This window comes from Malaclemys terrapin, chromosome 9 (genome assembly GCF_027887155.1).
Source record: "Malaclemys terrapin pileata isolate rMalTer1 chromosome 9, rMalTer1.hap1, whole genome shotgun sequence".
In the NCBI taxonomy this organism is placed as follows: domain Eukaryota; kingdom Metazoa; phylum Chordata; order Testudines; family Emydidae; genus Malaclemys; species Malaclemys terrapin.
The window spans coordinates 28,247,759-28,369,654 of NC_071513.1; the positions used below are offsets into that span (position 1 = coordinate 28,247,759).

Below are 121,896 nucleotides of genomic sequence, written 5' to 3' on the forward strand. Positions count from 1 at the left end.
ACAAGCCATCTTCCATAGCTATTTCACTGGAGACTAACAATCTTGGGGTTCATTAAATAAAAAGCCAGTGAGTGAGAAAAGAAAACTTTAATAAAGCAAACTGGAAAGCATCTTGGCTGAACTACTGCACAGAGCCATGCGGTGTTCCCAACCCCCACCTCCAGGGCACAGCACCAAATTTCCACAGTCACGACACAGTCCTAGAGGAGGGAGCATCTCCAAATCACAATCTTCAATAAACATCTCTCTACAGGGACCAAGCAGTTCACATAAAGCCGCTTAGGCCTGATCCTCCCTCCTAACCTCAAGCCCTCACACATTGCTCCAGGCATTCCATTGCTGGTCTCAACTGAGCACTGACCATAGGCTTCAGTGGTCACTGTTACCAAAAGGGGTGTTTTGGGGGTCAATACACATCCCTTTGCACCAAACCACAACCTGTAGACTGCTGTGATGCCATTGATGTAAGTAAAACATAACACAAATATGTTGCTTTCCCACATCGAAGAATTACTCAGGAAATGCTTGTGAGGGGCACTAACCTAGAGGATCCTGGAGGAGTCTCCAAACATAAAACTCTTCTGAAAGGTGGTCAACAGCAGCAAAAATGGTCCTTCTCAGCAAATAACTAAACAGGCTCGACCTCTCACTCAGTAATCAGGGCACACTAAATACACCATCCCTGGATACCCTTAACAGGCAGATCTTGCCCACTCACAAGCCCTCCAAGACAGGGTACAAACAAGGAAATTTGTTAGGGGCAATGGAACACAGTCATAAACTTGGGGAAATACAGCAACAGTACATATATGCAAAGAGAGTAAAATACCATCACCCCCTTTTGGTAACTTTGGCAGAGTTCATCTAACTCCCTTCTCCTCCACTGGCAAGAATCCCACAGGGGATAGTCCCTTGGCTACACCACTTCATCCATCCATGAAACTGCACTCACAGTTTGAATCAGCTAGTAGCAATAGTCCACGTGTCTTTTTATGGGTCTGTCTCCAGTCCTAAAGGATCTGCTTACTCGGTCATGGAGGCATCACCACCTGGACTAGCTCAGCAATTCAGCTTTCTTTAAGTTCTGGGTAGGCTGGGCCTTATTGGAAGCCACTCAGCTGAGAGTTCTCTCTGGCAGCAACATTTTCATCAGCAGGGAACCAAGAGCATTTAGGAACCTTGAGCACAGTCCTTACTGCTTGGAAATGATCTCATTACCACAAGGTAAGAATCCCACTACCCCCCCTCCTCCTCCAAATCTAAGATCATGTTTGGTTATGGTAACGTCCCAAGGGTCACTTCAGCAATTGTGGGTGGTAGCCTAGGCAAATGAAGCTGTCTATGGCAGCACTTTTCCCTTTTCAGCAATAGAAGACGTAGAACGCTCTTTCCCCTCTGGAGCTTTTGGCCATAGGCTTACATAAGGTTGATAATATCTTAGAAGCATGTTTAAAACAAAGAGGAATCATGCGAACATACACCAACATTGGAAATATGGCCTCATTCTTCCACAGACCTACAACATAACTAGAAATAGTTCCATGCTGCAGGAAGAAGCAGCCTTCTGTCCAGATGACACATACTGCTCTGGCAACCTTTCCTTAAAGTGCATGCTGGAGAAGGCGGTAGGCTAGCCAGAAGACATTACTTGCCCTATGAAGGACAGGTGATGAGATACTGAGAGGTCAGGGAAAAGACCTAGGGAGGTTCTATGGGATCCAGGAAAGATACAAGAAATCTGCTATGACTCATGGAGGCTGACAAAAAGATAGTTTGCCTGGTTTGTCAACACACCTTCACAGCTATGTCCCAGTAGCATGCTTTGCCATGATTATAGACAAAGGTTTATCCACAAAATGGTTAGGGGTAAAAATTGAATTAAAAAATTGAATTTCAGTATTTAGCATTTAATTGTAAACTGACTTTAATAATTATTACAAATTAACATCTATTTAATGAAATAGAAAGGTTTGTAAAATCTCGGTCTGATCACTCAGTGGTAAAGAGGCAAGATTAACTGCCTGAGTTTTCAGTCTAGTAAATGAAGCACACTCCTTGTACTCCGATTTCAGAGTAGCAGCCGTGTTAGTCTGTATCCGCAAAAAGAACAGGAGTACTTGTGGCACCTTAGAGACTAACAAATTTATTAGAGCATAAGCTTTCGTGGACTACAGCCCACTTCTTCGGATGCATATAGAATGGAACATATATTGAGGAGATATATATACACACATACAGAGAGCATAAACAGGTGGGAGTTGTCTTACCAACTCTGAGAGGCCAATTAATTAAGAGAAAAAAACTTTTGAAGTGATAATCAAGCTAGCCCAGTACAGACAGTTAAGGAGTGTGAGAATACTTACAAGGGGAGATAGATTCAATGTTTGTAATGGCTCAGCCATTCCCAGTCCTTATTCAAACCGGAGTTGATTGTGTCTAGTTTGCATATCAATTCTAGCTCAGCAGTCTCTCGTTGGAATCTGTTTTTTAAGTCCTTGTACTCCGGTCATGCTATGTAGCACCGCTTTGACAGTACCATTAGTTTAATTTAGGTAATGGCACCATCTAATGGCCAAAAGGAGAAGTACAGCGGGAAAGGAATAAAGGGAGAGCTTTGAGAATAGCATTCTAAGGACAGGGGATGTCCTTTGTCAGCATTCTCTGACAACAGGGCCCTGAGTAGTAGCTGTTAAGTGGTGCAGTTGGTAAATGCACTTTATTTTCATAGCTAAAAACCCTGCTTCAGATTTGAGCAGATTAAATTAAAAGGAGTCTTTCATGTTTTGGTTGCTGGGTCAAATCTAGATAGGATTAACAGAACCCCAATGCGTAAGGCTAAGATTTTGTCATGGATATTTTTAGTAAAAGTCATAGACAGGCCATGGGCAATAAAGACAAATTCATGGAAACCGTGACCTGTCCTTGACTTTTAACTAAAAATATCCATGATAAAATGGGAAGGGGCCACCACCACCCATGGGGGCACAGAGCTGCAGGGGTCTCCTTGCCCTACCATGGCCTACGGGGAGCTGCAGGGTATATCATGAAATTTTAGATCACTGTCATTTCCTGTAGGTGGGGCACCGGCAGAGCTTAAAGTGGTCTGAAAAGTGTGTGTGTAGGAGGTCTGCCATCAACCCCACATCTGCCCATACCCTTGGTCCAGCAATTCTGCCCCAACACCCAAATCTATCCTGCTTTCTAGCCCCATAACAATTCTGCCCTGTTCAGCCTCACCTCTCTACTCCTCCTGCAGCTCCCAGGGTTCTTCACCCCACTCCCTCTCAGGTTGGGGACAGACTGCAGCAGGGTTCCTTTCCCCATTCCCAGGTTGGATGTTGCAGGGAGGGAGTGGGAAGGGAGACAGAGGGAGTGGAGCCACCCTGAGCTGTTGGACTCCCCACACTCTTTCCAATGAGAATGGTGTGTTGGTTCCTGAGAGGAAGGGAAGAAGGCTTTGCCTGCTTCCTGCAGCAGCCCTGATTGGTTGCTCTTCCTCAGGAAGCTGGCAAGTGTGGAGAAAAAAAACCAATCCAAGGGGATGTTCCCTCAGGTGCTACTAAAAACATGCACCGCTCAGCAGCCCAACTTGCTTTTTACAAACTTTATTTCCAAGGACTGAGACCTGGGGCACTTTAACCACTGGGCACCAGGACAACATAAACAAGTGGGAGGGTAAGGCAGTATTGCTACTCCTTGCACTATAAACAGTTCTGTGGCTAGAGGGCCTTGGTCACCAAGGCTATCAAACTCATACAATGAAATGGGCCATTTTCATTACCACTACAAACAGTTCTTTTTCTCTCCTGCTGATAAAAGCTCACCTTAACTGATCACTCTCCTTATAGTGTGTATGGTAACACCCATTGTTTCATGTTCTCTGTATATATCTATATCTCTAGATATCTAGATATATATAGATCTATATCTTCCTACTGTATTTTCCACTACATAATCCGATGAAGTGGGCTGTAGCCCACGAAAGCTTATGCTCAAATAAATGTGTTAGTCTCTAAGGTGCCACAAGTACTCCTGTTCCATTAGCATTGGTTTACCAAACACACACACAAAAAATTAGTGAATCTAGTGAAAGTGCATTGTGTGGGCTCATCCTAGTCCTCAGTGGATGTTTATCCATATCTGTTCAGCAGACATCATTAAGGAGAGGCCCGCAGGAGTGGGGTGCAGTTTCAAACTGAGCCGCATTGGTAGAGCTGTGTCCATTGTAGGGTTGCCAACTTTCTAATCACAGAAAACCGAACACCCTTGCCCTGCCTCCGCCCACTCCGTTCCCCGCTCCTTCTCCCCCACCCTCGCTCATTTTCACCAGGCTGGGGCAGGGATATGGGAGGGCTCTGGCTGGGGGTGCGGGATCTGGGGAGGGGGCCAGGGATGAGGGCCTTGGGGCATAGGAGGGGGCTCTGGCCAAGGGAATGGGGCCAAGGGGTTCAGTGGGAGGGGGCTCCAGACTGGCTCTGGGGGTTAGAGTGTGGACTCTGAGGTGGGGCCAGAGATGAGGGGTTTGGAGTGCAGGCTCCAAGAGGGAGTTTCGGTGGGGCTGAGGGGGTTCTGAGATGGGGCAAGGGATTGGGGTGCAGGAGGGTTTGAGGGGTGCTGGCTCTGGGTGACGTTTACCTCAAGTGGCTATGACAGGTGGCGTCATATTCCTCTGGCTCCTAGGTGAGAGGCAGCCAGGGGACTCTGCATGCTGCCCACGCACACAGGCACCACTCCCACAGCTCTAATTAGTTGCAGTTCCTGGCCAATGGGATCTGCAAAGCCAGCGCTTAGGGCAGGGGCAGCATGCGATGCCCCCCTGGGCACCCCTGAGCTGGGGGGACATGCCTCTCGCTTCCCAGGAGCTGCGCAGAGCCTGGCAGGGAGCCTACAAGCCCTGCTGCACCACCAACCAGACTTTTAATGGCCCTAGCCCCTTGTGTAGATTATGCACTGACCATGCATGTGACCAGTACCAGATTACTGCATGTTCAGTGCCTCCATATATATGCCCTGAGTGTAGGCTTCACAGCCCTCCACCTTACAGTAAAAGCCAAAAGAACCTATTTAAATAATTAGAAACAATGGTTAGTCTATAGGCATCAACCATGCAGCAGAAACCAAGACCCCTCCACCTCCAAGTTCACACTGTACCCAACCAACAGTGACCGCCGCAAGGTTTGGAACTTGGAAGGAACCACGTGGGACTAAGAGACTGGGGCTGAAACTGTTTGTGTTAATCTGTACATTGGGGTGTTGGGGTCTGCACATATTGCATGACTGCTGGGGTATGTGTGTGACTCCTTGTAGATCCACCTCCACCCCCAATCTATCCCTAATATTAACAGAGGGCTTGTCTCTATTCATGTGTGTGTTAGATTGTTGAGTGTGGTATTTGTTCTTGAAGTTAATTCCTGCCTCCTGAAGGCTCAGGAACCTGGGGGAAGAGGGGATACTCAGGCACACAGATTAGGATTTAGGAATTAATGTTTAAAAAGAGTAAATGGGATGACTCAGCTAATTATAGATCTGACAGCCTGATACAGATCTTGGGCAAAAGGAGCAGCTGATGCAGCATTAAAGAATATAATTAATGCTAACCAACTTGGGCTTATGGAAAATAGGGCCTGACCAACTACCTTGATATCCTTTTTAGAAATTACAAGTTTTGCTGATAAAGATAAGAGTGTTTATAACACTTCTGTAAATCACTGGACTTGGTACCACATGACATTTTGATTAAAAACCATAATGATACAAAAATAATATGGAACATATTAAATGGATTAAAATTTGCTTAATTGTAAACAGGGAATCATCATCCACCAGGTGTTTCTCTAATGGGGTCCTGCAATAATTGGTTCTTGGCCCTATACTATTTAACATTTTTATCAATGACCTGGAAGAAAACAAAAATCACCCCTGATAAAGTTTGCAGAGGACACAAAGATTGGGGGAGTGGTAAAGAACGAAGAGGACACATCACTGATACAGAGCAATCCGGATCATTTGGAAAGCAAGGCACAAGCAAAGAATATGCATTTTAATATGGGCAGACGTAAATGTATACATGTAGGAACAAAGAATGTAGGCCATCCTTGATCATAGTTTACAGGTCTCTACTTAGGGAACAAATATTTGATAATGGGCAAGGTATAAAAAAATCCAGTGTCTGGAAGTTCAAACTAGATAAATTCAGACTGGAAATAAGGAATATATAAACAGTCAGGATAATTAAGCATTGGAACAACTTACCAAAGGTTGTGGTGGATTCTCTATCATTGGTAACTTTAAAATCAAGCCTTGATATGTTCTAGTTCAAAACAGTAATTAAGGCCTATGGTCTGTGCTATCCAGCAAGTCAGACCAGATAATCACAATGGCCCCTTCAACCTTGGAATCTATGACTAACCAGCCCCAGGTCCCCTCACCACAAAAGCATAGAGCAGTCCAACATGAGTCACTTTGGGAAACAGGAAGCCTGAAAATGGACAATTGCAGAACCATCATATGGGGAAGGGCTGCTACATTTCAAAAAGCTAGGCTGAGTATTTCAGGGCAGGTAGCTTCATTGCTAAATAACAGTTGCAATAATCATGCCCTTCTGAAGACTGGAGCATTCTTGCCAACTGCCACTTTAGCCAGAATTGCTTAAACCCTGTCCTGGGTGTTTGCATTAATGGACAACTGCCTGAGCTGTCAAATAAATAATAATAATCCTGACATCCTACCATTAAAGTCCACTGTGGAGAACAAGGCGGCCTTACGGTGTGGATCAACTTGCCTGGATTATTTCTGGTACGTAAACATCTAGGAGCTGCTGTGCAGTAGGTGGCACAAGACAGGGAGAATTCCAAGTTGTTCCTGCTGGAGTGCTCATGAACCTCAAACTACTAGAGGGATGTTAAGCCCACAGGGTCAATAAATAGGTTAATTGGGGCCTCACAGGCCAATTATGCTAGCTGGCTGCACCTGGAGGGTAGGCCAGATTTAAAGATGAAGGTCAGGTGGGGAAGGATCTGGATGGTTTCGTTAAAGGCAGGACATGTGGAGCAGAAGGCGCTGTGGCAAAGAAAGGGAAGGAGATCTACAGTCCCCCTCCTGGCACTGGAGAAGTCAGCAGGATCAATGAGGAAGGCCCAGGGAGATCCTTGCTGGAGCAGGGAAGTCTGGCAAAAGGCCAAGATTAAGCAGGAGCAGCCACTGGGGTGGAGCAAGCACTGGTGGTGAGCCCTAATAAAAGAGCAGGAACTTCTTAGGAGAGAGACCTGAAAGACATTTAACTGAGGAACTGTGTAAGGGAAAATTGAGTAGTAACAGGTCAAGCCCAAGGAGGGCAGAGGTTAAATTGTACTTTTGGTTTGAGATTTATTGGGGATTCCATGAGGAGCCCTGTGAGTCCTGGCCCCAGGAAAAGGGAGAACCTAGAGAGAGAGTGGGGAAGCAGCATGGTAAAAAGTGATGGTAAGCAGCAGCCCAGGGAGGTTGTAGGGACAGGTCTGAATAGAGCTGGACTTTTCACCTTGAGCTAAAGCAGGGGATCCTACATGCTTCCTGGGACTTATCAGTTAGAGTCCATCTGTCCTCACTATTATGGGGATCAGTGTGGGGAAGCTGCTTCTTCAGCAACCACTTCTGAGGTATCTGGAAGCGTACAGAGCACTTTCCAGGTGCTAAGGAGGCATGCAGGCCAATCAAAGCACCCTGGAAAGCTCTGCAAATCTATTTAATGAGAAACACCTTTTCTCCCTCCACAAAAGGAGAACAATGCATTGCTGGAGTCCCAGGCCTGGTCTACGCAAGGGGGGAGGGGAATCGATCTAAGTTATGAAATTTCAGCTACGTGAATACTGTAGCTGAAGTCGACGTACTTCTACTTCCCACGGTGTCCTCACTGCGGTAAGTCGACGGCTGACGCTCTCCCGTCGACTCCGCCAGCACCTCTCGCCCAGGTGGAGTACCGGAGTCGACGGGAGAATGCTCGGGGGTTGATTTATTGCGTCTAGACTAGACCCCGGCTCATCAATCCAGCAGGTAATGTAGACGTGCCCTCAGAGATCAACCAAGAACAGGAGAGCTGTGCCTGCAGTGCCTTGCTCGTGTGGCTGGGCAACCTGGCTCAGAGCTGGTGAACAAGGTCAGTGAAAGCAGACTTAAGTTGAGCCCTTAGTGGTAATATAAAAATCCGGGGACACGAAAGAATCAGTTTTATTGCAACCAAGAGCATAGTCTGGGAGCAGCATCTTTATCCCTCAGCATTGGTTATGCCATTTCCTTTCTTGCCAGTGACTGAAGAAATGCTTTGCTAAGCCTGGAGAACGAGGTGCCAGGGAATACCATTGCAATCCAAAACCATTAAATTCATGGACATGATGAAATTCTCAGAAATCCCAATCCCAGGAGTACTGGAAAGCTCTTCAGGGCAGTGGACTGGCAGCCCTGTAGGCACTTTGGCAGGATATGTACATTACCTGTCATCACTTCGTGCTATGTGCTGGAGGGAATGGGAAGATACATCTCTCCTCTTTCCAATCAATGGATATCTGGAAGACGGTGTGGTAGCAGTCACTCCGACACATTGACCTGCAGGGCAATCACAATTGTGCTAGAGACACTAAAATAATCTGAAATGGCTATTGTTGCATCCCATAATAAATCACTGATATAACATCAAACTGATGAAGATTTAGTTGCCAAAAGGTGTCACAGCTGTCAAAAAGGGACAGAAATTTTGTACTGCAAAAGCATGCTATGTATGTTAGCATTCATGGGTTTTTTGAATATTTTAAAAAGTAAATGGGACCAGTCTGGGTGACACCCTTGCCCCCGAGCCCCACACAGGCTGGGTGGCCCACTAAGGTGAGTCAGGGAATAGAGGTAACACTCCCTCCACAAGCTTCACTGCACAGGGCTGGCCTGAGCCTCGCCATTCAGGGCTGACCCGAACCATCTGGCGTCACTGCTCACTCCCTGATCTTCCTCCATGGCCTCCTAAGGGGCACACCCCCGTTTGAAAACCTCTAGAGGCTGTTGCTAAATGGAAGGCAGAAATCTGGGGGCCCATGACCCCAAGGGTGCTAGGGGTGTGGCAGCACTCCCTGACTTAGGTATGTCTACACTACGGGATTAATCCGAATTTAGATAATTCGGATTTGAGAAACAGGTTGTATAAAGTCGAAATGAGTGCGGCCACACTAGCACAGTAATTCGGTGGTGTGCGTCCAAGTACCGGGGCTAGCGTCGATTTCTGCACCGTTGCACTGTGGGTAGCAATTCCATAGCTATCCCATAGTTCCCGCAGTCTCCTGCGCCCATTGGGATTGTGGGTTAAGATCCCAGTGCCTGATGGGACAAAAAACATCGTCGCAGGTGGTTCTGGGTACAGCCTCACTCCCTCCCTCCCTCCCTCCCTGCATGAAAGCAACGGACGGCAGACAACCATTTTCGCGCCTTTTTTCCTGGGTGGGTGAACACTGCAGACTCCATACCACGGCAAGCATGGAGCCCGCTGAGGTCAAGACAGCACTCATGAATATTGCAAACACCTCGCGCGTTCTTGTGGAGTTTATGCTCAGCCAGGACCAGAAAAACGAGGCGAGGAGGCAGCGGCGGCGGCAGCGCAGCGACAAGCATGATGAGGACATGGACACGGACACGGACACAGAATTCAGTGAAACCACAGGCCCCGGTGCTTTGGAGATCATGTTGTTAATGGGGCAGATTCTATCCATGGAACGCCGATTCTGGGCAAGGGAAACAAGCACAGACTGGTGGGACCGCATAGTGTTGCAGGTCTGGGACGATTCCCAGTGGCTGCGGAACTTTCGCATGCGTAAGGGCACTTTCATGGAACTTTGTGACTTGCTTTCCCCTGCCCTGAAATGCCAGAATACCAAGATGAGAGCAGCCCTCACAGTTGAGAAGCGCGTGGCGATAGCCCTGTGGAAGCTTGCAACGCCAGACAGCTACCGGTCAGTCGGGAATCAATTTGGAGTGGGCAAATCTACGGTGGGGGCTGCTGTGATGCAAGTAGCCAAAGCAATCACTCAGGTGCTGCTACGAAAGTTAGTGACTCTGGGAAATGTGCAGGCTATAGTGGATGGTTTTGCTGCAATGGGATTCCCTAACTGTGGTGGGGCAATAGACGGAACCCATATCCCTATCTTGGCACCGGAGCACCAAGCCACCGAGTACATAAACCGCAAGGGGTACTTTTCAATGGTGCTGCAAGCACTTGTGGATCACAAGGGACGTTTCACCAACATCAACGCGGGCTGGGCGGGAAGGGTTCATGACGCTCGCGTCTTCAGGAACACTACTCTGTTTAAAGGGCTGCAGCAAGGGACTTACTTTCCGGACCAGAAAATAACCGTTGGGGATGTTGAAATGCCCATAGTTATTCTTGGGGACCCAGCCTACCCCTTAATGCCATGGCTTATGAAGCCATACACAGGCAGCCTGGACAGGAGTCAGGAGCTGTTTAACTACAGGCTAAGCAAGTGCAGAATGGTGGTAGAATGTGCATTTGGCCGTTTAAAAGGTCGCTGGCGTTCATTATTGACTCGCTCTGACCTCAGCCAAAGAAATCTCCCCATTGTTATTTCTGCTTGCTGTGTGCTCCACAATCTCTGTGAAAGTAAGGGGGAGACCTTTATGGCGGGGTGGGAGGCTGAGGCAAATCGCCTGGCTGCTGATTACGCGCAGCCAGACACCAGGGCGATTAGAAGATCACACCATGAAGCGCTGTGCATCAGAGAAGCTTTGAAAACCAGTTTCATGGCTGGCCAGGCTACCGTGTGAAATATCTGTTTGTTTCTCCTTCATGAAAACCCTCCCCCTTTACTGACTGATTTTCTGTAAGGAACCCACCCTGCCCCTTCCCCCAGCTTTCTTTCAAACCAAATAAAGTCACTATCATTTAAAAATCATTTATTCTTTATTAATAGATTAGAAAAAGAGGGAGGGAACCCGGGTGGTATTTGGGAGGAGGATTGCTGGGAAGGAAAAAGCCACAAAGAAAAGGTTAAAAAAATGACAGCCTTTTGCTTGGGCTGTCTACTGGGGTGGAATGGGAAGGTGTACGGAGCCTCCCCCCCCGCGTTCTTACACGTCTGGGTGAGGAGGATACGGAACATGGGGAGGGGGGAGGGTGGAACAGGGGCTGAAGCGGCAGTCTGTTTTCCAGCAGCCGTTCCTGAACCTCCACCAGACGCCGGAGCAGCCCCAGCGTTGCATCCTTCATCCTCTGGTCTTCCTGCCGCCATCTCTCATCTCGATCGTCTCTCCTCTCCTCACGTTGGTCCCTCCTCTCCTCACGTTGGTCCCTCCTCTCCTCACGTTCACTGACTTCTTTCCTATACTTTGAAACTGTTTCCTTCCACTCATTCAGATGAGCTCTGTCACTCCTGCTGGATTGCATAATTTCAGAAAACATGTCCTCCCGCGTCTTCTTCTTACGACGCCTTATCTGTGATAACCTTCGGGATGGAGGAGGGAGGCTTGAGGAATTTGCAGCTGCTGTAGGGAGGGGAAAAAAGAGAATTGTTTTAAAAGCTACATTTTGCAGAACAATGCTTATACTCTTTCACGGTGACCAACACTGTTCACATTACATAGCACATGTGATTTCTGTGCAAGGTCGCATTTTGCCTCTTAATGCTGAGTGCTTGTGGCTTTGCTGCTAGAGATCACAGGTCTGGGCAACAGAATTCGGCTTGCATGCGGCCATGGTAAGCCATTGTTTTACAGCTTCTGCACCCTCCTTTCCCACATACCAAGCATAGCCTGTAGAGTGCTGCAGAAGCCTGGCCAATCTCAGCCAGTTGGGGGGGGGGCAGTGTGGGGGGGCTTGTCTGGGCCCCTTCAGGCAAGTAGAGTGCTGCGGTTTTTCTGTTAACATTCAGCAGCACCAGAAAACAAACTAACCCCCCCCCCGCCATGAATTCTCTGGGATGATCACGGTACCCCTCCCCCCACCGCATGGCTGGTATCAGGGAAGATCCCTGCAGGCACCAAACTACCCCCCCCCCCCGCCGCCGACCCCCCCCCTCGCCATGAATTCTCTGGGATGATCACGGTACCCTCCCCCCACCGCGTGGCTGGTAACAGGGAAGAACCCTGCTAGCCAAACGCGGAAAACTTCAGGGCCAATTTCCCATCTGCGCTTGGCTAACTGCAGGGAAGGATTTATTTTCCGCCACAGGCAAACAGCCCAGTAGGAACGGCCACCTCTGTCCCCTTAATTAAGTTCCCGTATTTCAACCAGGTTACCAGGAGTGATATCACTCTCCTGAGGATTACACAACAAGATAAAGAACGGATGTTGCTTGAATGCCAGCAAACACCGGGACCATACGCTGCTAGGCTTTGTCAGGCAATGATACCAGATTACTTGCTGCAAGCATGGCGTGGTCAAGTGTCCTACCATGGAGGAGGGAATAAGGATGCACTGCCCAGAAACCTTCTGGCAAGGCTTTCGGAGTACCTCCAGGAGAGCTTCATGGAGATGTCCCTGGAGGATTTCCGCTCCATCCCCAGACACGTTAACAGACTTTTCCAGTAGCTACAGACTTTTCCAGTAGCTGAACTGACCGCGAATGCAAAGTCAGGCAAAGTAATCATTAAAAACCGTTTGCTTTTAAAACAAGTTTTATATTTTAAAAGGTAAACTCACCTGAGGTCCCTTCCATGGGGTCAGAGTCTTGGGTACTGGCTTGGGAGGCTTGGGAGGGTACTTCAGTCAGGGTGAGAAAAAGATCCTGGCTGTTGGGGAGAATGGAGTGCTGTGTGCTCTCTGCAAGCTCATCCTCCTCCTCCTCCTCCTCTACCCCATCGGCAGAATCCTCAGGCGTCGAGACTATCCCCGACCCAGAATCCACGAACAAAGGTGGGGTAGTGGTGGCAGCCCCCCCTAGAATTGCATGCAGCTCGGCGTAGTAGCGGCATGTCCGCGGCTCTGACCCGGAGCGACCGTTTGCCTCCTTTGTTTTTTGATAGGCTTGTCTGAGCTCCTTGACCTTCACGCGGCACTGCTCAGAGTCCCTATTGTGGCCTCTCTCCATCATGCCCTTGGAAATTTTTTCAAAAGTTTTTGCATTTCGTCTTTTAGAACGAAGTTCTGCAAGCACTGAATCCTCTCCCCATACAGCGATCAGATCCAGTACCTCCCTCACGGTCCATGCTGGTGCTCTTTTTCGATTATCAGCCTGCATGGTTACCTGTGCTGATGAGGTATCTGTGGTCACCTGTGCTCTCCATGCTGGGCAAACAGGAAATGAAGTTCAAATGTTCGCGGGGCTTTTCCTGTCTACCTGGCCAGTGCATCCGAGTTCGGATTGCTGTCCAGAGCGGTCACAATGATGCACTGTGGGATAGCTCCCGGAGGCCAATACCATCGAATTGCGGCCACACTAACCCTAATTCGAATTGCTAAAATCGATTTTGGCGCTACTCCGCTCGTTGGGGTGGAGTACAGAAATCGATTTAAAGGGCCCTTTACATCGAATTAAATGGCGTCGTTGTGTGGACGGTTACAGGGTTAATTCGAATTAAAGCTGATAAATCCGAATTAAAGTCGTAGTGAAAGTGGTTTTCCGTCATACACAGGGTTTAGTTTTGTTCAATGGCTTTCAGCAACCCCACTATACAAATTGTTCCATCACTGCGTGCCCATGTGCCCCCCCCCATACATGCATGTTGCCTCTGCCTGTCTCAGATGGGGGTATGCAGTAGACTACATTATTTGGAAAGGGGTATGCAGCCTAAAAAGTTTGAAAACCACTGCACTAAGGCTATGTCTACACTATGGAGTTTACAATGGCACAGCTGTACCGTTGTAAGGTCTCCTGGGTAGCCACTCTTTGCTGGCAGGAGAGAGTTCTCCTGCCAGTATAATCAAACTACCCCTGTTGAGATAGTGCTGTCCACAGCAGCACTTTTGCCGGTGAAACTTACATTGGTCAGGGGTGTGAAAAAAAACACCCCTCATAGACAAAAGTGGTAGTGTAGAAAAAGCCTGACCCCGTTTTTGCAGAGGTGGTAACAGGCCACTCTACCTTGAATGGTCTCTTACAAAATGTGCTAACTACTTATGCTAAACAATCTGCTCCACCTTGCATTTAGCTATGATGCTCCCAGTACCTTTCCTAGAACAGAAGAAGAGCTCTGTGTGACTCTCACCAACAGAAGTTGGTACAGTAAAAGATAGTACCTCACCCACCTTGTATCTCTAATATCCTGGAACTGACACGGCTACAATTACACTGCATGTGCCCGTAAGTCAAATATTTAATATTCTTGTTTTATGATGTGAAATATTAATTTACACTGTGGTATTCAGTGTATCCACTATTATGTGAATATTTTAACTGTAATTGTTACTGCAATAACGGCTCTCATCTACAAGCCAGGCAAATTCTTCAAAGCGTTTGCCTTGGTAGTTCAGTTTAAAATAAACTCAAATTGAAGTCACAGGCATGGACTGTAATTCGAGTTTTTAGACCCTCATCTGGCAAACAATGATTTCCATATTTAACTTTCAGCACTTGAGTAGGTCCCACTAGTTGCAACGGGACTCCTCACATGCCTGAAGTTAAGTATGTCCATGAGTATTTGCAGGATCGAAGCCTTTGTGAGAAAGTTATTCCTGTAGAGCAGGGGTAGTCAATAGGTGGACTGTGGGACAAATCTGGACCACCAGACACTTTTGAATGGACCTCAAAATCTATTTACTTATTATTAGGGTTTTTTTTTTTTTAAAATGATTCTCTCTGGAGTCTGGACGTTGACTATACCTGGGCCCAGAAATTTGGACCTGGACAAAAAATAATTGACTACCCCTGCTGTAGAGTATAAAAAGGATTTCTTGAACAACCAGGAAACCCACAATTAAAACACCAAAATCATGTGAAGTGGTGGATCATCCACCGTAAGTTCATACTTCACTCATATCTGTTGTGTAGGTATGTTTTTTAAGTGTTTAATATACACATACTAAAACACTATGCTGTGATTACAAATATACAACAGGCTTTTGACTTATGCTTGAAATATATAGCAAGGTTCAATAAATAATGCAATTCACAGTATAGGTTATTTTATGAAAGTTGGCTCACTGCTTTTTAAAAAAAGTTTAAAATGGGCTCGGAAAGTTTCTGAATCACACAAGATCACATTAGGTCAGTTATAAAGAATAAATTTGCACTTTTCCCCCTAGTACCCAAGGAACTCCCAGCTATTTAAAACTGTCCCTCTATAATTATTCACAATGCTTGTAATAAAAATAAATACAATTTCTAAGTCGTCTTTGGCATGTTGTAATTCAAGGTGAGTAATATTTAGCAGCATAGTGTAAAAGAAAAAATACATACTGTATAATGCACTACTGGATTCAGCCTTACAAGGAGAAGAATGTAGTACAATGCAAACTTTAATGTCAATATATACAGAGCTTTAAAGAAAACATCTTTTAAAAAATGAAATAAATACAATATGATACAAAATCCACAATATGTTTAGAGAAGGAACGATAGTTACAATATCTGACAACGGGGACCTTTTGTATAGTTCATCTTTGAAGTACCTCAGATAGCATATAATTGAATTGCACGCTTTGTTTTAACTTTAATGCCCTTTCATATATTGAGATTTATGCCCAGTCACATGCCAAACAGTTTTAGCTATAATCAGAGTATCAGTGCAAGAATGCCAAAGTGCTTGGGAAATTATGACAATGCAATAGTTAGCAAATGTTCATAAGCCTAATGCAACATACATATTATAGAAACACTTTGCCCTGCAAAGGAGATACCTTCTTGCTATTTTTTTCAGTACCCTAACAAAAACAGGTGTAATTACTGCTGATTACTATAAATGGAGTTTGAATGATTATTTCTGAAACATATTTATCAATAAGGGGACTTGCCAATTAGAGTTTAAAGATCCTCTACATACAGCTTTCAAAATTGTTCTTTTCATGAAAGAATTTGTTTTTCTTACATAGAAAAAACCCAATAAGAGACAAGGATTTGTATTATAAAAGGTTTAAAAAAATAAAAATAAAAGACTAGTTACTCTACTATTCAGTTTTAGCCACACAGCTGCTTTTCCTCAATTTAACTTCCGTATTATTTATATTCACAAAGAAATATGCAGGTTTATCAACAGTCAGGAAAATATTGCCGTTTGGGAGCAATTCTTAAAAAAATACACTGGAAAGAAGGACAGCTAGTATTCCAAAATCACTTAATTGAACAGTTGCTAATACAAAAGTGTGTGGTAATATAACCAAGTACAGCATTTGTCTTCTATACACACACACACACACTTGGTAACATGTATGAATGCTTTAATAAGTGATTGTGGATCAACTGTTGTGTCAAATATATTGCTCCTGTGATATTATATAACTAAAGGATCCCCCATGCAACTTTACTATAATTGAATCAAACAGGAGGTAACACACTGAAAATTAACTTTAAAAAAAAAATCTTTCATTTATCTTAAACACATGCATGCTTCCAGTTTTTGGCTGGGAGTAAGAAACGTAACTGTTATAGTAGTGCACAAAACCCTGTTTGCATGACTATTTTAGCCTCATTCTGTTGACTAAATGTGGATCATCACCACACTTTTGGACAATTTATACAACTGAATCTCAATCTTTTGCAGGCTCCCCCCTCCTCTAATTGTAATATCTGAAAAAGAAATTAAGTACTTTGATGTTATAGCAACCTGTTACAATGCACTGATGAACAGATGCCTACAATGAATGGTTGTCAAAGTACATCTTAAAATTTGCTAGAAATACTGTTTTAATTATTGGATGTTTCAATTAATTAATTTTTTCAACTCTTACAATATACAGTGAGTGTACAAGTTTTTTTAATTAATTTTTTCAAACTAAAGAGAGAAGGATAAGGATAATTCAGCTCTATAAATGGAAGTCTAAAGATAACTGACTGGTGTGGGGTTGGCTTTCATTTTCATATCCATGAGATGTTTGAGATGTGTTCTCTGGAAGTACACACTAAGCAGGACATCTAAGCTATATAGCTGTGCTACCAGCAATTGGACAGCCTTTGTACAACCACATACATCACAAGTTTCTAGTGTGGCCAAAGGAATGTTCTCCTTTTGAGCATAAGGAAAACACAAAAAAAAACTAAAACCTGTATTCAATAACTGATCACAAAAGCCAAAACATGTTGGCTTAAGACAATCTGCCCATACTGAAGCTCCCTAGATACTTCTGATTCTGCAACATCTGCTGTTGGGGCCACTGCACAACTTTTGAGTAATGGGGCCAGGAGTACACTACAGATGTTTACATTTTACAAATAACCAGTACTTCAACGAAACAATCCCACAGTGCACAGGGTATGACACCTTTTATTACAGACCTGCTCCAGCTCAAACTTAAGTAAATAGGAGACTTGCCACTTACTTTAGTGGTAGCTGGTCAGGCCCTACGTAAATATGTATTTGAGAAAAAAAGGCTTTGATTACAATTGCACTACTGAGACTATGACTTTTGGCAGGCTTCTTGCTGGGGAATGATATTTGAAACATTAGCCCGTGTTGGATCATATTAGGAGGATGGTAATTAGCACTACAGAAATCCCTATATATAAAGTAGTTCTCCATTCTATTTTTATAAAGGATGAAAGTAAAAAATTCACTACAGTATTGTAGCTTATTTTTAAGTCAGTACCCACAATAAAATGCTAACCAGTTTACAGTCTTAGGGTTGCCAACTTTCTAATCGCACAAAACCGAACACCCTGCCTCGCCCCTTCTGAGGCCCCGCCCCACCCCAAACCTTCTCCAAGTCCCATCCCAGTTCACTCCATCCCCCCCTCTTTCTGAGGCTTGCTCTCTCCCACCCTCACTCACTCATTTTCACTGGGCTGGTGCAGGGGGTTGGTGTGCAGGAGGGGTGAGGGCTGCGGCTGGGGGTGCAGCCTCTGGGATGGGGACAGAAATAAGGCATGCAGAAGGGAACTCTGGGCTGGGGGGTGGGTCCCGAGAGGTTCAGAGTGTGGGAGGGGGCGGATGTTCCGGCCAAAAACTGGACACCTGGCAACCCTATCTTTGACTGTGTGGTAGCTATATCTACATGACACAAATTATACCTTTCAATAGCCCCTACCAAAGACTCAAATAATTGTAATTATCTTCATCTTCAAACAATTCACAGATTACTCACGAGGAGTTCATGTTGCTTACCTTTTAAATTCCATGACTACTGGGTTCTGCAAAACTAGCATTTTCCTTTAAAATGAGAAAAATCAGTTCAACCGCCAAAAGAGCATTAATGAAGACTGTATCATGAAACACTGTAGGGGGGTATTCTGCAAATGTGAAGGTGAAACTTTATTTTGGATTCCAGCAATACCCACAGATACTGAAAAACTGACATGATGAAATTTTAAGCATCTAGATAGGATTTTGTTTGCACTAGTTACAATAAGTGTGTCTTATTCCCAAAATAAAAGTGGAAATAGACATGCCACGTAGGCCTGATGTTTTGTGTCAAATATAACAGAGGTGTTGTCTACACAGTTTGTCTTTGTGAAAAGATTACCCCTCCAATGGTGCAGCCAGGGAAACCTTATTTTTGCCCTGGGAATGCCACTTGTAGTAGAGCTTAGTGATGTTCTTATCTAAACAGCAGGATTGACTTAGAAAGTGTTCTAAATTCTATGTTCACCAATCAGCATGTCTTTGTACATTTTACCTCTTTACAACTCCTATCCTCCACTCCAGGAAGATACCATTACATGCTAAGTATCTTGGCCTGCTTATTACTGATTTAGTGCACAATACTTGTAAGGTGCTTATTGCGCGGTGGGTCTGAACAAGTTAAGTGAAAATACCAATGCAAACACTGCTAAATCACTCATGAATAAAACCAAAAAAGACCAGCTGCCACTTTAGGGGGGGAAAAACTGAAAACAATTAAGCTTAGCATCTCAGATGTTCTCTTTCCCGCATTTTTATTACTTTAACATTAAAGTCTACATTACAAATGGACCTTTGTTTTTAAATGTGCTTTTTGCTCTTTGTTCCCTATCCAGAGTCTGATTTTTTGTGATCTCAATTTTGATAGAAATAGTTTTTAATATTATAAATGAAATTACAATATTAGGTGGGAATATGGAGAGGTGTACACCTAATTGCACGCAAAGGTCTCTAGTAATGAAAAAAGCATAGAACATGCAAGATGCAGAATTCTTTCTAAGTAGTATTTTTCCCATGTGGCAGCTGTGTTCTTTGTTACTTTTCAAGCATTTCAAACAGGCACCTCAAATTAGGTACAAATGGGCCCTAATATTTCCAACACCCTATTGTACCCAAGAAATTGAGTAGCAGGCATGACACACTAGAGTACACATGTTCTTCATTAAATCCCATACTACAAGCATCCCAATTTAAAACACTTAATTGTTCAGTAAGGCAATTCCTACCTCCTGCACAGCAATAAAAAGTAACTAGCCACATATCTACAGTATTCCCAATGACAACAAAAAAAGCAGCGAGTCACCTCCACATTTTAAGGATGAGTTACTGCTACTTTTGTTATTCCAGAATCCCCCCAAAAGCCTTCACACCATTGTATTATCTCAGTATGCGAAGTCTCTCTCCTTCCCCCAGATTAACATTTTATGATCTGCTATAAAAACGTTACGGGATTAGAAATTCAATGACAGCAGACAAGTCAGGACAATAATTAATTTTTGGTCATAATGATTCTCAATGTGTTCAAATTTAGCAAAGTATACTTTCCTAATATTTAAAATGTTTATCACGCTTCTATATTAGAAGAATTGTGTAGTAGTGTCTAAAGTTTCATGAAATGCTTTATTTGATCACATCCTCTGAGAATTGACTGAGGTTCTAGTTCACTCCTAGGTGCAATTCAAAGTGTTGGTTTTGATTTAGAAAACTCTAAAATCATTTGGGACCTGGCAGTACTACAGACTAACTCTCTCTCTGTGATATACCAAAGTAGTTCAGGTGAGCTGAGGCACTTAACTAAATGCCCCTATATTCAAACAGAGAGGGAGAGGACAGCAGGATATTTTCAGTGAGGTCCACAACTGTGGAACCTACTCCCCCCTCTTTGGTCAAAATCCTGTACCTATTTACTTTAAGGGCACATTTCAAAGCTTATTTTCCCAGACTTCACCTGTGGTTAGCCAAGGAGAGGGTTTTTAATAGGGCCATGTTTGTAATATTTGTACATGTGCCAAGGGACATAGGAGCAATTACATACATTTAAATAAATAAAACTAATAAACTATGTGCCAAATATGCTACAATGAAATATCAGTTTACCTAACAATCCAGGATAAGCTAACATTGAATATACTGCTCTTCAACAGAAAAGATTGCCAAAGGAATTGCAATATAGTCCACGTACAGAGGGATAGCCAGGTACTGATGGACAGCCTTTGATACAGTGGATAAAACAGCTTTATGGAAGTTGCTATGCCACTATGGAATCCCTCAGAAATCTATGATCACACAGAGTTTCTGTGAAAATATGACCTGCCAGTAATACATAACAGTGAGCTAAGCCATTTGAGTTTACTACCAGCAGCAGACAAGGATGCCTTATGTCACCCATGATCTTTTTACTGGTAGCACATTGGGTAATGAGAAAGACCACAGAACAATCAAGTAGCATACAATGGAGTTTCACACAAAAGTTAGAAAATCTAGACTTTGCAGGTGACATCAACTTGCTATCCTATGCTCAGAGAGGCATGCAAGCTGAAACAAATTATCTTTGGGCATATGCACAATTAGTAGGGTTGAAAATCAACACACAACAAGAAACAGCAACACTTTCTGGGCCTGACATAGAATAGGTCCAATATTTCACATATCAAGTACAACAGGTAGGACAGACATTAAAGTCAAAATAGCAAAAACCAGACATGCCTTCATAACTCTAAAGCTGATCTGAAGAAACAGAAATCTTGCCCTTCAAATGAAATTTCGAATATTTAACAACATTGTGAAGTCATTCTTAACAGATGGCACTGAAACTTGGACACTTAAGACCTTACTATCTAACCTCCAAGTTTTCATAAACAACTGCCTGAAACAAATCCTTAATATCAGGTGGCTGGTGGGGAAAGGAGAGGGGAAATCGAACTCTGGAGGACGACAAAATATACTGATAGGTCAGGAAATTATGGAACGAAAATGAAGATGACTAGAACATACATGGAGGAAAGACCCAAGTAACATAAGACAGGAGTTGGACTGGAACCCCGAGGGCAAGAGGCAACAAGCTAGACCAAGCATGACATGGAAACACACAATAGAAAGTTATCGAAATGATACGGGAAGAGCTAAGACTGCAGCAAGAGACTGTCAAAAGATGGAAGGCAGTGGTGAAGTCCCTATGTTCCTCATGAGATAGGAAGGCATAATTCAGTCAAGTTACAGAAGGATAAAGATAACTAAAAGCATATGGACTACTTGGACTACTATCACATGTCCTATCTAAAGTAGTACCAATCCAGGCTCTCACTCTTGAAGACTTATAATCATTTTCATAGCTCAGAACACAGTAAGATCTTTTATGTTGAAAACAGGGGGTGTTTCCCCAAACTTATGACTATTGACCAGTGGTGGGCAATCTGCGGCCTGCATGAGGCCTGTCAGGGTAATCCGCTGGTGGGCTGCAAAACAGTTGGTTTATATTGACTGTCTGCAGGCGCGGCCGCCACAGCTCCCAGTGGCTGTGGTTCACCATTTCCAGCCAATGGGAGCTGCAGGAAGCGGCGTGGGTCCACCACTGCTATAGACAGAAATACACACTGACATTAGAGACACCCATTCCCTAAACAAGGTCACTTGTTATCCAGTTGTTTGGTTTAATTTTATGGATGACGTGCAATGTCTCAGATGCACACCATTTTTTAATATTTGTACACAAACCTTTTTAATTCTGGGCACCAGGCAAGTGTGGAACTCCCATATTAGCACTAATGCATTTTGCACTGGCACAATTAGGTGGTCAGTCTTGTCTCTAGCATCAATGAGTTAAATGAATGGAGTCCATTGGTAAGTGCCCAATTACAAAGTAATTTAAGTAAGAACTTGTGGATTTTTTACAAGTGGGTTTGATGGTAAAAAGACTGACACTATGACACTTTTTACGTACAACTTGGTTATTGGTAATGGTCCCCTAAACCACTTCATGAACCCAGCAAAACTATACAGTATGTAAAGAATATTTGCAACAAACCTCTGAAAGGACAGTGTACGGAAATACCTTATGATCTTTGTGATGTACCCTGATGTTTAAGTTAAATAAACATGGACATCGCCTGTAAAACAACACAGTGTGAATCCCCCTGAACCTGTGGATTTTTTTCTTTTAAAAAAGGACTTTTACAGAATTCAAGTAGTGTAGCAGGAAACCATATATGTCTTTCGATCACAGGTCAGGCAAATATAGAGCCACTTATTGGATTTTCCTTTGCTCCAGTTTGGCTCAGGTGCCCCAGTAGATCTATAAGTCTGTTGAAGTTAGCTTTTTCATGCTCCGTCGTTGAGCTAAACTTGAAGCTGCGACAGGCTCTAAGACTGGCTGAAATGTCTTGTGATTCAGTGCAGAATATGTGGCAGCCATGGCCCCCTAGAGAACAATGAAATCCACAAAGATTGTAAAGGTTATCTGGGAATGAAAACACTGAATGTTAAATATTAATTCTTTATGAATCCTGGAAAAGCCACAGAGAACTTGTTAGGGCAGAATTACTTTTGTAAAACCTTGTATTGATAAAGGGATAATTAATATTTATGCCTGGGTCCTCAAGGCTTCTGAGCATGGGTTCTTCATAGACCTTTGGTCTGTTCCTTCTTCCCAGTAACATTTATTTCACTTTCCATTAAATTTCCTCTATGTTCATGAGGCCAGCGGTGCAAGTAGAATTAATTTCTTATCAGTACCCTGCACTCATGGGAGGGACACAAAGGGGGGTACCAGCTAAAGGGGGGGGGAAGGAAGGGGACCCCTCCCCCCCCCTCCCTGCCCCCAGCCCAGGGCTCACGTGCTCTCCCCATCCCCTCCCCATGATCCATCCCACATTACTTGGGGGCCCTCTGTCCTTCTCCTGCTGCGCTGGAGAATTCTGAACTGCAGGGCTCTCTAGAACAGCTGCAGCAAAAGGAGTAGAACGTGGGGCTCCTGTGCGGCCCGAAGCCAGCAGCTCCTCTGGCGTGGCTGTACTGCCCCCAGCCCTTGCAAGCAGCTGGCTCTCCCGAATCCTGTCCGGGATTTGTACAGCAGCCCCACCGGAGGACAGGGCTGGGGGCAGTACAGCCATGCCAGAGGAGCTGCATATTCTGCTCCTTTTGCCGCTGTGGTTCCCAGGAGAGCCCTGCGAGCACCAGGAGGCCCTAGCCAGCCTGAGATGATCCTGTCTGAGATGCTAGGTACATATTCAGGGTAGCTAGATCTTCTTGGTGTTCATGCTGCCACAGCTACACTATGTTTAGCAAACTAGCTTGATCAGAGCTAGTGCAGGTAAGTCTCCTCATGCTGGAAGTGTAAATTCCAGCTTGATGTACAGACATCGCCTTAGAGACCAGCCAAACCTCCAGAAAATTCTCCATCTGGGTACGCGTATTGCCCCTATTACTCTAGTATTTAAAAAAATAGAAAGAACAGCAACAATCTCGTCTCTCAGCCTCTACGACAAAAAACTTGATTAGTTCGTCAATATTTTGTTTGAACGTTTATGAGTGAGTGTGTGCATTGTGAAGACAGAGAGAATGCTAATTTTAAGAAAGGTGTTCAGCATTTAGCTCTGAAAGTGGCTAGTTCCATAGTCTAGGACCAGCTCCTGAGAAATCTCTATCTTTTGCACTCATGAACTACCTTCAACAGTTTCATTGTTCTACACAGTGGGAGGTCAGTTGCAGAAAATGGATGCAGAGGTGATTCTCAAGTAACAAGGGCCAATCCCCAAGAAGGGGATTTGAATACAAGGACAGAGACTTTGAACTCTGCATTCAATGAGGAGCCAGTATAGAATGGATGACTGGGTGAAGGGTTCATAGCAACACAAGTTGCTAAATGGCCAGTCTTCCCTGTTTAGTACTACTGGAGTTTTTGGTGGCGATGGATATTCTGGAATCCAACTGGAGGAGCCAAAAGGAACCAACAGTCATGAACCAAGGTAAGGGCATATAGTGAAGGATGCTACAAAAGAAGATTTAAAGGGAAATTTCAAACAGAGTAGATACTCCCCTTCTCACTCCACATACTCCCTTGTGATCGACAAAGTCCTGATTCCACAGAAATAGGGCAGAGGGGCTTATCTGGGCAGGGGAGCAAGCTGGGAACAACTGCCCTCCTCCTCATTTCCTCTGCTAACCCCCACCATAGGGCTCTCCTCCACTGGCATTACTGGGGAAGGAGGGAACAAGTACCACCCCCTCAGGCAACAGAGCAACTATGGAAAGGACAACTTCAAGTGAAACACATACAGTAAAAAATAGATTAACCCCTTTACAACAAGGTCCTTATTTCCATGCCAACATCCTCTGTAATAAAAAAAATATATTGAAAAATCCCAAAAGCCACATCTGCAGTTTAGGACAGGAAGTGAAAAGCCATCCTATATCCAGCAGAAACTGCAAGTGGAATTTAGGCAGATGATAATTAGCAGAGTCAGAAAAAAAGATTGCTTTTCTTTCAAAAGTGTTAAGCTCACACGTATTGAGATGGAGGACTTTTTGTTTTACCTTAACTAGATGTGGCGCATCTTGTCTGTTTAGCTGATAATGAGGCAACTGGTCCCTGCAGGCTATCCACGAGTGTTTTAATACTTGCTCTGCCGTGTATCGCTGATGTGGATCTACATGAAGCATATGGGATAGCAAGTCCTAGATTGAAATGATAAAAAACACATATACAGTTGTTACATCCAAATATAAAGTGCCAGAAAGTTAGTGTTAATTACTAACAACATGAAAAAAAACCATTTAATTCATCTGGAAGGATCTAACAAGCCACACCAAACAAGGAAATCAATAGCTGAAGTGGGGCATTCTGTGTCTTGACATTTCAAATGTCTGAATACAATGTGTGACACTAAATAGGTACTATGAAGTCTGTTAAGAGAATGAGCATTCATTCTAAATAGAGCCTTATTAGAATGTTCATGATTTTTCATATTTCGGTTTGCTTATGAATCCAGTCATCTTTCAGAACAAGGGCAGAAATAGTTAGCACTAACCCAGAACAAATAAGCAATCCATTTGCCTTGGATCCATTTTTTCCTAGTGGCAGATGCTCCTCCTCATTTCCGCTATATAGTTTATGTCTGGACTACCAGCAGCAAAATCTAAAACTCAAATATAGTGATATGCCTCTGAAGTTTTTCCACTTTAAGGTACAAACTTGAAAGGTGAAACTGACCAGAAGTGTACATTTGGTTTTGCCCTATTGGAGTATTAGGAAAGTGCTATTTTAAGTTAATATGCAATTGCAAGGTTGGTCAAAAGAAGGTGGGAGAGAGATTAATTAAGACAGTAGTAGATGGAAGGAAGAATATCAACAAAAGCAAGAACAAAGAATGATTACTGAGCAATTGGAGTAAGGACAATACGAAGCATTTAAAAAAATATATCAAGAACAAAATAAATCCTAGTAATAGTATAGGTCCATTACTAACAGAGATGGGGAAATTGTCACTAGTGAAACAAAGAGACAGAAGTTTCTTCAGGTATGTTAGCAACAAGAAGAAAGTCAAGGAAAGTGTGGGCCCCTTACTGAATGAGGGAGGCAACCTAGTGACAGAGAATGTGGAAAAAGCTAATGTACTCAATGCTTTTTTTTGCCTCTGTCTTCACAAACAAGGTCAGCTCCCAGACTGCTGGACTGGGCAGCACAGTATGGGGAGGAGGTGACCAGCCCTCCATGGAGAAAGAAGTGGTTCAGGACTATTTAGAAAAACTGGATGAGCACAAATCCATGGGGCCGGATGCGCTGCATCCGAGGGTGCTAAAGGAGTTGGCGGATGTGATTGCGGAGCCATTGGCCATCATCTTTGAAAACTCATGGCGATCGGGGGAGGTCCCGGATGACTGGAAAAAGGCTAATGTAGTGCCCATCTTTAAAAAAAGGGAAGGAGGAGGATCCGGGGAACTACAGGCCAGTCAGCCTCACCTCAGTCCCTGGAAAAATCATGGAGCAGGTCCTCAAGGAATCAATTATGAAACACTTAGAGGCGAGGAAAGTGATCAGGAACAGTCAGCATGGATTCACCAAGGGGAAGTCGTGCCTGACTAACCTAATTGCCTTCTATGATGAGATAACTGGCTCTGCGGATGAGGGGAAAGCAGGGGATGTGTTATTCCTTGACTTTAGCAAAGCTTTTGATACCATCTCCCACAGTATTCTTGCCGCCAAGTTAAAGAAGTATGGGCTGGATAAATGGACTGTAAGGTGGATAGAAAGCTGGCTAGATCGTCGGGCTCAACGGGTAGTGATCAGTGGCTCCATGTCTAGTTGGCAGACAGTTTCAAGCGGCGTTCTGGGGCCGGTTTTGTTTAATATCTTTATTAATGATCTGGAGGATGGTGTGGACTGCACTCTCAGCAAGTTTGCAAATGACACTAAACTGGGAGGCGTGGCAGATACACTGGAGGGTAGGGATTGGATACAGAGGGACCTAGACAAATTAGAGGATTGGGCCAAAAAAACCCTGATGAGGTTCAACAAGGACAAGTGCAGAGTTCTGCACTTAGGACGGAAGAATCCTATGCACTGCTACAGACTAGGGACCGAATGGCTAGGTAGCAGTTCTGCAGAAAAGGACCTAGGGGTCACAGTGGATGAGAACCTGGATATGAGTCAACAGTGTGCTCTTGTTGCCAAGAAGGCTAACGGCATTTTGGGCTGTATAAGTAGGGGCATTGCCAGCAGATCGAGGAACGTCATCGTTCCCCTTTATTCGACATTGGTGAGGCCTCATCTGGAGCACTGTGTCCAGTTTTGGGCCCCAACTACAAGAAGGATGTGGAAAAATTGGAAAGAGTCCAGCGGAGGGCAACAAAAATGATTAGGGGTCTGGAGCACATGACTTATGAGGACAGGCTGAGGGAACTGGGATTGTTTAGTCTCCAGAAGAGAAGAATGAGGGGGGATTTGATAGCTGCTTTCAACTACCTGAAGGGGGGTTCCAAAGAGGATGGAGCTCGGCTGTTCTCAGTGGTGGCAGATAGATGATAGAACAAGGAGCAATGGTCTCAAGTTGCAGTGGGGGAGATCTAGGTTAGATATTAGGAAACACTATTTCACTAGGATGGTGGTGAAGCACTGAAATGCGTTATCTACGGAGGTGGTGGAATCTCCTTCCTTGGAGGGTTTTAAGGCCCGGCTTGACAAAGCCTTGGCTGGGATGATGTGGTTGGGAATTGGTCCTGCTTTGATCAGGGGGTTGGAGTAGATGACCTCCCGAGGTCCCTTCCAACCCTGATATTCTATGATTCTAAGTGTTCAGTAAATATTTATGTGGTTTTTGGAAAGAAGCTGGGTGACGCATTCACATCTCACAGTGATGATTTTTTTTGCCTTTTCCAGCAGAAACTAAGTTGGATGTTAAACAGCTACTATAGTTCAATATTTTTAAATATAATTTACACCCGAGTATTAAAAAACTGGCCAAGGATCTCTCTTAACCACTGATGTTGATTTTTAACAAGTCTTGAATTACTAGGAGAGTTCCAGATGGCTGGAAAAATGGCAAAACTTTAAAAAGGGTAAACTGAATGGCTTGGGTACCTATAGGCCAACACTGATCCTGGTGAAATCAAGGAATGGCTGATACAGGAAGCAGTCATTAAAGAATTACATGATGGTATATTAGTGCCAGTCAACAATATTTTATGGAAAATAGTATCAAACATATCGGATATCAATCTGGTTAAATTACAAGTTGGGTTGAGAAAGGTAACCATGTTGACACAATATACACCTCCACCCCAATAGAACGCTGTCCTCAGGACCCCCCCAAAAAAATCTTACTGCATTATAGGTGAAATTGCATTATATCGAACTTGCTTTGATCCCCTGGGAGCACTGCTTTACCGCGTTATATCCGAATTCGTGTTATATCGGGTCGCATTATATCGGGGTAGAGGTGTACTTAGACTTGTGTAATGCATTTGACTTAGTACCATATGGACTGGAGGCTGAAGCTAGACAAACTCTGATTAGAAATACATTTTATTTTAAATGAGGCTAAAACTAAGTGAGGATAACTAATTGAACAGTCTTTAAATCTAGATTTAACATCTTTTTAAAAGATACATCACAAACTATAAAAAGCTATATGCATCCGAAGAAGTGGGCTGTAGTCCAAGAAAGCTTATGCTCTAATAAATTTGTTAGTCTCTAAGGTGCCACAAGTACTCCTGTTCTTTTTGCGGATACAGACTAACACGGCTGCTACTCTGAAACCTATCACAAACTATGGGCTTGATGTGGGAATTATGGGTGAAATGCTAATACCTGTGTTAAGGGGGTAAGATTAGATGATCAATATTGGTCCCTTTGTAGCTTTAAAGTTTATTAACCTACTAATGGGTCAGGTTAAAATTTATAATTATTATATTAGCACCATATTAGGTTATTAAAACTCAGAGATTTAAAATATAACCTAATTTTTACCATTGATACTGTGTGATTACTTTTGCAATTCACAGAGCTAGGTCATGATAAAATAGGTTAGTTCCTCCAGTTGATTTTTACCGACTAGCACAACATTCATCACAGGAGATGCAAAAATTGCAGTGGAATGTTTGCTCCCAAACCAAAAACTTGATGACATCTAAGCATTGCAAGTAAGAGGCAACTGAGTTGAAATACTCAGAATCAATAGATGGCAGTCAACTATTTTTTTCTTATTTTGTTGGTTTGAGTCATAGCCTTATCATTCTCGTTTGCATTTTGCTTTGCTCTTGGTATGTTGCATACCAGAATATTAATCTGAGTAGATTTTTCTAGTTTTTCTCCACTATCATGTCTTTATATTTCACTGAAATTTAAAATTTTCCACTTGGAGTATTTATAAATTTTCTTCAACTTTTTATGCTTCTATTTTAATTTTCTAGTTAAAATTCTGAAGTCTAGCAAATCCTAAAAATTAAAAACACATCATTTGAGTTAAATGTGAATTGCCATATAAGAACTGTGCTACTTTTGATATGTCTTTATGGACATACAAGAAACAACGTTTTTAATTTTTCTGGAAGTATTTTCCTCCTGGTTTTTCCATTGGGTATTAAAAGGTGGAAAGACTGCATCTGATAACTGGAAAAAATAAGTCTTAGAAGAATCTGAATAGTCACATTTGCAAGTCAGACTGAAACCTGAACTGCAGTTCTCATGTCAGTCAACTGACAGGCTTGGTGATGGTTAATTTTAGGGAGCTATTTTAAAATCACTCAGATTTTTGTGCTTAATGTCCTCATTAGACAGGTTATGAGGAAATTCAAAGACATTTATAACTAACCCTTTAAAACATTTTTTCCTTTAAACTTCTCTTGGCTTCTAGCTTATTGGTTGTATCCCAGAAAGCATTGTCCTGTGCAATCACAAATACCATGGAACACAACTTAGTAGTAATAAGTAGTTAGTATTCACATTCAGGAACACCTTCAGTAAACCAGAAGGTAACATTATTTTGTAGGGGTGGGGTGAACTTTAAAAGTTAGTAAAAAAAAAAACGAATTTCTCTGCTGAAATCAGCCTAGTCAGCAAGAGCATTCAGTGCAGCAATTTTGGCTTAACATTTCTCATTTTGGTTTTGTAGTTCACGTTAATACAATAAAACATTAAGCTTTCATCCTTCTGACTCTGTGAATTTAGAGTCCATGATAGTATGATGTTAATAGTACCAAGCAAGAATTAGGTAGCCACGACTCAACAAGAACCAGATTTAAGTAGTCTCACACAATATCCATCCCACGTCAGCTGGCTCTGCTGGAAATAAAACTCAGGTTTTAGCCCTGAAATATGACATCACCATCTTTGTCCTTCAAAGACTGCCGAAAGTCTTCCAGCAAGAGAGAAGTTTAGAACAGATCCCAAACCTCTTGTACAGAGCACTTAAAGTTTTACATGTGGGGCACTATGAGGCACTGTAAAACGTTCTTCCCTTGTTAAAAATGTAGCTCTTGATATAGCCCTAGCATCAGAAACCATCAAAAAAAAAAATATATACCACAGATTGCACACACAGACAAAAATATACCAAGATACAATGGCTAAGAGTTAAGTTACATTAGTCGGATATCCAATCAAGTTTAACATATATTTGCTTGTACCCTAGATGGTACTATAGAAGATAAAATATATTTACACCTTTGCTGCATCTGAAACAGTGTCCCAGTTGCCTCCACTTAAAGAGAATTTTCCACTGCCTATCCGTAACAGGATTTCCTCAGGAGTATCATTGGGACCATTGGCAAAAGGAGTATAGCTATTTAAAAAAAATTACAAGTAAAGAAAGGATTACATGTATATGAAATCTATAAAGAAACATGACGTAAGCAAATCTTCAGAAAGCAGTGTCATTCTGTCTAGATACTTATAGTAGTATTACTGTGGTGTTACAACTATATTATGTGATTTCAGATATCTACTAAAATACATGAAAATTTAATCTTTAAAAACTTTTCTTTTTATTCATTGCAGTGGCTTATCCAGTGGAACAAACTAGGTATAGACCAAAGATCCATAGTAGCTAAAGGTTAACAACTTGCAGGCTATCATTCTTACCATTCCAGAGTTCATCAATTAAATTGAAATGTTTCACAAATAGAAATGATTGGGAATATCCTCATGTAAAGTCATCACACTTTTTAAACTGAACGGCAGTGAAGTGACCAATAAATCTGAATGAAGTCCATAAACATGTCTATACCTTTTATCATGGACAGAAAATACAAAAAAATGTGACTGGGACTGTTTATAAGACTCAAGTTTGGGAGGCTCTCATTTCTGAAAATTAAAGAAAAGCTGTTTTCAGAACCTTTTAGAAAGTTTTAAGAATCAGTCTCTGTCTGTAAAGTTAGATCCCTTACTAACCATGAATCCAACTGTGGAGCACTCAGAAGAGTTAAAATTAATAAATATAAATCACATCCAAGAGACCTGAATAGTTCCTAAGAATGTTACATTGTCCTGTTCCTTCCATGTCTAGAAGCAAACATTGAGTAAAACTTGGACAAGATCAGGCCTATTTAGATTAGCACATGACACTGTTTGCAAACATTTGCAACTACCCTTCAATTGTAATTTACTGTGATTTCAATAATTTATTAATCCCAGATGTATGACTGTTTGCTACCCGGAAAGAGCTGCATTTTTGAGAACTTCATGGTTGAAGCCTCTTGCCTTTCCCAACTTATGAGCATAAGGATATAGAACATTAACACTAACATTCTAAGATACGCATAGTGATGGTCAAGTACCTGGTGCATACTGAATATTAATATCTTTTAAAAGTTAATGATTTCACAAGTTTTGTTTAAAGTTGAAGAATTAACCTATAAAATTTGTTATGTAACTGCTATCATGGATGACAAAGTCCACAATGTTTACACTTCTAAAACAATAGTCTTTCAGGTCCTGGGAGGGCACAAAATTAAGCCCCTTTGAAAAGCAGAAACCTATGTGTTTTTGTTACTTCTCTACATCTTAAAAATCAATTACATTCCAGATGTTCCAAAAATATTAATCTTTTGACTGCAAATAATGAGACTGCAAATAATTAGTCCAGAAAAGTACTTTTTGAAAGTGTTATAGTGGGATGAGAAGTACAGGTTAGAGAATTAAATGGCAGCTACAGCCTTTTACTCATGTGCTGCTACTACTAGTGAGTGTCCATCATGCATTAAAGCTATAATGGGCAGACTACCAAAAGACGGTGAAACTCATGTAGCAAAATTTACCATTTCTTGCCATAAGGAGAATCTCCTTTAAGGATTATTACTTTCAGTACTGTACTCTTGCAAAATCATCTTTAATTGGCCTAACAACAATTAAGACAATGCCCCTTTAACACACTGGTATAGGATAGCCACCCTGAGAAGCAGTATGTACCTCAAATTTCAGTAAAATGGATTGGATTCTCGTCCAGGAATGTCATGACAGCTATAAAAGCTTTTCCATGTTTACTGCTAAAAGTTTGTGTCACTAAAATTCCAGCTCAGAGATATTACTCCGAAGATCCCAAAAATACCCAGCACCATCATATATTCAGATTTTGTATTCAAGTGAATTTGAATTAGCATTCTGGGGAATGAAATCTTAACACTAAGCAGCTGTCTATAGAAGGTTCACTAGAACCTTACACAAAACTCATCTGGCCTGTTAGCTGCGAGGCAGTTATCAGAATACAGTATGAAAACTTGATCTGCAAAATCTCTGATGCTGAAGCTAGGGTAGAACATGTGACTAAATAGGAGTCTGACTTCGCAATTTTTTAAAAATATTAATTACACACTATCATTGTCATTAGGGTCACATTTATATACAAACATTTATATTTTGAAATTCACAAGTAATAATATACTAATTCAAATAGGTAGATATGAATCTATAAATTGGAATTTGCTGCTAAAATTAAGTCAACTGTCTGCCTAAAAGGAATAGGAATAGGTGATAGCACTAAAGATTAAGGATATGATACTATCATTTTACTAAAAGCCTCGCTTCAAATCTCAACCTCAGTTTATTATTTGCTATGAAAACGTCAACAGAAATTGCATCCTTTTATATTTGGATGCTGCTAAAGAAAGTAATTCAATTCGTTTTTCCATAATGCTGTAATTTAGAGATTTCAAAACCCATCTAATGAAATGTTCCATACCCATGTAATGTATGATTTTTGTGTCAACATCAAAATCCTTAAGGGATGTTGGCCACTTGAAATCTGATCAGAAAAACAGTTGTGTATGTGACCCTAAATCCCCCTACCAAATTTGGTAGTTTTGCACTCTTATTTTTAAGCACTGTTCCTATACAAAAGATACAGACCAGGATAATTAGCTATTCAGAGCAAACAGTGAAAATGACTACATATGTAGGGCTGTCAAACACGAAATAGAGAAAAAAATGTTTCTAATATTTTAGTTATAGTAATCTTAGGCACATTTTTTCCAGACAGGAGCACAATTACATTGAAAGCAACTCATTCTAGATTTTGAATATTTCCATAAGTTTATTAGGGTTACCATCTTTTAGTTTTTAAAAAGGAGGACACCCCATGGGGACCCGGACCCGCCCCAACCCTGCCCCTTCCCTGCCCTCAGCCCCACCCCAACTCTGCCCCCTCCCCTGAACGCTCCGCCCCCTGCTCCTCCCCCTCCCCTGCTTCCCGCGAATCAAATGTTCGCGGGAAGCCTGAAACAGGGAGGCAGCAGGTAGGCTGAGGCGGGGTGCGGCGCGGCTCGGTCCGGCCCTCCTGGCTGAGCGGCTCCCTTCGGCGGCCGGCCCAGGCCAAGAGGCTCTGGCCCTGGCGTCTCCCGCCCGGCTTGGCTCGGGCCCTGGGGCACTGGCTCCCGGCCCGGCCTCGGGACCCCAGCTCCCGGCCCGACCCCCAGCCTGGCCCGGCTCGGCACCGTGCCCCCGGCTCCCTGCCCCGCGACCCTGGCCCCCGCACCGCCGACCCCACCCCCAGAGGCCCCGGCCGAGCACCGCCGAGCCCTCCCTCCCTATTTTCCCGGACATGTCCGGCTTTTGGGGATTTCCCCCCGGACGGGGATTTGAGCCCCAAAAAGCCGGACATGTCCGGGAAAATCCGGACGTATGGTAACCCTAAGTTTATGTTAAATGTTAACACATGAAGAACACTGGTGAATTATGGAAGCCTTCTATTAAAATATACTTTATTGCAATCCATATATTTTAAGACTGCTGCTCAGCATGCCACAATGCCTGATACTGTACAAAGCTTATTGCAAGTAGGGAAAAAAAAAGATTTTCATTCAAACAAGTAGTAAAATCTAGAACTTTTACATTCATTATCATGTCTAATCCATCTCAGGGCTGCTGTCATATCAGAATGTCTGTGTGTATACACCATACTAATAATTCCAGGAAACTAACTGAAAGCTGAGAAAAATCTTACCCTGCCAGCATTGTGTAAAGGAGAACACCCAAGCTCCAGATATCACAAGCAGCATCATATCCCTGTCTCATGAGAACCTATAAAACAAAGATCTGTTAAAGTTTTATTTGCTGCATGTAAAAAACTACAGTGAGGGTAAGCCAATCCCAACGTTCGTTATTAAAACCAAACAGAAATATGTCAAATATACTTAAATATAGCCAGTATAAATATTTTGAAAACATGCTTGTGTCTTCCTACTGGGGGCCACTACCACCATTTTATTAGGTTTGAGCCACTCCTTGAGAGATCATCAGCACAAATAAATTGACAGTAATATTGTGCTGTAAACCCAAGAACCTGATCCTACTGTCCTTAATCATGGGAAACTCCCACAGAAACAATTTCCAGATGAAGGTCTGCAGTATTGTATCCCAGTGAACTTTAGGGACAGATATAAAAGGAAAATGCTTTCAGTGTCTTTTTTTGTGACATTTCTCATTGTCTAAAGGAACGTGTTCTCTTTAAAGATCTCATTGTGATACTAGATGCACATGGCACAGTTGATGCAATCTAAAGATGCAGAATACAAGCAACATTGTCTCTAAGGAAAAAAGCTTGGGAAAATGAGGGGAAAAAAGACATGAGTATTTTAAATGCATTCCTGGACAAATATTTAAAGGGAAGATAAAAATGCTGAAGTTGTAATTAGAAAGATATCTAGCCCAAATTTGAGTCTCTGGAATTTATTTGGAACGAATCCTTTTGAGACTTAGGATGGCAACATTTAAGATCACCACTCTGAAAACATAACCAGAGCATTGTCATGACAGGATGTTTCCCATTTTACCTGTAACAGCTATTTTAGTCTAACAATGACTTCTAGCGGTTTTGGTAAATTGCTATTAATACTAAGAGTAAAACTGAGGAAGGAGTCCACAAACTAGCCCACAATGTAGGCAGTACTGAATAAATATTTTGTAGGACAAAAAGGGATCTAAATATTGGTTACACAGCAAGGAAAGAATGTATAGTTGGTTAATTTTAGCCCATTAAGCTAGGAAATAAATTTGAGACAAATTTCTCATAAAGTCATGCTTTTAAATTCCAAAGGAAGAGAACATCTTATTTATGTTAAATAAAAGCCATCGTGAAGACTTATTTACAGTGTGTGAATGGCATTTATAGAGAAGTTTAGGGGAAGGGAGAACAAGGTTTGGAACAATTAAACGTGTTGTTCACACCTTTTAGTAGAAAAATATGTCCCTCTCAGAAAGGTTATGATGATGGAACATGGTTTCTTCATGAGTCAGAATGGTACATATAAAGTCATTATATTAAACTGCTGAAGATACCTCTGGTGCTACAAAGTTGGCAGTGTAGCAAGGAGTTAAAAGAAGTCCATTCTCCCCTCGAAGTTGTTTTGCAAATCCAAAATCACAAATCCTGATAGAGTCAGCATTATTTGAGTCATCCATATATAAAATATTACTTGGCTTAAGGTCGCGATGCACTACCTTTAAAAAAAATAAAGAGACTTCAAAGTATAATACTTAGAAACTATTTGTAACTCAAAGATAACAAATGTTTATAGGACACATCTGCAAAAATATGTAATTTCCTTATCTGTAACTGTTCTATGAAGGTAGCACAATATTGATCCACACAATTACTTAAAGTACATGATGTAACTCCAGAAATTCTGTATCTTTTAAAGTAACATTACGTAGAAGCTCTTGAATCATGGTAAAGATGCAATTATCCTTTATTGACCCCCACAACCGAGAAATAAAACCTACTCCATGTCGTAAGCAGGGCTGGCTCTGGCTTTTTTGCCGCCACAGGCAAAAAAGCCTCCCGCCGTCCCCACCCCCTCCCCCGCGCGGGGAGCGTGGCAGGGGAGGGCGCCGAGCCTGGCCGCGGGCCCGCTCTCCCCGTCCGGTCAGAGCGCCGGGGGAGGGCGGCGAGCCCACCGCGGCGCCGCTCTCCCCGGCAGCCAGAGCGCCAGGAGGAGGGCGGCGAGCCCGGCCAGGGCTCCGCTGTCCCCGGTGGCCAGAGTGCTGGGGGGGAGGGCGGTGAGCCCGGCCGGGGCTCCGCTGTGCCCCGCGGCCAAAGCGCCGGGGGGGAGGGCGGCGAGCCCGGCCGGGGCCCCGCTCTTGGGCCGGAGCGCCACGCCGCCCCCCTCCAGGTGCCGCCCCAAGCACATGCTTGGTGGGCTGGTGCCTGGAGCCAGCCCTGGTTGTAAGCTACAAAGGTTAATCCATTTCTCAGAACAGTAGGATTGTTACTACAATGTTAAATGATTATTTATGATACAGTATATAATTTTTCTATTTGAAATACTGTTTACATTCTAATCTATGAAAGGTCATTAGCACTGATGTGATGTCAGATAGTTAAAAACTTATGAAAGACCAAATGAAAATACAACTTTTCTCTAAAGTTCTCTTTCCTGACCTTGTTAACGGGGCTAAATCTGGGAAATAATTGTTTGACTCAAACAGTGTATAATTATAGGCATAAAATTATTATTGTTTTAATTGCTGAAAAGATACATCTCCTGTACTGGATAACACATATTCCCTGTTTGATGATGCTAGGAAGGTTTGCAATAAAGTGACAACCTCCCTGACACAAGAAGAGAAAGAGCCTAGGATTTAAATGGATTATGAAAAAGTTACCAGTATTTCCGCACAACATAAAAAGATCCTCCTCTTGTTTCGTTCATTGCCCCATACATATGATTTTGTACTAGATGTGGCATTGTTTCATACAACAATTTAATAGTTATTTGTTTGCATATAATTTTACCCTTTAAGATTTGGAGAAATTTAATTACTACAAAAAACAGAACTCCTAAATGGGCTTTCATTTTATCAAAAGTGCAGCCTGTAGTGAAAGCTACTCTAAGTAGCGGGATTCTGTGTTCATTACTGAATCTAGGTTTGTACATATGGAATCAAACTCTCTTGCCATATTCTTATGATTCATCTTGTGTTCAATTCAATAATTTCAAGAAAATGTGAGGGTTTGTACATTCATTAATGATTCTAATACTTGCTAGGAGGATATTAGTGTTCATTGTGGTTTTACTATTTGAATGTTAGACATTTTTAGTGATAGCACCCCACATATATAGGGGGCCCAAATCTTGGAACAATTTCTGATGTAAATAGTCTTTACTCATGTGAGTAGATACTCAAGAATAGGCGTATTGGCTATAAAGTAAGAGAGGTACTATGATAGCAGCCTCACACAACTCTGGTAATATACCTCAATCATTATCTGTAATAAATATCTTTTACCAGAAGGCTTCATTTATCTGAATTTTAACACATTTCCATGTGGACATTTCGAATAAGACTAAGATAACCAACCTCATTTGTGATCTAAACATCTCCAAAAGGTGAAAAGTTGGTGCACTCATTCACTAGATTTTGGACCCTTAAAAGTAACTTTGCAATATGACTTTTATAAGATACGTATATGGATGAACTCTTATCACTAAATATTCCTGGCATAAAAACATTTCTAGTACTAAGCATGTGCTTTAAAAACATTTTAAAAGCTATTAAAATTGGAATACATTATTGAAAACAACATGTATATAAAGATAAATGCATTAGTAGTATTATAGGTTTAAAATAGACTACAACCTAAAAGCTAGGGCCTTGTAGGTGAATAAATATAATACTGTAGTTAAAATCAACTACATTTTATTCTGAGTTGATAGTGGCTATGTATTAACAGCAATGTGTATTAATTAAAACATACAGATTGTACAGATGTGTATATAATGAAAGCAGAAATTCAGAACAAAATGAAATCAGACTTCCACAAAATGCCCACTTCCTGCTGTGTGATGCCCAAATCTCATTAGTATATACAAGTAGTTATCTGGCTGAGCTCTTCAGAGGGATTAAGCATTATCTGGTCATTATAAATAAAAATCAGATTATGGCAGTGATATAACCCAATTGGTATTTCCAGCTGGATAGTTCTAATAATTCAGATCAATTTTAAATAGAATAACTGAGTAAACTATTCGTATACTTAAAGTTCACATACACAATCAGATCTCTGGGTGGCACATTTCTATAGAAAACTTTGTTTCTGGTGGTTTAAATACTAGTTTATTTTACATAATTATTCTACAGGAATTAAATACTTCATATTAGAATAACTTTGCATTCTAGTTTTCCATTAGAGGAGCAAAAATATTTTCGTCTAACTGCATGAGTCAAAACTGAAATCTTGATATGAAATACAGAAAAGTATTCCTCTCTCTCACCCTCCATGGAGATGTAGCTTAATTAAAGGTTATGTAATTGAATTAATTTTCTATCAAGACATTTTTATAAATTATGCATAACGTTTAAATTATGTTGTATGCAAATAAAGTCTCAACTCTCTTCATAATGTGTTCACATACTAACAAGTCAACAAAAATTTGTAAGAAAAAGAAAATGTGATTATACTTTGTGTAATTAAATACAATCATGATATAATATGTATCACTTACTCCTTGACAATGAAGGTAGTCAACTGTTTTAGTTATAGTATACAATACAGCACTAGCCTCCCGTTCTGAGAAATACTTTTGTCTGAGAATCCGATCAAGCAGCTCTCCTCCCTTCATCAATTCAGTGACCAGGTAAATATATCTGCCATCATCATACACCTGCAGAAGTTTAAAACACACACACTCATTTGAATAATTCACAATTAAATATACATTCTAAGAATTTTAAGGACTAAATAAAAAAGTCCTCTCAATCTTCTAAGTGTATATGTATACAGACAGGTATTGCAAAATTTAATTCTTCAACAGAAAATTCATGCCTCATGGCACAAGGATTAAAGAAACCTTATATCTCACTGGAGGATAGGTCCATCAATGGCTATTAGCCAGGATGGGCAGGGATGGTGTCCCTAGCCTCTATTTGACAGAAGTTGGAAATGGGCAACAGGGGATGGATAACTTGATGATTACCTGTTCTATTCATTCCCTCTGGGGCACCTGGCATTGGCCACTGTTGGAAGACAAGATACTTGGCTAGATGGACCTTTGGTTTGACCCAGTATGGCCGTTCTTATGCAATGTGGAGCTAGTGGTCATTAAACGATATTCTGGGATTCATTCTTTCACCTGTGCTGCCCTAGGAAAAGGCATGTTGTTTCTCCCTATTTTTACCAGATGCAATTTTAAGTGATGGCACTTCATATATTGCCACTTAAGTAGTTTATTTCTACATTAGATCAACAACACATCAAGTGTTCAGTTGAGATAAGGATGGCAAAGACAAGCTTCCAATATCAGACTCAGATGCATATATTAAAACTGTTCAGGCAGCCATGGATCTTTACATTTATTTATATAACGTAGGGTTCTTTGTTATCATTTTAAAAACTAAATAAGCTCCCCACGTGCTGGCAAAACACATGGAATAATGATAGCTGCAGTTAGCCAAAGATTCTGAATGGGAAGAATCACCCCTGTATCCCTCTACCATGTGCTCTCTACCCTTGTTCAACTGCAGCTGTCCCAATCTCCAGTGGCCCATCAATTTGCCACCCATTGAAATGGGAGGCAGCAGGGGTGGCATTTTGGTTTTTTATAGCTAATGATGAAAGCCCCAATGAACTTGGTTTCTGCTTGGTTTGGTTTTTTGTTGTTTTTTTTTTTTTATACCTTAGGAGATAGCAAGAGTATTTTTTTGGTCCTTTTTAAAATTTCTGCTAACAGAATTCTTTGGAATGCCAGAGAGCTACAAAGGCTTATCTATACTTACCGAGGGATCAACAAGTGGTGAACGATGTATCGGCGGTCGATTTAGCGGATCTAGTGAAAACCTGCTAAATCGACCACAGATTGCTCTCCCGTCGACTCCTGTACTCCACCGGATCAAGAAGATTGGGGGAATCAACGGGAGAGCGTCTCCCGTCAACATCGCATAGATCTAAGCCACGTCAATTTGCATTACGCTATTCATGCAACTCAAATTCCCTGTAGTGTAAACAAGGCCTGAGCCATCAGTTTAAAGTGCATAAATGTTGACTCTTTCACAAGTAGATCTTAACTGTTCGGCATTTTGAGTTAAATCAACATTAAACAAAAAACAAGAAATTATTAGTACCTAAAAATCCCATCCCCTCTCGCATGCACAAGTTCCATTAATTAATTATGGTATCATAATTCTACTAGCTCTCTAGCTGTCTACAGAATCTTCCAGTAGAACCATGATAAACAAGATCTAAATTTCAAATGGGAGGGAAAGTGGAAATAAAAGCAGCAAGTGCAGAATTTTCTTCTCTTTGCACGTCACCTTTAAGGCCCAGAATCATTTAGGAATTTAAATACTACATTAATTAGCAAAGGCCAAAAACATTTTGAGTCTCCCAAAACCTGGCACTTTTGCAAAAAAATTAAGATATAATTTATAAGTAACAGTATATGCCATATTTAAAATATTTTACCTTTTTTTTTTTTAAAACTGTAGGTATTGTTTGCAGCATGTTCGACTGGAAACACAAAACATGAGATCCCTACCCAACAATTATTTTATTTACTGTTTGACTGTTTTGTGGTAAGAATTGTAAAATTTAAAAAGAGTACATACATCTTTTAAAGTAATAATATTAGGGTGTTGTCCATAGCGCATCAAAATCTCAATTTCTTCTGAGGGATCTCTCTTACTTTTGTCAATTATCTGTGAAATAAATGGTGGAAAAGGACTCAATGTTAAATGAAGTATTTCCTCATAAAGGCAAAATGGATGAAAATCCTGGATTTTTGGATAAGAGACCACAAAAGCTACAAGTAACAAGAATTTTCAAACTGAGCAAGACAGCAGTTTTGACTATAAAAGTCACACATTATTGCTCTTTACTTTAATGCTTCATCCTTAGTAGTTATGAGTGACACATTATCCAGCCTATTCACTTAAAGCTTGAGGTTAATAGTTACAAAACAAGTTCTAGCATATATGGAAAATTACTCTAATCTAAAGATATTAGTGAATTTATCAGACTATCCTAAATATTTCACTTCCCTCCTGCCCACTTCCCCACCTAAAGAGTCCACTGATCTCACCTTTGTTGTACTCTTATTGTAAGGGCAAATAAAAAAGGAAAAGGGAACATTTAACAATATGTCTATTCGGTCTCACGAAACATGATAATTGAAGTAATTTCAAAGCCAACAGAATTAGGTTTCAAATAATTGTTATATTGCTCCATAAATCTTTTTCCAACAAAGTTTGATGGCAACCTTTCCTCTAACAAGAAATAATGGTAAAAGCAAATACAAAATTTAGCTGAATGGAAAAATTTACTTTTTCATTTCTCAAAGTACATACAACATTACACTGACTGAAAAATTAGGTGTATATAAAAAAAAGGTCTCCTTACTTACTAATACATTAAAAAGATACATTACTTGACTGTGGAGTAACTATTCAAATACCAAAAGTGAATTTACACCAAGTACCTTCACAGCAAACTCCATATTGGTAGCTATGTGCACACATCTCTTGCAAACAGAGTAGGAGCCAACACCAATATCCTCCTTCAGCTCATATACATCAGTGAACTGTGCACTGTTTCCATGAAGTTGCTTTAAACAAATATAAACTGCATTTTAAAACAATAAACTGTACTTTAACAAAACATGATTTTTACTTTCTCAAGCAGTACATTTTTCTTTACTTTGCAGTTTTTTCTTTTTGAAATTTACATTTAAAAAGACATTCAACTTGATTTTTGAGAATGGATTAGTTTAAATTGCTGCATATAATATTTATGTATATTATAAGGGTTTTGGTGCTGCTGTGCTGATATAAGGGTCTTTCCAACAGAGGAGAATGGAGGTTAGCTATCAATACACACATCAGCTTTTGGCATTTCAGTTAAGAAATATCTATACCAAGAAAAATAAATGTTACCTGTACTATTGGCAATATATTGGTGAGGGGTGAAATTTTATGATCTTCTATGGCAGTAGTTGCAACAAAGCTAAATCCTTTGAACAGCTGATGCGCATTAGCACTAGGTGGAACTCCTGGAGAATCTAATTGTTAAATACACATGGTTTAATTAGAATCTGAAGAGTATTCTGTTACTACAGTATATTCAAGCTAAACTATTCTGTGTGTTTACCATATATATGTTCTCAAAAGTATTTTGTGGAAAATACAAGAAAGTAGAATTGGTTCTGAACTACAAGATGTAGTCGGGGTGCCAATATATCACCTTTCACTTATATTCTCACTTTTACTTATTTTAACAGTATCACGTTAAATAAAATACATGCTTGCCCCCATGCCCGCTTTTTTTTTTTTTTTTTTAAACTACAAGACTTCAGGATGTTGCATAAACTAGAATACATGTAATTTCATCTATTCCCTCCAAAAAACAACTCTGTCTGTGACTATTCACAAAGAAGAACTAAAGATTGGTGCCACGGTTTCATTCATAGCTGTGAGCTCAAGTATGTGGAGTCAAAAAGGGTGCATACGAGGGCACTGCTAGCTAGAAGTTTCAATTGAAGAAACATAGATGTGGGCATGGCAGAAGTACAGTGCTCCATGGAGACAATACTTGAAGAATGTAGCGATATGTTTCAAAAGTCATGAGAGCCAAGGTCTTGCCCAATGTACACTGTGTACAACTTCTACTTCACTGTACTCTGTTTAAACACAAATAAAAGCATAATTTGGCCCAGAGGTATTTTAACATATGTATGTAAACTTAAGAGCTATGTTGGAATACAAACTGCTGATAATACGTCATGTGGCCAACAAACCAGATATCTGGTTTTAAAGTCGGGTGAAACCGTCAAGGGGAGATTTATAAACAGGACCCTTAAATGAATATACTAATTGTTGAACAGTAATGATTATAAGCCTTAATTGAGTGACTGAACATTAGAACAAAACCATTTCACTGTGTGGTAATTTTGTATTTAAAAGATGACTTCACGAAAGATATTTACACAAGTTTACTTGAAGCACTCCTAAAATTGATTTGATAGCACTAGCTTAAGTCAGGCAAAACATTAACATATACCATTTTACTTTCCCCACACATTCAGTTTTACCATTGCACCTTAATACCAACATGGAAAAATCTCTCATCTCTAAACCTGAATTTCACCTAAATTCAAATTTGACTGGGCAAAAGAAAAGTAAACCCATCAAAAACTTTACTGAGCCAAATTATTTCCAGTTGTAGAGGATAGTAATCCTGAAATATACTTAAAACATGCACAAGGGACTAGGACGTCAGAGTCATCTTCACTTAACTTTTGACAAGATGTGAAGAACTATGTATTAACATATCTAGGCTCACAAGCAATGTCTAAGACTCAGACATAGGACAGATCTGATCCAACAACTGTATTAACCTAGTCCCGGTGACAGGCACAGATTCTGCAGAATCAAGGGTTTTAATATAAAAATGGTTCCCAGCTCTTACAGTTAGAAAAATAATCTCTTCTAATGTGAAACCAAATAAAACGTTGTACTGCTGTCTTCCTGATCTATAGATCAGGTACAATATCTTCATGAGGGTGAACTGCCCTAATTCATTACAATGAGTGCTAATTTTGAAATTACAACACAATTGATCATATTAATAATTTCAGTGCTAATTTTTCAATGCTAATCAGCAGAAATATTCAATGTCCACTACTAAATACAATCCCATTAGCTGGACATCAATCACTTTAAAAAATAACAGTTCTTTCTCTCCATGACTATCTGGCGACTCTTACTGTCTAATACACATTGGTCAAAATGGAATAGAAGAAAAATGCATTGCTGTTCAATTTCCTCTCATTTTATCCACTTAGAGGATACGGCAAAGAAAAAAAAACACTTTCTCTGCAGTTTCTCTCTCCAGCAGCTAGGAGGGGATGAATGGGAGATGATTCACTGCTTAAGAGTGCTACTCTCTGGGGCTTGCACTGAGGTAAGGATGGTTTGTAAAAGATAAGGAAATGAAGCTAGGTGGGGGAAATGATGAGTCACTTGGGAGAGAGAAGAAAGATTTGGATTTCAAGCCCCTTTCCACAATTTCAAGTCAATCCACCACTGGAGAAAATGGAGATAAAAAAAAAGATAAAGACCAAAACAGGAACAAGAGAAATGGAGAAGGGAAGTAAAATTGAGACGAGCAAAACACACTTGTCTATCCACTGAATGGCACTAATGCCACAGTTGATTTTACTGTGATTGGTATATTTTCTGCCTTTCATCTTTGCGCCAACTCCCAAGATCAATGGTTCTAAATTTTATAGCTCTAGCCCCCAGGTATCAAACAATGGAATTTAGCCCTCCCCATACAATGAGTTCATCACATTGACTCGTTATTTTCTAAATATATGCATTACCTTTGGGGGTTTTTGCTGTGAATTCTGGATCAAAACAGAAGGTATCTTCTGGCTTACCAGAAGCAGGTTTAAATGGGGGCTGAATTTCTCTTCTGAACAGTTTCTGGAACAGAAAAGCCAAAAAAGAAGTTTAACTAAAATTCAGAATTACTATACAGATATTATATATTTTGCTAAACTAAAAGGAACGCAACTAGAATGTTTTTCATCTATTTTCAAAAGATTTAGCTTTCTGAAAGAGCACACTTCAAAATAGCAGGCACAAACATGTACTGCTGATCCTTTTTTAAAAAGATTTATTCAGGTTTTTCTACTTTCCTGCTTTGAAGAGCCTTAGCAGGGAAGAGAGAATCAGAAAGCCACAAGAAATATACCAAAGCTTGCCCCCGCTTCTTACCCACCAGGCCTCTCCCCTTCCAGCTTATTAAGTAGACAACAGCATGCCATTGCCCCCACTAACTCATCCCTACCTCAGAAGGAAATGGGTTGGCAGTGGTATATTCCCCAAATACCTGAACTGGATCCCAGTTTCTGGCTATTGTGGAGGGAGCCAGGTTCTCCAAACCTCTCCAATCCCAAGAGCAGGGAGAGAGGATACATCCCATACTTTCCCATTCTAGATCCCTAGGGCAGGAGATTCTCCCTAGCTCTTCCTGCCTTAGGGGATTTGCCATCTCTTAAACCAATACTTCAGGTCTTTCCTAGGTCCCTTAAGGGAACAGTGAGGAATGGCAGCTCCTCATTATCCTCTGTCCTGATGAGCAGTACAGGAGTAAAGCATTACCCCAAACAGGTACTCCCAGCCCTATTCAGGGTTTAGGGGAAAAAAAGGAGGCTCATTCAGCATCTCTGTTTTCATCCTTGTATGTCAAGGCCTGTGGAAGATTGAGTGGCTTGTAGGGCCTTTCTGCCTCTACACTGGCCAGGTGGTACTCCCTGACCATCACCAGACTCCCACTGCTCCCTGTCCTTGTGTGCAGGAATATCCACTGTAGAGTAGTCATCCCTGGCCCACTATCACAGGACTTGGGGAAAATATGCATGAGCTCACCCAGAGCAGTGAATGAGACAGGAAGTGAAAATGACCATTACCAAACCAGAATTGATTATACACTAAGTGCTGTCAAATACTCAAAGTGCACACTGTAAAAAAGCAGGTACAAAACTTTCAGGTAAAAAAGTGCAATTTTCTCAGTGGTTTTCAACCTTTTTTCATTTGCGGACCCCGGAGAAAATTCTGAATGGAGGTGCAGACCCCTTTGGAAATCAGAAAATCTGTGGACCCTCAGTTGTCTGCAGACCACAGGTTGAAAACTGTTCTAGATACTGCTCCCTTAGAAATCTCAGTTCCTTATCGATAGTAATAGGAAAATATATTGATACAGTAGCAAGAGGATTTCTAGGTATATAAAAATAGCATTTTTTTCTTTATTTAATATTTGTATTCCAATAGCACCTGCCAGACAGACAGAGAGACAGGTGAGTACAGGGAAATAAGATAATATTGGTCAGCATGATAGGCAGTGGTCTCAGCACACCAGCTGCCTACCTCTTAAGATTTTTGTAAGCATCGCAGCAAAGGAGAGTTTTAAGGAGGAATTTGAAGGAGGATAATGTTTCATGGTTCAAGGACGCTCCTTCCGAGCATGAAGGGAAGCATGGGAGAAAGAACAAAGGAGATAGTTTGAAAATTCAACAATAGGGCAATGGAAGTTGGCCTCGTGGGCTGATTGGAGATGGCAGTTGTCATCTTGGTAGCGAATGGGAGATGACAGGTAGAGTTAAGACAGGCCATGAAAAGCCTTGAAAAAGTGAAGACAAGCAGCTTATGTTTGATGGAACAGAGAAGGGGGAGCCAGTAGAGGGATGCAAAAAGGCACGGAATGAATCATAGAATCATAGAATATCAGAGTTGGAAGGGACCTCAAGAGGTCATCTAGTCCAACCCCCTGCTCAAAGCAGGACCAATTCCCAGCTAAATCATCCCAGCCAGGGCTTTGTCAAGCCGGGCCTTAAAAACCTCCAAGGAAGGAGACTCCACCACCTCCCTAGGTAACGCATTCCAGTGTTTCACCACCCTCCTAGTGAAATAGTTTTTCCTGATATCCAACCTGGACCTCCCCCACTGCAACTTGAGACCATTGCTCCTTGTTCTGTCGTCTGCCACCACTGAGAACAGCCGAGCTCCATCCTCTTTGGAACCCCCCTTCAGGTAGTTGAAGGCTGCTATCAAATCCCCCCTCATTCTTCTCTTCTGGAGACTAAACAATCCCAGTTCCCTCAGCCTCTCCTCGTAAGTCATGTGCTCCAGACCCCTAATCATTTTTGTTGCCCTCCGCTGGACTCTTTCCAATTTTTCCACATCCTTCTTGTAGTGTGGGGCCCAAAACTGGACACAGTATTCCAGATGAGGCCTCACCAATGTCGAATAAAGGGGAACAATCACGTCCCTCGATCTGCTGGCAATGCCCCTACTTATACAGCCCAAAATGCCGTTAGCCTTCTTGGCAACAAGAGCACACTGTTGACTCATATCCAGCCTCTCGTCCACTGTGACCCCTAGGTCCTTTTCTGCAGAACTGCTACCTAGCCATTCGGTCCCTAGTCTGTAGCAGTGCAATGGGGGTGATATGATCAAGTCATTGGGCTAGGAAAATGTTCTTTGCAGCAGCATTCTGAATAAAAATGAGCAGGGCAAGCTTGCATTTGTGAAGGCCAGGGAAAAGGATATTACAGTAATTGAGATGTGAGATGAGAATTTAGCTGTGTGGATGGATTGTAAGAATTCACAGATAAGGCCAGAAGGGACCACTGTGATCATCTAGTCAGACCTGCTGTACAACAGGCCTTTAGGACTTCCTTGCATTCATTCTTGTTTGAACTAGAGCATATCCTTTTAGAAAAAGATCCAACACTGATTTAAAAGGCTGTATTTTAGAGATGTTATGCAGAAAGAATTGGTCAAGATTTAGGCAAAGCCTGGATGTGAGGACTTAGAGAGGTCCAAATTGAAGAGGATGCTGATGTTATGGGTCTGTAAGACAAGCAGAACAGTGGCATTGTCCACAGCAGTGGTTTCCAAACTGGGGTTCGTGAAATGTTACAGGGGGTTCTCGGGAAAAAATTCCCTAATCGCGGACAGAGCTATCCCTAGGGACCCTGGGGCCACTGCACGGAGCCCCTGGACTTCAAGAGCTAAGCAGATCAAAGCAAGCATATCTATCACACTGAGGAGATTTAAACTTCAAGATTCCTTATAAGAAATGGAAAGGGAGGTGGATATTTTTTGCTGTTTTTAAAATTAAATGGGCAGCTAGTATTTTTAAAATTATTATGAAGAACAAGTTTAAGCTTTGTTGTAACGTGCGTTGTTTGCCTGGACTGCTCAAGACCTGAATGCTTGTGTAGGAGGAACTCTGAGTTGGCTTCTTAAGTATCTTCATGCTGTTTCACATCTGATACTCCTTGATGAAGCCTTATCTTATAACAGGCTTATTCAAAGTGATACAAGCTACGAAAGTGAGATCTTGGAAGAGTGTTGCCATTTTCATAACGTAATAAAAATACTGTAATGATAAATAATTAATACTAAATAGTGTGTAATAAGTATGTCATAAAAACAAATTTTATATTTCCAAGATCACTGCTTTTATAATTTATACTCAGGTAAAGGAGAAAATCCCTGGAAATATTCATTTTTAGGAGGGGGTTTGCAAGACTTGACATTTTAGTGAAAGGGGTTCACAGGTTGTTGAAGTTTGGGAACCACTGATCCACAGTAATCAAGAAAGAAGGCATCAGGGAAGGTTTTGGTGGCAGAGATTAAAAGCTTGTTTTAGCCACGTTGAGCTTGGTCTGACAGCTAGACATCCACAATGATACGTCAGAAAGAGGCAGAAGTTTTAGTTTGGACAAACTGAGAAAGATCTGGAGCAAAGAGGTAGATATACAAGTCAGCAGCATGGAAAGCGTAGTTTAATTTGTGCAAATGAGATTACCCAGATAGCATGTAGAAAGAGAAGAGATAAGAACCAAGGATAGAGCCCTCTGGAACCCACACAGAAAGCTGAAAGGGGAGGTGAGGAGGAGAACCAGGAGAGGACAGTCACAGACAGCCAAGGGAAGCCAAAATTTCAAGAAGAGCATGGCTGACAAGTCAATGAGGATGAGGATGGAGTACTAGTTCTGAGCTTGGGCAAGGAAAAGAGGAGTACCAGAGATGGAAGCCAGATTAGAAAGGGCCTCGCATGGAATTGGACAGGAACTCCAGAAAGCAATTGTAAATACTGCATTCAATGAGCTTAGAGATAAAAGGAGAAAGGAGATAGAATGATAGCTGGAGAGGCAAGTGAGGTCAAGAATGGGGCTTTTTTTAAGACTGAGATTAAAACATGATTGTATTATGAAGGGAAGAGCCAGAGGAGAGCGAGATATTAATAAGTGCAAGGGAGAAGATGAGAGTGGGTGGCTAGCTCCTTTAAATGAAGCATGTCAAGCTCCACTATATTATAGGAGGAGCTCCCAGTTTGGCCAATTATGAGGGCGGGGCAGCATCTGGGGCTATAGAAGAATCAGAAAGGAAGGAGGTCCATGAAGAAAGCTGTAGAAGGTTCCTGGAAAGGCTGAAGACATGAGAGCAGCAAAGAGTTGCTGTCTGACTTCCAAGCCAGAGCTGAGACCCATAGAAAGCTGAGGGATGGGAGCAGCAGAGGGCCTTACCTCTGACATTTCCATGCTGCAAAGCGGGAACCAGAGGACTGAGCACCAGGGGAAGGGCTTACCTGCTGCTCTGCCTGAGAGTTACTGAACAGGGGGACCAATGGATGCTCTCCTGGTGAGGATGATCTCCCAGCGGAGAGGCGGGGGAGGGGGAACATGCTGGGAAGAGCTGGATTATGCTCCAGTTCAAGGGGCTGTCGTGGCAGAAGGACAGGAGAAGACCAAAGAAAACCCCTGGTGTGGTAGAAAATGCCAGAATATAGTATGTGTACTGTTGATGGATCAGTGTGAAGTTTTAAGGATTCTATGCACTGGGGTGATAAATGACCTAGTTTTGGGGACTTTTGGTTATGGATTGGTTGGGCTATGTTTAGTAATTAACTGACCCCCAAGGAGGGGTGTTACTGAAACAAGAGAGCATGTTGTGGAGTCTTTACCAGCCTAAGAGGGAAAATGGGACAGTAACCGCAGCATAAGGACGACCAGCCACAAGGAAGAACTCAGGGCAGAGGAGTAATTGTCCACAGGGTATAAATGTGTTCTGAGTATGTGGATTCCCCTTTTCTGACATGGCTGTATCACACATCCCTCCCATACCAGGTACAAAAGGGGGTCATTAGAGACTCAATGACTGCATATTCTGATAGAAGCATCTTGGGACCATGGATTAGCTCAGTGGTCGGCAACCTTTCAGAAGTGGTGTGCCGACTCTTCATTTATTCACTCTAATGTAAGGTTTCGCGTGCCAGTAATACATTTGAACATTTTTAGAAGGTCTCTTTCCATAAGTCTATAATATATACCTAAACTATATTGTATGTAAAGTAAATAAGGTTTTTAAAATGTTTAAGAAGCTTCATTTAAAATTAAATTAAAATGCAGAGCAGTGTGAGTGCCACTGAAAATCAGTTCGCGTGCCGTCTTCGGCACATGTGCCATAGGTTGCCTACCCCTGGATTAGCTGGAGCCCAAGACGACCAGTTTTTCCCTACCCCTTTTCAGGGGGCTGGTGTTTGGAAAATGGAAAATCCCCAAACACAGGACAAAGACATCAAGGTTTTGATGCTAGCCTTTAAAAACCAGAGACTGGGTTGTCACAGGAAGATGACTCAGAACCACACTGGAAGTTTTGGGCAGAAGAAGGGAAGAGAGGAGCATGCTTGCATAGCAGGGAGCCCAGTTTAGCTGTAGGACCAAACAAGTCAAAGCAAGCTGACCTGGATAGAGAGGGGCTCTCTGGTTAAGAAATCAAGCCATGAGCTGCAGCAGAAGGGTCCCCCAGACACCTCTAGAGGATTCAGACCCAAGCCCAAAAAATGCTGCAGAGTGATGAGGAAACTGAGTCAGCGAAATGTGATTTTTATTTTTTTTTAATAGATCTATGCATTTCTTGTGCTAATAAAGAAGGAGCAATGGCTGTTTAGAATCCTGTGCAAGGTCTGTCTGGCAGTGTATGTTGTATTACACCTATCACGTGCCTCTGACCAGTTAATTTATGGACCCAGAACACCCATGTGCCTGGAGATCTGGGAGAGTGTGTTTAAGCTACAGGAGAGTTGAGCTATCAGCACTGGTCCCAGGGGTGAGGCAACTGGACCAGGAGGTTTCAGCTCAGGAGAGTGTGCTAAACAGAGGAGCTACGCACCAACTGTGTGCTCAGAGACCACACAACCAGGGAAGTGCCTCAACAGTTTGAACTCCAGAGGTGGAAAGTATATGGGATATAATGAGGTGTCCCTCACAGCATGAGTGACCAATAGGGGGTGCTTAACTAGATCCAACACTTGGTACTGACAGTGATTTGGACCCACTCAGCTATTTCCTGTGGGCCAGACAGATGGCTATTTGGAAGTATGAGTCCTGCAAGTCGACAGCCACCAACCAGTCCTGATCCTACACAGATGAAATGACAGAGGCAAGAGTTAGCATCCTGCATATGGGGCAGCAGTGTATGTATTTTTTCAGTCTCCTCAAGTGCAGGATATGACTAAGACCTCTTTTCTTCAGGATAAGGAAATATCAAGAGTAGAATCCTCATTCCCTGTATTCCTGCAATTTCTCTTCTATGGCTCCTAGACAAAGTAACAAGGCCATGTATGTTTGTAGTAAACTCTATAATAAGCTCTCTGAAGAGGGCCAGGGAAGGTATCAGTCAACACTCAGGAGCAAGAGATATAGGGGGTTCTGTACGGGCATAACCTGGTTTGGTTGTGGGCATCAACACAAGTACTGGGGTCCTGAACCCTATGCTATTTCCATGAAGGTGGAGGACTTAGAGCTTCCATCCATAGAGAAGTGATGGTTTCTGTTCTTGTGGGATGGCCCCAAGTATTGTCTGGAGATGCATTTATGCTCCGTATGAAATTATGCCTAAGCTTCTCGCCTTCTGTCAGCATGGCATAGGTGTTGGCTGCGATGCTGAAGTTGCTAGTCCCAGTTTCAATAATGTCCTCTTCCCCGCCTTTCTATCTCTACCTGATCCCAGGAAATAGAGGTATCCATCTACATGATGGAGTGCTGGCCAAGGCAGACCTGAACCTCCATCTTGATGATGATTGTTTCCTCTAGGTCTGAAATGACCTGCATGGATTGCTCAAGCAAATGTAACTAGAACTGTGTGTCTCTGAACTTGTGGGTCTTGGAGGAAAACAATCAGCACACTCAACACCTGTTTGGAGTATGGCTGTCCTCTAGGCAGAAGATGCAATATCTATGTCAGTCAGTGAGGGGATGAAGCTATGGCCAGAGAGGCAGGGTCTGAAACATGGCTATTTAGATTCCATATTGCTGTGAAGCACCTCACACCTGCTGTACCGGGGGTGGGGTGGGAAGAGACGTCTTTTTTATTGGAATATCCAAATTAAAGAAAACAAGATAAAAAGGGTGAAGATCAATTCTCTTCACCAAACTAGTTGGGAAAAGGAGGAGTTTGACATTCAGTCAATGTAGTGGGTTGGACACTCACTGGGTTCAGCCCTGCTGCCACTGGCAGTAGTAGGGAACGGAGGGAGAACTGTGGCCATACTGCCTTTTATGGCTTAACACAAGAGGGCACAGTGTGCCTGCACAGCCCTGACAAACACTGCTATTCAAAAGAATCCAGTCTCTTGAACACAGACCCCTACCTTGGGCTTACAATGACACACAAACCACAAATTTCTGTACCTCTCCCCTTGGAGTCATTTTGAAGGAGTTTTATTTAGTATTTTAAGATTTAAAATGTTCCAATTCTAATTACTATTAAAAATGTTAATGTATGTTTTAAAATTTTAGTGAGACCCTCAATACTGTACAGCAATGAGGAGAAATACAGTCTCAGAATACAAGAGTCAGAAGTCTCATTTGTCTAGTATACCCTGTTTAATTATCTTGCAATTTACAGAGATGTTGCAAATGTAGCAAAACTAAAAATGGCTTTGAAATTAAACTGTTTTGTACTTACATTCCAATCAACTGTTGAAAAAAAAGGATGTCTCTTGATTTCTTCAACTCCATCTGAACCAGCTCCTGCAATTATAGGGAACAAAAGTGACTAAATTAAAACCAGCTTTGGTGTAAAAATCTCTATACAAAATTGCATTAAAAGTTAGTTACTTGGTTTCTTGGAAAATTGCATGGAATCACTTATTCATGGAATAGAGTTAGAGTTTCCAAGCAAGATATTTGACTGAGAACAGACTGGCATATAGCTAGCAGAATTCACACACATTGAAGAAAAACAATCACATTTAAAGGGAACCTGGAAAAAGGAAAAAAGCGGACTTGTGCCTTGTTTGCCTCTTCTGAATATATAAAGAAGCCCTACTCACAGGGCATCCTTACATCTAGAAGTTTACAAAGAATCAGGAGTACTTCCCTGCAAGTCACTAATTAATTTAATATTAAACCTCCAAACAAGTAATTAGAGACGATGCTTGGGGGAGTATAAAACAGCATTTTCTAATCTGCTTCCTGATTTTTTGTTTTTACTCCAGAATTACAGCCTTTTGGATAGTCTGATAAGCCACTGTTCCATGCACCTGTGGAGGGCTGCCGGCAAAAACAGGAAAATGGGACAGTATACTAAGCCACAGAAAGGCATATTGAGGGAGCTCAAATAAGAGAAAGGCTATTTTTTTCTGAATGATGGCTTGCTGACATTGTCAGACTAACAGTACGAGCTACACTGCTGAGGGAAGTCAGCACAATATGTGGTAAAACCGTTTGGTAAAACACTAAGGCTATGATGCACATCCTATTGAAACTGGCTGGAATACAGATTCAGTGCACAGAATCTTTGGGTGACTAAGAAAAGATCAACTGGTTCCAATTCCTGAAAATTCAATTTATTTGGTGTATCCGAGCAGTTGGCAAGAACCAATTCATATACTCCAAAGCTCCCCTTATAGACTACATGGCAGCTGCTTAGATGAACTGGAGCTCTGTAGAATGCTGCATCCAGAATCTAGGTGAATGACTGGTCCAAGAAAGTCATCTTCAGCCTACCTTCCTCTGTCATTTACTCAGGTGAGCCAAACCCAGAATAAACATACTTCAAACTCGAGAAAATATGATAAAATGAAGTCTGTTGAATAACCAAGAACTGATATGACTGTTCAATGAAGCTTCACTTAACAATTAAATTGTTCACAAGTTATGCTGTAGATGATTTTACTTCAAGATCCAGGTCAAAAAGAACCAACCAAAACAAGATCACATTACCTAATCTGTTTGATGGGTTCCTTTTAAACAACATCCTTAGAAGACTTTGCGCTTCAGGGCTAAGGAATTGTGGCATTCCAAGCTTTGCTCTGGAGAAAGAGAATGGAGAAATGACGACTTCAAAAAAGCATGTTTTGCTAAAAACGCTCTAGATGGACTCATTAAACCAAGGGTAAGAAACTCTGCAATCAGATCTGTCAATGTGTGTCACAAAGGCAGTGAAATTGTGTGAACGAGATTTCAAATTGAATATAAATATTAAAATAGCTTAGCTACCTGTTCAAGAAACTTGTAGAAAAAAAAAGCACATACTGTGGTATAGTGGTTTCAACAAATAGGCTGCTTCAAACTAAAGCTGCATAAAGCACTTAAAGTTGTGTATCCTTGAGGAGATCTAAGTCTATCCAAACATGCTGGTATATGACAAAAAGGAAGTATTCATCCTTTCCTATCAGAACCAACTTTTGAAGGCATTTGGAAATAGCCAAAACACCCCTGTAATCTACACACCCACACAACCCCACAAGTCACCTTTTTATTCCTCCACTCAGAAAAAGCCTCAAGAATTAGATCATAAAGTCATTAGAGAAAGCCAGTGGGGTCAACTTCACAGAGATTATTTTGTAAGGACAAAAATTTAAAACAACTTAAGTGATTTGAACAACTTTTTTAATAATCAAAGTGTCTAGTTCTGCCTAGAAATTTCAAGCTGAATTGTAACATTATGTTATACATGCACATATTCATTATGCTACAAATCCTGAAATAGGTGGTGAATTAATCAATTTTCTGTATCAACGCTGCTATACATTAATCACAGACACTCCCTCCTGCCATTGAGTCAGGACTAAAACCTCTTTTCTTTAGCAGTCATCCCCCTCAGAAAGTCCCAGAAGTCTAACCATTTGATCTGCAGGATACCCCTCTTTGACTACTCACAAAAGCAATAAAGTCTTACTCCCTCAATTAAAGAGTGGCAAAAGAGAACAGTTAGGACTTGTTTATCAATCACCACCGTACACTTGTTCTACTGTTTTTACAACATGGATTAAACTATTTTATACAGAAAGTTTGTGTATACACACCTATGTACACAGAGAGAATAGCATACACACAATCTGTATACACTAGGTTGTTACTTTACTGCCTTATTTTTAATACTAACTTTACACACACACAATTGTTATGGTTTTAAGCCTTGGAGATATTCTCCAGTATCTACATTATTTGTGATCAAATTCTTACTTTTGTGTTTGACATTTTATAACTTTACATCCTGAAAATGAGCAAACTACAATACACAAGCTAAAGCATAATATCTATAGCTACATTTTCTGTTACTTTCAAAAAAACAAGTGTAATTTTATTAAAAAAGAAAAATACTTACTTTAGTATCATATTCATAGTTTCATTTCGATCTTTACCTTGAAATGGTAGTGTACCAGTAAGCATTTCAAACTGAAAAGAACAAATGTTTAATCAACATCAAGTGGTTAGTTATTTTAAAAGTACTTTTACAAGATTTTAATTAACATGGTATTCCACTTGTACTACACACACTAAGACCTGAGAAGTCTTCAGGGTGATTAGCAAATACATACTAATTTTAATTTTTAAAATATCCAAAAGTTAAACATTTTCTCTTTGAAGGCAATTTACATGACAATCAATATCAACTGTAGATGGGATAAAAAGATGATGTAGAACACCTTGGAGGGTTTTGCAGACTAATGGTGGTTCATGGACCATAATTTAAAAGCTACTTGAGGAGTCAAATGGAATTCTCCCTGAAGTCATGTACTGCTACACCACAAAAAAGTAGCCAAAAAATGTGTGTGCCTTTATTTTTCCTCATCAGTACAAATGCTAATAGTGTAACAATTTACTGTCTGCAACAGCACAAATATTATTACTGGTGTATTCCACTTTTCCACGATGTTCATTGAACAGGCTTGTTGTTACAAACATTTTTTAAAGGAATGCTTTGCCAAACTCAGTTTTTTTTTCTAATCTAAATACTAAGCAATGTGTCAAAGAAACAACAACCTAGGAAAGTGACTGAATAAAATTGTTCTGGACTGCTACAAAGTCACATATATGTCAACAATCCTTAGAGCAGGGATCGGCAACCTTTGGCACGCGGCTTTCCAGGGTAAGCACCCTGGTGGGCTGGGCCATTTTGTTGACCTGCCGCGTCTGCAGGTTCGGCCGATCATGGCTCCCATTGGCCACGGTTCGCCGCTCCAGGCCACTGGGGGCGGTGGGAAGCAGCGGCCAGCACATCCCTTGGCCCGCGCTGCTTCCCGCAGCCCCCGTTGGCAGTGGGAGCCGCGATCGGCCGAACCAGCAGACGCGGTAGGGAAACAAACCGGCCCGGCCTGCCAGGGTGCTTACCCTGGTGAGTCACGTGCCAAAGGTTGCCGATCCCTGCCTTAGAAGTATGCATTTCCTTAGAGGTCTAAACAAGTCAAGGTTCAACTTATTTCAAAACTATTGTTCCTTCAGTATAATCTAGTTACCAGCTTCTCCCAGGTCTTCCCCTTAACCTAAAGTCATCCTAATTCGGCTTAGGCAAGTTTATTCTAAATAAATTTAACATTACTCTGTGAAGGCATGCAGAGTATTTGACTGCAAACAACATTATGCAATTAATCATACAGTACCATAAGAACACCAAATGACCACCAATCGGCACTCTGGTTGTGGCCTCGCCTGTTTACTACTTCAGGTGCCATGTATTCTACAGTACCACAGAAAGAGTAGGCCTTCTTTTCTTGATCTACTGATTCTTTGCTGAGTCCGAAGTCTACAACAACAGCATTACAAAGATATATCTAGTAAAGAACTTTAAAAACAGTATTTTATATAATAATTTTATATTTTGGATTCAAACAACCAAAGACTATTTATGAGTAAAGAAATGGTTATCCTAAAGCTCGCTGGAGAATGAAAGTTAAATAGTACATTACACAATCGATTGTACAGTGCCAGGAACATTTGAAAGTGAACTGAAAGTCTTAGCGACCATTACTGTTGTTTAGTACATCTGCAATTAGGTATTTAAAACTTTACATATTTAGAACCTTAAAATTATGAAAGGTTCTGCTTTTATTTTTCTTATTTGCTGAGACTTTGCTGCCTGTTTTATAGTATGGAAAAACTAGATTTAAGTAAGAATGTTTCATCCTAGAAAACACCAAGTACTAACGCCATGTCTACACTTTCAAGCTTGCAGCGGCACAGCTGTACCAATACAGATGTGCTGCTGTAAGAGCCCTCGTGTAGTCACGTTATGTCGAGGAGAGAGAGCTCTCCAGATAACACAATGAAACCAGCCCAACGAGTGGTGGCAGTTATGTCAGTAAAAGAGTATCTCCCACCGACACAGCGCTGTGCATATGGACACTTATACCAGCAAAACTTACGTCACTCAAAGAGGTGTTTTTTTTTCACATCACTGAGCGACAAAAGTCTTGCCGACATAACTGCTGGTGTAGACATGGCCTTAACTTACTGAAAACAGCTTATGTAAAAATCAGACTTAAGGTATTTCTATACTTAAAATGCTACAGCGGCACAGTTACACCACTGCAGTGTAGACGCGCCAGTGTAGACACTGCCTCCGCTGACAGGAGAGATTCTCCCATCAGCAAATAGGTAATCCACCTACCTGAGAGGCAGTAGCTAGGTCAAAAGAAGAATTCTTCTGTTGACCTACCACTGTCTACACCGGAGTTTACTACTCCAGATATACATAAACTAGCCAAAGTATACCTCTCAGTTCTCCTTTCCATTGTAAGAAGGAAAACAGAATTTTGTAAGTGCTTGTTAATTCAAAAAGCTGCCTTACAAGCAGCTTCCAAATGCTGATGGGAAAGAAAAACCTCAACAAATTACAAGTTATTTTCCTTTGGACCCAAGTTGAAACTGAATTTAAGTATTGTGTAACCTGCAAAACAATATAATCTTGTAACCCTGATTTTCTCACTACCCCCCACCCTCCCGAACCCACTTTTCCATTAGTCCCTGCACCGTGAAAGCCCCAAATGGCTAAGGTGTTTAAATGTGGTCTGGAAGGAGCAGTTAATCTAAATTAAATCCTTCAATTTAGATTTTTGGCATTTCAAGAGAAGCAGAAAGCAAGAGAAAACCACTCAGAAGCTGAAGGAGTCCAAGAGAATGGTATCCAAAAATCAATATTATTGTATAGGGATTTGAATCCCTGATGTTGCCTAAGAGTCTAAAGCAAGTCTGAAACAAAAACACATCCTGTTGTGCTTTTAAATAATGAATATCCAGTAATTCAGTGATCTAAGCAAAGCCCATTTGGCTAAAAGTTCTATCAGAAAGAATAAAAGATTACAAGTAAAACTATTGTGTACATACATTGCACTAAATGGATGAGAGTTTAAATAATGAATTTCTTTTTAATCTTACAAGGTGGTTCTAATGGCTGTTAGTATTTATACAGCACAGCATATAGTGGAGTTTATGATATAATCAAAATGGTAATTTTATTATAATTTTAATATGGTAATATAATTTAAGAATAAACTAGTTCACAACACTTTGAACGTATCCAAATGTTTATAATGCAAGTCTTGTTGGTTTTCTAAAAGAAAATAGCATAATTTTTTCTTGTAATACAGAATTTTTCTGCACCTTTATTTTTAAACTGATTAGACTATAATTTCTGAAATCACATTTTATATTTTTTTTTAAAAACATGTTGTCTGCACTAAATCTTTATCTTTCTTTTCTTAAAAGACCGAGTCAGCATATTGACATTTCAGCTTTGCTGAACCTCTACCTTGCTCAATCGCATTAGCTGTTGATCTTCAGATAAAGAGACATTTTATAATCAACCTTGCTATAACCTGAACAGTAGGTTATTTTGTTATTGATGAAGTGTCATCTGAATTTATTTACCTTGTTTATAAAATAGACATTGAAAGCTATTTCATATTTAAAAATAATTTCTACAACCACTTTACCCACAGAAATTAATCTTTACAGGTTTTTGGTTTTAGGTTTAACACAAATACGATGGCTCCAATCCTGCCATCTAATCCACGTGGGCAGATTTCACAAATGTGGAGTCACACTAACTTCAATGGGATTCTGCACAGGCATAATAGTCTGCTAATGTAGATCAGATTGCACAATCTAGGGCTATATCAGTTAATTTAAAAAACTGTTAAATCAAGATTGTTATACAAGAAATTATATGGAACTCCACACTAAAATACCTAATTTCATTAAAATATTTAAGAGCTATACTATTAAATTTTACCTACCTGTTAACTTGATATGTCCTGCTTCATCAAGCAAAATGCTGAAAATTAAAATTCACATTCACCAATACACGTAACAGGAATATTTATATAAAACATTTTAAACATAGTAGCTAAAGACAGATCTGAACCAATCTCCCAATCTTTAATTTAATAACTCTGTACATTATATTTCAATCAATGCATATATTTAACTATTAAACCCAATACATATAGCTTATAAAAACATCTTTTACTCCATTTTTATATAATTATAGAGATGTATAATGAAAATGCAAAGAAACAATTAAACAAAATACGTGTAATAGTGGATAAAATAAATTTTACTTTACTTTTCTGGCTTCAGATCCCTGTATACGATCCCCAAGCTGTGTAGATGATCCAAAGCAAGGGCCAGTTCTGCGAGGTAGAATTTCACATCTTCCTCTGTAAACATAACCTAATAAGAACTGTATAGATTTACCTTCAGATCTTGTCAGTTTCTAATACTGCAATCTAAAAACAGACAGTTCTTCTGCTTCTCTAAATTCAAATATTTCTTATAACTACTACATTTCACAAATTCTCAGGAGACAATTTCACTTAATACAGGTGATATGCAAGAATAAACTATCGACTATGAAGTTTTCTGTAGATCTAACCCTGACATTATTTTATAGTGTTCCTCACAATCCAGCTCTTACAGAATTTAAAGTAAAAATAAATGTTATTGCAACTGTAACATAGTATAGTTAAAGGAAAGTTAACTTTTGTATCTGACTTGCTGGTTTACCAGTGTTCATTCAGCCACAATGCCCTATACAGAGCATTTCCTATTCCTGTTTTTCCAGTTTAACATGTAGTTTGATATACTATTGCTTACAACAGTATAAAATATACAGGATGTGTAATTGTAACCTTAAAATTTTATATTCCCATTTTATAGTTTTCAATTGAGTGCTGTTAACACTATTAAGACTTTTTTATTATTATTAAGTTTCCTTCTAGAAAAGGAACTGCCTGTTCCTAAAGTTAAATTCATACTTCACTGAAGTGAATGAGGTTGAAGAGTGGATAGAATCTGCACATCATATACATGAACAGAGATGCATTCAAACCTTTTCTGCTCCCTTTTTTTGGAGGGAAGATGGGAGGGGTTGAACATTTTGCTACAAGGTTGGGTTAAACAGCAACAGCACATCTTTACATTTTGATAGTTGTATTTTGTCAATGGGGAAAAAAACGAGATCCAGGAATTTTCTTCTTTAGTTTGCCTGCCTCTCTCCCTTATCACTATAGCTTTTCATGTAAAAGAGCTAAATATGATTTTTTCCCCAAATTAAATGTGGTAAAAGTCAACAAATTGCATTGTTTTATTTCTGAAATGAAAGCTGCAGTAAAAGTGCTTTATTGGATAGATATCAGCCATTTTCTGCACTGCAGTAGAAAAAGTCCCATACATTAGAATTTTAAAGACCAAATTAACACTTTAAATATCTCATCAACAGCTAAACATTCAAAAACAATTTCAGATATGCCTGATAATCCATGTGTGGGATGGTTTCAAGTGGCCCTAGGAACCGCCCCCCCCCCCCCCCAATCAGCATGGGTCATTCACTTTCCATTGCCATGTGCTATTGCAATAGAAAACAGTTGTTTTTAAAACTATTGTGTTTTCTTTATAGAAAACATCTCAGGTGTCTTAATATACAAAATAAAATGTTTAAAAAAAATCATGGTACTTTAGAAACAAACAAACAATCTGAAGTTTGTTGAAAACCAAATATAAACTTGAGTAATAAGTGACCTCCAAATTAGTGCTTATTTCTTTACTCCCAAAAGAGAGATTTATGCCTTTTTCAGATACCCAGCCAATATTTTTACAGCCAGATTTGCACCCTTCATTTAAGTATCTATTTTTGAAGATCAGTAAATTCTAGCTGCAGTATCACAACAAGACCTGAAGTCATTTCCTGTTATACTGAGATTTCTTAAGGGAGACATCTTAGATCAAATGGAAGTAGAGATTGACCACTTTCCTGCTTTATGCCTCATTAATTCTTAACAGGTCTGCTGACTACTAGAAATAGACAACTCTCTCAATATTTTCATAGCACAGCCTCAGGATATTTATGTTGAGTTTAGTTGTGAAATACTGAGAGATCAATATTGCAAGCTAATAAAAGGAGTTCAATGTAATTTTATGGCATATACTAGGTAAGCTCACTTAGTTCCCTGCCCCATCCCCAATATGTAGCTTGACTTTAGGAAACAGATGCACTGAGAAAATCCAGCTAATTGGTTCTTAAAGATTAAAGATAATAATTGGAAACTACTACCGACAATCTATTTCATATCAAAGTCAGTCAGCCAGCTACTTTGCCCAATTTTAGACAATGTCCTCCGTTAGACATCATCAAAAGGAATGTCTTGAAATCATATGGAAGCAGATTTAAAATCTTGACTTGTGAAATTTATGAAGCACTAAAAACTCTCATTATGAAGATATTTTCAAAAGTTTAATTCAACACCTAGAATTTTTACAGAAAAGTTTTGAAAAACAGATTTCTTAGCTTGAAATATTACAAATATCATCATAGTCCGCATGCAATTTCACAGACTGAGATTTAAAGACGTCATCAGAGCAGCACAATTAACATCTCTCCCCAAACAAACAATAGTGAGCTGTCAATCAAGGTTGTGATTTCTCCAAAATTTAAAAAAGTATTTTACCTAGGAAAAAAATATTCCAGATTCAAGAAACTAAACACTAAAATGATTCAACAGACTCTCAGGGGCAGCAAAACTGACATCAGGCTCTAATCACACCTCTGTTCTTTATTATATAAACCTGATTTACCTCATTTAGGTCTCTGTGCAACAAGACCATTTTTAGATTAGAGAATTTGGTATGGGGAGGTACAGAAAAGAAATTTTTGACTAATTATCAATAAAAATCTGACACTGATGTTTCTTAAGCTATGGAACATTGTCCCAAGGGATGGAAATATAAATAAATAAATAAAAAATGAAAGTTCAACTGAGCTCCTAAAAACGAATGGGTCAAGAATTAGAGAAAAAGGCATAAGGAACAACCCCATATTGGTAGGGGGTTAGACAAAGATGATATTTTCCAGCTCTAATTTCTGTGCTTCTTTGAAAAAATTTTTACTATTGTATTCAGTTAAAATGTAGGTACTTACCTCTTTGGATAATCGTGTGAATACATCTCCTCCCCTGAGAAAATCCAATATTAAATATAGCTTTCCTTCGGTCTGAAAGGCTGATTTTAAAACATCACAAAACTTAATGGACAGTTTTATATGACAATGGTGAAATTAGACAATACTCAGGCACTCTATAATACTTTTTTATGACTTATTTTAGTGTAATAGAGCACAGTTACTTCTGAACTAAGGTAATTCAATTAGGCATGACAGTTTCATATGAACTACTGAAATTTGTGAACTAATCTGAATAATTAACACCACATGAATGCTGCACCAAGATGTACTATATTCATTTATTTGAGAAATGTAATTTAGTTTTATTAATTTTGTTAATACTTTGTGCAGGGAAGTTTGAAAAAGGTAACCATTACTAATATACTGCAAAGTCTTCGTGACAAGAGATCTCACTACAGCACTGCCGCTCTACTACATCTTTGCTAAGCACGGGGGGACCCCCAATATTTGTACAATAATTATGTTTTTAATTATTGATATGGGAATTAATGAGGTTCTACTATAATAAAATTTGCCCACAAGTTGTTTAAGACCTAACATAACAATTTGAAAAATTAAGAGATTAGGAATTCAAACAAGTCACCCATGCACCACCACACCCACTGGTGTGCCAGTCTCAGTTTTTATATTGGATGAATGTTATTGTACCTAAATTATTGCAAAGTATTGGTTTTAAAAATGGAAAAGAAAAAAATCTGTGGGACATTTTGCAAAATTTGTAGAAAGTCTTTGGGGATCTTAATACTAGTACATGCATTCAAAAATTATTAAAGTATTATATGGCTGTGATGGGGTGTTGTATTCCTCATACTGGCTCTGAGAAGGTTGAATTAGGCCAGGCAGACCCAACCAACCAATTAATCACCAAGTCATGAAGAGGAGGCTGTGGTTCCTGGAGTAAGAGGGGCCTGCAAGGTGAGAAAGGATGACTGATAGGGACACCGCCAGAGGAGGGCAGAGCTAATCCCCAAGACTGCCATGAGGAGGAGCCACTAGCAGTAAGTGGACCCCGTGGCAATGCCATAAGATTGAAAAATAAACAAGGGATCAGATTCTGTGTGACTTGCTCATATATACGTGCAGTGAATGGGAGAAGCACAAGAAGCCTCTTACTCCAACCCCTTACACTGCCCATTAAAAGTCAAGTAATTACATTTTAAACTTAGTGATACATTTTAACGTACTCTTTAGCCTCTTGGGAAAAGCACTATCCTGATCTGAACTACATTGGAACAGATAAGCACGTACATATGAGAAATATTTCCCTAAGAGGTTTGCAATTCACCTCAAGATGTGTTCAAATCTTACAGAAGAAAACTCAGAGACAAAAGGCCTAAATGACAAGCCTCTACACCATGCATAGGCTGTCAATACAGAATGGACTGGGCAGATACTTTGACACAGAATGAGATGTAGACCATAATAGTGAAAACTGAAATATGCTCGGTAATTATAAAAGGAATGTTTACATAAGTGAGGTATATTCAAACCTATCAAGGCAGGAATACTGGTTTTGTTAAATTCTGCAGAGGTTAATGCTTCAGAAAGGCTGGATTGATGTTTATCTGTTAATGTCACTTTTTTCCAGCAAATGTGTTTTCCTTATTGTCCTTAGTTACATATTGGAAGGTAGAAATTCTAGTCATCTATGCCTAGCTTTCACATTATCTGTATCTGTTTACAATAACTGTTAACAAAAGTAAGGCAGAATAAGATTACATTTGACGTGCTTAATGAAAGCTAGGTTTTAGAGCAAATGCACTCCAACTATTAAGAAAGAGATGACTAATGCCCTTAACAGCTAATCCTGCCAAAAATATATAGGCAACAGAACAAAAATACCAACCATAGTGCAGTTTGACGATAAATGGATGATTTACTTCTACTAATATATCTCTCTCCATCTTCGTACGAACTCTATCCCGTACTGAAAAAAAGCAGAATAGTAATAAAGAATTCTCTATTTCAGTAAGGTGAAGGTAGGATGGGAAGGAGTAAATAGTAAATTCTAAATTTCCAGAAAAATATAAAATAATCTTTATTTACCCTTTAAATCATTTATTTTTATTTTGAGAGATTACACTATCCCCTCCTACCTCTATATATTTTAGTCTTTCTAAATTCCGCAACAAATACAGCTATATTTTGTGATCTAGCAAGTTTCTTTTCAAAAATTGTAAAAAAAAACTGGGGAAGGTTGGATAGGGTGTGTTGTTTTTTGTTTTTTGTTTTTTTAAGGCGGTGGGGGAAGAGGGCTTCAGCTAACTTCAACTTCTGGATTCTGCTCCTGTGAATATGTATTGTCTATTAAGATCATATTTTGAATTTTCTACCAGTAACACTTCATGCCCAAATGTAACCCATAGTGGAGTAGAGTCCAGTGAAGTGTCTTCTAAAGACAGAAATACCTTATAATTTGGCTTACTTTGCTTTCCACAATAAAGAAGGGTTGACTCAAAACTTGACAAATGAACAGTTTTGACCAAATGAGAACCATGGAAAATACAGGAAAAATACAGGAAAACTATTGCTCTAATTCTCTTGCTGTAATAAAAAAATGCTAAATGGACTTACAGAAGGTTAATATGAAAAAAAAATTGAAGTAATCTGGACAGGTTTGAAATAATTCTTAAGGCATGGCCTCAGAAAGGTTAATAAAAAACTGATGTCAAAGAAAGGATTATGACTTCACTGAAGGAACAGCTTGTTTAAGACAGAAGGCTATTTAATACAAAAATATTTACAATACTGGCTTCAACACAGGAAACAACAAAAGTATTTTCCAAGACCATTATAAAGAAAGCACACTTACCTTTTAGAGAAGCTTTTTTCAATACTTTCATTGCATAAAGCTGCCCAGCATCAGGACCAATTATTTTCCTCACAAGAAATACCTGACCCAAAAAATATTTAATATTTCAAATTATTGCAAAAATTGTTATATATAACATTGATCTAGTTTGAACAATAAGTTATTACATCATGGTTTTAGTATGAGGAAAAGAACAGACTATGCACCAAATCATAGCCTCCATAGGAAAAAACTAAGATGATGGGGGGGGAGAAAAGAAAAATCAGCAGGTTTTCACAGTACACCATCTTTTTGAGAAAGCAATTATTAAATCCAATAAGGGACAATGGGATCTTCTTTTGGTTGGGTGTAGGAAGGACCACTAGATACTAGGACACGCCTGTGCATGCAGAGCAACAAAAGTAATTGCACCCTCACCTCCCCAAGTAACCGGATTGCAGGTGGTAGAAACCCCCAAGGTTCCTGAAGTAGATATAGACCTGTGCTCTCGGCACTTGTCAGTTTTTCTACAGAGATCAGCTTAAATTAATGCTTACAGAATGAATATTAACTTACATGCCATGTACCTGCATATTTTACACTAGTGTATTAGGAAAGGGCAGCATGTGAAACAGGTGTCCCTAGCTCTGTCTCCTTCCCTACAAATGCTATATAACCTCAAATAAATAGGGCTTCACATAAAGGTCTCTGAATCTGGAGTGTGAGAAGAAGGGAGTGGGAAAATACACCATTTAAGATCAAGGCTTTGCCACCACCTTGGAGGGTGGGTGTGGGGGAGAGGGGAGTGGGACAAGTACAGAAGTTTTACTACCATTTTGCCCCTCAGTGTGCTTAGATTTGGAGAGTATGATCTTGCAGAGTAACAAATGTGATTAGAAAAATCACGTGCTATGGATTATGTGCATTTCCATTATCCAAACATCTAATGACTACGAGCTCTTCTAGCATAACTACTGAATTACCATTTCTAATACATTTCAATGAGCAAACATTTACTATATTATCATAACATTAAAGTCCAAACATAGGTTTAAGAGTATGCTAACAAAAATCTGAGACTCAAAAGTCTTTTCATTCTTATATTCTGTCCAGATTTTCAACACTAGAAACAAAAAAATTTATCACTCTCTTTATGGTTTTAACTAGAAGTGGTTAAATAAACGTATAATTAATCTAGTAAATAAAATCTTTTCCATTCCAAGATTCAAGATCCTTCTTCACCCCTTTCTATTGATTGAACTTCTTCCAACCCTGATATTCTATGATTCTATTCTAGGGTTTTTGGTTTTTTTAACTCCAGAACAGAAGTGGTACATGGACTTTAAACCAGATTTGAAGAAAAAAATGGTTTGCAAAGGAATTAAATTGTTAATCCTAAAATGTGGCTAGCTACTTTAATTTTTAATTTATGCATTTCCAATTTTGTAGTGTTCATTTACTGCCCCAGACATCTGATATTTCATTTTCCGCAAGGAATGGGACAGGATAAAAGTAGGTTTCATAGTAAAAGAAAACGCCAAATCCAATTTATCATTAGAAATGTACCACCAAACATTCAGTTAAGATGTTTTTACTTAATATTCTTTCTTTCAAATCACTTCAGATAAATACAGTACAATAAAAAGCATAAAAACAAAATAAAACACATTTCATGGGTTGAAAAAAAGATGTGAAGTTTCTCTCGCTATATATCTACAAATGCCTAATGAGAGGTTTGGTATTCTTTCCTCCGGTTATAGCTGTTTACCAGTAAATACAAGTGTTCGCCTCTGAACAGCACAAGGAATTTTTTAAAAAATTCGTATGAAATGACTGCATTTTAGAGCAGGAAAAAAAATTTCCTAAAGACTTCCACACTAGCCCTTGCTGTTGTTGGAAGTCAGAGAACACTACTGCAGTATTTTGATAATTTTTTGCTATTAGACTAATGTAGGCAATACACCTACACAATTGCCAACAAAATCATAGTGGTTAAAATTAAAAAAGACCCCATGCTTAAATAAAAAAAGAAAGAAAAAAAAACCCAAATAGAGGGGAAGTGCAACATAGCGGTCTTCCTCCCACTTCAGTCTTAGAAAAGTATCTGCAAATAACGAATGAAATCTCCAGAAGCTGGAGATTCATCTGGCTAGACATTGAAAACTGTTTACTTATCAGAATGCCCAGAGGCTGCAAAAAAAAAAAAAAAAAAAAAAAAAAAAAAATCAAATCCCTTGCTCTAATCAGCTACATACATCCAACCACTGCCTTACTTTGCCCCTCCACCCACTAAACCCTATAAGCCTCCAAGTTGACCTAGCTGCAGAGTCCAACAGTCTCTGTTAACCGCTCTGGATGCTCCATTCAAGTTTTCTTCAGAAAGCCAACAATGTATATGCATTTTGATTCCTATCCATATTATTGTGGTGCTTTAATAGCTTAACTGTTCATCCAAAGCTTTCATGTATCTAAGTAGTGATGAGCAAATGCACATCAAATAATCTATTCATTATGTAAATGGAAGATTGCAAAGATTCAGGAGAACTAGAGTCTTTTGATTTCACAAAGCCATCTGAGAAATAGGTCCTCCCCGTCTCACTTCCCCCTCAATCACCCACTTCATTTTCCATTCTTCTCCCTACCATGGGTCTACTGGCAAAGAACCCCCACCTGAAAGGTGGCATAGAATGCTTGGAAGGAGTACATGCAGTATGTGCTGCAGCAGCACAGATTAGGCCTGTCTCCCCCTGCTGCTTCTTCCAGCTCCCTACCTCCTTACAGCCACTGCCAGAAAGGGCTGGTCTACACTGGGGGGGGGAGGTCTATGTAAGATACACAACTTCAGCGACGGGAATAGCGTCGCTGAAGTCGACGTATCTTATTTCGACTTACCTCGGGTCCTCACAGAACGGGATCGACAGCCGCGGCTCCCCCGTCGACTCCGCTACCACCGCTCACCCTGGCGGAGTTCCGGAGTCGACGGGAGTGCGTTTGGGGATCGATATATCGCGTCTAGATGAATGCGATATATCGATCCGCGATAGATCGATTACTACCCGCTGATTCGGCGGGTAGTCTGGACGTACCCAAAGAGTGAAGGAGACAGTTTTGGAAGACATGAGGTCACATACAGGTGACGGCTGATAGACAGAATGACGACACCACAAAGAGGGGGAAGAAATAAAAGAAGGGAAATAGAAGGAAAGAAAATGGAGATGGCGAGGATGAAGAGAGTGGGGGAGAGAAAACAATGAACCACAGAACAAAAGAGAGACCTAATCAGAAGAAAACTGAGAGGATAGAGGAAAATATTGATATGTAAGTACACCTCTACCTCGATATAACGCTGTCCTCGGGAGCCAAAAAATCTTACCGCATTATAGGTGAAACCGCATTATATCGAACCGGCTTTGATCCACCGAAGTGCGCAGCCCAGCCCCCCCGGAACACTGCTTTACCGCGTTCTATCCAAATTCGTGTTATATCAGGTCGCATTATAACGGGGTAGAGGTGTAGTACTGAACATTAGGGAATATTAATATGAGTGAAACAATAAAACCTAAAGACCACTGAAGGAAAGAAAGACATCACAATATGGACAGGGAGAGAGAAAGAAAAGTTATATGTTACTTTATTTTATAGAAAGACTGCTTTATTCAATCCTTTAATCTATGATTTCATGGTGGTTTGGCTGTTTCCAATAATACAAGATTTAGAAGTTCGCACAGATTTTGGCTGCAGAGGCTAACAACACTTCCCTGTAATTTTAACCCAGAAATTGACAGATGTAGAGTAAGAGCTTCTCACACCCAATCCATGCCTCTTACAGCTTCACTTCCCACCCTACAACAGGTCCCATCGCTGAATTAACTGTTCATTCACCCACTGAAACTTCATCCTTAAATCAACACTGGGCACATCCTTATCATGTGTGCATCAGAGTCCAAAATATGATTAAAAACTGCCAGGAATTTGAGGATAGAGAGACTTCATATCATAGGCATAACACTGAACTAACAACTCAACCAAATTAATGACTGTATGGTTATTTGCCCGTGAAACTAGTCCATTTTAATTTTCCCAAGTCAAATGAGATATACTCTAAATAGTTTTCTGCATTGCCAAGTTTCTCATGCAGTGCTTATAACTAACACATGAGAACATCTGAAAAAAGTTTTAATTCTTAGTTTTACATTTTTAATGCGAGTGCAACAGAAGTAAGTTTAACTTCAAAAATATTATTTTAAAAGCAGTTCTATATCTTTATATTTATTTTTCAATTAAATCAGGTACAAAGTTTTAAGGTCTTGAAGCTCTATTTGGATAAGAATTCAAATCTGCCTTTTGAAAAAGTGACCTCACCCAGCCATCACTGAAGGAGAACAACTAGAGCCTGGGGTTTTTCACAAAATGAAAAACTCACCCCAAAGCAGTGGCCCCTGAGTCTCCTGTCCCACAAGGTTGGGCCCAGCTCCCTGTTCCAGCCATTGCAACCTGGCACAGGGGACTGGAGCACCACTGAAGTTTGGCCCATCCGTGCCCCGCCACCGCCCCCCCATTATGACTCCCAGACAGGGCCTCCAGGGGCAGGACCCCACTGTGCCCTCCCCTACCCAGCTTCCCACATACCCCTGAAGGCAGAACCAGACCCCCAGGTGAAGGGAATATGGATACAACCAAATAACAAAAAACTCGCCAAAATAAAAAGAATTTCCCAGAACTCCAAATATAACCTTGGTGGTTAAAGCAACAATCAGTACTGAATCCTGTCAGATGCCTCATCACTCTGTAAGCCCATGGACAGTGATCAGAAAAGCCTTGTATCAATTTCTGAGGGCCAATATATCCATATTCCTTTCTTACACAGGCCCGGCAGCAGTTGTATATGTATTTGTCACCTTAGGACTTGATTACTTCAACTTAATGCGCATAAAGTTGCTCAAAGGCTTAGGAAGGCACTTGGTAGCAGCTATTTACCGAGAGCTAAAGAAGTAGACGTCTGTCAGAGTAACTTGGGTGGCTTCAATAGTCCCTCACTGATGAGCACTGCAAGACATCCAGGCATGGAGGTGTGTAGGAGGTCTAAGAGCTCGTGCAACTTCCCCTGAACAACTTCCACCAGAATCTCAAAAGGTACCTGTCATTCTGCATAGCAAATCCTAGAACATTTTGAAGTCATCTGGCTGTAAGGTAGATATTTCAGGTACCACCCCTCATCAAAAGGTGGCAACAAGACAGGTGCTGGGTTGGAACAGTCCTCCACCTGTAAGTCCTCATCAGAGCCCGGATCATCCCACACAGTCAACAAAACTGCAGCATGAGCTGACAGTGGAGCTGATGGTGGGGAAGAGGATCTAGTGGTATGTCTACACTACCCGCCAGATTGGCGGGCAGCGATCGATCCAGCGGGGGTTGATTTATCATGTCTAGTCTAGATGCGATAATTCGATCTCCAAGTGCTCTCCCGTCGACTCCTGTACTCCACCGCCGCGAGAGGCGCAGGTGGAGTCGACGGGGGAGCGCAGTAGTCAACTCACCACGGTAAGTCGATCCAAGTGCGTCGACTTCAGCTATGTTATTCACGTAGCTGAAGTTGCGTAACTTAGATCGATTTCCACCCCCCAGTGTAGACCAGGGCTAACTCTGGACTGGATTGGGGTGCAGAAGCTGGTCTTCTGGCTTGTAATTTCCATAGTGCTCAGTAAGGCCACAGGTTCTAGTAATTATAGGGAGGAGGAGGCCATGAGGTGGCAACCAAGGGATAGTATCAATGGGATAATTAAAAAAAGTCCTAGACTCCCACTCAGATGTAAGGGTTTCAATACCTAGAACACAGAGAATGTACTGGAGACTCCTCATTGCTATTATCTGAGCCTGAGGAAGAGAAGCAGTACTCCTCTTGGGGGGTTGGAGCTTGAGTAGCTGGGAGCACACACAGGCTGTGCTCTGTACTAAGCTTGGGGTGTCCGACCATACCTTCAGTACCAAAGAGGCAATAAAGTAAGGCTATGATTTTGTCACAGAGGTCACAAACTCACGGATTTCGTGACTTTCAAAGACCTCCGTGACTTCAGCCCCTAGGGGTACCCCTGCCACCCTCAGACTATGCGGGCAACAGGAGGAGCCCCGCCACCTATGGCCCCGGGGGAGTCCCACAGCTCTGAGCCACCGTGGATGGGCAGCGTGGAGCTCTGAGAGCTGGCCCCACAGCTGCCCAGCGGTTTCCCATTTTGTCATGGATATTTTTAGTAAAAGTCAGGGACAGGTCTTTATTGCCTGTGACCTGTCTTTGTCATGGATCTTTTTAGTAAAAGTCACAATCTTCACCTTAGCCACAAGATCCCTTGATATCACACATGTTTCAGTACCAAGTTCATTAGTGCTGCAGCTAGGCAAATGTAAGATGCTGGTACCAGTAACAGAGATACCAGTAACAGGGGGTTCAGTGCAAGGGGTTGGTACCTGGTAATTTCTGACTCCGTGAAGAAACTGGTCCTGGTGTTCTGTGACTGATGCCTGAGTGGGCACCACAGGGTCTCTTCTTGGGCCTTGAACTACTCTTCTCAAATGTAATTCACGGGTATTTCTAGTTTCTTAAGGTAGGACCCAGTGATGGAGGTCTAAACCTCTTCCCCTTACAGATTCAGGCCTCCTTCCTCCCCCTAACCTCTGAGGTTTTAGCAGCTGTAGAGGATGATTCTTTACAAGTGCCTGTCTCAGATATGTAAGCCTAAGAGCCAGTGGGAGCACTTTGAGGAGGAATAGTCAAGATTTTCACCTCCAGCCACTTCAGGATCTGAAGAGGAGCACAATGACCTATCCAGGCGAAACAATTCTAAGCAAGACTCTTTCGACTTTTGAGTTCTTGGAGAATGATTTACAAATGGCACTTCTGTCTTGTATGTACCCCTCACCACGTCACAATAAGCATCTCATACATCCATCAGAAAGAGTAATCTTTAAAGCCTGGAGATGTGCGTTGTCATAATGACGGGATCCCAGTACCAGGAAGTCTCACAGGCAAAGAAAAGGGCTGTTTCTTATAGTAAGAAAGGAAACAAGTAAAAAAAAATAGCTCAACGAATCCTCTCTATTTACAATGCAATGGATAGATCAAAGTGAGGGAGAAACTCACTGCTGGTTCCAACTCATATCCACAGTAGGGACAAGGAACTAAGAGTCAGCCCACCCTTCACGCTCTCAGATGGAAGGCACAAGGACACTCAGGCGGCAGGCGCAGCCCAAAACACTGCTGGCCAAATGAATCCGAACTCAAGTGCATGGGGTGCAGATGCTCAGATATTGCAATGTGGACAAATTCACATTTTTGGTCAAGGAGTGTTTGCAACAAAAATCTTTTCAGCAGTGAAATGTTTCATGGTATTGTTCTAACAGAGTCAATTTAGAACTTTGGCCACACTCCTGGTTTAAATATTGCGTATAGTAAAAAGTTAAGACCACACAACATCCAACCAGATGAAAGCTCATGTATACTGATGTAATACCTAACAAGCAAGTTAAGGACATATCCCGGCAAAGGACTAAAGTCAACATGTCAACCCCCCATAGCATCCCCATTTAAGGCTGAAACATGTTTCTCTGGTCCATGCTGTATTCTATTAATAGTTCTTTCTAAACTCTAATCAAAACCCGCTTTTTCAACCTACTGTTTAATGTCTTTACCTTCCTCTAAGCCCCACAGACAGGTGGGTATCACATACATTGAATAAAAAACATTTAAAAGGTGGGCGAGACGGACTTAAGAGAAAAAAGTTGGCTAAACAACAATTCAGGGGGTATATATGGCAGGTCAAACATATATAACGGGTGTTTTTACAATCATACAACGGGTATAATTAGGAGTTATGGAATAAAAGAAGGGATCATTTATGCTGAACTTCATAGGAAGCTTCTTGACAGATCTATTAGGCTGTGAAATAGTCTCCCAAGGAAAGTCTCAATGCACAGGTCAATTAAAGCTAGACTGGATAAAGAACTAGTAAGTGCACAACAGGGAATAATCCTACATTAGCAGGGAGATTGAGTAGATAAAAGACCTTTCCCATCTCTCACTTGTGAGAAAATATGTACTCCACATTTAGAGACAGTAACTGTGGAAGAGGATAAAGGAAACTTACCATAAATATCAAGAGATACTATATACCCTTCCACAAGAGTTTTATCCTCCTCATGTGACATGGCTAAGTAAATGAACCCCACTGTACATCTCTTCTGCAAGAAACTGACAAGTGATCTCAGCATGGATAACAGGAAGAATGGAGGGAAAACACTGGTCTTAGTTAGACTTAGTTATAGCAACAAAAATGTCTAAAGGACATGCAAGTTCAGGTTAATAGGGGGCTATGGGCACAAAGTTTAAGTTTTCTAATACTGTCACCTCCACACAAGAACTTGCAAGACAGGGAATAACTTCCTCAAAAACAAGCCAATTTTCACAGGTGCGTGTTTGTGACTTATTAGGCCTCTAAAAACTATGTCAGCCTTCTCTAACTCAGTCTCAAACTGCTGAGGGTAACCTGTTTCATCAAGATTAAGAATGTTTTTGTATTATTCTGCACCCAACCCTGCAGTCCTGTTACTTATAGGAAAATTACCCTCGAGTTTAATGGGAGTTTTGTCTGCATGAGGACTGCAGGATAAACAATACGGTGATCAAAGGGAGAAATTCATGTCCTGCTTCATAGGCAGAGTTGTAATGTACAAAGGCCTCAAGAATCCATTAGTATCCAGTGACACTGTAAATTCTACAGGAAAAAAAAAGATGTACTTTTGACAGCAGTCAGGAGGATTCAGAAGCTATAAAACCATCTTTAATGGAGAAGTTCATTAATGTTAACAAGTAGGACTAAGTAGCTGTCTATTAGAAGTAGAGGATTGGAATAAAAAGGAAGTTTGTATCTTACCTTTCCAAATGATCCCTGACCAAGAACCTTAAGTAATTCAAACTGTGCGGGATCTGCTTTCTCACACCCTTCTTTCACATGGTGGGTAATAGGAATTTCTTTCACATTTCCTTCATCCTGTTAAAAAAAAAAAAAAAAAAAAAATGAGGCGGGGGGAAAGGGGAGAGGGAGGAACTCAACACAACACTGAAAAGTATTGAAATAGTTCTCTCTTACAATATGTATATACAACTACCTCGTATATACAACTACCTCAATAATTACCTATAAAATGCAGGAAAGGGCACTAATGTTATATTTATTATTTAAAAAGTACTTTTCCTTACTGTTTATATATATTCTCCTTTAGAAATCCTGAACCTGAAGTCTGTTTCTTCACCAAATTCCCTTCCACTAAGACAATATTCTTTATGGAAGGGTTGTAAGTAGATGATGGATTGTAACCATTACAAGTTTCCCAAAATGAAAGGAATTACAGCATCACAATAGAGATTCTATAGCTAAGGCTGAGGTGGCACTTCCATTCTAAATCCCAGGCTTCAGTTCCTTTTAGCTTTCTCAAAAATCACCATCTGGGCTGAAATTTGCGCTTGGCCTTGGCCAAAATATTGTTAATTAAAATTTACTGGGGATTCCTTCATCTTTTTGAGTTAACCGAGAATAAAAGCAAGAGTCCCGAACAAACAACAAATGAGGTTATTGACCTGAACAACAGAAGAATGTGCGTCATTTGGTGACAGTCAACTGGATCTGAATAGTCTAACTAAGCTTAAGAATTCTTCATCCAATGGAAAAGCCACCCCTGTGATATGTAAAACAGTTCACAGAAAGATCAGTCTTTGCTGTGATCAGTTCACTCTTTTCAAAGTTGAGTACAAATCTGATGTAGGGTAGGAGATTCACCAGGTCTTCAACTACTCTAGTTGCTTCTTGCAGGGATGGCACCTTCGCTCATAAGCAGTGCAGATGATAGTATGAAAATCTGTGGTGCAGCACAAAAGCAGCTACTATTAAGAAAACCCTGGGAGCCAAGGTGAAACCAAATGAGATGATGTATTGCTGATGTATTTAACCCAAGGTGAATGAGAGAAACTTCTGGTGAGCCACACAGTTAGAATATCAAATAAGCATCCTTCAAATGAAGTTAAGTGCTTGGGTCTACCACAATAATAGAAAAGGTCATTTGAGCCTTGAAATATTTGAAGGTGGAAGAGATCAGATCTGATGAGAAAAATGCTGACATTTCTTGAGCACTGCAAGCAGAAGTGAATAGGCTCCAGAGAATCTTGCCTGAACTGGCATTGAGCTCACTGCTTTCAAGTCCTGGAAGCGCCCAATTGCTACCCACTTCCTCCATATTAGTTCCTTCCCATGCTCAGAAGCTATGTCTTGAGGGAAGATAGCTAAAACTCAATACATACATTATGATATTGCACGTCAGATACAGGGGTGACGGGAAGAGGAAAGCCAACCCTGTCCTTTATGGGAGGATTGGCTTTCTGGCATCAAAATTTTTCCATGGCCAGTTTGAGGAATGGGAGAGCTACTGCCTAATATCATGCATCAAAGCGTCCAAGGTCAGATCTAAAGAGTCTCTTGAGGCAAGAACAGATATGGGAACTCTTACAGGGCTTCCTGTAAATAGACAATCTTTCTCCTTAAGGTCTTGATTTAAGGTATCCCCCCAAAAGCCTCTCCTTTGTCAAAAGCGACAATAAGATGTTGTTTTGTTTGGAAACCTGATAGCCATATTCAAAGCTAGAGGGTCCTTCTACTCAAATTAACAGGCAGGAGTAAGGAAAAAAGTGTATGTTTCTGGGGGAAGTATCAAAGTCAAAACCCAAGGTTAGGAGTTAACTCATGAAGCTTTATGCCCAGACAAATAGGTTAATTTTTTCCTTTGGTGAAACTTTGGTTAACAACTGTAAAGTTAACTCTCTCTTGTGAGAGAATCATTTCTCCTTTAACTATATTAAATGCCCAGAGACTTTATTAACACAGAAATAAGGTCTCCTACTGGTTTCTCATGCCCTTCCAGAACGAGAAGAGTGGCTAAACTTAAACTTCTGAAAGGTAGAAAATACAAAGTTAAGGTACACGCCGGCCCTGGAATGTAGCTTAACTCTGCTTCTTCTGGAGTTGGCAACAACCACTGGAAATGGTTCAGTAAGGATGCTGCAAAGGTTAAACAAAGAAAGTGGTAGATTGTCCATCTCTTGATGTCTTGAAACCAAGACTGGATGCCTTCATTTTCCTCCCTTCACCATTCCCTCCCTAAAGGTCTGCATGGTTTCATACTCGGAATAACTGATACATATTTCGTTTTATTAGATGCCTCATAACTGATCTGAAAGATCTCTTCCCAATGTAAGTCACCAATCTACTGCAATTGTCTAGGCACATGAATCTTGCCAGCTTATAGAGAATAAGAACAGAAGAGAAAGAGGGATGAAAAGAAGAAAAAAATAAATCAAAAGATTTTTTTAAAAGAATCATCACCACCCCCTCTCAGTTGTAGGACAGCACCTATCTCCCCTTTTGTGGAAGGGCTGGGAGTGGTCACTGCTACTGAAGCTTATGAACTGCTGAGGTGGCATCTTCATAATTCTGGCAAACAGCTTGAAAATTTGAGTGCAAGAACAAGTCAAAGCAGAGGGATTATAGGAGTAAATAGAGTGATTTGCATACACAGTAAGATTAGTAAGAGGTAAACTGTACATCTATAAGTACTTGCATTCGGCTAAAAACCCTAGAGTACAAAGATCCATGCACTGTACAACTGAGAATTTTGCAAGCTAGCTACCCAGAACCAAAGTGTGCAGGTGAATGGGGACAGTCCAGTTATGCAACAGGAAACATACCGTTTCTGCAAAATATGCTGTTTCACCAAAACTGAAATGTTTAGCAGAGATGTTTCCACAAAATTTTAGTTGGAAAGGTTTCTGAGTCCGAGAGAGAAAAAACACAGTTTAGCTCAGGGGTTCTCAAACTGGGGGTTGGGACCCCACAGGGGATTGTGAGGTTATTATATGGGGGGGGTGACGAGCTGTCAGCCTCCACCCCAAACCCCACTTTGCATTCAGCATTTATAATGGTGTTAAAAATATTTTTTAAATGTGTTTTTAAATTTATAAGAGAGGGGGTCGCACTCAGAGATTTGCAATGTCAAAGGGGTCACCAGTACAAAAGTTTGAGAACCACTGCTTTAGATGAATTGTTTGGGTACAGGCCTAGGATATGAAAGACCCTGGTTTCAAGTCCCTGCTCTGCTCGACTTGCAGTGACTTTGGATGAAAATTTTTCTCCCGAAGCAGACAGAGCAGAGATTTGAACATAGGTCTCCCATATCCCAAACCAGAACCCTAAGCATCAGGTCACAGAGCAACACTGACATACCTTCCGCCTGTCTTCTGACAAATCTGTTTTTCTCAAAAATCTTTGAAAAGTCTGTTTTCATTCCAAAGCAGAATGAGAACAAATTTTTAAATCTCAAAAACTACCACAAAACAGAACTGTTGTGCTCCAGTCAGCTACACCGATTAGCATTTCAGCATAGCAAATATTAATCCACAAAGTCTGAGGGCACTGTAATAGGAGAAACTTTCAGATAAGAATTGAGCATTTGTTTTTCTCTCTTTTCCATTTCTTTCCACCTGTTAAGCCAGGGCTGGACAAACTACAGCCCGCAGGCCAGATCCGGCCCGCCAGCTATTTTAATTCAGCCCTCGAGCTCCCGCCGGGGAGCGGGGTCTGGGTCTTGCCCCACTCCGACGCACCAGCCAGTGAGTAGGATCAGGGGCTGCACCACACGGCTCCCGGACGCAGCAGCATGCCCCCCCCACCCCGGACCCTACGAATAGGGGCAGCTGGGGCTTCCGTTTTGCACGCTGCTCCCGCCCAAAGCTCTGCCCCTACAGCTCCCATTGGCCAGGAACTGCAGCCAATGAGAGCTGCAGGGGCGGTGCCTGCAGAGAGGCAATGTGCAGCGCCGCCTGGCCGTGCCTCCGTGTAGGAGTCAGAGAAGGGACATGCCGCTGCTTCTGGGGGCTGCTTGAGGTAAGCGCCGCCCAGAGCCTGCACTCCTGAGCCTCTCCCTGCGCCCAAGCTCCCTCCCAGCCTCCGAACCCCTCAATCCCAGCCCAGAGCACCCTCCTACACCCCAAACTCCTCATCCCCAGGCCCACCACAGAGTCCTCACCCCCTCCCCCGCACCCCACTACACAGCCCGAAGCCCCCTCCCGCACCCTGAACTCCTCATTTCTGGCCCCACCCCAGAGCCTGCACCCCCAATCAGAGCTCTCACCCCCTCCCGCACCCCAACCCCGATTTTGTGAGCATCATAGCCCACCATTCAATTTCTATTCCCAGATGTGGCCCTTGGGCCAAAAGGTTTGCCCACCCCTGAGGTAAGCTAAGGAAGCACAGCACAACTTATTACATTTCCCTAGCCTCCACTTCCATACCACCCCTCAGTGTATTCTGGTGGGAGCAGCTGGAAAGCTACTTCATTTTAAAGAAGTCTGGTTCTCTCTATCAGCACAAGGAAACAGCAGGTGAACCACACTGGTGCAAAAATCCCTAATGTAGACAATACATCCAAGCCTCAGTCCATCCAATACAAGAACCAAAAACGCCTTTCCAATTGGTTTTCATTCTACGCATATCAGGAATTTAAGGCTATGTCTACATTAGAAAGCTAACAGCAGCACAGCTGTACCGATGCAGCTGTGTCGCTGTAAGATCACTCATGTAGCCATTCTATGCCGACAGGAGACAGCTCTCCCATCTACATAATTAAACCACCCCCAATGAGCGGTGGTAGCTATGTCAGTAGGAAAGCGCCTCCCACCATAACACTGTCCACACCAGCACTTCTGTCAGTGTAACTTACGTTGCTCAGAAGGGTATTTTTTTTTTCCACACCCCTGAGCAACATAAGTTATACCAACAAAAGTGCTAGTGCAGACATAGTGTAAGTTTTACTTTAAACAAAAGGCAGGAAAGAAATACTAGCAGCATTCAAGTTGTCTGGTGACAACAAGAATTTTCTTAGTTAGACATTTAACTGCCTAATGAAATCTTAAATAGCTGTTGATGCTTCACATTAAGACAGAGAAACATTTTACTTAGAAGCCTTTCTATTTCAACATCATGGTCTTCATTTTTGTTCCTTAATACTTAGAACATTTGCATGAAAACAAATTTCTTAAGAGTTCATCTGCTCTTATGTTTATCACCCACCTTGAATCATTATCCTCTGACATCACAATTGGTTGCTGTGGAAACTGACAGTTATTAAATGGGAAGTCAGGAGAAAAATTTGTTTATCATGCTAATGTCAATTCAAATAAAGAATAAGTCCATATAAAGCACCCTTTATAAAGGTAAAACATTTATTTTAAGAAGCAGCTAATTTATTTTATATTTAGTATACTATTTAGTTAACTACTATTAGAGAGTTGCAACTTGGCACCTTTGCTTGAGCATGCAGAGACCTCTGCAACACCCGCATCAAAGAATGAATAGGTAAAAAAAAAAAAAAAAAAATGCTCAGTTTTACCTTTTGGTGCATAAAAAAATTAACGAATTCCAATGCTGCTTTTAAAATTTTCAATTAGGTGAAGCAACTACCAAAATGTGGTACATCTGCAGTGGGTATTTGCTCTGGGCATGTCTACACAGTCAGTGCACAGCAAGCCAAGGTGTAAAACTACTACACACTAGTTGCCATGAAGATGCTCCTATCAGGCACTAGAAATTCTGTAGTGCACTTTTACTTTTGGGAGTAGCTTCAGCGAGTTAGTTTGCGGCAAGACAGTGTGCTACAGATTCACACTCTGACTTGTCCCCACTAACTTGCCCTTTGCAAATACATTTCACCACAAGTATAATTCCACATAATCTGACCTTGATCATAAGCTTTAAATTTTAATATTTTTCCCCAAAGGGTCACTCTCAGATTACAATTTTTCCCCAACAAATCTATTATTAAAACTGAAAATTTCTAAATGCTAATTTATTTTTCACCATTCCTCTTTATTCATTCAGGTTGAATACAGAAAATATATTAACACGTTTCTATTTTATTTCTAGTCTAGTCTCCCTCGATTACAAATCTGCTTAAGTGCTTTTGTGCTTTGCTGCCTGGGCAACAACATCCATTTCAGTGCTTAGCATGTGCCAAGCCTCACTGACTCGCTTGCTTGCATAACAGGTAGTTAGTTTCAACTGCTTAAAGTGGAGGTAATCCAGCACCTACAGTGATACCATTATCAGTTCTGGCTTGTTGCCCAATAATTTAGTTACAGCGTGAGGGGTGTTGGCTCCAAGCACCTCACAATCAGATCAAGCAAGCTCTGAGAGATTCCTTTAGTTCAGGTAAAGCAAAGGGCTTTGATGCAACCCACTGCTCATCTCCGTTTACCATGTGGAACAGATTTCTACCAAATTGGAGGCTGTTTACTCCATTGTGCTGAAAGATGTACATACATAAAATAAGCGTTGTTGCCCCAGGCTTACAATCTACACCACTTGAAGACTCAGATATTTTGGTAGTAATGTAGTAGCACACAGACTGGCTATTATTACTTATAAGGTCTATTTGACACCTCTTCTCCAGCTGCCCATCCAGAAGCTATGGATATCATATTTGCTGAGAAACTACTTTTCCCATTATAAATTTAGGCTTTTTACTGTGGAAAATTACTTAGTTTCAGGTTGATTCCACACAGAAAGTACCAATATTCAACATGTTTTGGGGATGTAATTTGACAAAACGTTGGACAGGATCCGTCTTTTGTACAATATTTCTAAAAAGGCCATCTTCACAGAAAGGTCAAAATGACTATACCTTTGTTTTCAATAGGCAAGTTACACAACTTAGTATTTATCTTATGGGACTGAAAGACACTTCAGAAGATGTACAGCCAAACTACCAAAACAACTGCAGTGAAAAGGGTGACTGAAGTTTTCAAAGTCAAAATAGTAATACATTAAGCTCTATCACCCAACACAAAATCTGCCATAACTGACCAAACAATGTCAGAAAGAATCTGGTCCAATAAAAGGTATTGCGGCACCCACTTTGTGTCTCAAACAATCCACACAAGTTCAGTATCCCTGTTCTAGCACCTGATGCTTCAGAGGGCATTGAAAACCACTTCATAAAAACATCTAATCTCTTGTTTAATGTAGGATAGAGCAAGACAAAGTTCTTTCCTAATCCCCGCCAGTGAGTAACTCATGCCCTGAAGCTTGACAAGTTTTCTTCCTTTCAAATCAAACTAAATTGATTCAACAACATGGGCTAGATCAATCAAAATATTTAAATTAAGTGGGTCTAGGAAGATTCACAGAATATTTAAGAATTCCTAATTAGCAGCCCAGGATCCAAACAGCCCAATAAAAAGAAACAGGCCACAATTTTTTAAAGTGACAGACTGTCAATTTTTGGGTACCCAACTTGAGACTCCTTTAAGGAGCCCATTTTACAGATAGAGCTGAGAGTCTTCCTCAGAACCTTGAGAAGCAATGCAGTGTAGAGAAATAATTGAAAATGAGCTCTGTTCCCCATAAGAAAAACATCTATCAAACTTCAGATGCTTGCTTTGAAATAAAACATCAGATATGTTGCTTTCAGGCTTGTGGCCAAAAGATTCACTCCAGGTATCTTAAAGAATTGCATCTATAAATATCAACAGCAAAGTCAAGCTCAGTACAGGACTCTTCTACCTTTTCCTTCAACCCCAAAGAATTGAAAAGGGAGCATTATACCTTGACCTAAATGGAGATTTTATGAGCCAGTCGTCTTGGCAAGGTTATATGTTACTTATGAGGATAAGGATGATCAGTCACCATCACCAGATATTAAGTGAACAACTTTGTGGAATGCAGGCAGCACAAGATATAACATCATAAAATGGAAATGGTTGTTGCCCAGTTTAAATCTGATACACATCCCAGGCATACTTCTGATCAATATTTGGGAGCAAGATGTATACTTTCACGCCTTGATCAGGAGAATGCCTGGAAGAAGTTATGCTGAAACTGAGGGCCATAATCCAATCTACTAAACTGGAGAAGGGATAACATTTTCCAGAAAAAAATGAACGTTAAGCATCTCAGGAAGATGTTTCGTCACCTTTCAAAAGTCAAGAATGGGGTGCAGGCCTGCTTTTTTCTTTGGAATAAGAAAACCAGAATTAATCTCTTTGCTCTATTATGTATCTACTGTAAAATCAACAGTTGAGATCATCCCACAGAAATGAAAGATTAGGAAAGGGGCTGGGTTTTGACCTGGCCTCCAACTGGAAGGCAGCCTCATTCAGTCATCTCCAATTGTTTATACTGCTTGCTTTGTGGCTCAAACCACGGTGCACAATTCCTACAGCGGGTAAATTTTTTAAAAGGACTTCCCCCCGGCTCTATGCAAGCAATAAGCATCCAATACTATATTCATCAAAATGTACTTACATTGTAAGAATATGGTTCTCCTTCTTCCATGGGCTCATCCACCATTTTAAGACCATTCAGCTGGGAGGGAAAAAAGATTAAACATCAGCAGCAATGTTAGAGAGACAGGAGTAAATTAGAATAGCATTACAACACAATTCCAACAGAAATACATTCATTGCCAATCTGATTAATATTATAAAGCAAGCAAAAATGAAAGTTGGGTTTCCTGTTGGATTGACAACTGCAATTTTGAACCAGGTCAGACTACAAAGAGACACCGGCTTATTCATTTAACAAACTGCTTTGTAAATTTTGGTACGTTTGCTTGTTGACTGGGGATTAATTTAAAATAGAAGCTGTGCATAACACTTATGTCAGACGTTGCATACAGTGCCTTCCCCACTCTTGCTTGGAAAGGTCTGCCACACAGTTTAAGAAACTGTAGCTTGCCAATGAGCTAATTTAGCATTTAAGGAGGAAAGATTATGAACAGGTCTTAGATTTATCAAGAAGTTAAAATCAAGTATAAAATCTGTGTGTACTGGAATACTTTGAAAAATAATTTGAGATTCCATAACTATATTTCCTTAAAGTAATTTTGAAAATTGTTATATTTGCCATTATTCACATTATCTAGATAATTCTAGCTTGGCAAATAGAGTAATTCTCAAACTTGGTGAGGTACTACCATGTCTAGTGGATGAATTGAGGTCCACAGGATTTTTAAAAATTGGGAACAAAGAATTATATAGATGCCACAGAGAAGGAAACTAGTCTGGGAACAGATCATTTTAAACAGCTGGTATTTAAAAGGAAAAGGAAAAATAGGAGTAATATTGTGTAGATTTAATAGAAACAATTGGTAAGAAAATGAAACTAGTTTAAATAAAACACTACCCCAGCCGTAACAGATAATCTTCCTTTTTCAGCTTCTCAACCAACTAAAAGTACAGTAAGCCAACATACGAAACATTTAATTTATAAAATTAGTAATATAGATGTCCTGTAGTTAAACTTTTCCCTCTTATTAACAAACACTAAATTTGGCCTAACAGTTGAAACTTAAGAAACACAAAAATAAAAGAATATGCCCTGCTTTAACATGCAATGTATTAATTTAAAAACTGGAAAAACCTGGTGAAAAGGGTGAGGCCAATTATTCATTTTGATATAGTAATTACCATGCAATTCAAAAAACTAGTAATTATCACAACATCTCCACCCTCATGTGGCACACACATCACTCAGGAAAATGTTAAATAATATAAATATTATGAGAAACATGTTAGTAAACCTCATTTTTTTGTTTCTGGACATGAAAATTCAAGCAATACATTAGATTACACAGCTAAATACAAGCCAGATTTTAAATTGTATCTAAAATATCAAGAGAAAGAATAGAATGTTTACCAATACATCTCTTCCTTCACTGTTGCATGTGATTTTTAGGAGAAGTTTAATTCTTGAATTAGTGAAATCTGATGCAAACTAAATCTGAAATCTGGTTAGCAAGATGCAACCCAGAAAAAAAGCAGTAGTATTTTTATTTTTTTTAATGTACTCAAAATGTACTCAGTGCAAAAGTTGAGGTTTTGGCTAACTTCAGTCTCTTCCTAGTTTTTTTTATTTTATATATCTTTTTATCAGAGTTAGATGATTTTTTCCACATTAAACAACTCTCTCTTAATTTGACTGCTGGTTAATCAGATGCTAGTCAGTTCTGCCCCCTCTTCCTAACAACATGCACACACTCCACTCCCTCAAGACTGCAGATCCCTATGCTACTACCTGAAGTTTCTGGATACTTCCAGAACACTTTTAAAAACAGCTTGCTTCTGAACTGTATACAAAAAGTCTTATAAGTGAGAAACCTTAGAGGGGAAAGTCAACATGCTACCACATGCTACCTGGAGCTGTGCGCGTGCATGTGCATATACACATACACATTGTACAACTTCTCTCTTGTGCACTCTGCCACTTGATTTACCAGACTTATCAGTCTTTTATTATTATTATTATTATTTTACTTTTAAGTAAATTTAGTGTTCATGCAAACTGCCATAATGACAACTCTGGAGAGCGAGCACTGTTTATCCACAACAGAAGTACAATTCAGTATAAGCAGAAGCTTCTCCATGCCACCCTGTTCTGGAGGCGCTGTTGAAGGTATCAGGTGTTACTATCAATCTCGACTGGAACGTAAAAGGCTTTGTATCCCATATACAATACCGGAACCAAACAACTACTAGTTTTAGAGGTTTTAAATAATACAAATGTACATATTACTTTCTCCATTAAAGACTTTTATTAGACAACATTTTTGTATGCAAGTCATCATTACAATCAATGGGTTAGTGATCTTGTTATTGATCTGTGGACCTTCTATAAGGCACTCTGATATCAACAGTAAGGTGTGGCCAAAACTTCAAACCTGGTTACCTAAAATTAAGCTCCCAGATCCATATTTAGGCACCTACATTTTAGTGGCCAGATTTACAGGCATGCCAAACACTTGTAGACCCCCATAAGAGCTCAACTTTAGGCAAGCAGGCATGAAAACTTTGGTCAACGCCTAGATGTATTTCCCCCCCAAAAATCTATTATGCTGTTTGTTCAGCATACTTTCCACACATCCTGCATAACCACACTTTTGCATTCCTGTCAACTCATATACAGTAAATTACTGAATTTAATGGCAGGTAGTCAAAAGTTACCTTAATTAGCAGTTTCCTGTTATATGTTTTGTCTCTCCAATACAGTATTTGTTTTTTTCTGTCCATTCTCTCTTTCTTTATCTAACTTTAAAACTCACTCTATTGGGCCCAGCGAAGTATACTAGAATATGTCACATCCCAAGGTTGTTGCTACTAAACCACAGTTTCACCTATTGAACTCTGTCAATGTGGCTCACTACTTAGGCTTCATAAAAACAAGCTTTTGGCTCACCAAAACTTGACTCACCTACAGTGTGCACTTTTAAAATATTTTTCAGATAAGCTTTCAGATCAATTCACACACGACTGCAAATTTAAAGACTAAAATGTTGCAAACAAACATTTTCTATCATTCTCAAATTCCACCTCTCGTCAAGCGTTTACTAGAGAAATTTCCTTTTAGTTTTAACTCTGTATACCAACTTTAGTCCAAAGAAATATTCAAGTTTATAAATCTGGTTTTACAGTCTGACATTGTTGTAGACTACAATGCTGAATTATTCACTTGTGAACTATAACCACCATTCCTCAAACAAATCCTCAAATAAACCCATGGACTGCAAGCCACAATCCAGTAGTTTTAAACAAGGGCACAAACTTTGTGCTATTGACCTACAAAAAGTCAAAATTATGACAAAATAAGTCACAAGCTTTTTAATATTCTGTAGAATTACTTACATTCAGCAAAAGTTTTAATATTCAGCATTATGTATTACCTTACACAAAATGCTATACAGCAAATACTAAATAAAATATCAACCCTAACTCCCACACTTAAAGAAAAACAAAACAAATACTAACTTGAATTCTGGCTTTTCAGATTACTTTTTTCAGTAGAAGTTATTACTGCCAAGTCGCTTATCCATTGAGATATATTCAGCTATTTTTAATAAAGTTGCTGATTGTTATATACAAAGGATAAAGGAATTATTCTAGCTCACCAAGTAAACAACATGTATCTATTGAGGTGGGCACAAAATTAAGTTTAGAACATTAGATCCTTGGGTGCATTTATCTTCAGAAAATAAATGTGAACTAGAAAACATAGGCTAATCCTTTCACAGGAAACTTGTGAAAGGAAACAACATAGCTAGTGAGAACCAACAAGTGCCATCAGAATGAGAGACACTAGAATCACTCAGCTGTTCAATATTTAACTTCTTTGTAATTATTAAAAGGCTATTAAACCACCAACTCAAAAGCTAACTGCAGCAATACTTTTCAGCAAACTGTATAAATTTAAAAAGGTGCTCTAGATTACTGGTAGTACAGATTAAAAGAAACCTCTGCATACAAAAAGACAAGAATAAAGTCATATCATATAAGCCAAGACAACACTAATGGTGAAAACTTACTTTTTCAGTTGAACAGCTCTGAAGGTCCAACCAACCTTTCAATGCCAAACTGCCTGTCTATATGAAGTTAAAGTGTAATTTGCTTTCTAATTTAAATACATTGCTACAGCTTCAGTGGATCCCGTGACTGGTTGGGAGTGCACTGTATTAATTTGGGAGACTACATTAATTTTTTTTTATTTCCTTTAAATCAAGCCTTTTGGCTAAGTAGGGCTGAGATATGTCTACTAGAGTAAAATATCGTATTACACAACAGCCTGAGTTCCATAACTCCTCCAACAAGAAAAACTCTCAATGTCATCACAGGCCCCTTAAAAAAAAATAGCCACAGTAGTTTTAACACTACTAAAGTTGTCTCAGCTTGTTTAGTGAGTTTGTTTTGCTTTAATATGCCTGGAGGTTTTAGCTATAAGAAGAGAAGAGCAGAAGTGGAGCACGCCAACTGGTTGACAACAATTCCAAACCATGAGGGAATCCAATTCTCAAAGGTCAAAAACTGGTTGGATTACCCCTCTACTTAAAATTCTTCATTTTCCAACAGAATTAAAGAATAAAAGAAAAATGAAAGCAGCAGAAGTGGGCATTTTATAAATGCAATACCACCAGGGGTGCAGGATTAAGATCTACAGTCAACCAGATAAAGCCACCACATATAAAGGGGGTTCATAAGTTTGGAGCAACAGGTAAAAACAATGCATTTAGATCTCTCAAACTTTTTTACTGGTGACCCCTTTCACATAGCAAGCCTTTGAGTGTTACCTCCCCTTATAAATTAAAAACACTTTTTTATATATTTAACACCATTGTAAAAGCTGGATGCAAAGCGGGGCTTGGGGTGGAGGTTGACGGCTCGCAACCCCCCCATATAATAACCTCGTGATCCCCTGAGGGGTCCTGGCCCCCAGTTTGAGAACCCCTGACGTAAAAGCTTCTGCTAAATACTATGCTTCCATGAAGATGGTCTTCACTCTTATAATACTCCTGACCATGCTATGTCACTGCAACTATATTACTCAACTGTACCCCTGCCTGAAATGTCATCACTGTGGTATCTGGTCACCTGAGTTGCATATGTTAGCTATCTTATAGTACAGACTTTGCATGCTTCCAGAAGGGGATGTAGGTATAAGTCTCATGTGACACTGTTAAATAGATCTGGATGTAAAGCAGGAATTCCATTTTGCAAAATATTGAGATTTTGACATTTATTTTCATTCTGATGTGGAACAAAAACAGACCTTTCAAAAATTTTAGCCAAAAAAAATACCAAGGCACCCCAGAACAATCATCAGTCCAATGACTACGGCATTCACATGGGATGTGGGAGATGCTGGTTCAAGTCCTGTTCTGCCTAATCACCAACTATAAAAAAAAAATCTTCCTTTGACCCAATGAATATTTAACTATTCATTCAAAGTGGAACAACTACAACAGTAGACTGACTTTATAGCCTGTGGTTATGGCACTCATCTGAGATGTGGAAGACCAGGTTCAAGTCAATCATTCACTGGGCTACTGGCTATTGTGGGGTATTTCTGTGTCTCCCTCCCACCCCCTTCCAAATGTTTTGTTGAAACCAAAACATTTCCAAGAAAAGTAATACTACTATATGGAGATATACCTATCTCATAGAACCAGAAGGGACCCTGAAAGGTCATGGAGTCTAGCTCCCTGCCTTCACTAGCAGGACCAAGTACTGATTTTGCCCCAGATTCCTAAGTGGCCCCCTCAAGGATTGAACTCACAACCCTGGGTTTAGCAGGCCAATGCTCAAACCACTTACCTATCCCTCTACCACTGAGTTTTGTGTTAAAAAAAAAAAATCAATACTTTCCACCAAGAAAAAAAATATAAAAAAATTCTTAACCAGCTCTAATAGTAAGTGACCAAATGAGGAAGTTAATTATGGAGATTATTAGGGTCACTATACATGGAACTCAATTCTAACGATGAGTCTTGAATAGAAACTCTGCAATACCTGGAAGGATAGGTGAGACAAGGAAGAGGATGGTCCAGTATCTAGGACATGAACCTGGGACTCTGGTTAAATCTTCTGCTCCACCAGGGCTGTGTAACCCTGGGCAAGTCACTTAGTCTCTCTCTGCTTCAGTCTCTATCCATAAAAATGGGGACAATATTACCTCTGCTCATGGTGTATCAAGAGGATAACTACATTAAAGATTGAGACATGCTCAATACTACAGTAATGAGGACCATATGTTTAATTTAGGTAGGTAGGGAAGATTTGGGTTGTGTAGCTCACAGCAGTCTATGTAGCTAAAAGATGTTAACATTTCTTAAGTCCTTTGTATACCACACATATAACTAAGTTATTGGGGCAAGTTACAAAGTGTTTGGTCCCTGATCTAGGTTCAACTGTATGAAGTATGAATGGGATCTCACCATGCCCCACAACTGGATTAAATCCCTGAATAGCCCAAAACCAAAGATTTCACCAGCTGTAAGGACATAGTAAGGTTCCTTCCACACTAGAAGCTTCAACTAGATTGGGCCAGCTGCACTGTAAGTGTGTCCCATATCAGTTATAGCGAGGGCCCTGCATAAATCATGATTTCACAGAGCGCATGGAAGTGAAAAATGCACCGAAACTGTTATTTTAACTTTGTTTTTAAAGATAAATGTCTACAAAGTCTTTAGTACAATAAAATCACCTTCGCTAGTCAATTTCAAGGACCGAATGAATTTCACAAGTATCCTTAGTCAAAATTAACTAAGTTTACTGGTAACATTCATTCCATTCTCAAAATTGGCTAAATTTAAATTGAAAAATTCTTTGTCCATTTTATGATGGAAAGACAGTAGTTTATAGAACAGTATTTAGTGTATGGAAGGAAACTGTGGTCCATAATGGAAATGCAGAAAAGAGGTAGTGTAGCACCCGGATGATTGTGTTTACGGAAGTTATTGGAAGACAGAGGATGGACAATGAAATAGGTAAGATTTAAAGTTGATGGGGATGTATTTAACTTGTTTCTTAACTTAATGAAGAGGTCTAAATATGTAAATCAGTTAATATCCCAGATGACAGTTGTGTTAACTAGCATATAATGATATTCCTTCAGCTAGAGCTGCAGCAAAGTTTCTTGCAAGCTATCCTGGTGGACTACTTCAAGTCATCTAAAAACCAGCACTGGTCTCTTCAGAGGTTCATACTCCACAACAAACAATTCCAAGATAAGCTACCCCAACTTCTAAAGTGGTAAACAAAAACACTAATACCCATTATTATGGTTTGTAGTTACACAACTAGTATTAATTCACTGGTTTCAGATACTGATAAAGGTATTTGTGTGCTTAGATTTTTTGTAAAACCTGTTCTCATTTATGTCGATTTTCACAAAGTTGTCTATCATTACGGTGCTTAAGCACTGACACAAGTTATAAACACAAGTTATAAACTACTACTACTACGCCTCTCAATTCTTATATCTTCAAAAACAGATTATAAATCTTGTAAATTTTCAGCCAAACACAAATTTAGGTACTTAATTCACCTTCCCAGACTGCCAATATTCATAACAGTTGTATGCCTAGTCTCTAGATACTCTGCCAATAGTGTACACCAGTAATGGTTCAGTATTTAACAAAATACAAAAAGAACAAATTTAAAAGGATGTCTTATAAACAGCAGCCAAAATCAAAGCGATGCACACTTGTTTCAAACTGATACAACAATGAGCACCAGAAAAAAAGATGCAGAGAATTAGCACAACAACAGAAACAGTAAGGCTTAACTCATATACATAACAATATTTGCCTTCTCCAAAACTAACAGCATTATCTTAAGCAAATATCCCTTTTGTTATGATTGAATAATTTCATTTCTGGTCTCTGTTATTCTGGTTTGTTTCCTTGTGGATTTTAACCAATGAAAAGATAGTTTTCCCATGTATATATATCTATTCTTCAAAGAGCTTACAGCATGGGTAAAACAATTTACAAAACTAATAGATGCTATCTGAAGAGACTGACAGATGTAATAAACCAAATTAAAAGACATAGGATTTTGAAGTTAACACTAATTCTAATTTTGCATATTACCACCTTTATTTGATTAAAGGCTGATTAATACCCAATTTAAGTACCTCTTTTCATTTCTTAATTCATGTGACCTTTCCAAACACAGAAATGTTCAATTCCCCCTGACTCTCTTCAAAAGAAAATGCTAAAGTACTACAAGAATTCTGGAATAGTATCACAACACAAAAATGCAATATTAGTACAAGTAAATTATTCATTTTAATTATATTTTAAAAGATTGAGTTGAAAACTGAATATATGTTGTAAACAAACAAGCTTACTTATGTTTCTTAGTAATGCCAGAATTCTCTTGTCTTCTATGTGTATCTGGCTAACTTCTCTAGAATCAGTGAATTGTTCAATATAATCTAATTGTTCAAAAACACATCACATCTAAAAGACCCAACCCACACAACTTCTTAGAGAGTTACAGCTTCTGGTAGGTACATGGAGGCCTTCTTGCATTTGTACATAAAACAGTTATCTTTACAATTAGCTTTGAGGTTCTAAATACATTGTGAGCATAAGTACAATGTTCATTTTGCTTATATTGCCCAACCTATTAGTGACTGCAATAAGTTTTCCACTTTTAACAACAAACAAAATTGTTTGCTGAATGGCAAGAAGTTAAAAGCATCTTCTAATCTTACAGGAACTTTATAACCCAAGCATATTTTGGTATGGGCCCTTGAACAGAAGGGGTTCATACTCAACAGGATTTCAGATTTTGTTGAATGAATTTTTTAAAATAAAACTTGTCAATCTGTTTCAATATGAGAAAGTCAAACATTTGTTATAGATATGATAAGGTAACTAGAAATGCAGAGTGAAATAGATTTCCTAGTGTTATTTTACATGATTTCACTACAGAAATACACAAAAGCACAACAAAAGGCATCCTACAGGTTTAATTAACCTTCAAAAAATAGAAGCATATTTTGGTATGAGTAACTTGATGAAATTCACTTGACTTATCTTGAAAGAAAAAGTGGCCATAGCCACTACAGCCACTATAAAGGTGACCTGAAAAAGAGATCATGACCTGTTTCTTTCTTTAAGGTGTATAAATAAGATTAGAAAGATGTCCTACCTCTCCCCTCACAAAAATATCCACTTTTTTTAAAACGTAAATTCAATCCTTGATGACTGTTTCCAAGGGAGAGTCAATGGACAAATAAAGCAGTACATCAAAGAAATCATATGTGAAACTGGATAGGAAAGAGGAAGTTATTTTTATTTAACATGTTGTTCCACATTTAAGTAAAGCTCCTGAACACACACAAATAAAAAGTAGTTTCTTTTGGTTTTGGGTGGGGTTTTTTTTTTTTTTTTTTTTTTGGTAAAGATTTGACACCAAATCCCTTTCAATAAGAGCTTTAAAAAGCTCACAATGTACATATAAAGAGCTCTGTCATACTACCTTTCAGACCACCTTTCAGGTGTTTCATATATCATAAAGAAGCAATTACAGGGCACAACTTCTCCTTCAGATTCCTCCTAAATTGGCTTTAGCGCCAACTCAAACGAATGGATAAGACGTAATTCAAGTGGACCAAAAAGTCAAATGAAAAGGCATGAACCAAACTGAGAATCTGGCTCTGACTCTACAATTGTATCGGGTCAAACAGATCCTTGCACTCACATGGAGCTCCACTAGCTCCAATGGGGATTTGGCCAAACAGATCCAACTGTAGGATCAAAGCCAAATTCTCAAAGTTCCATTCATGTTCTCATCTTGGGAGAAAGATTACATTTGTAGAAGAATTATTAAAAAGGACATGGCCAACATGACACTTTAAACAGTGTCCTGGTCACTTTCACATTCTAGTTCCCATGAGTATACTGTTATTACTGCATATATATTTATAAGCAAAAACTTAGTTTTCATCTATTTAACATCATGAAAACATTTGTGTATATTGACTGTTGTAAAAATATATTTCATTTGCCATACATATGAAGCCTAAACTACTTGACAGGATCCTTAACTGATCACTCATTAAAAAAAAAAAAAAAAAAAAAAAAAAGACAGTTAATGTCAGTGATTACTAAGTGACTTCTCATTTTTGTCACAAGAACATAAGAATTACCACACCAGATGAGACCAGAGTCCATTTAGTCCAGTGCCTCTGATGCTTCAAAGGAAAAGTGCAGAAAAACCATGAAGTGGACAACTGTGGAATAAATTATCCATAGGGAAAACTTATTTCTAATTCCTCAGAGGTTGGTTTTATGCCTTGAAACAACAGTACTTCCCATAATAAATATTTTATTTTCCCTCCTAGATTGTCAGTTCAAAAAATAAGTGCCATTTCATTGGAAATGTATTTATCTACCTTAAAACATGGGATAAATTTAGCCAACAAGCATATCCTCAAAGATAATTTCTGAATGGTCACCAACAGACTGGAGCACTGATACTAGAGTAAATGGCCTGCCCTGAAAAATATGTTATTGAAAAATCATCACTATTAACTCCTTGCAACTCCACAGAGTCCATGGTCACTTTAGACCCTCCAAATCGAAAACATGAAGTGGAATGATGCAGTACAAACTAAGGTTAATTCTACACGTTTACATACAGGATCAAACCCCACCAATATAAAAAAGATTTAACTCAAAATAAACTACAGTTTAAACCCGGTTACTAAGTGAACAGGGACTTCCTAAAAAGAACTCAAAAATGCTATTATATGTGTGTGATCCAATTAATACAAAATAGTATATTGCAAAATGGTAAATATTTGCATTTTTAGTTTATGAAAATGCAGCTGCAAGGAAAAGTCCTTTATGCATTTAAAACATAAAAGGAGAATATAAAATAAAGACTGTTCAGCAAATGCAATTTGATTTTAATATCAGGCATACTAATTTCTGTTCTTGAATTACAGTGCATCCAAATATCTAATAGAGAGTTGTGTGACTTCATGACAAACAGTTCATTAGTCTTGCTATTTGTGATTCATCCTAAGCCGTTTATGATTTCTCAAGTTTGTTATTTACAAAAGTTATTCAGTGAATCACTTTGTACAATTAAAAGGCCAGAAATTGTATGAACAGTTTGTTATAAATATTCAAAATTAGACATCTGAGCTGTTTTGGTTGGACATATGTCACATGGTACGTTGGCTTCCTGAGCATAACTCTTGGAATCAGGTTTCTAACAAGGTCCACTGCCAATTTCACATTTCCTTCTTTAGTCCCAACCCAGCAAAGCACTTAAGCACAGCGTAGCCCTGCTGTAGTCAGTATGAGCACTGAGGCTAAACCGGTCTTCTCCAAATATTGCTGCTAGCAAACTCATGTGCTAGAATATTTGTGGAAAGCTAAAACTGAACACAAAAGCAACAGGAACACAGTCAAAAAAAGTCAGCTAAAAAAATTGCAATATTTGTTGTAGTCACTTATAGTTGGACGATGTAAAGTATGTACATTTAAAAAATGTGCAAGTTTAAGTACTTATCTATAACACCACCTGAATTTCACCTTTTTAAAAACATATGGATATATTATAGTACTAGTTGAAAACAGCTGAATGATGGCATGTAAATTCTTCAGAATAAAAAAATATTTATTGCTTGAGATGCAGTTCTATTATTTTAACAAATCGTAGTATAACTACAATCTTCATACAACCTGCAACGGAATGTTTTTATCCAGACATCCATTGTTACTATTATAATAGTATTTTTCTAAATTACTTAGATACATAGACTGTGATTAAGTATTAAATCACTAGAATATTTAAGCATGTGTACAGCTATAGTAATTACAGTACTTAGAAACAGCACTCTGTGGACACACTACAGAAAAAGAATAAAATACAACAGAATTAAAGGCTCCCTCTGGTTTTCTTGCTGAAATGAAGTACCATACTTTTTTATGTATAAATGTGCATTATCAGATAACATAACTTCTGCAAGATCCTCCAATAATAGTGCCTCATTCCCTCCTTAATATCCAAGGCATACTTTATGTATGTTTGTACTTAGAGACGCACGCACTGTGTTACTAAGTACAGCCCGATGTACCACAGGAAGTGAGTGAGACCTGTTTTTAGAAGCTTTAACTTACAAAACATCTTCCATATGTGTAACATGTAAATCAATCCCTCAGACACATATGTGTGATCATTCAGTTCAACCGTCTTACCTGATAACTCTGGAAACCCAGATTCCAGTGCACTTCTGATTTCTACATTTAAGTGCATAAAAGAATAATACTGAGCTGTTACACACTACTAGATAAATACAGTACTAAATATATATTTTAAAATTACACAGTGCAGCTAAATCACATTTGGTGCTCCACTTCTGGCCAGGTCTCTATTTAAGAGGAAGTAAGGAAACTTTAAGGCTTAAGCCTTATTTAAACTCCTCTAGCAAGAGCTTCTTTGATTTTACTGTAAAACTGCTATGGTCCCAAACCCTTGCTAAACTCAGACTTCTCCCTGTAAATCACTAATTGGTAGGTACTCTATGGTTATTTAATGAGAAATGTGGTAGTAGCCTCTGTATGCAGGCACAAAAATACAGGCTAATTGGTAAAATTATGCAATCAGAAAAACCCAAATAAATGTCTAACAAAACTGTAACAGCAGCAAGAGCATTTAAATTACCAGGATAGTTTATAGAAAGTCCTATACCAAACAGCATTTTCTCCACCACAACCTAATAGCTTGGCAATTGTTAAGTTAAACACACAAAGAACTGCGCACCACACCAAATTAACATCTCACACTCAATGACCATTAATTCATCCAAAGAGAAGCTGACACCGCTATAACTTTGCAAGTGTTACAGGTAGTATAAATCCATGAGAGAAGAAGTTTGTCAGTTCCTGCTGAGCCCAGAAACAGTAACCAGCAGGGCTCTGGGTATAAGGAGGTGGCAGCTAACTGAAGGGGATGGGAACAGTTCGGGGTGGTGGTTTAGGAAGTGACTGGTGCCTCAGGAGAGTAGTTGAGGGGATGAGTTGAGGCAAGTCTGATTCTTTGGGATGGACTAGTTGATGGGCACTTTGAGACCTCAGGAATGCAGGGCTCAGGGTGATGACTGAAGGGGCAACTTAGGGTGGGTAGGGTCTCAGGATATGAGGTTCAAATTCACTGTGTAGCTAGGATCTAGGGGTGGCTGAGGATGGCAAGGATGAGTATGCAGGATCTATTCAGTATGACTGGGAGCAGTAGGAAAATGAAGAACAGACAGGCACTTGAGGTGGCTGGGGGCAGCAGGATTGGAGTAACAGACAGGAGGGACCTAGCTGGATTGTTTCAGGCAGAAGAACTGGGATGAGGGGCAAGTGGTCTCTTGGAGGCCAGTAGGATAAGGATGAGGAACAGCAGAGCTCTCGTGGGAGACACAGACAGATCTACGGGTGAAGGGCAGATAGACTCTTGGGAGTCAGCAGCTGGGAACAGCAAGATCAGGATGGGGCAGGTGGGCTCTCAGGGGATGGCAGTAGGATCTAGGGCAGAGGGGCACATGGGCTCTTTGGGACAGCATCCAGGTGAAGTATAAGCAAGCTCTCCAGAGGTGGCAGCAGAATCCTGCAAGGGTGGAGACACACATGGGCTCTGAGGGGAACTAGAGGAGGAAGAGTGTGCAGAAGAATTCTGCAGGGGGATTGCTAGACTTGGGCTACGGGGGAGCAGGATCTAGACGTGAAGGGCAAGGAGGCTCTCGGGGGGAGCAGATGGGGGGGCTGACAGTCTCTTGGTGGGGGGCAAGTGAGCTCTCTAGGGGACAGGAGCGGGATGGGGAACAATGGGGACTGACAGGACCGGGATGGGGGGCAGGTCTCGGGGGAAGGATCAGAGTGGGGGGCAGGTGGGCTCTCTAAGGGATGGGATCGGGGGCAGGTGAGGTCTGACAGTCTCAGGGTGGGGGGCGGGCAATCTTGGGGTAGGGGTCAGGTAGACTCCCAGGGGCAGATCGGGGGTGAGACGCAAGTAAGGGCTGATAGTCTCGGGTGCTCTAAGCTTTTCGCTCTCCGGCCCGCTGCCCCAGCAACCCGACCCACGCGTGGGAGCGGGGCGGAGACAGCAGGTGCCCGCCGGGCGTCCCCATTCCTGGTGCGCGCCCCCGCAGCCCCGCACTGACCTCACCACCACTCATGCACAGCTCCATTTTGTGGCAGGGCTCCGGCTCCTCCGCGTCCTCCAGCGGGGCGAACGGCACCATGTCCTCGCGCCCGCTAGCCGGGGAGCCGCCGCCGCTCGCAGCCGCTGCTCATGTCCCGGCTCCGCGGCGGCGGCTGCTGCTTCTGCGGCCTCAAGGGCAGCGCGCTGCCGAGCCGGCGGGTCCCCTCCGCCGGCCCATAGAGCGCGGCGGCGTCGCAGGAACTGGCTCTGCTGCTACTGCTCTCCGGCGGGGGCGGCTCCGCTCTGCCCGCACCGCGCCCCCTCCCCCAACATGGCGGCCGGGGAGGGGGCGGTACCGATGCAGCATGGGAATGACGTCAGGCCGGGCTGGAGAATCCCCGGCACGGGGACGGGGGGGTGGGAGGCGCACGTGGAGCGGGCGGTGTGGGGGAGGCGGGGGATGACGTGAGCCATGGCGTGGGTGTGATGCACGTCCTTTGTAACGTCCTCAGCGGGCTGCGCATTCGGAGCCTGGCCGCTGCGCGGGGGGCGCCCTTCCCCCTCCCCCGCCCGCGAGCCTGGCGAGCGTCGACCCGCAGCAGAGCGAGGGGGACCCGGCTCCAGGCCAGCAACCCCTGCGCCTGCACCCGCCCTGGGGCGGGATCCCCGCTGCACGACCCGTGGGGACAGCTTGCGTGGGGGTGCCCCCCCTCCCTGCAGGACGGTGACAGCCCAGAGCCCCCGGGGGTAAAAAGCACACCGGGGCCAGAGGCGACCCTGCACAGGGTGGGGTGTGATCCTGCCTCATCGCTGGTACTGCTGCTTATTGCTGTCAGTGGAAGTTAGGGGGACCACACCTCCCGCTATGATCAGGACCATCCCTTATGGTAGGGGTTTTGGCTTATACAGGCAACTATACCTCCCCCTACTCCCCTGCAAAAAAAAAAAGTGTCCTTGTATTTCACACTTGCTATCTGGTCCCCTTAGTAGGCGTTTTGCCTGGGGAAAATTGAGTGAGGACTGCAGGGTGCCAATGCAGCCCCGGGCTGCTGGGGATGGGCATCGTATCTTTAAAGCCAAGGGAAGTAGTGCCATCAAAGTCAATGAGGTTACTCACACAATAAAAGTCAGGGATGTGCTTACCTTGTGGAATCGGGCTTAAGCCCTGATCCTGCAGTAAAGCTAAATTGCATACGCACAACACTGCAACTGTGGGCACTTTGAATTCCTCAGGTAGTAACTAATGACTAGTTTTATAGAGTCCAAGGCCATGAGGGACTATTGTGATCTTCTAGTCTGACCTCCTGTATAACACAGGCTAAGACACCTACAGAGCAGTAGCAGTAGTTCATGAGAAGAGGTCGCTGAGTTATCAGTGCTAAACTGGCTTACAGATATCATTTCATATTTGCAGTAAACACCTTCTGTATAAGTTGTTCAAATGACAGCAAAAAAAAAAAAAAAAAAGCCAGTGATTAACTTGTGAAATTCACTACAGGGGAGGATAGGAATATATACTCAGGTCTAGAAGCTGCTAGATCAAACTAAGACCCTATTGAGGTCTTGCAACCTTTTAGAGCCAGAAACAGCATAAAAGCATGTACTTGTATGCATGAGAAAGGAAGGGATCATGTATTTCACCTTGGTTACAAGCACCAAGAGATTTATTCCTCCGTTACCAAGTATATAATTAAGAGGAACATTGCATTGTTTCCAATTCTGAAGGAGTTTGGCACTGTAGTTAGTTTGCTATTTGCCAGATAAAAAGATGTACGAGATCCTCTGAGTGAAAGGGTTTTTGATTTTTTTCCCCTAAATCATTCTTTAATTGTGGAAGGAAGAAAAGTTGTGGTTCATGGAACACGGTTAAAAATGTGTGTTTGGAAATTATTACCCAAGACAGAAATCTATTCTGAGAACATTTTAGACTTATTTAAACATGCTGCATGACCAGGGCCAGCCTTAGGATTTATGGCTTACCCTACGCATGCCCTACGCAGTATTATTAAACTGGTTCCCCTATACTCCACTGAAGGCGGTCCCCAGCCGGCACCACTGACCCCACTGAGTTGAGGGGGCACGGCCACCACTCCCACCCGCAGACCCCCAAAACCCCCCATTGCTGACGCATACCGAGCTTCGTACGCCACAGATGCTGTGGCAGAGGCTCAAGGCAGGCTTTGCACTGTCACATGGGGGCTACATCTTGCCAGAGCCCTCCTGCAGCTGCTAGCCACTCCTGGCTCACCACAAGCATTTTGACAGAAAGTAACAAGCAGTAATAGCAACAATAATATATATATATATATATATATATATATATATATATGTATGTGTGTGTGTGTGTGTGTGTGTGTGTGTGTGTGTGTGTGTGTGTGTGTGTGTGTGTGTGTGTGTGTGAGAGAGAGAGAGAGAGAGAGAGAGAGAGAGAGAGACAGCGCGTGTGAGAGAGACAGAGCCTCTGTGTATGTGTGTGTTGGGGGAGTGTGACAGAGTGTGTGTGAGAGTGACAATCTGTATTGGGGACTGTGATTCGTGAGAGGCAGTGTATGCGAGTATGAGAGCCAGTCTGTGTGTGAGAGAAAGTGTGTGTGTTTGTGTGACAGTGAGCGCACTGTCACTTTATGTCCCCCACCCTCACATGGAAGTTTCGCTCCTCCTGTCTTGACCCCCTACCGGATACTGAGCAGCGCCAGCAGGGAGGGACTCCGCTCCGGGCGGCAGTGGACTGGGCCACCGCCAGTGACTGGTCACACCACTCTGGGCTCCCCAGGACTGAGGCAGCAGAGTCGGAGGCTGGAGCCCTTGACTGGCTGTCTGAGGAGCGAGTGAGGGAGGGGGCAGGGAGAAGCCCTCAGGCCCAGCACAGGGGAGGGGCCAGAGAAGAGAGGATTCCAGTAGCGGCCAGCAAGGGGAATGGTGCCCCAAATTTTTGGGTGCCTGTAATCCGGCGTCGACTCACCCCTGCAGTGCCTCCTGCTGGTTGTCTCGGGAATTAGCTCACCCAGCATCCAGAGCGCTCCCTGCAGGCCAGATGTCCCACCTGTCTCTGGCCCCCATGTCCCTCCCAGACCCTGGTGCCCTTGGCTTCGGTGCTGCCCCCCTAGCAGTACCCCACTCTCCCTCTGGGTCTCCCTGCCCAAGGGAACCCCCACCCCCTATCCCAATGTCACCTCAGTTGTGGCTACTGCCAGTCAGCATCTAGCCCCCACACCCTGGGGCAGACTGCAGTCTATCAGCCAATCACCACAGGCAACAAGGGATTTGGACTGGCTGCTTTTACCCACCCTCAGGCTGCCCCTCTGCAACCCCAATACCTATATGGGCCTAGGACCAGGCCCTGCAGCCTGGGGAGTTGCTGGCCTAGGGCTTTCCAGCTCCCAAGGCTTTTCTCCAGCCCTGCCTCACTCTAGGTCCCCAGAAGAGCTCCCGGCAGCCAAGCCAAGCCAGCCGCCCCCTCTCCCTCCAGTCAGAGGGAGACTCCTCAGTTTCTGGCTACCCTGGCCTTCTTATAAGGCTGAGTGGCTCAGTTTGCGGCATGGCCCCAGCAGCAGCAACTTCCCCAATCAGCTAGGGTTTGGCTCCTTTTTACAGCCCCAGCCCTCTGCAGGGCTTTTCCAACCCCTTCAGGGCTGGAGCGGGCATTCACCCTGCTACAGTGCCCTATGCAGCCGTGTATGCTGCATATGCCTAAGGACGGCCCTGTGCATGACCTTTCACCAAGGAGCATCACATAAAGCTAGCAAGCACCCTCTCAGTAAGAGACAGTTCTTGATTGCCAAATAATTTTTATACAATTGGCAGGACTGAGGGAGCAAGCTGGTATACTGCATGGTTCAGAACTACTCAGCCTTGCTTATTTCTTTTTACTAAGTGCACACAAGAGGAAGTTGTGGTGCTGTTTTTCTTGAATACACTTGGAAGAGCAGCATGGCTCACAGAATTACCCATGATGCATTAAAACTGAGCTGTGTGACTCCAAAAGAGAATTGGCTATTGTAAGTATGACATTATAACAACATCCAGTTAGCGTGTCAGCACTTCCATTGTAAACCTGTTTTTAAAGGCTTACAACTCAGTCATAGAAGACAAAAATGTTTTTGGCTGAAGCAAACCATGTGCGCCCAGGAAGATTTCTCCCCCCCCCTCCCCCCCCGAAAATGTAGTTCACTCACAAAATATTTAGGTCCAAAATGAACATACTATACACAGTGTTTGAATATTTATGAGCAACTACTTTTGATTCAAAATATGTAACTGCTTCTGTTTATATTAAAGGCTACTCAGGTCTCTCACACTTAAAAAAAATTGTTGTTGGCTTGCAAGAGGGATATTCAGGTTTTAGAGTGATCAGGTGGCAGGACAGGAAATGAACTTCACAGATTCTAATAACAACTGCAATCAGGAGATGCAGCCAAGTTTTTGTGCCTTTAGTTCACACCCAGGCTGCTCCCTACTCCTATGCCTCTGTTTGCACACAGGCATTATTAATGTTATTGATGTGCATCGGCAGAAAGCCAAAGGACCAGACCTCTTCTGTGTGGTTAAATATGTAGGCAAAGAAGTACCACTGGGCAGCTATTAATTTAAATCAAAAGGGATGGAAGTGAGAAATGATTTTTTTTGCTGGTGACACTTCAGCCCTCAGCAAAGCTTGCCCTTTTCCTGCATTCCAGTCAGGGCCGGCTCCAGTGACCAGCTTACCAAGCAGGTGCTTGGGGCGGCCACTTCGGAGAGGGGCGGCACGTCCAGCTGTTCGGCGGCAGTTCGGCGGACGGTCCCTCACTCCTGCTCAGAGCGAAGGACCTTCCGCCGAATTGCCGCCACAGATCGCAATCGCAGCTTTTTTTGTTATGTTTTGTTTTGTTTGGCTGCTTGGGGCGGCCAAAACCCTGGAGCCGGCCCTGATTCCAGTCACTTATTTTGAAGGCTGTTGAGACAGTTCCTACTTCCCAAAAGGGTGACAGGTTACAGACACATATTCAACGACATACAACATTTCAGAATTAGAGGGGGTACGGAGGTGAGCAATTGGAAAGGATGGGAAAACTCAAGTGAAGACAGATTGAAAAAAAATGGATTGTTGCCTTACAAAGGAGATAAATAAGAGAGCACATGGTCATATAAAGAATGAATGAGATAGAGATCAGGAGCTTTGCATTTCCCTGTTTCATAGCAAAAGCACAAGAGAATAGTCAATGAAATTTAAAGGTGGCAAAGTCAAAACCAATAAAAGGAAATATTTTTTTCACACAATGCATAATTAAGTTGTGGAACTCATTGTTAGGGGATGTCATTAAGACCAAAATACTTGGCAAGCTCCAAAAAGAGATTGGACATTTATATGGATATAAAAATACCCAGAGTTATAACCATTAATGCTAACAAAGTGATGAAGAGATATTAAACCTCATGCTTTGGGATTCATGGTTGGAGATAGAATGCAGTACTAGATAGACCACGGGTTTGATCCAGTGTGCAATTCCTATGTTCCCATGTTAACATTTGTGCGTAATGGAGCCTTAGTTTGGAGTGTAAATGCCATCTGTTATAGTTGAAATAAAAATGTGTTCTCATGTCAGCATCAAAATTTTAACTGATATTTTCTGTCAGCTACAGTTCTGTGATTAACTGTTTTAGACAAAGATTTAAAGCTAACATGTAATTAAAAATATTTAGAAGCTGCTAGCTTTGAAATGACTGATATGTATTGCATGTCTTAGTGAAGTCCAGGTGGCAAAGTCAAATACATGTTCAGTATCATTTGCATATTCAGTGTTTCTGTATTCCCAACAGACTTTGAGGAAAGAAATAAGAATAAGGTTCTACAGCCTGCATTGAACTTTTCCTACCCCAACTCAATCAGCTCCATTGTTCCCTTTATAGACCTCAAACTGTGGTCATATGTCAATAACCAAGTTCTTAGACAGGTACAACACAGAGAGTCACTATGCACATCATGTCTCCTGTTCTGTGCCTCAAACTTGTTCTAGTTAGCCTATTTCAAAAGATATATACAGTCTCCATATCCATTCAATCATTGGCTTCTCTAACAAAACTACAAATAAGGGCATTGTATCATATGGATAGATTATTCTGCTTCCCCACCCTATCAGCGGGTATTAGAATCCTCCAAGAAAATGCTGACTGCGGCAGGTACAGCTCATTAACTCCACCCTGGATAATAAGGGAAGCAGGAGTGGCAATTTGGGTAAATGGAACTGGGTTTTAGGTCAGAGAGATCTCCGCAAGGAAACTCGTAGAACAACAATGCTTGAGGAGAACACCTAGGCTGAAGAGTTTGTAATTCTGTGATTTATCAAAAAGCCAAACCCCAGGAAGAGAATAAATGTCAACTAATTTTGTGCGGACCCTGTTCAGAGCAGGGTGGGAACGCAACATACACCTCTACCCCGATATAACGTGGCCCGATATAACATGAATTCGTCTATAACGCAGTAAAGCAGCGCTCTGGGGGGGGCGGGGCTGCGCACTCCGGTGGATCAAAGCAAGTTCGATATAATGCGGTTTCACCTATAACGGTAAGATTTTTTGGCTCCCGAGGACAACGTTATATTGGGGTAGGTGTACCTGCAAACATCAATTAGTACCAATTGTGAAGATGTTTTTTGTGATATGGATACATTTACAATTGAGTCTATCATCTCATTTCATCTGCCTTGTCTACCTACAAAAGATGTATCACTTTAACTGTACAGGTATAGTACAACCCCATCCCCATTCCAAGTCTATGGATGCAATTATACAAGATAAAATGTGCTTATAGGGTCTAGTTTATTCCTGTATGGGAAGAGGAATAAGCTATACAGGTTTAAGGCACATTTATACTGGTGTTACTCCATCCACGCTTTGAGTTGTGCCATTTTATCTATATCAGTAAAAAAAAAAAATCATACCCCTAACTGAGTTATAAGTACAAAACCTGCATGCAGACCAGGCCTAAGCCACCAAAGAGCCATTAGTTGGTAATGACTTTTGTACACTACCAACCTGGGCTGGACCTAAACTAGTGAACTAGGTTAAAAGCATCATATTCCATTATTGGATCTTGTCTGTACTCATACTAAAAGAGAATAATTAAGGACCATGTTTAAAAATACATATATTTACATAAACGTGGTATAAACCATGCTATGAAACTGTTCTGCTGGTTTTGTAACTTAGTTTATTGCATGGGAAATCCCTTTCCACACATGGTAAGGAAACTCATGTTCACATGATAAGAGCAAGAATTGATTTTATGCACAGTTCTGGTTAACATGGATTTGCCATGAGTGAAATGACCCTAACAGAACTCTTGCCTCATTTTTGTTTTTAAAATAATTAATACTTTCTCATGTCAATCTTCCCTAATTTTTGTAGTTATATTGTTAAAACTCATGGAAAAACACAATCTGCCCCTTTATATGTGATGCATCACATTTATCTGTTTTCCATTCCCAATTTAGAAATGTTCATTTGCCTAAATAAATAATCTGATCTTGTTTTCAAGGATAAGAATCAAGCTGCCTGAAAAAAATTAACAATGGAACCGTTATTGAAAATGAACTCTATCATACCTGACATTTGGTCTGGCAGGTCTCTTTTAATCGCTGGAAGAACTTGTTGTATATAGCTATAATGTTTTGCCTCCTGCATTATTCTGCTTCAAAGGAGTGTTACTTAGAAACAGGCAATCCTAATTAGATTGAGTTAATGTAAAACAAATTTGAAATGTTAAATCCTCTACCCACTGTAACACAATTAAATTTTTAAGTTAAAAAAAAATGTATTGTACAAATACTACTAGAAAACACCCTATGGGCCAAATTCTTCAGTGGTGTAAATCCACTGAAGTCAATGGAGTTTCACCAGTAGAGAATTTGAGCCTATATATAGTATCAGATGCCAGTTGCAAAGCATTTCCCATTTCAATCCCTAATTTCACATGCTCAGACCTTTTGGAGAAAAGTTTGAGAGCAAAATAGCTTCCACCATTTTTTAATCATAAGAGAGTAAAAAAGTACATTTTCACCAAATTTTAAATAATTCCAACCACACTTTTTAAAATAAGACAACAGCAAAAATGTCTGAAGGCTAAAGCTTGAAACTTGGCTTGAATATTATGCAGCAGGTTAAGGGCCTGACCCTTTAAGGTGCTAGGCACCTTCTTAGAGGAAGGTGAGAACTCTCATCATCTCTCCAGGTTTTGTCCTACATGCGCTCTTGGGGACTACAAGTTTTGATGACAGAATAGTCAGTTCATATTAAATCCGCTAGCCCAATATTTCCAGATTAGGAATCCTGCAAGCTATATGTGCCCCACAGATTAAAGATTTTCTTTTCCTATTTTTTCTGTTTAAAAACACCACCTAGGAAATTAAATGACAAAAACTGTTTTAATGCAATATTAAAAACCTGGAGGCTTCCCTATCAGAGAAGGGGAGGCGATATTCATTGGGAGTTCTTCCATGCCAGGGATTCCTAGATTGATGGGAGCAGCAGAGTGTGCTTGAGAGATATCCATGCTGGAAGAGGAAAGCCTGATAGCAGACGAAATAGTGCCCTGGGAATTAAATTAGGCCACAAAAAGCCAGAGAACATTCTGGCTAAGGATTGGGCTGGGAAACAGAACTTGGTGAAAGAGGAGTTCTGAAGGACACAAAACTTGTCTAGAGAAAGAAAGACTTCCTCCCACATGTAGTAAAGATAATGCATAGGTGAGTGATAGGACAGTTGATAATGAAGCCAAAGTCCATGAAAAATGGTAAAAGCCTGAAAAAAGTCAACCTAAAACATGAAAATATATGGAAGTTATAATCAAGTGACAACAGCGTTAGAATATAAAAGCTTATGCTACCACTCCTGCTATAATAAATCAAGGGCCCCATCCTACAGTCATTACACAGGCAAACTCTCATTGGATTCAATGGAAGTTTTGCGGCAGTGCAACAGCACAGAATCAAACCTTCATGGTGTTCTTACATGAGTGTACATCAGGGGTCGGCAACCTCTGGCATGCGGCTCGCCAGGGTAAGCAATTTGTTTCCCTGCTGCGTCCGCAGGTTTGGCCGATCGCGGCTCCCACTGGCTGCGGTTCGCCGCTCCAGGCCAACGGGGGCAGCGGGAAGCCACGGCCAGCACCTCCCTCAGCCCGCGCGCCGCCCCCATTGGCCTGGGACGGTGAAATGCGGCCAGTGCGAGCTGCGATTGGCCGAACGTGCGGACGTGGCAGGTAAACAAACTGGCCTGGCCCGCCAGGGTGCTTACCTTGGCGAGCCGTGTGCCAGAGGTTGCCGCCCCCTGATGTACATAATATTGAATAAGTATATTTGAGGAATTAATCTTTTTCCTAAAAATCTCTGCTGTCCCATTAACTTTCAGGGAAGTTTATGTGATGGTGTGATGTCACGCTATGAAACGGAATAATGACAAATATGGCTTTACTTCATAACTTTTGTTGTCTGCTTACAGCTGCCATAGTGGGTGCATATCAAGCCTCATCCTACTCTTTTACTGTGTTCCAGTCAACCACAGTGAGAAATCTTCCAGTTTAGGAAAGAGATCATTTTGCCTCTTGACTATAGTGGGTTATTACAGACTTGTCTCTTTAGAAAAATATCTTATCTCATAAGACTGAAATGGGAGCCCATCTCTCTCTGAAACAGAACAAGTGTAGTGAATTGTATATTTGGCAATCATTTGCACTTACTGCTGGATAATGAGATTTGATTTCATGTGCAGAATGATGCTGTGAGTAACCAACAGCCAGGCTATTGAATACAACTTGGAAGATATTAGTTTAGGTCTTAATTAAAGATTCAAAGGTCCTGCACCAGCATCACTGGTGTTAAACATCCAGTGTGTAGGCTGGATCTGGCCCACTTGAAAGATTTAGATTGGGCAAACCCCAAGATTTTTTTTAAAGTAAGTTTCAAGCCCGTACAGTTGCAGAAAAAAAAATTCTAACCATAAACTGAGTATATATGGATGTATAATTTATGCAGAGTTATCTTCCTGAGTCCTTGTTCATATACAAAAGTTGCACTAGTTCAACTAAAATTGTTTTTTATGTCATTCAAGGTGATGTGAAGACTCCTCACTAAGCTTAGACTAGCAGGTAACGCCAGGGAAAATAATATTTTCTTCCATTGCAGCTTGCTAGGAACTGTCACCCGTTCTCTGAGCCATGCATTTGTTACCTCAAGAACTGATTACAGCAGCTTACTGTCTTCGGGTCTTAAAGTGGAAGCAATGTAGAGGCCCCATTTTGTGCAGAATGATTCAGGTACTGTGAACATGTCACCCTTGTGCTCTGATTTCTCCACTGGCTGCCAGTCTGCTGCCAGTGCCAGGTCAAGGTCTTGGTCCTAATCTACAAAGCCATCAAGTATGAAGATGCAACTACACCAGGGATCACATCTTCATCCATGACATACCAAGAAAACTGCCCTCTCCTGGGAAAATGCATCTGACAAAGCTGAGGATGAAATGTGAAAGTCAGAATTAAAACGGTTCTCAGTTGAAGAGGCTTCAACTGTGGAATGACTTTCCAGAGGAGATAGAACTAATCCAGAATCCGACTGTCTTTAGAACCTCTCCAAGACTTTACTGAGTCTCTTCTTCAATCAAGCTTTCCCACGGTAGCCAGCAGGATGTATCAAATCAGTTCCTTGTGATGGTGCTACCCACCTGATAACTTTTAGCCCACTGGTTAAGGCACTCCCTTAGGATATGGGAAATCAAGGTTCAATTCTCCCCTCTGCTTAATGGGGAAGAAAGGATATGAACAGGGCTCTAACCACAGAGCTACAGGATAGTCAGATATGAGGCTTCCCCAATCTCTCGTGTTGAAGCTATTCCACTGTGGATAAATAATGAAAGAGTGATTGGAGCAGTGGCACCACACCAGGGGACTCCAACCTCTGGTGGGTGCCCTAATCACCAAGCAACAGAGCCATTCTTACTCTTTTTCTGGCCCAATGACTATTTAAGTATTTATCCACAGCTTGGGAGGAGACGGAGCAGAGAGAGAGAGCGAGAGAGAGACTTTGAACTGGGACCCCATTTCTGCAAAGAGGGGCTCATGACTCCCTACCTAAGGGGAGAAAGACACTGAACTGGAATTGGGGCCTAGCAGGCCAGGGTGTAAGGACTGAATAAATTGGACCCAGGAGGGAAATGTTGTAATTACCTTTGGACTGAATGAGTTATTAAGTGGCCTTGAAGAGGGAAACAGAGGCAGAGTGCTGCAACGTGATCCCTAGCCCCAAGGGGAAGCTAAGGTGGCAGCCAGGTTACACTGCCCTCATATGGTTCTCACATGGACAAAGTTGGCTTGTGTCTGCACTCCAAATTTCTTACTAAGGTAATTTCCAGTTTTCATATGACTCCGTTTATATACTTGCCAACCTTCCACAACACCTCACTCTCACAAGGAGGAAAACATACTTTGAACATCCACAGTGCGTCACCATTATAACTGGACAGGACTAAGGCATTTGATCATCCCCTCAACTATTTGTCTTTTTTGCTGATAGAAAGAAGGGAAAGCCTGTTACCTGTCAGATGATACCTTCCTGGATCTCCTCCTGCATTTGTTTGTGCTATGACATTGCTAAAGATCCTACAAGGGCTCAAGCACCTTCAGCAGCTTTCCTGGATCATGTTCCCATTACTGACATTTGCAGGGCTGCCACCTGGTCTTTGGTTCATACATTCAGCACTCATTATGCAATCTCCCAGGCCACTGGGGTGATGCTAAGTTTGGAAGAGTAATGCCTCAGTCCTTGTTTAGACAGATTCCAATACCATCTCCATATGGAACCACTTGTGAGTCACCTAAAGTGGAATGGACATCTGCAAGTACTCGACAAGGAAAAAACTGATACATACCTGTTCAGAAACTGTTCTTCGAGATGTGTTGCACATGTCCATTCCATGCCTCACCCTCTTTTTCCTCTATATTGGAGTCAGGGGCATGCACAGGAATAAAAATTTGGCCGCTTTTGGAGGGGCACTTTCTGTGCCTTTCATGGCTGAAGGAGCTGGCTCTCCCCCCGTCCTCTGGTGGCCATGGCTTTCCCCTTCTCCCCCCCTGGCCCTAGGGAGAGGAGGAGGAGAAGGAGGAGCTCAGTCTCCCTGCCCTGGAGGAGTTCTGTGCCCCCACTGATTGGGAGGGCCATGCCCCTGCTTCCCCGTGCACGCCCCTGATTGGAGTCACTTCAAATACTGGCTTCTAGTGTGAAGGAACTGAGGGGGATCAAAGCGTCTCCACCCATTTATGCTCTTGGCTGGTGGCACAAGTGTGCAGAGGGCACATGTGTCGCACAACAGGTACCGCTGTGGGAAAAAGTTCTCCAGCTCTGGAGCATGGACATCTCAAGTCAAATAGACATGCAACACATCTACTGAACAGGTATGTAGCCCTTTTTTAGATATGAAGGTTCATTACTAAATGCCCTTTCAGAATATTGAGCAGGAAAAGGTTCTTAGTGTATCGGAATTGCTTTCAATACGAGAAAAATTTATCATGATGAAAAAAAACAAGTTCTTATGTGATCTCTCTTTTAAAAGAGGTATTTTAAAAGAAAATTCTCCCTGAGAAGGGAGAATTCCCTTGACCCTTTATCACTTTGGGCACTGTCAAAGATATGTAAACCCTTAACAATTACTATTTTTATAAGAAGCTCTGGAACATTAAACAAAAATATACACATACCTACAGGTAAAACAAAAAGACAGACAACTGAAAAAGTGGGATCAAATCATACTTGCCACAGAAACAATTTTTTAAAACCTAAATTAGCTCCTTTCAAGAGAGTGTTTTAATTGATGCACTTGCTTTTTTTCAGATAATTATTAGAATACTTACTTTAGACTGGGAGAACTCCCACTCCTTGAGAAACAGAAGGCAACTTATCTCTCCCATCCAATATTATTACATAGCTTTCATGTGTCACCATAACTTGAATCAATTACTATTTCTTCTTCACTATCAAGATTACTTTCAAACCACCTTGACTTCTCTTCTGTCCAAATTTGGCCACACCTTGTTTCATCAGTTCTTTATTTGGAATACACATCACATTTCTTCCTTATGTCAGCTTTCTTCCCAGTGATATCGTTAGTTTATGGTCATTCAATCCTTTCTTTAAGTTCTGACTTCTTAATTGCTAGCTAATGACAAGAATCTTCCTTAAGGCCACAATTCAGTAAAGTATCCCTAATCAGGAAAGCATTTAGGCACATGCTTAACTTTATGCATGTGCTTATGTCCCACTGGAGCCAATAAAACTTAAGCATATGCTTAAAGTTAAGGACATGCTTAAGTGCTTTCCTGAATCAGGGCCTAAGGGCATGATCCTGTTTCCATTGAAATCAATGGCAAAACTCCTAATAACATCAGTGGGGTAGGATCATGATGTAAGTAATTGCTATCAGGAATTTAATTAAATCTCAAGTGATTGACATTTTTTGTTCGGAAGGTTTCTATTTCAGAACAAGTGTCTTGCTAAAATATCTCTCTTCATCTTAGTCATGACTGATAACAGATTAATCATCCCAGCTTCTTTTCACTTTTTTCTGAATATGAATTTTTACATATCAAACATGCAGGACTTGAGTTTGGCTGTCCATCATAGCCGATGAGGATGCCACAGCATGTCTTGTGTTCTCTTGTGCTGTATAGTCTGATCTGTGAGGATCCAGATCACAAACAGATGTTACATAGAAATGTGTAGGCTCCCACTAAAGCATCTTGGCATGATGCTTGACCCTTTTTTTTTAAATCGGTCTTTTGCATCTGTCTTTCCCAAAGTGTTTGCAACCTTTATTGAGAGCTGCTCTCCACTGAGGTCTGTCCTTGGCTGTGTCTTTGAAGTTATCAATATTTATGCCACATGAGTTAAAATTCTGCTCCAGGGTGTATTTGAAGTATTTACATTGACCATCCTTCCTGCATTTTCCAAATTTCAGCTCACTGTAGAGGACTTTTCTTGGGAATCTGTCATCACCCATTCTGATAACATGACCTGTCCATCTAAGCTGAGCTTTGATAATCAATGCTTTGATGCTGGTTGAGTTTGCTTTTTCAAGGATGTTAGTGTTTGACATTTTGTCTTCCCATTGGACCTTCAGAATAGAGTGAAGATAGCTCAGGTAAAATTTTTCAAGTTGCTTAATGTGTCTGTGATAAACTTTCCATGTTTCACGCCCATATAAAAGAGATGTTATCACGGCTGCATTGTATATCATCAGTTTTGTTGACAGTTTGATAGTATGCTGGTTAAGTATCCTATGGTGAAGTCTTCCAGAAATCTGGCTTGCCTTTCATATTCTGTTTAATATTTCTTGATCTAGGGAACCATCACTTGAGTACTGTCAAGGTATATAAAGTGATTGACATTCTTTAATTCTGTACATTGATGGTGATGTTTTGTTCAGTGGCAGTGATTAATGGGGCTGGTTGGAAGAGGACTTCTGTTTTTTTCAGCTGAAAGTTTAGTTGCCTCTGGGAACCTCTAAAGGCTAAGCTGTAGGTCACTTTCACTATAACTGAGAGGAGCACAATCATCTGCAAAAAGGGCTTCACATATGAGTTCCTCAAGGACTTTTGTCTTTGCAGAAAACCTTCAGAGTCTGAATAGTTTTTCATCAGTTCTGCGAAGAAGAGACCAAAGTGAACCACTGTCAACACACTGCCTTGCTTCAGCCTATTAGCTACGGTGAATGGTTGAGAGAGGCCACCACCTGAGAATACTTGACCAGCCATGTCTTCATAGAATTGACATATGGTAATAAACTTGGTGGGGAAGCCAAACTTTTGCAGAATTTTCCAGAGGCCATTTCTGCTCACAGTGTTGAATGCTTTTTTTAGATCAATGAAGACAGTATATGGTTCCATGTTTTGTTCAATGCATTTTTCCTGAGTCTGTCTCACAATGAAAACCATTTCTGTGGTACTCTAACCTGATATAAATCCATATTGGGTGTGGTAGATACCTCTCTGATACTGTTTTGACAAGCTGACTGAGCAAAATACAAGCAAGGCTTTTATTGCCTGCAGATAGCAAGCAGATAGTGGGGTAGTTGCCACCATCAGATTTGTTGCCTTTATTTTTGTATAGGATAGCTATGATCGCATCTCTGAAACCCTGAAGAATTCTCCCAGTTTCCCAGCTATCTTAATAATTTGGAGGCCTGCAAGTTTAAAGATTTCAGCTGGTATATTGTCCTTGCCTGGTAAGATCCCTCTGCAAGTCACATGTGACTTGATTAAAGGACTAAACATTAAAATGAAATGAAAAATTAAAGCATAGAAAAAGAGAATCATGGGAGAGGAAATGATGCCAAAGAGGGTTCATAAACTAGGTGCTGATCTACACACAAATCAGGAGTAAATTTTACATTAATGAAATGCCCTGTACTAACTCATGCCTTACACGACCGCTTCTTGTTTTTGATTTTGCTACCTAGATTCCTGAATTACTGTGCACTGTCTTACTCTCCTCTGTTGTTCTTTACAGTGCAGCTGTTCAATAACTGGAGACTTTTCTCCCTTTGATACGTGCATGTAACTCTCATTACTACCAATGAGAGTTGCACATGTGTTAACTGGAGAACAGATCCACTAAATCCCGAACTAGCATATCATACTATTGCTTGTTACTTCATTCTGTTTCACTTAGCCTACTGTTCTTCAAGAGTTAACTGTTCAGTCTTGTCAGAGCTGTCTGATGGTGCAATACCATCAGCAAAGTCAGAACCATTTATCTCAATCACACTGTGCTTCTTCAGGACAAATCTAACGCCACAATTACAATTGTAATTTATTTTTAAACACAGTCTTTCATACAGAGAAGCATCAGAAAATGCTTCAGAGTTCATTTCATTATCTTGTTTCCTCTAGCACTTTAATAAAAGATTGTAATCACAGGGCAGCCGAATGCTAAGATGAAAAAGGACGTACTTGTGGATGTTCCTACTTCTTTACAACATTTTCTCATTTGCAATAAACCACATTTGTGAGATCCACCTATTATAAAGCATTTTAAAACCAGCCGACTTTTACAATAAAAGAGCTGCCTCCCTTTTTAATGATGACCCTCGAAGCTTTGGTTAATAAAACCCCACATTAAACACTAAGCATTTCCTGCTGTCTCCACCCTGTAGGTCTGCCTAACCTAATAGAAGCTCATATTCAGTGAAATCCTCTTGAGAGCCTGACCCACGGGTATGTTCGCTCTCCTCTAGCTGACTGACAGACGCATTCCTAAATCCTGCAAAGGACAGACAGTGATCTCAGAAATATGTCTTTGTAACCCTTCTGCCCATCTAAGTTGGCAGCAACAAGGGCCGGGTTCTGTATCTAGGGGTTCCGTTTCAATAACACAATGCAAAACCGGCTCGAGCCCCCACCCAGTGACCTGGGACAATTACATACCACCCCCTGGGCACCTCTAAGAGGCAATACTTCCCCTCTCGCAAGCACGGAGTCTGAGTGTAACAGAAAATGTTTAATAACATGAGGTAAACAACATCAGCATTAAATTGGAAAAACACCACAACTAGAGTTCTTAGACCAAACCATGAGCGAAGACCCACCCCAGCAAATTGGGCCGTGTCCTCTCCCATTGGTTCTTGAAACCAGCGACCCAAGAATCACCAAAGTCCCAAAAGTCCACCAATCCCAAAGTCTCTTGGGTCCAGCAACCCAAGAATCACAAAAGTCCCAAAAGTCCAACAACCCCCCAAAGTCTCTGTCCATGATCAGTGCAGCCCCAGAGTTCAAAGGGGGAGGGGGGGGTGAGCAGGGTGTTAAGGGGCACCTTACGTGATCCGAGGCCAACCGGCTGCTTCTCCGTGGGGTTCCACCGCAGCCTTCATCACGAACTGCTCTGGCAGCTGCTCCGCTCACCGACCTGTGAGCCGCTCCGCTCACCGACCTGTGAGCCGCGCTGCTCCGCTCTGCTCACCGACCTGTGAGCCGCGCCGCTCCGCTCCGCTCACCGACCTGTGAGCCACGCCGCTCCGCTCCGCTCCAGCCGTCCCTTGGGCCGCTCCCACAAGGCTCTGCTCTGCTAGCTGCTCCTCCAGCCGCTCCGCTCACCGACCTGTGAGCCGCGCCGCTCCGCTCACCGACCTGTGAGCCGCTCCGCTCCGCTCCAGCCGTCCCTTGGGCCGCTCCCACAAGGCTCTGCTCTGCTAGCTGCTCCTCCAGCCGCTCCGCTCACCGACCTGTGAGCCGCGCCGCTCCGCTCACCGACCTGTGAGCCGCTCCGCTCCGCTCCGCTCCAGCCGTCCCTTGGGCCGCTCCCACAAGGCTCTGCTAGCTGCTCCTCCAGCCGCTCCGCTCCGCTCACCCCCGCTAAGCTAAGTTAGCTTAGCAATATAGCTTCAGGCTCCCCCACTAGTTAACACAACCTCAGTGATCTCAGCTCTTAAATAGCTTCAGCTCTTAGTGATTTCAGCTCTTAGTGTTTTCAGCTAGTAGTAGGGGAGCCCCAGTGCTGGTGCACTATTGGCCCAAAGTGAACTCAGCTCAGCAGTCTGTAACTAGACTCCTAAGGGAATCAAAGTTAGCTCTGACATTCAACAGTGGAGAGAGGAGGTAGTGCAATTGGTGTTTCAACCCCCTCAGGGAGGGGGCCATACCATCAGGTACAAATACCTGTCCCCATCCTCTCTCAATTCACTGGGTTTTGTAACCCATGCCCCTTGACAAGCAAATGCTACTTAGGTAATGGTGAATGACTCACTCAGTCCTTCTGTCATACAACAGTTCCACTGGCTTTGATTCACAGAATCAGGGTAACAAAACTTTATTCTTCCTGCCCCAATAACAGAGAAACTGGGGATCCCACACCAGCCAAAGTAACCACTTTGAGTTGCTGTGGTTTCATGCCAGGCGAGTGGGTGTGCCTATGCAAACAAGATCAGCCCCTGGAGTTCTTTTCCACACTCGCCATAATTCACCACCAGATGTCAGGGTAGAGCTCATCCTGACTCTGCTTACATCTTTATTTCCTGACGTATTAGAAGAAGCAGAGACACTACACCAGGATACATGCAACTCTCTCAGTAATCTCTCTCTCTCTCTAATCTCAATCTCTCTCTCTCGCTCACTCTCGCTCTCGCTCTCTCTGTTACTGACTGTCTGTCATTATGAATAGATATTTTAATCATTCAGAGAACCTTAAATTGGCCACTCTTGCATTTTTTTTGGAAAAAGGGAGAGGGTACCGTAGTTATCGAAGACATTTAAGACCTCCAACAGCAAAAGAGAATAAATTTCTTCCCTCAGCAAAACTAACAGAAGGTTAAAAACTAAGCCCCAAACCTGCAAAGAAATACAAATATGCTTAACTTTTGCCATACAACTCATCCCACTGAAGTCAGTCGGATTACAAGTGTGCATAGATCTTTGCAGGATCAGGGAATTAACAAATTATATGAAGCAGGATATTCTATGATGAATTATCTGGCCCAATCCTCCATCCATACATGCACTGAGGAGATATTTTAGCCTTGGGAGTAATTCTCTAGCATGGAAATACAGTATATATTCATGCATGGGGTTAAAAATCTCTACTGAATTACTAATTGCATAAAATTGCCCCTCACTATTGTCTCTATTCCTCTTCATAGCCAGGTGTCACGTGAGGGTAACAAAATACTACCAATAAAGGGCTTTTTCAGGCGGATTGCCTACTGAATCACTCAGCTGGGCAATTTTTTTCCAGTTTCTGTGGATCTGCATGGACTTATTCCACAGAAACACAGAGCCTTCAACTAAATCCTATAAACCCTCCGTATTGGATGCCGCTTGTGTAGGGAAAGCCCCTGGCAGGCCGGGCCGGTTTGTTTACCTGCCACGTCCGCAGGTTCGGCCGATCGCCGCTCCCACTGGCCGCGGTTTGCCGCTCCAGGCCAATGGGAGCTGCTGGAAGCAGCGCGTCCGAGGGACGTACTGGCCACCGCTTCCAGCAGCTCCCATTGGCCTGGAGCGGCAAACCGCGGCCAGTGGGAGCAGCGATTAGCCAGACCTGCAGACACGGCAGGTAAACAAACCGGCCCGGCCCGCCAGGGGCTTTCCCTACACAAGCGGCGTATCAAGTTTGGGAAACACTGCCTTAGACTATAGGACAGTACAAAGCAGTTGTCAAAAAACAACCTCTCTCACACTTTCAACTAGCTGAGAGTGTTTTACTCAGCAGCAAGGCATTAATATCGACCAAAGGAAGGGATAGCTCAGTGGTTTGCGCATTGGCCTGCTAAACCCAGGGTTGTGAGTTTAATCCTTGAAGGGGCCATTTAGGGATATGGGGCAAAAATCTGTTGGATGATTTAATTGGGGATTGGTCCTGCTTTGAGCAGAGAGTTGGACTAAATGATCTCCTGAGGTCCCTTCTAACCCTGATATTCTATGAAACCAAGTTATTAAAAGCTACACCAGTATTTCCACTAGCAACATGGTGCATGACAAATGATGTAATCTACATTGATAGTGCAATCTAGTAGAGGGATTCTGAGGTCTGAATGAAACACAAAGGAATCAGGCCAAGAGCATGAAGCAACTCATTCCTAATGCAGAGGGTCAGTGTCCATTACAACTGTTTTAGAGTTAAGTTTCTCACTACGCCTGGTGACTCTTGTGTGTCACTTCAAGATTATTACTCAGAAAGGACATGCCTATATTGTAACCTCTTTCTGCAACCTGGCTCCTGCCTGCATCACAGCCTGACAGGCTGCAGCCTGAAAAATAAAATACTCAACAGATTTCAAATACATAAATATATACTACAGCTTCAAAATACATTTATGAATATAACATGGTCTTCTAAAAATTACTATTACTATAATTTTGTATGAAGATATCAGTCCAGAGCATCAGTTGGTATACATTGGCACAGTTCCATTTACTTCAATGGAGCTACACGGATTTACACCATTTGAGGATGTGGCCCATTCCGTTTAAGATTCCACATGTAACTTTAGAAGTTACTGATTGAGATTTCCAGGATTTAATTCTAAGATTGTTACTCAATCCATTCCCAGGCAGAACCCCCAGTGAAGTCAGTGGGAGCGAGTTTGAGCAGGGACATAGTAAAAATTGAGTAAGGAGCTCAGAACTTAGCCCCTAGTGAATAATGAGTCACACACACACACACACCACAGTCTCCGTTTTAATGATCACACTCTTAGGCTCTATCCTCACACTTGATTTTTCATTGATAAATATGAGAAAGTCTAAGGTTAAAGTGAAGAGGTTACTATCTTTTGGGCTAGTGCCTATTGATTCTACAGTTTCTCCATTCCAAATTGTGATAAGCAAAATGTGGCCTAATTACATGGAAAGGTCTGAGTCTGTGTATTCCTGCTGAGAATATATACTGTACAGAACATAGTTTAAAAGAGTCTCTCTTCTTTATCCTTATTTAATGTTTGTATTTAAATGAGCAGTTGCCCAAACCTTGCAATGAGCCTCTAGGGTTTTTAAGTATGTTTTGTAGCAGTATTCTTAGCATTCAGGTGGGAAGGGGGGAGGGAAGGAGGGAAATGATCTATTGCTGCAGTGGAAATGAAAATGGTAATGCACACATGAGTAATGCTTTGGTGCTCTGAGCTGTATGCTAGCTGAAGCTTAGTTGAATCACTTACTGATGCATGTACTGATTTAAGTCCAAACATCTCCTTTTAAAATTAATAACATAGTCAGTATTCCCACAGAATACTTCTGCCATGAAGGTGAATGCTATCATTATCTTATTCGTAGAAAGACATCATTACTTTGAATTCTGTTCAAACTCCTTCTTTATAAGTATTCAATAGTTAAATGTCTATTTGACAAATATCTTACTAGCCACAAACAAATTAGCTGGCAAAATCCATCATTCTCAAAGATGCAAATACATAACTAACCTGTAATCCAACATTATCTGGGTCTTGGCTAAAGAACTACATTCAATCTATTCCCATTTCAAAGTGGGGTAGAGCAAAGTGCACTAACAAACTGTAAATGCATATCAACGGGGTCCACGTGGACAGTTAGTGCATGAGAGACTAGTGCAGGATGGATTCACACTCCAGCTTGTTGTCAACTAAATGTTTATGTAGACAAGCCCTCAGAGTTTCCTTTCAACCAGAGCATTTTCGAGACTGTTGCATTGAATTTCCTCCTGTAATTTTTATCAGAAGTATTTTGCTTTTAATCCTAGTTATTATTTGTGCTTAAACTTTCTTTATGTGATCTTTTCTTATATAATATGCTACGTGCACTAAATCCTTTCTTTCATGCTTTATAAGACACAGAAGAGGAGAACAGATGTGCAGCTTCAGGGTTAGTAATACTGACCCATATCTTCCCCTACAAGACAACCTTGCAGATCACTGGAATGAGCCTGGGCATCACTAGTCTTCCCCATGCTGGGTGTTTTCTTGGCATCTCCAAGCCCCCTGCCTCCCCTCACCCTGCTGCTGTGGATTGATTAACGATGCATCTGGATGCCACCTTCCTTCTGCCATTCAGAAAAGCTGGAGAGGGGAAATCCTTTCCCCAAGGTCTTATCTGTGCTTTGTCTGTAGGAGCCATACTGACAACTCAGGGACAAGGGGGAGCAATCTCATTCCCTCCATCATCACAAAAACCAAGGTAGCATTGGAAACACACACACACACACACACAGAGAGAACCTTGCAGTACTTCCTACTCCCTCTTTGGGACTTGTTCACATACAGGAAGTCCTTCCTTCATTGATGAAATGCAGCCACCTCTAAGTGAAACATGGCAGCTGTTTAGCAACACACAGCAACAGCAAACGCCATTTTAGGCCAGGAAATGACAAGGAGTTGGACTAAAGCTGGAATTTGATCACAACACTGGTACTCTTGTGAAAGATTCTAAGGGCTCATTAATGACCACAAGTAGTCAGGACTCTGATACAGTAACTACTAACACCACACTCAGATATTGATTCAGCATTGACTCAGAGGGGAAAGTGCCACCCACTGAATCACCAGCAGCTCATTTGGATCACATGCAATGCATATGCACACCCTTTCCTTTCTGTGTATACACTTTGAATGCACAAAGAAATCTATGAGTGTATAGCTACATTATATAATCAGACATTTCTACATATAATGTGCTGTCAGACTTCTGATTTTTAACTATTTGACTGATGTGGTAGCTGGGAAATCAGTTGTATTCTTATAGCTTCAGGATGCACTAATCAATTACACATCAATTCAACATACTGCTTCACCTTGGAAGAAGCATACAATCAATGACGTCAGTAATCTCTTGCTGTCATTGAAGCCAGCACTGTCACCAAGCACTTTTTTTCTCCCATGCTAAAGTAATCTAAGGAAAGCTACCCAAGAAGCCTTGGGGCTTTGACTAAGCAGCTAAAGTTAATGATTTTGATTTCAGATATTTTAGTGGATTTGTGCTTAAGCTGAAGCTTCTATGAGACTTAAAGGGAGACCACGCATTTAATTCAAACACTATATCCAGACCTGATTGAACGCTTCATTGCGAATAATAATTGCGCAAATTTGGCCCCTTTCAATTAGCAAATTGTCTGTGGACCAATTCTTATTTTCTGATAACATTCACTTTTTCTAAGTACTCACGGGCAAGTCTGGGTGAAGAAGTGACCCATCCTCTGCAAATTAAGTCACGCGGTTCTGCTCCCTGAAAGGGGGTTAATCCTGCAAGAGGCTGAGTGTGCTCACCACTCACTGAGCTCAGCAAAAGTTGAGGGCGCTCCGCAGCTCACAAAAGTACTCAGGATCCTGCATGAACAAACCCTAGATGAATGAATTTTTTTAAACAAGAGCATAAAAAATAGGGGAGGGGGAATCACATTTTAAGCTGAATTGTTGGACAAATAATTATTTATACTACAGTTTGTGAAAGTTTTCTAAATACCCAGTGATTTGTCCAATTCTGTATAAATACGGCATATGACCCCCATGACTCATAGCAAACCAAGCCTTTTATTCACAACAATACTCTCAGATTTACTATTCAACCTGCTCTGTGCATACAGCAGTTGTTGAAATGTTAAAACTAGGCCAAAGGTGGAATTACATAGCTAAGAGAGTGCGGATTGCTAAGAGAAGAGATTGTTGAGCTAAATATTTGGAAGAATTAAAACTATTGGGAGAGAACTGTAGGCAGAGGGAGATAAAATAATTTAATACTGAATATTTGGCAGACTCCTTAAAACATGTTTATAATGCAGATGGGAATGTGGGTCTTATCCATTCACTGAGCAAGCCACTGGCTTCCTATTATAGCAAATAAGGCCCATTGTCAAGGGGCTTTTGCTTTTATATATATATATATATATATGGAGATATACCTATCTCACAGAACTGGAAGGGACCCTAAAAGGTCATCAAGTCCAGCCCCCTGCCTTCACTAACAGGACCAAGTACTGATTTTTTACCCCAGATGGCCCCCTTAAGGATTGAACTCACAACCCTGGGTTTAGGGGGGGGGTGCCAACACTCAAACCACTGAACTATCCCTCTCCCTGGGAGGGATATGATCACTTGGTCAATATTACACAGTGAAAGAGGTCTCATAGCAAACCTAAGTGTCTGAAAATAGTTAATGAGCTTGGTTAGACGGGGAATAGTTTAAAAATTATTCTATAATATGCTGCTTTGGAGGTTTTGTGTTTTTGTTTGTTTTTCTCCTCTGTTCTGATTTCTACAAGATTCTTTGCCCTTCTCCTCCTGATACGGATTTTGATCTCTTCCTCCTTCTGTGCTTTCTGATTTTGTATTTCCTTTTCCTCATTTTGTACCTAATTTTTTATTTTGTTATTAATTATGTTTATTAAAGCAGTGCCTAAGGGTCAACCAAGAATTGTGCTAGGCATTGCATGTACACATAGCAGTAGACAATCTCTATCTTTCATCCTTCAATCTACATCCCCTTTCCACCTAGTCTTTGCCCTCACTTGCCCTCTCCTTTATCTATTCATCCACCTGTTACTTGTTTCCCTTGCACCATCATCGTCCTGGGAAATAGCCCACTGTCTGCCTTTGAATTCTGAGAGATAAGATGCCTTCTATACCCACAGACATGTGGAGACATAAGCGTTCCCAATGGCCAATCGTGGGAGACTCAGATGCTGTAGTAGATGTGACTGTGAACCAGCAGTACCAGGAGAGCCCCAGTCCTGATGCAGGTTGCAAAAAAAGGAAAAGGCCACATTAAAAAAAAATCTTGGTTTTTTGAACTATCTGGCCATCCTACTCAAGCAGGCTGGAAAGAAGGGAGCAGTCCGTTGGAGAGGCAGCTTTGTAACCCTATGATGGGGCAGAGACAAGCCACCTATCCTCGACCAGGGTGCAGTTTGTATCCATTGTGCTAGCACAGTTGACTCAAGCCATAGATCTCTAAGTAGGGAGTATTTCAGTTTTGGGGACAACTCAAGCTCAGGGTAGGACGTAAGAATAAATGTAAACCTTGCAGATTGAGACTTAAGAGGCTCATTTGGGGGAACCATACTCACAGATGCTGGGCCCCAGAGAGGCCCTTGAGCACAGTTCTATGGGACTATGAGCACTACTAGCCATGCAGGAGATGCAGAAGGGCCCATTGAGACCACCAGACAGCACCGGGAAAACAGAGACCGCATCAAGCTCAGGCCTGATTTTGTTTGCCTGCCAAGGGAGGGATGGGTATGAAGAGACACTTGTGGTCCTAGAGCTGAGGAACCCCAAGGAGTCAGGTTCCCCTTGCACTATATCTTCCATATTTTTTTCCAGTAAAGTGTAATATATCAAGCCTATGGTGTGAACAGCCTTTCTTCCTCCAAGCCCTAGTAAAGATCATCTTTATTAGTAGACATATGAGTGTGACTATTAGGATCCCTCCTAAAACAGGACCCTATTAGGCCTAGCATTTAAAATGCCTTCAGCACTTTCCTCAGAGCTGGTTGTACACCTGGCATGCTACCAAGTATCTAAAAGGATTTGGTGTGCTATAGCACTTATAGCACTATACGGGGGCTGATTTCAACTTAGGAGTTATTTTCTGTT

General features: G+C 41.1%; 1 protein-coding gene across 1 annotated transcript; it reads right to left on the reverse strand.

The window, feature by feature from the left end:
• Positions 1–15,295: 15,295 nt before the first annotated feature.
• RPS6KA6 (ribosomal protein S6 kinase A6) lies at positions 15,296–97,126 on the reverse strand. The gene is made up of 22 exons (XM_054039593.1): positions 96,854–97,126; positions 82,661–82,720; positions 74,189–74,305; positions 65,286–65,367; positions 64,320–64,400; positions 62,432–62,511; positions 59,582–59,688; positions 59,253–59,290; positions 56,619–56,761; positions 55,343–55,413; positions 53,956–54,044; positions 52,697–52,761; positions 44,536–44,638; positions 42,089–42,213; positions 41,635–41,760; positions 40,766–40,855; positions 38,668–38,826; positions 35,501–35,662; positions 34,167–34,243; positions 30,395–30,512; positions 24,769–24,909; positions 15,296–22,654 (listed from the first exon to the last, which is right to left on the reverse strand). Exons 1-22 carry the CDS (start codon positions 96,932–96,934, stop codon positions 22,529–22,531), a joined length of 2,241 nt encoding a protein of 746 aa, XP_053895568.1. The 5' UTR covers positions 96,935–97,126; the 3' UTR covers positions 15,296–22,528.
• Positions 97,127–121,896: the final 24,770 nt, after the last annotated feature.

Bases quoted from the DNA above. Each gene is read 5' to 3' on its own strand.
- RPS6KA6 (XM_054039593.1), bottom strand. From the start codon at position 96,934: ATGGTGCCGTTCGCCCCGCTGGAGGACGCGGAGGAGCCGGAGCCCTGC. The intron at 64,401-65,285 runs GTAAGTGTGCTT...GCTTTTTTTCAG, and splicing joins GAAAAAAGCTTCTCTAAAAG to TACGGGATAGAGTTCGTACG. The intron at 35,663-38,667 runs GTAAGTGATACA...TTTTTTTTAAAG, and splicing joins ACTACCTTCATTGTCAAGGA to GTAGTGCATCGCGACCTTAA.